We start from the raw sequence: 143,611 nt of genomic DNA on the forward strand, positions 1-143,611 counted from the left end.
CGGACCCCTCCAAGGCCAGACATGACCTCACCGTCAATGTCATCGTCTGCGTCTGTTCTCATTCTGTAAACATTACCGTGTGCTTCCTGCGGCCGGCAGTGCGTGGTGGGATTTAAACTCATTTTACCTGCCCCCCCACCGAGGCCCAAATATACAGAACACAGCGGGGGGACGCGCCGAAAAACCACCATCATCAGGCGTGTATAGCGCCAACATACTTCGTGGTGACGCACAACAGGCTGATGCAACATATAACAGGACTAATAGACGAGTTACCCACGATGTATAAATAATAAGGCAGCCCCGGAACAGGATCACGCCGTATAATATGATGTCATCGGATGTCGATATACATTTCTGCATCAAATTCATTCTAATTTGGATTTAAACTGTGAATGTAGTCGGAGGGACTGAGGCGACTCTTCCGGGACGTACGGTAATCGGCACGTGTTATTTACGGAGCGCTATTACTACGCGGAGCGGCGGAAATGAACGAAAACAATAAAACTCACCATAAAGAAAATTAAGATTAAAAAAAACGTTAAGAGCGACGGGTACAGAGAGAGAGAGGCCGGCTCTGATCCCAGGAGCTTACAATCTATTAGATCCCGGCTGTTCTGCCGGCGTGTCGCTAGCGTGTGATATGTATCTGTCTGCGAATGCCGTGCGTGCGGAGCAGCGTGTTCGAGGTGGGACCCCGCGGTCACATCTCACATTTTACAAATTCCGAAGCAGACACAACAGTCTCTGAATGCGTTGGGAGGGATCTGGGCTCTGTCTGGAAGTGGGGGGACGGAGGAGGGGGTCCCGCTCCATTCTGCCCGCTGGTTAATACATTTTGAATGTGAAAGGCGCTCGGTGCCGGGGGCGAGAGGCTTCCATTGTGCCGATCCGTCACCGCCTCGGTCTTGCGAGATTTATTCTGCGCTTAGAAAGGCGAGGGGGCTATTCTGTGTCCCTCTCATTAACATAGCAGCTGCTCCGCGCGGCCCCCACAACAAGAGAAGGACTTGGGTGTCCGAGCCATGAATAGGCTGAGGGCTCTGACAGCGATGGGGCAGAAGAATGGGCTCTTGAATCAGGGTGTTGCTGGCGGGGAGGACCAGGGGTGCATATTTTGGCTGGCTTTAGTTTGATTAACTTGTGGAAGGATTCGTATGGAGGGTGTGGGGGGGGGCAGCAGGTGCGAGAGACTCCCCGTCATGGCACCCAGTCTGGTTTAAGCACAAAACCCAGTGTGAATCCGACCCTTTCTGCAGTATGTACTATGCTACGGCGTATGTCGGGATTTATCCTGCCTGCAGGTTAACGGGACGATCGACGAGCGATCAGCGGAGCCGCTGCGTTACATTGTAACAAATATCTCATGTATTTTCTGCGCATGGATAGAGCGCCGCGCCGGTCCCGTCACAGAAACGGGGAAGGAACGGATGGAATCATCCAAGACGAGAGACGCAAACATTCTACAGCAGGAATTAGTGGCCTCGCTAGTCCCGCCACACGTACGCCACGACGACTTGTATGGAGGGTATTACGGGAAACGTTGGCCCACGGACACTCTAATGCAAGTAAGCCGCGGGGGCGAGGGGGGTCCGCTTCAGTTGGGATGATGATGTCCCAAAACCGCCCCCCCTGTGGGGTAAAAGTTGGTGAGAGAGGTCCTTGGCTGACCAAAGCGTTTACTCGGACTCTGAAACATTCTTACATCATCGCATGACGTGTAATAAAAATACAATAAATCGGGATCCGCTTTTCATCTTCCCGTCCGGCCAAATACTCGCGAGTCAAGCGGAGTTCAGAGGAGCTTTCGCCTTTTTTGCTGGGAATTTCTGGAGTTTAGCGTTTGCCATTTGTACAAAAACTCCATTCATTTTCCCCAAAACATCATCTCTGCGTAGCATGTGTATATTGGCATGGCTGTATTCTCATGACCCCTGCCAAACAGAAGGGGGGGGGCAGACATGCCTTTATGTCCAGGACCCCCGGCTCCTGCACCAGAGGGAAGGGGGGAGGACGGAGGATAATATCCATCTGCTCCGCAGCCCCATCTCAGACAAAGCAGCCAAGACAATGCAAGGAAATACTTTAAAATCGGAATTCGAGTGCGAAGTGTGTGTGTTGCGCGAGTGTGTGGTGCGCGCGAGTGTGTGTGTGTGTGCGCGAGTGTGTGTGCGCGCGAGTGTGTGTGTGTGTGTGTGCGCGAGTGTGTGCGCGCGAGTGTGTGTGTGCGCGAGTGTGTGTGTGCGCGAGTGCGCGCGAGTGTGTGTGTGCGCGAGTGTGAGTGTGCGCGAGTGTGAGTGTGCGCGAGTGTGTGTGCGCCAGTGTGCTCTCGCAGAGAAGAGGGTAAAGAAGGAAGGGATTGCATTTGGCGTGGGGGGGGGGGGCGACGCTGGGACGGATAGAACTATTAGTAAGAAGGTATTTAGGGCAAACTCTTTCTGGATCTCCGCGATCCGGAGGATGAGGTCACGAGTTTTGTCAGCGAAAGCTAAAATATTTTATTCAAAATTACGGTTTTTGCGGATTAGAATAAGATTTTTTTTTCCTTTTGAGAAATGATTTACGTCGCCACACCAAAAAGAGAAGAAAATAAACAAAAAAGATTCTGCTAGAAACGTTCAGAACTTTTAGTTTGTATTTTTTTATTAGTATTTTTTGCTTAAATCCAGAAACCCCCCACGTCCACACCTGCGGCAAAGCCACGGACTGGCTGGTGATCGAGGTGACCGGCCCTGCGCTCGCTTCCTCTTCCCACGGTGTATCTCCCTGCGATTCCATCGTATCCGACATCAGAGAAAACGCACAAAAATACACCAAAAAATAACCCCGGGCGGTAGAACACCCACCTGAGCAAAAGTGTTCAAATTAAAGTGAAATCAGTAAACCCCCCCACCTCCCCGACTACAGAATATCTCTTATGATGAGTGTTTTGTTCTTCTAAAAGTTCTGAAGGCCAGTAGATCCACACAATGGATCCAGATCCGCTGAGTGGGGGGTGGGAGTAGGGAGGGTAGCAAATTCAACCCCCCCAAAACACCCTGTGTCCAGGAAGTGATCCCCCTGAAATCCGTTCAGCTGAACCAATAGCACGGATGATCGATTTATAGAACGGATAGAACACTGGGAATAGATCCCAACACGGATTGGATAAGCCCAGAAATATGCTCAGCCAATGGTGTGCGTTGACCGCCGGCGCGCCGACAGGTAGATCACGGCGAACCCGCGCTCTCTCCTGGGTTTCTACAGAGGCTCGGCGGAGTCGCACCGCTGGCTACTGGGAACCGCTGGCTACTGTTTATTTAACTGGGCGACAAGTGGATTCCTGCACTTTACAGCCGGCGGGAGGGGGTGGCGGATAATCACAGGGTAATTCAACCACAACGCGGCGCCAGGCGCTTTCCTTACAATACAGCTAGATTTGGGTTCATTGAATCCGAGACCAAAATTATTCACCGAATATCTTAATACAGATCATGGGAAAACACCCAGAATAAACGTGATTGACAGGCTCGTCAGAACACAGACTTTCTATGCGGGATCCAGTAGATCTACAATACAAACAGATCCCTAAGCTTGTCCGTCCCCAATAAACCGCATCGAAAATTCTGTTACTTTTAATACTTTTATAACAGACGTACGCAGTAACGACGGCCGGTCTGTCTTTGGGTCGGGTCTACGTTTATCGAGGAAGGGATAAGATCAGGTAGCGTGAATAGAGAGGCATCGTCACAAGAGAAAAACGAACGCGTGGGTCTATAAAAACTATATAAATAATAACAATTATTATAAAAATAATAAAAACAAATGACACACATTAAATGAAAAAACATCTGGACTGTGCAATCTTGATTATTTCTAAATATGTGTGTATGAACGTAGTCTATAAAAAGAATCATTTAATTATTCCAATTTTGGTGCTTTTTTCTTTTTTTTCCCTCCCCATACGATCTGAATTCAAGATAATAAGTCAAGATACCAAACGCCCAAAAAGCAAACAAAAAGAAACAGATTATTTTTTTTTTACATTTTTTTTTATAAAAACAATTCATTTCTGGGGCTACAAAGGTGATATAATACAGTCCAAAATATGCCGTATTTTACAGATTTTATCCAGTTACAACATGGCGATCTCAAACACAGCTTCAATATAAGCCTATAACTTTAATTAACATAATTAAAAAACATTTTCCGCATCTAGGATATAAACTGATCACAGACAACTCCTTTCTGGAGCAGATTACAGCCACATGTCCCGGTCATCCCAAGGATAAAAAGAAAAAAAAATAATGCGATTATATAACAGGAAAATATAACGCATGGTGAGTGATAATACTAATGGAGGAGTCCTGTGCTTGCGCATGCACGTGCTTTTCTAAAGCTTGCCCAGTGGTGGCATGCAGGGTCGTTGGGGCTGGAGTGGGAGGCACAGAAGCTCTGTTGGAGAGCATATGGTAGCCACTAATATCTTAATCCCACACAGCTACGGAAAGAAAAAAACCTGCATTAAGGGACTAGGAACCAAGAAAAATTTAATATTTTATTTTAATTTTTTTTTTAAATTTATCACTTATATAAAAAAAAAAAAAAAAAATTAAATAAAACATAAAAAAAAGACCTTGGGATGAGAATCAGGATAATTACATCATAAATATTATGACATTATTTTGTGGCAGTTTTACTTGAAAAAAAAATAAAAAATAAAATGTGCAACAAGCCGGAACTGTTTTTTTTCTCTCTTTTACACACATAATTCACTCTCCCCCCCCCCCCGAAAATATATATTTTTTTTTATTTTCAATGCAGACCACCACTCGAAACAATCTCACAGAAAACCAGGCTGGGTGCTAGGTAATAGATCAGTCTATTCATATAGACCAGATTAAATAAGGAGGGAGAAAATACTGGAAATTCAGCACTTTTCACCCCATTCCCACGTTATCCCCTCTACAATGTACACACTGATCAAAAGGGATCTCAAAAATATACAAAAATAATAATAATCTTCCAATTCGTTTGCTGTAAGATATACTCAGTATAACGATGCAATTTAGGATTGGAAAGTCAATTTTTAAATCAAACTGCCACGTATTCTAGAGCAAATTTAACAACTTTCGTCAGTTCAATTAGAAAATTCAGAATTGCTATTTTTGTAGGTATGAAAAAATATAGTCAAAAATGTATATTCTAATTAACTGTCTGTATGTCAGAGACTCTCTCCAGGAAGAGAATAAAAGAAATTCTTAAAAAGAAGGTGGTTTGAAGAACCTAAATATACACTAACCACCAAATTTTGGAAATTGTGGCCACTTTCGGCCATTGGGCAACGACTATACGCTCGTAACCAAAAGCTTCCGCCGTCAAAGCGAATATCACTCGTCTTTAACAATGTTATGGAAGCATTAGATTTTTTTTTTTCAAAGAGTCAAGGTCCCTTTAAATTGGGTGTTAAAGGGACAGACTGGAAATTGTAAACCTTCCATGTGCTCTCAGAGGGGCACGCGACCCATCTGATACTTTCCGTCTCCGGAACCCGAAAAAAAAAAACCCCTTTAGAATTTCCGGCTTCTCCAATGAAGCAAATTTCATGTAGGAACCAAGATCCACCATGTTTGCGGAGACCGAATTTGCAGGACTATGGTCTTCCTTGACTTGTGAATTCATTAACACCACAAAGACCATGCAACCTCACAGAGCCAGGGGCATCCCCTTAGTGCAGACATCCAAAACCCCCCCCCCAAAAAACACATACAAGTCTTCCTCTGTCTTCCGGGGGGGTCCGTGTGCCCTGGGAATGTGGAAACAGCAGCATCTTAAGTGTTTTCTAAGCAGTCAACGGTCGAATCAGCGAGAAAGTTCCTGAAACTGAGAGTCTGATGCATCCAACATGCAGCTCTGAACATCAACTTAATGCAGTAGTCAACAGGTCAAAACACAATCCCTGCAACTCCCTTTACAAACAGTAGGTGGCGCCATTGTTTTTTTTTCTGTGCAAAACAGAAGCCCCAAGCAAAAAAAATTAAAAAACAAAAAAATACATAAAATCAGATTATAAGCCATTTGAATGCACTTAATTTGTTATTTTTGGATTCAAGGTCAAATTTTGCAGGTAATTTGTAGTTTTTGCAGATAATTCGGGCCCTGGTTTATAAATTAAAATTGTGTATGGGAAAGGAAAAAAAAAGAAAAATGAATTTTAGGACCAAAGATCTTCAAAGTCTAAAACTGGAAATGGAGACACCTTTGGGCCCCTGGACTGAGTTCAAACATTGGTTTATTCCTGTAATTGGCCCCAATCTTTGAAATGTTTTAATGTCTTCAAGTGAGAAGTAGTCGCCCCCCCCCCCCCCCGGAGGAGTGGGGAGAAGAAGTTTTCTATTTAGAAATAAACCAAATATTGAACAAATTACACGTTTTTAAAGTTACAGCATCTGGTCTCCTGGGTGGAAATACTGAACTTAGTCGAGGTAGATGGCAAAAAAACATTAAAAGGAGAAAAAAAAAAATAAAAAAAAAAACAAATCTTAAAAAAAAAAAAAAAAAAAAAAGACATGGATATATACACACCGGATATATATATACACATCTTTACAGATCCCCACAATTCCTATAACCTGGAGACCTCAAGCAGCTTCATCATATCAGAAAAAAATATATAAAAATATACATCAGGCAGGAGTTTTCATATAAAAAAAAAAAAAGACAAATCTCTCTTATGTACCTTATACAAGAAACATGAATTCCGTATTCAAGTGATAAAAAATTCTAAGCTCTGCTCTGTGTAACAAAGTAACAAGTTACTCTAAAGAAAGGAGACATGGATTAGTAACCAGCAATGACAGGGGATCCCATGAAAAGAATCTAAAGTTGGGTGGGAGGTGATCCCAAGCCCCTAAATCAGGGGCTTTGCTTTGGGGTGGGGGGGATGTTAAGACAAAAATTTAAACCCCCACCACTTCAAAACCACAAAAGGAAGCCTTGGGAAGTCCATGTCCTGAAGAAGGTTACCGGCTGCTGGAAGAATATTTGGCCTTAGTGATGAGATAGAGGACAATGTCTTGGTGGCCACCATAAGCTGCTATGTGCAGGGCACTCCAACCATCCCTGTTGGCCAATCTGATGTCTGCCCCAAACTTGACCAGTAGCTTCACCAGCTCCAGGTTGCCATCTATCACAGACTGGTGGAGGGCTGTCTGACCCTCTGGTCCAAAGGAGTTGACATTAAACTCACAGTTGGTCATGTTCTGCAGAAGGGACTGGAGCTCCTTGGTGTTGCCCTTCCTCACTGCCTCTTGGAAAACCCTCTGAGTGTGAGGGATGGAGCAGGTGGACATCTCTGTCTGGCTCATGGCTGGAGAAGTGGTCCAGATGGGTAAGGGACCTGCAGGGTTGGGAAGGTCCCGGTGAGCAGGGACCTGCAGGGTTCGGAAGGTCCTGGTGAGAAGGGACCTGCAGGGTTCGGAAGGTCCTGGTGAGAAGGGAACTGCAGGGTTCGGAAGGTCCTGGTGAGAAGGGACCTGCAGGGTTCGGAAGGTCCTGGTGAGAAGGGAACTGCAGGGTTCGGAAGGTTCTGGTGAGAAGAGATCCTTTGGGTTTCGTGGGTCCTGATGAGTCCTTTAGGAAAGTATCTGCCCCGATCAGGATCGGTCTCTGCGGGAATCACTTGATCCAGGAGTGATCCGTTGTCCCGGGTCGGAGGGGGGTCTCCGGTGATAGGTCCAGCTCAGTGTTCGAATTATTGTTGGTCTCTGCAGGAAGGTCTGGTCCGGGCCCGTAGTGCTCTGTTCCCGGTGCTGCTGCTGCTGCCGCCGCTGTCCGCCCGGGGCTGCTGTGACTCGGACTCTGCTCCCCGGACACTGCGGCTCCTTTTAGATCGGCTGCTGATTTGCATTACAATGCTGCGCAATCCGAGCCGCTGATTGGATGCTAGCCCACGTGGGGGGCCGGCCCTGCCGCCCTCCCACCAAGTGGAACGTTGAGAATCTGGGCGTGGTCTGGGAGTTTCAGTTAGGGAGAGTGGGGAAATTTCTCACGGAAAGTCTAGGGGACCCAGGGGTGGCCCACTTCCCCTGCACCCCCAACACCCCACTCACCTGTACAGCTCCCCACTCCCCCCCAACACCCAACTTACCTGTACAGCACCCTGCTCCCCCAACACCCCACTCACCTGTACCCTGCACAGTACCCCCAAAACCCCACACCAGGCACTGTACCCAACAAAGTATCCTGCATGCCTAACACTGTGCCCCACTCACCCTACACAGCGCCCGGCACCCGGCACAGCCCACGGTTACCCCACTGATCAGGGACTCTCTGTAAGTGAAGTATGTGATCACAGGGGATAAATCATTATAAATGGGTCAGTAAAGGTTTCGCAGCCTGCGGCAAATCCGGGCACTCTGCAGGTTAAGGGGGAGACGGCGGGCAGAAGACGTCAGAAACACCTTCAATTTACCCCAACTTCCTGGGTGATAAATGCGGGGATCCGTGAACGTCCCCCAGGGCTCCCAGTCTCACCCCCAGAGAACAGATCCATCAACCCAACAAATCCCTCCGCCATAAATACCCGGCAAAACCCCAGTCTACCCGCTAGTGCCTCTATTTTGGGTGAAAAAGTAATGAAATTGTCCCATTGACTCTGCGCAATAAATATATATCTGCAGGATCACTGCGGAGGGGTCTGTCATTCCACGGGACGCAGAAAGGGGGCAGCGACAGACAGAACGCAAGCCCACCCAGCCCACAGGACCCCCTGGGCAACAACAAACTGCTCATCAAAGGGGCTATTGAACAGCAAAAGGTGCTAAAGACACCCTGTGATACCCCCCAACACACCAAACTGGTGCCATAAGGGCATTATAAAGTGGTTAACCCTTTAGACGCCGATGGAAATCCACGCTTTGAAGGCGCTGATGCAAAAAAACAGATTCAAAGAATACTTTGTCAATGTATCTCCCCCAAAATCAGATTCTATTTATATAGCGCCAGCAGAGTCCGGAGCGAAGCTGACTTATCAATATGATTAGCACACATTGAGACATACTGGCACAGGAGGAGGAGGCTTTGCTCCTAGGAGCTTGCACTCTATTAGAAACCCATTGTACTGCACTTTGGAATAAGGCGGCGCTACACAAATTACTAAATAACAGTAATAATAAACGCAACTTATTTTTGTACAGAGCAAACATTTTTGGCCAATGAGCTGCCGTCGCCAATAAACGATCGCTATTATTATGGATAAACGGTAATATTGTTGGAATTGCAGAAATAAGTTTTTTTTTCCCCTTAAAGCCAGCGTTTCTGCGGCATGGACTCCCAGCAGAGATGGTGAAGCCTGCAACGGAATGTGTGCACACAAAGTAAAACCCTGAACACAAAGGTCAAAGATTCCGGCAGCACTTTAAGTCCGATAAGGAGAGCCGGAGATGACGGGGAGCGGCCGTCGGAGATTCCGCTTTATGGTTTCTGGGTGCCGAGCTTTATTAACCATTCCGCTGCCAGAAGGACTGCAGCACGTCGCTTTTATATTGTAATAAAACGTTAGAACCGGGGAACTTCTTCTTCAAAGTTCTACATGTGGAGCAATCACCATGGCAACTAGCAGAATGTTCTGTATTCATTCTGCTGGTTGCTATAGCAATAAGACCACTTTTGAAACTTTGTGCCAGAATCGCTGGCCTCTGGCAGATAACGGGTTAACAGGACAGCGTGATGTTGGGAAATATCTCCCCGATATAACGGGGGTCCGACGTCTGCGCTGTTTTTTTTTTCCGGCTCGCGGCGAGAGCTCGTAGTAAAAGGGCAGAGGAATTTATTACACAAATCGGACGGAACCCTCCACGGCCGGCGCGTTAACAATACAAAAACCAACATGTTTATACAGTATAAATCACTATCTACGCTCGGTACTCTCTAGGATCATAAACTAGAAATAGAAGGAACTTTTACTTTACTGAGAGAGGGGTAGATAATTAGAACAGACTCCCAGCAGAGGTGGTAGAGGGTAATACAGTGAGGGGATTAAACATGCATGGGATAGACATAAGACGAGACCAACGACTGATTAAGGTTTGAGTCGTTACAGCAGGAGAAACGGGTGACTAGACGGGGGCCGGATGGGGGCCGATCAGAGTCTTTATGATGGAAACCTGCCAGTGAATCCAGTTTCAGATCGGAAACTCCATGGCCAAGGGGACCTGTCACAATCTCCCTGCGAGGAGTCGGGATGCCCAGAGCACATGTTCGCGGCGCCCCCCCGCATCGTTCCCGGCCCCCACGCATCCACCCCCCGTCTCTCTAAAGCCATTGATCCGGCTGGCTAAGCCCTGGAGGCTGGGAGCAGACGGCACAACAGGACAGGCCGAGGCTTGCAACAAACGGAGGCTGCGCCGGATTCCAGCCCTGGAATGACGGGACTGTCTGCGCGTTCCTTCAGACACTGCGCACGTACGGGGACAGCGGACCTTGCGTGCTTAAATTCCTTCACTGTATTGCACTCTACCACTTGTGCTGGGAGGCCGCTCCACTCATGCACCACCCTCTCAGTAAAGAAATATTCAAATAAAACCAAACCAAACTAAATAATAAAAAGAAGGGCCCGGCTATAAATAACCCTCCTGTGACCTACGGACAGCGAGACTGCGCATGCTCTGGGATCACTCGCTGATAGGAAGGTTGGCCAGCCCTGTGGAGTTAATTGCTTGCAGAGGGATTAAGGTGACCTCAGTAACCAGATATCCGCGAGGAGAGCGAGAATACAAGGAAATTATTATTACTATTATTAATAATGCTTTTATTTTTATTATTCGTATTATTATTAATATTGTTATCATTTGATATCATTTTTCATATTGATTTCATTTTAATAATAATAATAAATAATAACTAAATAGTATAATTATTATTCATTAAATTAATAACAATAACAACAATATTAATGTTTATTTTTTAGTATTGACACTAAAAATAAAAACAATAATACTAATAATAATAATTACAATAAATATATAAATATCCCGTTGCTGATTACGCCGCGGCTCGGACCGCCAGGAATCGTACATTTTATAGATTATACATTTTCTACATTAGAATTTTTTTTTTTTATCAGAAATAAATGAATATTTGAAATAACGCGCTGATCGGATCAGAACCTTTCCAGCCGCGAACGCCGGATTCCGCCATTAATCGCGAGTAGACCCGATTTTCAGCCAGAAAGCGTAAATGTGTTTTGTTTTTTTTACATTTTTCTCCATTCTCAGAGGAATGGGGTTTTTTTTCGGGTTATTTTTTCCCGGGAAACGCCCCGTTTCGGGGCACCTTTTGCCGGTTGTTGCTCCAAATGTTCTTTTCTGGTTTTTGAGGCCAAACGGTTGGAGACGGCAGGCGAGGCCAAAATCAGGAGTCGGCTGGGAAGCGATTTCTCAATAAATTACATAAAATAAATGAATAAAAAATGTAGAGTTTTGGGTTTTGGTGAATTCATCGGATAGAGGGACGGCGCTGCGGAACGGGGTCACCTCGTTATGGATTCTTATTATTCTCTATTTAGCGCCAACATATTCCGCGGCGCTGTACATAGCAAAGACACATCTACACAGAGAGACACAGCAGAGCTGAGGACCAGGCCCAGGAGTTCCTGGCAGGAATGGGGGGCTCCGGGGGGCCCTGCGCATGAGCTTACAATCTATCTGGACGATTAATCACAGGGAATAAATAATATTACTTGCGTACACGAAGATGAAGGAGGGGAAGTTAATTCTCCGGCCCCTGCTGTTAGGTCGGGGGTCTCCGGTTTATCTCAATGCACCTCCCAGGTATGACTGATCTCTACTTGACCGCAGGTGAGTGATATTACGGCAATTAGTCCCTGATTTGAATACATCTGTAATCAAGCAGGTTCCATAGGTCTATAGTTGGCTTATGCAAGCTGCGGCACAGGGGCAGTTACGGAGACGCCCCTGGGTTGGTTTTTCATCAGGGGAGGAATAAATTTACATCACCAGTGAATCATAACCTATGAAGCCAATTGAGACACTTAATATCAGGTGCGGAGGCAAAAGTTTGGGGTCTTTTCACGATGGGTATTATCTAACACCGGGGCGCAGATACACGGAACAGGGTTCATTATGGTGCCAAATTTGGGGCAATCGGCAGGAACATTCCATTGGTTTCCATGGTGACTGCTCCACATGTATCTTTATATTTGGCCCATTGTAACGTTACAGAGATGCTAATGGAGCCCCCCCCCCCGCTTCCTTTGAAGGATAATGAGAAAGCCATTGACTCCCCGGCGGGCGTCCGACGGGTCGCAGGGGGCTCGTTAGACACCAGGAGAAACGGAGACTGAAAAGGAGGGCTAGTGTACCCTAACTACATTATCCCTCTAGGGGGGCAGATTGGCCCTTGGTACCACTGGCAGAATCCCATTTGGTATAAAGGGCACCAGGCCATTGGGGGACGGGCATGTACTGGGGGTACGTCCCAGGAGGGCCCGGCTACTTGTTGGGGAAGAGAGGCTTTCCATGGTATTTTCACCGGGAAATCACTGGGGATGACAGGCGGCGGACAGGGATTGCAGCTTTAGAACCGGGCACCTGTGACTACTACCCATCCCCCCCCGGAGGAGCGGGCTGCGGGATCACTACTGCCCTTCATAGAGCGCGTCGAGCATCCTGGATATAATTAAATAATTATTACGTTGTATCGACGGAGCGCCAGCAGGTTCCGTAGCGCTGTTACAAAGTTACATAAAGATAATAATATACAACGTTCAGCAGCTCCACCAATCAGATTCAGTGCATTGGATCGGCGGAGGTGCCATCGATCCGGTCTGGGGTAATCCTGCGCGCGGGGGGGGGGGGATTCTTCGGTTCCCACGGCCGTGCCATTTCACACGTGGCCCTCAAAGGGTTAAGCCCTTTAACTCTCTTCCTGCGGCTACGGCTGCCAAGACACCTGACTCACAGACCGCAGCAGAGAGAGCGTCAGCTCCTGGAGCCACACCAAAGGCTGGCAGGGGAGGGGCGGGGCTGGCCGCTGCCAATCAGCTGGTGGTGCTGGACCAAGATGAAACAGGAGAAGGCGTGGCCTCCACTTAATTCATTAAGATGGGTAGAGGAGCGTGGGAACAGAGAGAGCGTTACTTCCCAGCACTGACTAATATAAAAGAGACAGAGAGGAGAGACACGGGGTGGAGACTCAGGAGGGGAGCAGAAAAAATACTAAAAAACACAAAACAGGCTGCTTGGGGCAGGGCAGACCACCAGGTAACATGTAAAAAGCAGAGAATCTGCTAACAAGTGCAAGCTTTTGGGACCAGGGAGCCCATCATAAACATGAAATCACCCGGCTGCCTTTTTCCTGCCTCTTCTGTAAAATTCACTGAATTGATTAATTCTATCAAATCTCTGGGAGATAATAAAGGGGTTAATAATAAAACATTTCCTCTGGGTAATATAAGCGATAGCCCGTTACATGTGGACGCCTGTGGGCTGTATGACATCACGCCCGGTCCCTGGCACAGGTCATGCGCTTTCACTACTTGTACAGCGCCACGGAATATGACAGCGCTATATAAATAACAATCACGATGAAATCCATTCTCGCTATAAACGTCACCCCGGGGGAAAGCAGAACCCCAACTAATCTTAGGGAGCAACCTAAAATCGTGTGCTTGTGGCCGGCTGAGCGTCATGGGAGTTGTAGTTCTGTAGACGCTGAAGAGCTGCTTGTGTCACCTGTCCTGTTTTAATGGCGGTCCTGGTGGCCCAACGAGCCCACGAACCAAGGCGTGGACTGATCTACCGGTCCTCACGCATCGCTAGTACACCTGTACAGGGTACCGCAGAGGGGTGCTTGGCAATGCCACCCAGCAGCCAACGGGTTAATGTCTCCCACACTGGAGGGGGCTGTATGGGTTCTGTGAATAGAAGTTCAAAATCCATGCGCGACTGCAGCGGCTCGCTGAGCGCCTCCCTGGTAGGAGAAGTGCGGCTCGCTGCGGTTACCGGAGGGGGGGGGGGCGCGATTCGCTGGGGCGAGCTTCCTCTATAACCCCCTTCCCAGGAAACGTTAACCCCCGCACTGCGGCGACGGATGCTTCCGCAACGCAGAGGGCAGCCTGACACCCACGCAGGGACTGGAGGCAAAATGTGCACGAAAACACCCCCTACGCACCCCCAAATAACCACAAGAGCAGGGAACCCAAGCTGGCCCTTTAAATCTGGACGCCTATACATTATACATAGCACGGGGCGCAAGGGGTTAAAATAACATGCTTCCATGACATACGTTCCACGTTCTTACCATCTCCTGATTTTTGTGTTTGTGAATGAGTGACCGACAGTCCATTCAGCCCAGATTTAATAATCATTTAGAAAAGTAAAAAAAAAAAAAATACAGGTAAAAAAACTGAATAAGCAGTAGATTAAAAGCTTAAAATACAGTATTGGGGGGGGTCAAAATACACGGCAAATGAAGTCATTGGGGGGGGGGCAGCGTTCCAAAGATTTTGTCCAACATTCCTCCCGGCGTAAGGGATTCAGATCATGTTGGAAATTTAACTTTTTTTCACCGTATAGTTAAACATTTGTGATTTCCCAAAGAAAAAAGAAATTCTGGTATAAATATATTTAGCACGAATCCCACAAGCAAACGATTGGACCTAATAAAATAAATCGGGTTACGGAGACGTCCCGCAGCAAACATCTCAGCAGAAATAGATCCTTGACACGATTATCTTTTATAGAAATGGTTTCATCGGCCTCGTCGAGAAACCCCTAGAGAGCTCCTCCCCCGAGGACCGGTAGAAATACTCGCCGGTGTCCTGCAGGACCTCTCTGAACTGCGAGACCACTCGCCCGAAGTGGGACCCTTCCCAGAAAACCTTCCCGCACCGGCTGCAGCAGAAGAAAAGTTCCACCTTGTCCAGAAGTCCGGCGGGCAGAGACTCCAGCTGGAGGGAAGCCCCGCTGGGCAGCGCCAGGGAGTCCGCCGAAAGGCCCAGCTCCTTCATCCACTCCGCGTTCCGGTTATCGGGCGACCCCTGGGGGAGGCAGAAACGGTCTGAATCCGCGGGACCTGTAGGCGCAGGAGGAAACGTGAATGGTATCGTCATACAAACCCTCTCCGCTTACACGGGGGACGGTTCTCGAGGAACCGTGAAGTGGTCAAACTCAACTAACGAGCTGTACTTACAGGGGTTATCAGAGGGGAAGATGTTTGGTGAAAACCTGAATCCTTATTCCCAATATTAAGTGCCACCAAATGGTTCCACGGCGGAAAACGAGCCAATGGCTCCAGAATGAGCCCCCCTGACCCGCTTCCGCCCGTGAGCCGAGAGGCTGGCGGTGCTGCGAGAGGTGTTAGACGCGCGTTTCTTGGGCAACACTCAACGTTCTTCTGAAACGCAGCCGAGTCTTTAATCGCCGACGGCACCTTTTATTGGGTCAACATGGAAGAAGATGACCTCTTCGGCACCCTGACGGCGTCTAAAGGCTGTTTCATGGGCTGCTACTTTGTGGCAAGAGAGGACTCAAGAAGTGAAACATTGGCCCTAATGCCCTAAATCCCCACTGTATCCATTTCTTTTTTTTGTTCATGGAATTTCAGACAGACGGCTACAATCTTCCCTTAATATTTTCTAGCAGCAAACGAGCCAATATTTGGAACCCGTGTAAAGTAACGGCCCTAATGTTTTATTGCAGGCCAGCCGCAGAGCCGTCTGGAACAATCCCCAGCGAGACTGCAAAACTCTTCAAAGACGCGCATGGAGCCAGTAAAAGGTTGCCGCTCCGAGCAGCACATGTGTTGGGGTCACTTCAGGCCCCTCCTGGAGGTTACTGCAGATGGCATACGTGCCAAGAGTCTCAGGCCATTAAAGATCTTTTTAAAAAGTCCTGGCTTTCTCAGGCAGAAGACGCCAACAATGTGCCAGCAAAAATGGGCAAAATGACCGGGCTGTCATCACATACAACAGAGACAGAGGTTGGGCCAACAATGACCCTCTTCTTCTTGCCTCCTGCTACCCCATGGAGCTGTAAGCTGAAGCTTGGCCCTGGTGGTCCTGCAAGCTTAGCGAGACCCAATGGACCAACGCGGGACGAACGTCCTAGAAGATGCTCGGCCAAACTCCAGATCCACGTCTTCTGCAGGACCACTCGTACGTTTTAGGCTTTCCAATGCACCGCACAGTGCTCTGGTGATATAAGGGTTAATCCTTATATCGAGTACCAGACAAACCCCCTGGAATCCACGGCCCCTGGTGCACCCCACCAGAGCTCCCACCAGGCCACGGATCTGCCGCCCCTGACCTCACGCGGGGAGCCGCGATACGCCGGCTCCTCTCTCTCTCCTCTAAAAGCATTTGCAAGAAAAACTTTGGGAAGCGGCCAAGTGGATAAAGCGAGAAGTATTGTTCCACGGCGGCCTATTGTTTTTTGACCTTTTGCACACTTAAAGGAATGTTTGGTATTTGACCCCCCCCCCCCATCCCGGACGGTCCCTGAATGGGTCAGACTGCAACATCACAGGGTGACAGAGCCCAGCGGCCGGCTCCGGGGTTTATCCGGGACCCTGTATGATAATAACGCTCCGCGAGCCCCGCTCCGGATCCCCTGCGCGGCCGCGAGAACGGAGATCTCAGCTGTTTGCCTGCAAACCCCTAGCCAGATAACGCAGCGGCCAAGGATCTAGGGCCCCTGGTTGAGGGTAGGGACTAAGTCAGGGGCCACGGTGTGCGTTCCAGGGTTGTGCACGTCAGCAGATGATCGCGGTGAAGTATTGGACTGTGATTTGGTAACAAAGTGACATCATAACTCGTAAAGCTGTAACTACCAGCTCCTTTTATACAACGTTCTTTGACACAAAATAATCCAGAGAATAAACTGACGGCGAGAAGAGAAAAAGATTTGTTGGGGGGGGGGGCTCGGGATGTTTTGGGATCTGCTGATCTCTCATACAACCTTTTATCATTCAACTTCAAAGAGGGTCCGGAGGAAGAGACGTGGAAGTGTTCAATGGGGGCTTCTCAGGGTTCCCCGCCCCGGACCCTCCACCAGCATTCTTTTTAAGGTCTTCGAGATGCTTTTTTTGCCCAAAAATAGAATAGAAAAAAAGAAAGAAAGAAAGAAAGAAAAAAAAAAAAAAAAAAAAGAGCCGGACCCCAATCGTTTAAATGTCACCCAGGCACCTTTTAAAAATACTGGCCTACATAGCACAGAAATAAAAAGGGGAGGAAAAAATAAAAGAATGGACAGAAATAACAAAAACTCCCCTTCTGAGCTCTTAGGATTTCCCACCAAGATATTATGTATGAAGCTGAAAACCAGCTGTGCCGATGCCCAACGAGGAGACGAGGCGGACATCCCTGGGGCAGATCCGCAGCCCGAGATACCCCCATCAGCCATAGACAATAATGACGCAATTTATGGAAGCTGGTTTCACGCTGCGCATGGGCTGTATGGGTGGTAGATACAGAGTAACGACCTGCATTAAATCATCCGTTTTGGTGGCTCTTATAACAGGACTTCATTAAGCAACTTGGACTGAACCGAGACCCTCCTGAGACCTCCGCCGGTAGCCACTCCGGGGAGAGCGGGACGGAGAACGCAAACTCTTCTCATCAGGCACTCGCCAGCGCGGTTTGCTTTCCCGGTCGGGTCCCCCATTGATAATTAGAGCTGGTTAATTGGTTATTTTGTTGTTAATTAAGAAGCTCGTCTGTAATTCCAGAGGTCGGGGCTGTTTAAAAATCCCTCATCACAGCCCCCCCATCTCTATCCAATGAAACGTTTAATGGGAATAGTTCTAAGTTAAGCTGTCAGGGGGTTCACATTAGGACCCTCATGTTTCTTCACAACCGGGAGTCTCGCCCCCCAAACCGGAATATCACCGGCAAAGTCAGAACACCCATCACCCGCGTAAACTAACCAATAAAACCACCACCATCACACTGTGACCCCGACGCATTTCACAGTCAATACGCAACAGTCCCTCCACTATACACAGGGGCTTATTTACTAATAAAAAAAATGTTGTATTTACAGCAAAAGAAAAGATATCAGCCAGTAATTATTTGTGCCGATTCCCCCAATAAAAGAACCAACAACCTCAAAGTAAAAATCTGAGTCCTGACGCTGCCAAAAAAAAAAAAAATCTCTATTCTGCGTCATTGTAAAAATAAAAAAAGAATGTTTATTTTAACAAACGCGGTCTGTGTGAGAACCTGTATCACGGAATGCAGACCCAAAATAACACATTCTGAGAAATGTCTCTTCTGCCCCTCAGGCGAGACGGCAAGTGGCACTTGGGAGATGAAGGATCGCTGGTTAAAAAAAGATACGATGGGAAATACCTGAAGAATTACTCTCTGCTGCGGGCTGGGGGTGAGAAACTCTCCGGGTTGTGTTACCCAGGGTAACCGCGATCTGCCCCAAAGGGCAAGGACAGGGGGACAGGGGGGCAGGGGACAGAAGGGGAGGCGATCACCTAAACTAGGTTTTGGTTACTGGGGCATCAGCCTCCTGTGTAGCAGGGGTATATGGATGGTCCTGGCCGGTACTTTGGGGGTATAATAAGCAGAGGGTCAACCCGCTATGTGTTGCCCCCATGCCCGACTCATTCGGCCAATCGGGAAGCACGGACGTTGAGTTCGTAAATGTTAAAGAAAACGCGGCTGACGTGGAGGACGAGCGCAGGTTAACGCGCCTCGGCGATTGGCCTTTGAAAAGGACTCGGAGGAAGTGGCGGGGAGATAAGGAAGAAAGGAGAGGGGGAGGGCGACTGGAAGAGGTGAGGGAGAAAGACATCTCGGAGAGGCACACCTTGACTCCCAGGCAAACCGCCTGCCTTTCTCACACTCAGAATAAACAGCAAAGGGGGGAGGGGGGCAGATCACATCAAAACGCACCCTTTCCTGTCCTCTAAGGGCAACTTCCTGAAGTGGAAGCATTTAGAAACGCAACCTGTAATCTTACGCACGCATACGGAACTTCACCTTGTACTGACCTTCGGTTCTCTCACCTATATAATGAACGTAATTACAGGAGAGAGAGAAGCCCGTCCACCCTTTGGCTGCCGGGAGAGCGTGGCTTTCTGGCGTGCTACGGGCTTCCACGTCAGAGGAAAGGGTTAAGCTGCCGGAACACAGATTCCTTTATAGTCTGTCCGTGCTCCTAGCGTGCTCTGCGTGTGATTACTGGGTGAAGAAGCTGCCGTACTGGAAAGTGCCATGATGTATAGAGCAAAGCAGTCGGGCCGACGGGAGACTAACACCCCTTACCCCTTTCTCCATACTTGCTTCCTCTCTGGCTTGAGTTATCTTCTTTGACAACTCTAGAACTCTCAGTTCTAGATTGAGGACAGTGATTAATGTCAATGAGGTCTCATTAAAGAAGATACATTGTACACATAGAACCCAGTCATTAACATGGTTGGGGGAAGCCACAAATCATTTCATGGTTATTTCAGAACGCTACGACACCCCCACTGCTTGGCAGAGAAGCTGACACTTTGTTTACCCCTCTGCCCTCACCTTTGGCCTCGTTGGCGTCCTCCAAGTAACCGTGAAGTTTCATCAGTTCTTTCATGCGTTCTTGGGAGATGTGCAGGTATTTTGTTACAGTTACACACCTGAAAAAAAGGACAGGAACAGGGTAAGAACGGGAGGGTAATATAAAGGCGCCCCTCTTTCCTGCCCCCCATATAAAGAGAGCCACATCAGCTCAGAGAGACCCTAGCAGACTCCACCTGGGACCTAAACGCTGCTAATCGACGCAGACTATATATTTTTATAATGAACCAAATCTTTCCACATCAAAAAAAAGTTTCTTCCAAAAGTTTTTTAAAAATGTTTAATACACAGTCCAGTATTTGATGAAATCCTAAAAACCAGGTGTATTTCCCTCCCCGTTACTAGCAGCGGTTGGGTGTTGTAATGTGTGTTGGGTTTGCAAATCGGGAAGTACAAAGAACTCTTAACTGGACCCTGCCGTGGACGAGAGTGAAATGACCCCTTAATCTACCGTCATCTTTGGGTGATCAGTAAAGGCAACGCCAGCCCCGTCACGGATCGCTCAGTGTTTGGACTTTATACATCCAGCCTGACACATAAACACGGAATAAAATCCAGCTCAGGTTCCAACCGGCACTGGGAGCCTGGAACCGGGGCCCGGGACTCTGGGAGCAGAGAGGACTGTTTATATTCAACAAGGAAAAGAGCCCAGGTCAAGCCTTCTATGGCTCTCTGTCTCTACTCCCGATCCCCGCGCCGCTCTCTGTCTACTCCCGATCCCCGCGCCGCTCTCTGTCTCTACTCCCGATCCCCGCGCCGCTCTCTGTCTCTACTCCCGATCCCCGCGCCGCTCTCTGTCTCTACTCCCGATCCCCGCGCCGCTCTCTGTCTACTCCCGATCCCCGCGCCGCTCTCTGTCTACTCCCGATCCCCGCGCCGCTCTCTGTCTCTACTCCCGATCCCCGCGCCGCTCTCTGTCTCTACTCCCGATCCCCGCGCCGCTCTCTGTCTCTACTCCCGATCCCCGCGCCGCTCTCTGTCTACTCCCGATCCCCGCGCCGCTCTCTGTCTCTACTCCCGATCCCCGCGCCGCTCTCTGTCTACTCCCGATCCCCGCGCCGCTCTCTGTCTACTCCCGATCCCCGCGCCGCTCTCTGTCTACTCCCGATCCCCGCGCCGCGCTCTCTGTCTACTCCCGATCCCCGCGCCGCTCTCTGTCTCTACTCCCGATCCCCGCGCCGCTCTCTGTCTCTACTCCCGATCCCCGCGCCGCTCTCTGTCTACTCCCGATCCCCGCGCCACTCTCTGTCTCTACTCCCGATCCCCGCGCCGCTCTCTGTCTACTCCCGATCCCCGCGCCGCTCTCTGTCTCTACTCCCGATCCCCGCGCCCGCTCTCTGTCTCTACTCCCGATCCCCGCGCCGCTCTCTGTCTACTCCCGATCCCCGCGCCGCTCTCTGTCTACTCCCGATCCCCGCGCCGCTCTCTGTCTCTACTCCCGATCCCCGCGCCGCTCTCTGTCTCTACTCCCGATCCCCGCGCCGCTCTCTGTCTCTACTACCGATCCCCGTGCTGCTATCTGTGGCAAAGGTGGGGAAGTGGCAACGCTACCGCGCATGGGGCAGCTGTTGGATAATACAGCACTGGTTAGTCACTCCGTGGTGGTATTTATGGTGTGGCTCTGCGTGTATCACTCCGTGGTGGTTTTTATGGTGTGGCTCTGCATGGCGGGGGGTATACTATGTTAGCATTAATGGCGCTGAGACGGGGTGCGTGCGTCACATGGCGGCGTCTTCATTCTGTGTGCACTTGTTCTGTACGGATATGAAGAGCGTGAGACGATGTGAGCGCGCCCCACAGCGATATATCCAGCTCCCTGGGAACAAAAGAGGGGGAAGAAAAACCGGTTCTTCTATGGAAGGTGTGGGGAAGCCCGGGGGGGGGGGGCACGTCGTGGGCTGCGGGGAAGGAGCGGGGAGTTTTTGAGGGGTGCGCCTTCCAAAGGTACACGCGGAACGGCTAAAATATAACCCTTTGGGGTGCGAAATTCCAGGTAGCCATCTCCTTACGACCGACTGATAACACACCGGGCGCCCACCTACCCCTGAGACTCCCAGTAACTACTACCCTGCTTTTCTACCAGACATCAAACGAGGCGGCTCGCATTACAGTTATTTATCTCTTGGGCAAACAGCCATGTGCGACGTCTTTATGCGCTGCAGACGGGCTTCTGACGGGCTTCTGATTTATGAGCCAAAAGTCTGGCTGGGATTATGAGATTTGTAGCCCACCATAACCATTACCCCTAACTTTCCATGCTGCCCCACAGGGGGGTAGTTAAGGTTGTCCGGGGCGGGGAGGGGGGTATGTTTTATACCCCTGGGTCTTTATTTCCAGCAGACCTTTCCCTTCCATTCTCTAATACCCAGCAGGGGGATGTGGGGGCAGATAGGGGCAGGGGTGGGGGGTGAATGGGGACATCACACACAGGATGTGGGAATTCCTATCCTTTTGTCATTTCAAAACCTCAGAAGCCCCCTGTGAAAGGGCAGGGGACGCGTAAAAGCGTGTGGGGGTGGGGAGGTCGATGTGGATACCCCAGCCCCGGAGTCTTCAATCAGCGTGATTAGAAACCCTATTAACCTTTTAAGCGCCGGCTAAAAACCAGGCACCTCCCGCACGTTCAGATGGTTAAACATTCGTCTAACCTGTCGATCTCTGCTCTCAAAACCAGAAAGTTTATCCCAAAATTTTTTTTTCACTTCTGGAATTCACCTGGTGACTGACGGCGAAAAGCCGCGCGTCAAAAAGAAATCCTGTAATGTGATAGAAACACTCGGCGGCCGGCGTTAACGTTACGGAATGTGCTCGGAAATGTCAAACCTTTATCGCCATTCGAGCGGAAAAAGAAGAATGAAATCTTCCTTCTCGTGAATTCGAGCCTCTGTTTGCACAGGGATTATATTATTATTATTATATGTATATTATTATTATTATATGTATTATTATTTATTATTATATATATCAGGGTTCTTATTTATTACATCGCACACCCAATGGCAGTTAAGCAGACCCAAGATTCCATCTCCCATTGGCTGCTCTCCGACCCAACAAGTTATTATTTTGATCCTGAAAAATGTATCAGGAAAGTTTTCAAACAAATGTTTTCTTTTTGATACTTTGTTTCTGTGGCCGAACGAGGCTTTCCGGCTGAACATTAATGTGCCGCTTACCCCCCCCGGGGTGAGAAGTCCAGGTCTGGGACCCCCGTGGGAACCCGCTTGGCCTCCTGCTGCCTGGGGCACCTTCTCCAGGCAGCCTGTTCCAGACACACAGAGGTCTCTCCGCTCGCTGGATGAGACAGTGACGAAGTGTTCTCGTCCCCGGCTGCCAAGGAGTTAATGGACTCCATGAAACGCGCTACTGTATTTCTGGCAGGGACGGAACTAACAAAGGAGACTTGGCAGGGAAGAGGAGTCCCCGGGGAAAAGGTGTTAAATGCCTCCTTCCCGGGGTGTGAGGAACCAAACTGCCCCCCTTCATTGGGAAGGGACACGGCTCTGGCGTTTCTCACATCCAGCCCGGGGACAGGAGTCCTTTTCACGAGAGTCCCCGCTGTTTGTTCCCAGGAGCGAGGAGCGATAACGGGAGGCCACCTGGGGATCCAGAAGCCTCCGACATTAACTCCATCGCAGCCAAGGGCCCCTCACACAGGAACAAACCAGACCCTGGCCCACGGGAACAAACCAGACCCTGGCCCACGGGAACAAACCGGACCCTGGCCCACGGGACCAAACCGGACCCTGGCCCACGCGACCAAACCGGACCCTGGCCCACGGGAACAAACCGGACCCTGGCCCACGGGACCAAACCGGACCCTGGCCCACGGGAACAAACCGGACCCTGGCCCACGGGACACACGTCAGATATTCTGAAAGTGCCCTAAAGCAATGGCCGGGTTTATACACAAACTAACCCAACGCCAGTCAATTACACTAACTGCCCCTCCACACTCTCCCAAGCGGAGTCATTCCAATGGGGGATCATCTTAAACTCAGACTGGCATGAGGTCGATCAGCCGGTCCAGCGGGTTGCAGCAGTAACTCCTCATCACGCATGGCATTTAAACCCTCAGTGACATCATATATATAACTAGTTACATCACTTAGCAAGAAGGGAACAGAAACGCATGCAGAGAGACAGCTCGGTTGTGGGGGCCGAACCCCTCTGGTTAGCGAGCAGATCCCACCAAACGCAGTCCTGTAATCTGGTTTTGAATAGCAATGTGAAATTAGATTGTAAGCCCACGTGTTAATGTCATTGTCAGTTTTAACGTTATTCTTCACTCTTCCTTATTGCAACAGCACTACGGACTCTGCCGGCACCATAGAAATAAAAAAGGTCATGTACCAATTTAAGAGCATAAAATAAAACGTTGTCTTTTGTGGGCGAGTCGGATTATCGGCAGCGAGCGGACTATTCGGAGTTCGCCTTTTGTGACATTTTGAGATTCCTCAGGAAAGAAAAGTTTGCTGAGTCTCCATTTGTCTCCGAGGGGCAGCGGGATCACGGAGCCCCCCGGGGGGTTTTTTCAGGCTGCTCAGACCATATGTACCTTGTGTAACATCGTATCCTAAGGCCAAGGGAAGGAGGGCTCAAATTGCTTTATTGCGCGTCTTTCTAAAGGAACCATTTGGGATTCTCAAGAGAATGAAAATTCTCGCATTTGCCCCTGAAATGGCTTTAATTCTCTGTCCCGTCATTAAAATCTCTTCATCGAAACGTTCACAGCTCGGTGACAAAGTATCACGCGGCCCAAAAACAGGTGATTCGGGACAAATTGCTCCCGACGGCGACAGGTGGAGGAGGAGAAGGGGGGCTCGTCCCGGATCCGGCCTCGTCTTCACACCTTCTCTTTATTATGCGACGGCCTTGGAGGAAGAGGGAATGAAAAGAAGGCGGTGGGAAAGCGAGGACGTCTGAGTCTCCGGAAGAGGCAACATTTGGCATCTTAATTATCACACAAACGCGTACCCTCCGGCACCGGCACCGGCACCGCTCTGAAGCCCACATTTCACACAAAGAATGAGCTTAAGGGGCAGCTGTAACTCTCCTGCGCTCCCCTCTTTTTCTCTCTGATCTTTATCTTTTCTCCTGTCTTTCTATCTTTTTTATCTTTTCTCCTGTCTTTTCTTCTTTCTCCCTCCAGCTTTTTTTCCCAGCTCCTGCCCCACCATGATTTTTATAATCCTTCCTGCCCCTCCACCAGCCTTTCTTTCCTTTTGTGACCGTTTTTGATTGCCCCCCCCCCCTCCCTTTAGCGTTAGCCAAGACACCGGTCACACCAGCCAAAGGATAGAGGATACGGAACTGTGGGGGGGTCACACCGAGGTACCCCTCTATAGTTTAAGCCCCTGCACTGGGTAAACAGAATAAAAAGCCAGAGTAAGAGGGGGAATTACCGAGCCGGGGGCTGACAGATTGCTCCACACACGGAAGCACTGGCCACGCTTGCCTGCGAGGCTAACAAACTACAGAATTATTTACTTAAACTAAAGGAAGCGGAGATCCTAATTCCTTCATAAATACCCCCAGCAGCACTTAACCACAGGAGTGAAGCCAAGCTCCCGGCACGCGCTCCGACTGTCTGCAGGATTTGGGTAAATGAGTTACATATGAAGCCGTGTTAACCAGGACAGGAGCTCAGACGGGGCCGGCGTCCTCCGACGCGGAGACTCCCAGGAGGCGGCTGGGAATTACACTCCATCGGCTGGGATACAGCGGAGTCTCAACTCACACTAGATTCATAAAACACGCCACAGTCACGTGTGATACAATGTCGCAGGAGGGGAACGTCTTGATAATTCTAGATAGGAATCTAATGAAGAATATGGGGGGGGTGTAAAAACAAAAGTCAGGGGGTCAGTGCTGGATTTGAGGAAATACATGTGGACTTGTGGGCACATGGAGTGTACTCCCAGCAGAGGTGGTAGAGGCCAATACATTAGGATACCTGGAGCAGGGAAAAAGTCCAGACTAAAGGAATCAGAAGGAACAATGAAGCCTGCCGGGGCGTCTTATCCGGGCCGCCATACTGCGTTCTTTTGGATTAATTAAAAATGTTGTTGCTTTTGTAATAAAGTGTTTGCATCATTCCACATTCAGCCATCATACGGCGCTAATGCCGGGGGATCTGCCGGGGGATCTGCGATGGTATTAAAAGAATTCTATTATAAACCGATCACTAGTGGAGAAAACAGACCTGGAGTAGTTGTTTTGGGGGGTCACTTGTATCCCCCGGGAATGGAGTCTGGTGTTGGGAGGTGGGTTATGGCCCCTGATTTCCTGCTGAGCAGATGACTCCAATACTGTCACCTTTTACGGTTTCATCTAAAGCTCCTGACTGTTTAACGGCAGCTTGGGTCCCGCGATAGATAACTCCGTGTCACACAGATCAGGGGCCGGGAATCTGATCATAATCTCCATGGGAAATCCCAGGACGGGAGAGCAGCATTCCTGGAGGGGCCGGGTTCACACAGAACCAGGGCAATGAAAAGGTTAACGGGAGTAACTGTAAATGAGGGAAAAAAAAGGAGAAAAAGGGGTTAATGGAGGGGGGGGGAGCTCCCGGGGGACTCACAATACCCCACAAGGTCTGCTCAGGATTCTGGGTGGTCAGCTTTTCACGGCTTTGTCCTGACCAAGCGAACAGAACTACAAGGAGTGAGTGACGGGAGGGTAACGGGGTAATCGGAGAGGCAAATGCATGCGCAGAAACATGCCGGAGACAAATAAAAACCCTAACCCTAAAAAATAACACGGATGACATCGTCGGCAGGTTACGGCTTCTTTCAGAGCCATTTTGACGACCCCAAGGGCAGCTTTGGGGGCCGTTAATATACCTATCAGGGGGAGACTGGCTACCAACGACAAGGGGCTTCGATTTACGGCCCCCCTATTGCGCTACGGTTACGGGACATGTTTTTATATTTCGGACTGTAAGCTCTGCAGGGCAGAGACCTCGTCTCCTGCTGTATTCATACCTATCATACCCCAATCATAATGTCGGTCCGTTATAAAACTGCCTCTAATGCATACACAGCTAACTCCGCCATAAAAGATTCGATTAACCCTTTCTCTTAGTAGCCTGCCGGCCACTGAAAGCTCTTCACGGCGGCCGCGGTTTAAACGTGATTCAGACGGGTGACATTCAACACCTTGTTGGGATTAAACAGCCAAATTTGTCATTTTTTCCTGACACCGATGAAAGGGATGAGATGATGACTGCTTTTAAGTTTAAAGTCACTTCCATTATAACCCCCCCCCCCCCCCCCCGAGTCTGTGGCCCCCAGCTGTGGGATGGAAGACGGAGCAAACAGCGTTTTCATCACCTGAGCATCTCCGGAGCGACAGCTCGCCCTTTCATCTTTCACACCAAAGAAACGTTTTGTTTTTAGAGTTTGGCGTGTACCCCGGGACTGGCTCCGTCTTGTAGATGGATGTTTAAAGAGCCGAGAAGCGCCGGTTCACTTGCAGCTGAAATGCTCGGAACTGACGCAGAACGCAAACACCGAGCCGTCAATCACAGGTCGTACTTTATCTGCCCCAGAAGAGCTCATTATACCCCCCCCCCCCCCCCCCGGAGAATCACTGAGCGCTAAACAAACAGGACCGGGTAATTCTACCACCAACAGAAAACCGTGATAAATCCCGCAGTTTTTGTTCCATTATCTACAAAGTGATATTTGCGCATTCCGCATTCGGAATGTTGATGAATAATCGCCAAAACCTGAGCGGGCTGCGGTAACAAAGTCAACGAGGGCAAAATATTTACGCATAAATGCATTTTCTGGCTAAAATTTTTTTTCTGTATTTAACTATTTCTTGACCAGGAAGCTCCTGAGTGTCCCGAGACACCCAAGCGTGACGAGAGTGAAGCTCTGTGACGGCTCCCATTATCTCCGGAGCGGAGCCGGAAGCCAGGGTGCGACCGGCGACTCGGAGAGCGGATCTTCCGGTCCCCCACCTGGGGAGAAAGTCCTGCGTGTCACGCGGACCCCGGTCCGCTGGCCATCATCACCACAAAGCCACACACCACAAAGGACAGGACTGGCCCCAGGGGCCCTTAATGGCAGAGTTCCATTTAGACAAAGAATTCATCAAACCAAAATCCCTCTTTTTATTTTTTTTTGCCGAAAGGATCTGGTAACGTGCAGCAGGTTGGAGGGGCGGATAGACAGGCGTACCCGACGGACAGGGAATCGCTTTACGGCGTCGGGGAGAGGCAGTTTTTAGGTAGTCGGAGAGGCGAGACCCCTGTACCGGGAGCGGTGGGCGCACGGCTCCTAAGCACCACGCACCGCATGTCCCGATCATTATGCGTTAAGTCAGGAAGTTCCCAGGACCAGGCGAATGGTAAAGATTTCCCAGCAGCCTATACACGTTACATGCATGTAATTATAATGCGTAGAAAAATGCAGCCCCCCGGTGCAGCTGGTGATCCTGGGTCCGATATTCTAGCGCTGGGGATTGTGGGTATCGTATTGATTTACTATGTACACACTGTGGGAGAATGAAGTACCCTCTTACATCCAAAAGAAGTGGGGAGGTGACTCTCGAGGACAATGGCTCATCTGCATCACAAAGGGGCTACAGACCAGCCCCGTGAAAAGAGCCCTCATTGTCTGTCCTGACCCCGGGGCGACGGAGGCCTCCTAACCCTCACACGTCTCTACCGGCACCTCCAACTCCATAAACCGTGGGAGATTCTCACAATCGGTGCCGAGTGGCGTCCATGGAAGGAGGCATCTTCTGGGTTCCAGCCTTTTCTGGATCTTCTCTATTAAGTGATAGAAAGTTTGATCTCGAGCGGCTATTAACGTATTAGGCAGGCGAGCCGGCCCTTTCTGTGGCTTGGAGTCGTTTATCGGTGTAGGTGAAGTATAAGCCACGGGTGGTGACTTTATGGTCTCCGGCATGGCACTAGGTCGCCGGGCCGCGGATGCCACTCTTGGGCAGCACAGTCAGTGTTAAGAAGTAAATAATTCCTACCGATGACGAAAAACACTTCCTGCCGCACAAGGGCAGCCCACCTCCCTCCAGCCCTCCTTCCATGGATGGTCCACGGCTACTTCTGCCACTGTTTCTCCAGATGTGGTCTTCACCTTTCTTCTAGAGCCACGGCTTTTATCTGCTCACATTCCTCTCTTCTAACTCCGGAAACATCCACATTCCGCTGGAGACGCAGCCCCCCAGTGCCCAACTTCTGATGTGTATCTGAAGAAGAGGTCACTGAGGTCCATCTTTCTCCCGAGGTGGGGTTTTTGCGCATGGAGTGGGGATTCCACCACGAAGTCAGTGGGTTAATGGGACCGTGGCATCTCATTCCTGATGGAACTTTACGTTTCTGGAAAGCAATGATATTAAATAACATAAAACATAACACCCCCCCCCCCCATGTCGGTCTACGCTCTAGAGAGCAAACAAGTGCCTGCACTCTAAAAATCCACCTGTTATCAAGCAGGGGCATCACAATGCATGCCTTGTAAGAGTTAAAAGCTACTCCATGCTAGCAGAACAATGAGTTTTGATCCATTAGCAGTAAGGCACCTTACCCTGTGTGTGTGGAAGGTGTTAAATGCCAGCATGGATGGTGGGGAGCGGAGGCTCGAGAGGGCTGTTGTGTAAGCGGATAGGGCACTGGAGTGATACGGCCCCATGGGAGTGCACTGTGAGAACCTGCTGCCGGAGACTCACTGTGGGAAAGTCGGAGGATGGGCAGACGACGCGGTCGCAGGCACAGACCGGGCCGCAAACGGTTAAACTGGGAGGGGTGAGAAAAAAAGCCGCAGGTGCCGTGAGAGCGGGCGAGATCCCCGCAGATAAGGATCCTTCTCATGACATCAGCGACGTAACAGGTGCTGCTATACGGAGGAACGCTAAAAACAAAGAGGCTCCTTCCGGCTCCCGCAGACACCGCTCTTCTCAAAAAACAACAAAAACCCCAAAACCTGCAGAATACAAAAAAAATTTAAATAAAAGAAGAAGCCGGAGATTTTGAGCCGAGGGAAGTCACTGAAATCAACGGGGTTACCGGTAAAGTTTAAAGGGTCTGGTAACCTACCCACCAGACTACCTACATTATTATTATTTATCGGTTTATGTCGCCCACAGTACACCACAGCGCTGTACAACGGGTTTAAACAATTACTGCATCAAGGATTTCAACTTACAGCAGCAAAAAATGACCCTGCTCCCAGGAGCTTACAATCTAGAAGGTATTCTATGTTTTGGGCGCTGAATATTTTCCCGCGATACAGTATCGCTGTAAGAACCTGCAGGATCTCCCGGGACGTGCAGTAAATGCCCCGATCCACCGATCTGCCGCCATGTCACCCGCCCCTGGGCAAAGTCGAGGTAATCAGACAAACACGCATCTGCTTAGGGCCCTTGCGGTCCTGGGGGCCCCATCAGAGCCCCCGAATTCTGCCAATCAAATGGTGGGACTGGGTTTAGTCTGGCTCTCCAAGCTACGGCTGATACCCGAAGCCTTAAATGCACGGCTGGGCCTCCCCTCCTGGTTGTCCCCCCACAGCTGCAGCACATCTGGCTTTCACCGCGGGGTCTAGACTTCTAATTTGAGAAGCAGGAGCCCCCTGAGCCCCGAGGAGCTCCAACGCCAAACACTAGGAAGAGATCCACTGCGCCGGCATCTGCATCACAGCCTAAAGCGGCGCAATATATACCGCTGGCCCGCAGAGCTTGCGATCAGGGACGGGAAGGGACTCCTGCTGCGTGTCATGGCCGCCGCCGGATCCCTGACTCTCACAGCCTTCCCGGAGCAGAGAGGATTCCCAAGGGGAGGGGGCCCTGTATCCAGTTACCACAAAGCCATTCAGGGCCCCTGGGAATCTCTGCTCCAGACGGGGCAGGATGGCGATGCCGCTACCTGCTGCATCCAAACAGGGAGCCGCTCGCGCTCGTTAGATTGCAAGCTCCTAAGCACCCGGGTTGCCTGTTATTCCGAAGTGCAGTATAACTGCAACAGGTGCAATAGTGCCGGTCCCTGGAAACTGGCATCTGCCCTCGTGCCCAAAACACATTATCCCAATCCAGCTTGGATCGTACTTTGCATTAGTGGCCAGGGTTTTTTTGGGGTTTTTTTTTTGAAAGGCCCATACCTGCCCGCACTCCGCACAATCCATAATTGCTGGGCCGTTAGATTGCTAGCCTTTAGGGTTCCCACAGCCTTCAAGGAGCAGGTGGAAACCCCACCGTGCCCCGCCTACAAACTGCATGGTCCGTACTTGCCGCACAGTTAGATTGCTAGCCTTTAGGGTTCCCGTGGCAGGTTTTCACCCCCATACTCCATCCAAGCTCCCTCTCGGGCACCTTTGTGTGGCTGCTCTCCTCTCTCCTGTTTATTTCTGTGCCATGCACTCCTGCCCTCTCCCCCCCCGTCCGTCCCCCCCCATCCCTGGCTTCCACCCCCCTCTGTGTGAATTAAGCTTCTCAGTGCATTATGACGGCAAACAGGATGGTCTACAAATAGCCGAGGGAGAGCGGAGCGCAGGGAACCCTGCCGGCTGCCAGTTCACACCGGCCCCCTGATGGCTCCATCAGCCTCCCATAGGAGCCCGTGGACTCTGACCCAGGCCAGCCAGAGGTCCCTAATTAACCTCTTCAGCCTCTAACTGCCCCGCTCCATGGCAAATCAGAGCTTATGGAAAGCGGAGATAGTCTGCGGGAATAAAAAAAAAAAAAGTCAAATGCCCATTAAACGGAATCCAGCCGTGTGATGATGGCGTGTGAATCCGCACACATGGGTTAACCCTCCGACTCCCAGACAGCCCACCGATGCGCTTCGGGTTTCTGTGTGTGGCACCCGTTATATGTTATGTTATATTTTTTGGGGGCTGCATTAATATATTTGGATCAATTGGAACATTTTTTGGGCTGTAATCGCCTGCCGCAGGTTTTTAAGTATATGGGAAATCTGTAACAAGGTATTTAGTAGTTCTGCCCCAGCACGGCGGCTCGCGCAGGTTGTCCCCGTGGCTAGCGATGGTTACTTGGGGGATGTCCGAGGCACTGAAAGGGTGAATTGAACGAAATATGCCAGGGGAATACGAAACCAGGGGTCAACGCGCCTTAACCCCTTACTGCCAGGGAGGGGGGGGGCTGTGAAAGCAGAGGTACCGTGTCCGATTTCACGAAACCCAACACCTGCTGAACTCAGACAAAAGCTGGATCCCCCCCCCCCCAAGAACCGCCGTGGCATCTCCCCCCTTATGGAATTTAAAGCCATCATTAAATGTTTTATGTTAAATAAAGTAAAGCCCCCCCCCACCCGGCGTTTAAAACCCCAGAGGGTAACGGCAGAGCAGACAAGTGCCTGCACAAATCCACCTGTGCTCAAGCAGGGATTTCATCCCCCCCCCCAACAAAACCGCCTGCCATGCACGCTGGGATGATGGACTCCGTGACCCCGCGTATATTTACTAAACCCGGCAGCCGAAGCCTGAAAACGTTACAGAATAATATCGAGCGCCGGCTACAGGCTGGGATCCTTTGACAGCTGCGCATGAATATAGGGCTCTATATATATTTATCGCTGTATATACCGCAGACAGACCACAAGCCAATAATCTCACTTGTTACCGAGCGCCGATAACCCAACTCCTTTGGTTTGGGAAGAAACGGGATTATTCCTGCTGGGAGCCCCCCCCGCCTCCCCTACTGTATATTCCGCGCATGTAAATTCAGTCCAGAAGGAACATCTTCCCACGGGCTCCGGGGCAGCACGAATCTACCCACCCCGGCCAGCGACGAAGAGGGAAGCCCCCTCCCTGGAAAAAACCCCGTTCCACTTCTCATTGGGGGACGGGGGTAATAACCTCCCGGGAATCTCTCGAAGCGCCGGGGGGGGGGGGGGGCGGTGATGAATAGCCCGGCAGACACGCCGGCACATCGCCTGTGGTTTTAGGCACGGCTGCCAGTTCGGAAATTATTTTTCTATATTCATCATAAATTAATAAAAGCGCATAATTCAATATTATTATAGAAATACAGATTACCGGCACAGCCCCGGGAATAATGATTAAAGAAATATAATATTTATATACATATTATATATTTCTATCCAGCTCTAGGGTGGAAAAGCAAGGGCATCAATTTAATTTTGGCAAGAATTTTATCACAAGCTGCTCGAGGATCATGGGAATTATAGTTTAAAACCAGGGGCCAAAGCTAAGGACTGTGCCCAGAAATCCGCTACTCATGACAGGTATGGCTGGAGGTGTTTGCAACACGAATCATTTCATACCCAAGGGTAGTGAATGCACGGACTGGTTCCAGCGCAGATGGTAATAGGCGGATTCTAGTAACAGCCATGTAAAACGGTCTGAAGTTTAAATAAAAATAACGCATATAAATAAAATAGTCGTTTGATTCCCAGATAATTGGGGTGTCTCCTGGCTTCCCCACCTTGCTGGGACCACCGAGGCTCAGTGGAGGGATAACGGCCGAATACTCCCTGGTGATGCATTAACCCCTTGGGTGGCTCGGTGTAGTGGAGGTATGAGTCGTCTCCCCGGCCGAGGAAGTCGGTATTGTGCTCGTGTTACGCTCTCGCTTCGTGGTGAGGATTTCTGTGTGCTGCGGGCAATCTATTATTTCACACGAGGTGTGGGACCCCGATCCCAGCCGCCGGTAACACAAATCGCTGTGCGCCGCCAACTGACGCATCATGGGAAAACGTCGGTCACGTCAGGCTCCTTACTGAGGCACCCAAAGGGTTAATGACGAGCATAAAACCCGATAGAGACATTCCTAGAAGACGTTTTACCGGCACGAGACGATACATCTCCCAATTCATCCGCGGATCACTTTCACGATCACATCGTTATTATTCCCCGTCACGGAAACATCCAAAAGTACAGAACTTTAGACAAAAACCCGTTTCTGCTTAAAATGAATACATTGTAACCATAAAGCGATACCCTCGCCGCCGACGTCACCCCAAAGACGCTTACCTGGATGTGAAGCGGCTTAAACGGTGTGTCGCGTTCCTCGTTAAACGCTTTACAAGACTTTTACGAGAAATCCGCACGCAATGTAACTTCTCGCATCTCGCGCCCGGCTTTCTTCTGATTGGCTGCCTCACTTTTTAAATAATACAGTTTTCTACGGGCCGATAGAAAAGGGGCTTTTAAGTGGCAATACAGAAATAATTGCGGTAATATTTTAAGCGCAATTCTTTAGTTATTCAGATTTTGCCGTTTTTATGGAGATCCGACTGGCTAACAGTTTTTGCTTTTATTTTTTTTATTTTTTATGTTGAACACGATATAATTTTATTGGGAATGGCGTCTAAATGCATGTCCATAAAGTGAAACCTTTTATGAAATCATGCCAGTTCTTTGGACTTCTGTAAACAATAGATGTCTAAGGATATATATCTATATATTATATAATATAATATATATATATATATATATTATATATAATACACTATATTTATATATATATATATAATACACAATATATATTATATATATATATATATATATATATATATATATAATACACAATATATATAATACACAATATATATTATATATATATATATATATATATATATATATATATAATACACAATATATATAATACACAATATATATTATATATATATATATATATATATAATACACAATATATATTATATATATATTATATATATAATACACAATATATATTATATATATATATATATAATACACAATATATATTATATATATATATATATATATAATACACAATATATATTATATATATATATATATAATACACAATATATATTATATATATATATATAATACACAATATATATTATATATATATATATATAATACACAATATATATTATATATATATATATATAATACACAATATATATTATATATATATATATATAATACACAATATATATTATATATATATATATATAATACACAATATATATTATATATATATATATATAATACACAATATATATTATATATATATATATATAATACACAATATATATTATATATATATATATATATATAATACACAATATATATTATATATATATATAATACACAATATATATTATATATATATATAATACACAATATATATTATATATATATATATACACAATATATATTATATATATATATAATACACAATATATATTATATATATATATAATACACAATATATATTATATATATATATATAATACACAATATATTATATATATATATATATATATATAATACACAATATATATTATATATATATATATATATAATACACAATATATATTATATATATATATATATATATAATACACAATATATATTATATATATATATATATAATACACAATATATATTATATATAATACACAATATATATTATATATAATACACAATATATATTATATATATATATATATATAAATTGTTATTATTATTATATTATTTATATAGTCTGACAAGACTAAGACAAACTAATGCATATATGTATATACATACACCCATTATATACACACATATATGATATAGATGCTTGGTTTAATCGGGATGGAACGGCACCATTAGAAAGGGTGGCTCTTTTTTTCCCAAGGCTCCGTGGGAACCGTCGGCTTTTTGGATTTTCCAGCAGAGGCTGGGAAGATAAGGATTGGTCTTGAAGGCAAGAGCGGCTCTTTCTCCCACTGCATGGAGACGATGTCAGCAACTCAAAGCCTCATTAGCTGATAGGACCCGAGCGACTGAGCAGCATCTAATAGGAGGGTAATTGAGGTCCAGGGCTGGGAACGCAGACGAGAAAGGGGGACAATTATGACTCTCAGCGCTTTCTCGCCCGTGACGTCCAGCCACCTCCGAAGAAGGGTTTTTTTGGCATCTGTGATTCGGACCTCAATGGGCAAATTAGAGGTGGCGGCATGAATGGGGTGGAAATAAAGGGGACATTGATTAAGTCATACTTCCCACAGCTACGTCATGTCCTTAGCTGCTACACGTCACCCCGCCGGGCGTACCGAGGTCAAACGATGGGGAGCGGGATCAAATCATTTTACCGCATGCGCGATTATTCCGTATTGGACTTTTGGAAACGTTGCCTCAATCACCCGACGTTTTCACGACTAAACTCTTAAATCTGTGTTTGTCCAAATATGCAAAAAGTAACAAGAAGCATTAGACTTAGGAGCGGTATATCGGTAATAATTGTGTAACGTTAACACAATGTCATTTTTAGCGTATTTTTGAAAGTAATGAAAACGCAGTGAAGGGCGGTTTCAGGACTGAGCGCTCTGGGTATCGGGGCAGGGATGGCGCAGGGCAGTTTTTCCAGCCCCCGGTCCTGTAAGGAGTCCCCGGCTCCCACGGGCTTCTTTTGTGCCTCTTGTGACCCAGCAAATTCTGAGTGTGGGAACCAAGTCCTTTGGGAGAGCCCGGGCTTGCTCTCGGGGTCCTCGCTGACGGACAAAAGTGAAGCAGAGAAAGAGACAGCGAGGAGGAGGCCGGGTCTGGGAACCGGCGCGGAGAGATGATGCCTCCATGGCAGAGGAGAAAAGGTGCCCGCTGCAGACGGGCCCAATTAACCCTGAGATGGGAATGGAACCGCTGTCTGAGGGGGCGCACGTTTAGATTTAATAAAATCTGATCAGAAAAACTCGAGCCGTAATTCGTACAGGAGGAGAGGTGTCCCTGTACCCGCTGTAGGGAGAGGCAGGTGTTCCTGTACCCGCTGTAGGGAGAGGCAGGTGTTCCTGTACCCGCTGTAGGGCGAGGCGGGTGTTCCTGTACCCGCTGTAGGGAGAGGCGGGTGTTCCTGTACCCGCTGTAGGGAGAGGCGGGGTGTTCCTGTACCCGCTGTAGGGAGAGGCGGGTGTTCCTGTACCCGCTGTAGGGAGAGGCGGGTGTTCCTGTACCCGCTGTAGGGAGAGGCGAGTGTTCCTGTACCCGCTGTAGGGAGAGGCGGGTGTTCCTGTACCCGCTGTAGGGAGAGGCGGGTGTTCCTGTACCCGCTGGAGGGAGAGGCGGGTGTTCCTGTACCCGCTGTAGGGAGAGGCGGGGTGTTCCTGTACCCCGCTGTAGGGCGAGGCGGGTGTTCCTGTACCTGCTGTAGGGAGAGGCGGGTGTTCCTGTACCCGCTGTAGGGAGAGGCGGGTGTTCCTGTACCCGCTGTAGGGAGAGGCGGGTGTTCCTGTACCCCGCTGTAGGGAGAGGCGGGTGTTCCTGTACCCGCTGTAGGAGAGGCGAGTGTTCCTGTACCCGCTGTAGGGAGAGGCAGGTGTTCCTGTACCCGCTGGAGGGAGAGGCGGGTGTTCCTGTACCCGCTGTAGGGAGAGGCGGGTGTTCCTGTACCCGCTGTAGGGAGAGGCGAGTGTTCCTGTACCCGCTGGAGGGAGAGGCGGGTGTTCCTGTACCCGCTGGAGGGAGAGGCGGGTGTTCCTGTACCCGTTGTAGGGGAGAGGCGGGTGTTCCTGTACCCGCTGTAGGGAGACGCGGGTGTTCCTGTACCCGCTGTAGGGAGAGGCGGGTGTCCCTGTACCCGCTGTAGGGAGAGGCGGGTGTCCCCTGTACCTGTTGTAGGGAGAGGCGGGTGTTCCTGTACCCGTTGTAGGGAGAGGCGGGTGTCCCTGTACCCGTTGTAGGGAGAGGCGGGTGTTCCTGTACCCGCTGTAGGGAGAGGCGGGTGTTCCTGTACCCGCTGTAGGGAGAGGCGGGTGTTCCTGTACCCGCTGGAGGGAGAGGCGGGTGTTCCTGTACCCGCTGGAGGGAGAGGCGGGTGTTCCTGTACCCGTTGTAGGGAGAGGCGGGTGTTCCTGTACCCGCTGTAGGGAGAGGCGGGTGTTCCTGTACCTGCTGTAGGGAGAGGCGGGTGTCCCTGTACCCGCTGTAGGGAGAGGCGGGTGTCCCTGTACCTGTTGTAGGGAGAGGCGGGTGTTCCTGTACCCGTTGTAGGGAGAGGCGGGTGTCCCTGTACCCGTTGTAGGGAGAGGCGGGTGTTCCTGTACCCGCTGTAGGGAGAGGCGGGTGTTCCTGTACCTGCTGTAGGGAGAGGCGGGTGTCCCTGTACCCGCTGTAGGGAGAGGCGGGTGTTCCTAGGCCTAGGTAATATCATCATTAATGGAAAGTTCCTAGAAGATCTGCACCGGGGTGGCACGTCAGTGATATGGGTAGTTTTGGCAGCAGCCATGTACATCTCTAACGCTCGATTAGGGCTTTGCCTTTTCCCCCATCGCGCACTAGAAGGAAGGTGAAGACGGGAAATCGGGCAGACGGGGTCAGTGCGGAGCGAACCCCCCGTATCGGCCATCGCTGGGGTCACCCAGTGCAGAGTTACAGGAGGCTTCATGCTGAATTTTCCCGGCACATTCACGATTAGTCATGGGAACCCCCGCAGCCCATCACGGATAGCCTGTGTGTGCCAGACGCCAACCAGCACCTCCGCTCTGAGAATGGCTCGCGGGAGCCGTGTTCCCACACACTGCCCTCCTGTTTGAGCTCTGCGCCGGCAGTATACTCGGCTCCCGCTCTGGGCAGTGCGCGCCGACAGCCGCTCTCACATTCCGCTCATTCCAACGCAATTATTGTATTAGGTTTAGACAGCGCAGCAAGTCCGTGCAGATCAGGTCTCAGACGCGCTGCGGATCCGCAACTTAAAACAATTATCTGCCATGCAGGAGACACGGAGAGTGCAAAGACGCTGCGAGCAACACGGGGGGATTCAGACCCTCGGCTGCCAGTAATAGCTCGGGAACGGTTTACCAAACCGCGCATGGCCGCCGGGCTGGAATCTGAGACACCGACAGGTAGAAGCCCCCCTTGGGGTTAAACTACCTCTCCCATCATTCGGAGTAAATGCCTAACGTGGTGCCATGAAAGCTACAGTTTACCAAAAACTTATTAGGACCCCCTTATTATATGGAGGCGGAAGAACCAACATGGAAAATATTCCCAAAGGAAACATATATAAAAAAATAAAATTATTATTAATCAAAATAATAGCAGCCATATCTCAGTTACAGCCCGATCGGTTTAAATGCAAGGTATTCTGGGGTCATCATTATTATAATTCTTATTATAATTCTTATTCATTGTTTTATATAGTTCCCTGAAATAATCAGATCCCGACGGAATCATTTCTCTCTCTGTCTCTCTCGCAGACTCGCTTGGAAAACAACCCTTTCTTCCTTTGGATTTCCGAACGTCATCGATAATACGAAGCAGTTCGCGCGGCGATGTGCCGGCCGCACACCCACAGCCTTTGTGCTATTTTTTCCTGTATGTGATAAGAGATTTTCCCAGGCTGACAAACTCCAGGAATGTGGAAGCCGCTTTCTGGAGCTCTCCGATAGATAAATACACGCTCGGCTCCCACCTAAGTACCAGCCGGAGCCCGGGCCCCGAGGTATTCACGTATACATTAAGCGGACAGCGGGTCACTGACCCCACGGGTCTGCTCTTATGGCGCCCGTACAATGGAACGAAATAAACGGGAGTGGAACGCGCGGCATTCACGCATGAAGTATTTTAACAAATTCCGAGCCCTTTTTAAAAATTCTACTAAAAAATGGGAAATAGATCCCAAAATTTTTTTTTATTAAGGACCGACCGTGTCCAAGCGCTTCATGGGGAGAACGTCACCCGCGGTCAAAGTCTTGAGACTACAACCCCACCGACAGTCTGCAAGATCCCAAGAACCCGCTTTGGAGACCTCAAGTCTTCCTCCCAAAAAATATCCATGTTTTGTATTAAAAGAGTCCAAAAAGTGACGCGGCCGCGAAACAGGACACTGGAAACCCTGCCGCCTAGCCTGAGGAGCTCAGATAATCCGAAAGTTACATTGGGGGTTATTTAGATAGGATGGGGGTAAATTGGCTTTATATAAATGGTAATGAAAAGACCTTGAGTTCTCAGTGCCTGCAGAACTCAAGGTCTAGGATTCATCCTCATGTTGCGCAACATCCTCCACTCTGTGCCGCAACGTCCACAAATCCAGTAATTATAGCAGAATTGTCCATTTCTCAAAAATCCGGCGTGCCGCTCGCCTGGAACCTGCTCTACTTTTCACACCTTGGTTGTGATTTGAACATTTTACGTCTTCCGTGTGGCTCGCGGGAATCTTTCTTCTCGCCTACTTTGCGTTGGGTTCGTGGCTAACCATTTGGCTGCTTCCATTTGTGAACTGGGTATTTTACCCGACGCGGGTGTCGGGCCGTCAGCTTTTAATGGTTCAGGCACGAGACATCGGCGTGAGAGAGAGAAAGTGAGATAAAGGCGAGGAATATAAGAGGCTGGTATTCATAACCCGCCAGCATGCAGATAATGGCTCTGTCACCACTGATGTCATCTCAGGGATCCCAAAATAGGTTTCCCAACGTTCTGGTGGGAAACTCTCGTCCGTCCGCGAGCCGCCCGCTCTCCTAAAGGTCCCATCCAAATAAGGCTCTCGAGAGGAAACAGAGTTAAAAGACTACATAATCCCCCTGGGAGAACGGAGACTCTCAGCTCCTGACTCGGGGAAAGTGGGGAGTTTGTGACAAGTCGCTTATTTTACCGAGGTCAGAGGATACGAAATGACAAGGAAGTGGACACTTCTCACGGCAGGTGACAGGCGGAAGCTACAAAAGGGGGTTAGATTTTTAAAGAATACGGTGGGATTGTTGGTCACGTTTGTTCTAAAATGGGGTTGTTTTTTTCCGCATTCCATCACCTGCCCAAAATGATCGAAAAAGTAACATCAGGTGGAAAGTTAGCGTAATTGTGTAGAAGAACCAGGACCGGCCGGGAAAAGAACAAAGAGATAGGACATCAAACAGCGGGAAGCGTAAGACGTTCGGAGACGCTGCCAACTCAACGGCACGGAAAGGCTCCCCGGAAACCCGGAAAAGGTGCCGACTGCCCAGGTTTGCCCTCCGGCAGGTAGACGGGAGCGAGCAGACGGGTCGGTGAAATATTGACTGACATGCAAGGTTGAATGGGATCCCAGCCAAACAGGAGGGACACGGCCATGCTGTATACTCAGTGCCACTTGTTTGCATTACACTCATTAAAAGGGGAGGACTGAGATTGAGCAAACACATTTGTTTGGATGTCAAAGGCGCAGGGGAGAGGCCCTTGGGCTCCGAGCCCTTCTCTCCCTCCCTGATATTAGATCACGTCTCCAGTTTTTTTATGACAGGCCACCTCTTCTGTGAACCCGTCTAACAATGGTGAGCGAGGGCTTTACACGGTGTCATTAATCTGTTCCGGGTGCAGCTCGCAGGCCACAGCGGAACGCACAGCCGCTTCTGGCACCGACGTGGGAGCAGCTCAAACAGCGGCCGTTCCGCGGGCAGCCAAAGAGACGGCACTTCACAGAAGCCATCAAAACACATCCAGATCCATCGGGTGCACGGATACCAACCAATGGCTGGGTCTGTTGGTAAACCGACCCAGTAGCCCTGGCCTCGTTCAGCCTCGCTCCATCCATTAAGCTTAGTTATTGACGCTCGTTGGAAATTAGTAGGGAGTGCGCATAACGGCACCCTGGGTGTTAGATGACCCTCTTAGAAGTTCATTCTGTAATGGACCAAAACACCAAAAAAAAGTAGAGTAAGTCTCGTTACACAGGGTCGAGGTCTCTTCTGGTACGACCACCGGTGGCCTGACCTGTACCCAAGAGACATCCTTCCTCCATGTCATTTATATTTCAGGATAACCCTGAATGAGGTGCAGCTATAATTGTGATATAATATATGTAAAGTGATGCATGAGGGGGGTACACAGGAGCTGACACTCTCCGGCGGCTACAAGTGATGGAAATAGAGCTGAGATAGTAAAGTTCTCCCGGCCGACAGTTTGGGATTATACAGGGTTCTGTGATCAATTCCTGATCTGATAGCTCGAGATCAATGAGGGGTCCCTGCGGCAGATTAACAGGAGGCCTGGGTTCAGCTAACAAACACATCTTTGCCACACCTGGACCTCCTAGCGCTTGCGTGAGACCCAGCATGGCTAATAGAGTGCTAGCTCTGCATCCTAATTTCATCTCCTCTTAGCATACATTGCGCTCCGGTCTTCGGTACGTGGGCCCAAGCAGGTGAATAATACAGTAAAGTACGAAAGCAAAGGTAGCACATGGAGTAGCAGCGAGTATCCGGCTCAGAGATCCCCTTTTCCCAGCCATTCAGGAAGTGACAAGAGTCTTGGTGACCCTGATAAAGGGTTAATCTGATGTGTGCGGCGGTTCTGTGGGAAATCTCTTTTTCGAGGGCACTGCTTGCCTCTCCAGGATATTTTCCCATTCCATTTATATCAGGGGCAGCCCTGGGGTCCCGGTTTTCCAACCGATTAAGGCTCACTTGACGAATGACCCCTCTGCAGCGCACGACTTAACCTTTTACTGGCCGCGGTGACGTGCGAAGCCGCAGTGTGCACTGCCGAGCTGGGCGGTCGGGCAAGGAAGCGGTTAATCGCGAATATGGGGACAGAGTCACGGATGCCGTTGCGTGTTCCAAACCAAATAACCCCATGTATGTCATAGTCCTTCTAGTTATAGAGATAACTAGATAACCTAATAGATTGTAAGCTCCTGGGAGCAGGGCCCTTCTGTACCAGTCTGTCTCAACATGTGTTATTCTTACTGTCAAAGCTGCATATTGTTAATATTATCATTATTGTTCGTTTTAAATTCATTTGTAACAGCGCTACATGTTATGCTGGCGGTCTACAATTTAATTGTAAGCTCCTTGAAACAGATCTCCGTTCTGATTGGTATAATGCTGCCCAAGCCCTGTTCTTATTGGTTAAATGCTGCCCTATACTCTAAATCACGTTCCTCCTCATAGTTGGTTAAGAGCGGCACTGCGCCTTTCTGTCGGGAAGGGGTTAATGCCGGCAGCGCCCCTGTCTCGCAGGGAAGGGGTAACCCAGCTTTATTTCCTTGTAGTCTATACATTCTCGGGCCCCGTCTCGCGTCACTCAGTAACACAAAGGTTAACGGCTGCCATTGTCCTCTTATCACTGATTTTATCGCGATTATTTTTAATCATTACTATTTTGTTTTTGCCCTTTCCACAGGAAAAGAGAAAAATCCCAGAAGCCCCTCGAGGCCGCCGCTGTCTGTACGCAACTCTCAGCAACCAAACACAGCCAAGCCGTCTCACGGTCTCCCCTCTTCTCGTTATACTTCACCCAAAACAGCCCTGGAGAGGGGCGGAGTCACGCAGACAAAATGGCTCCCTCCGTCAGCAGATTCCTCACTATAAAAACGTATAAAAAAAAAAATACTCGGCGCTCATAAATTATAACGGGAACCACAAGACCCTTTTACATGAAGCTAAATGGGGCAGTTACCCGAGGCTGCAAGCCCAAGAAGGCTCCACAAGTGTCTGTCTGCAAAATAAACAATGAAAACGTGAGTTTCTTCATAGAAGTTTGAGATGAGTTAAAAAATAACTTCAACCCAAAAATATTAATTTGACTGCTCAACACGTGGAGAGCTCAGTAAGAACTTAAGCTCAACAGGGAAAATGCACTTGAAGACCAAGTAGATTGCCAACGTGAGACTGGGTGACCAACTTGACACAAGTCAACAGAAAACTGGGTCACACTGGGTCAAGTTGGTCACCCAGTTCCATGCTGTCAATCGACTTGGTCTTCAAGTGCACTTCTCCTGTTGAGTTTCAGCTCTGATTGAAGTCTCCATCTGTTGACGAGTAAAATTATTGTTCTTGGAATTAATTTATTTTTCAACGTAACTCAACAGTAACTCAACTTTTTATGATAGACAAGTTTCAGGTGGCTTAGTCGAGTTGTGTTGAGTGGTTTATGTTGGCTCCTGGCCATGGAGACTATCTGAAGTTCCCTGATGGTTCCCTGATAACCTCCTTTTAGCTTCTGGGGCTCAGATGGGAAGAAGCTGCCTCTCTATCTGCGCAGACCCCACACCTCCTACAACCTCTGCTCCACTTACAGAGCCTCACGCCAGGCTTCTTCACACAAGAAGGAAGCAGGTCGAGTCGCCAAAGGTGGAAAATCTTCTACAAAACCTTTAGTTCCTGATCCTCTTTAAGATCCTCTTTGGACTTATTATCTAAACGCCCCTCAAACAAGTAACGTTCCATTTCACTTCGTTCTTTGTTCTCCAGGACATCCTCGAAAGACGCCTCAATGTATTCTTCCTTTGAAATAAATATTCTGCTCTATGGTAAGGGCGCCGCGGAGTAAGTGCGTTACGGGGCAGCCCCGTCCATGCGCTGGGCTGCTGTTCGCTCCGTATAGACCCCCAGGGCTTGTGGCTGTTTTCCTAGAACCTGAGAAGACGCTGACAGGTAGTGGGGATTAGGTAAACCCGTCGAGCCGGAAAACACATTTCTGGATGAGGGCCAGTCAGGTAACACACCCCTGCCTGCTCTCCGAGGACGGAGTCTACAAGCCCGGCGCGCCGTCACTCCCATGTGGGGAATGCGTTCAAGAATTCAGGGAATTGCACCGCCAGACGGTGCGCGACCTGCAGCTACGAAGCTCTGCCGGCTGCACGGGGCGCAGGTGGAGAGGGCCACGCGGGGGGACGCTCCCTCACGGCTATGAAGTGTACAACGCTGAACAACACTCCTGTGAACTTTCACGGGAAGAGGCCAACGTTAGACTCATAAATCTCGCAGTGAAGGGCGCGACCGATCGTACAACCTGCGCGACATCGCCACCCTGCGAAACTCTATTCCCACGCCGCGGAAGCCGCAGTATTAAATAAACCCAGAGAAACAAGTTTAAAGCACGCATTGCGATGCAAGACCATACCAGTCCACCGTACCAACTCTGCTAGAACGCCCCTCCACGCAGCCACCGCTCTTACACAATTACGCGTTTTCTCTGCCATTATACAATATACCAAGTGACCACGTCCAAACCTCCAAAAATTAAACCCAACGCACAGAGCTCTGGAATATGTTGCTGATACAGGGGAAGGATTAGCGTCGATGCAGCCAATAAATGGAACATATGAGAATCTATCCCCATTGACACAAACAGACGGGGCTACACCTGCCGGCTCTTCAAGAGGAACAGGATACTCTCTGATTAATTCGATAAGACAGAGATCCTGACGTGTGGCCACAGGATCGGGGGAGAGGATGACACCTGGAGCTTACTCACCTGTTCCCTTACCTCACCCCAGCGCTAACAACCCACGCCCCGGGGCACCGAGCCGAACAAAGTCAGGGAATATCCCCAAACTGTACCTTCTCCAACATGAAGACTGCAGCACAGACCGCTGTGACGTCTCCTGCGGGTATATGACATCATGTACATTATATATTTATTAAAAAATAGGTCAGGTTAGAAACGGACGTTGCCGGTTTTTTATAGCTTTACGATTTCCATTCAGAGCTATAAACGTTTCACCCCGCGGTGAAGGAACTGGACGGAGACGGCCTGAAGAACAGGAACGGTAAAGCCCAGGTGCGACTGGCTCCAAGAATCTGCTTCATCGATCGCATCAAATGCAGCGAAACGCGCGGGAATCCATCGCATACCGCGTCGGTCCTACAGGCAAAGCTTTAACCCTTCAGAAACCAGACCTTTAATGTAAATGGGACCTTGGCCAACGCTTCCTAGCTGCTCTTAACAGATCGTTAAACTCATTAGCATTGATGGCCAGGTGTTAAAGTGGATTGTAATCTCTCTATGGCTCCTGATATCTGTTTTAAAGAGCTTACAATTAATTTAAGCAACCTAAGTCTTGCCTCCATCCACTCCCAGGATTCCTTAGTAAAAACCACATCTTCTTTCACATTAAATAGGGGGCAGTGGACGCCGTGTTACCCATTAGTGTTGAGGACCCGATCGCGTTGACCATCTGTCGGTGTAAGCGTGTGGACGCGGTGGTGGCTGGAGCGTCCGTGTGGGATAGCGTGTGTGTCTGGGTGACAGCCTGCCTGTGGGTAGCCCAGCACGGCATGGTGTCTGTGTTTGTAAAGGAAGCCGTTTGTAGTGGTGTTGTGTGACAGCATGTCCGTCAGGACGTGGAGGAAGCTGCACCGCGGCCCCCCGGCCCATCCGTCCGCCCGAGCCTCCCCTCCAGCTGCTGAGCATCAGGCGCAGTGTTTATTTACAAACTTCCGACGAAGGCCGGGAAACGAGCAGGCGTTAACGGGCGGAAGAGCCCCACCAGGAAGCACGAGGCTTGGATGAGAGAAGAGGATATCCCCCGACAGAGCTCCGCCTGGACCAGCGTGGAACAGGTCATGTTGGGGGCTTACAGGTCGGGTGAGAGCAGGACCTCCGGCCAGATCATGCCTCTGCCGGGCGGCTCTGCATACGTGTAACGACGTGCAGTCAGGATATTATCCTTCATGGTGCGCAAACCCCCATCGAGCCACATGTTCCCGGAGCCCAGTCCGGTGTATGAAAAAGACGGGGAACTCAACAAGTCGAGAATCTACGCTGAAGGCGGCTACCTGATCCCCAAACAGATTCCCTCCTCCCTGGACCATGACGGTGCGTTTCAGTGCCCAACCTCAAGGACACGTCCGGTGACCGATACATTCCGTGTGGCCAACACCGGCTAGAAAAGGGCATATTGTGGCCAATAAAGAAAACGAACAGAAGCTGGGTTATTAAAAGCCTCTTCACTCCGTTCTAAGCAAAGTTGCCCAGATCATGACATCACTATGACATCAGAAGAGCTATTGGTGGAGCGTCGGCCTCCCCCACGCACTTCACACTGGAGGAGCTGATAGTGTTACATGATGTGATCACAAACCTAACGGTGTGCGCTCCGGATCTACGTCTGCATCTCATCCATCCCCATAAATAATTCACCCCCCCCAGCCAACAAACGAGCCGACTTCACGCCTTTGGCTCCTGGGAGAAATGATGTCATCGAAATATCTTTCATCGCGCTGAGAGGTTTAATGACATAAGTGGAAAATTATGCAGGATGAGAACGAAACCGCCATTTAAATAATAATTATTTAAACGTTTATACGGCGCTGACACGTTTATTGGGGGACACCGCGGAACCCCGAACCCCCGGCACGCTTCCAGTCTCGGTTTCTTACGCTTTCTGAGTGTCTTGAGTGGGTCAATATACAAAATATTAAAAAAATGTGCCTGACCAAGACAGGTGCATGCTGGGAAATGATTTGTTCCTGCACAACAGGGGCGATAGAAGTGAGTTATTGAAACGTCTTGAAACTTTGTAACACAGAAAGTTACGAGTTTCTCCCGCTGTAACGACTCAAACCTTAATCAGTCGTTGATCTCGTCTTAGATTCAGGAGCCGTATGTCTATCCCATGCATGTTTAATACCCTCACTGTATTACCCTCTACCACTTCTGCTGGGAGGCTGTTCCACTGATCTACTACTTCCTTACGTTACACCTTAAGGACACATTAATAAAACAGGCTGCTTGGGGAACTTTTAAATAAATAAGTCTGTAGAATAATGAATACAAGACCAGAGCTGAAATCACACGGGAGGAAGAAACGGCCTAAGAGGGGAAGCCGAAAGGAAGCGAGAAGGAATCCAAACAGAGCAGAGGGGGCCGCAGGCGGATGTCTCGGGCCTCTGGATACTCTCCTCTAACAGGGTTCACATCTCCTGGAAGCCCAGAACCCGCTTGCTTCCTGCCGGCCGGCGCTGATCATCATCTCTCGGAGAGAAACTGAGCACAAAGGGGTCTCAGAACGCGAGGGGCCCGGAGGAAGCGCCTGCACCGGCTGACGTACTTCTTATTGTGTCTGGCCCAGGCTGCTCTCACGGTTCCTGAATTTGGGCCAAAAGCTTCAGAAAGAATTAACCTTGAGCTGTGGTTTTTCCCAGCGATTGGGGGGGCAGAGTGGGCCAGAAGCAGCGAACTGGGGCGGAAATACCCCCCCACACCATACACACACGGTGACGAGGTTTAGGAGGGGCGTCCGTTCCAAGGTGTTTTAATTATTTTGCATTAAAAAAGAGTAAACAAGTAACCGTCAGAAAGTCAAAGTCTCTCCGTAGAGATAAAGCTGCCAAGAATATCCGGATTTCCCAGAAAAACAAGAGCAGCGCCAGAGAGCTCGAAATTCCCATCGCGAGACCGATGTGCGGGCAACAGACGGGTCCCGGTACCCGGGCACGGGGGGTAGGGGCAGGTCTGTCCGGGGTCAGGGTAAATAAGCAGATTCATGCGGTACTGGGGCAGATTCTAGCTGTGACGTTTCAGAGCCAATGCCGAAGGGGCAGATTGTTGGGTTTATTGGGCAGAATCCGAACAGATTCCCAGGTTTAATGGATGCCTTCTTGGGGGGGGTCTAATGGTTACGCAGGAAGAGTCGTTGGGTAACAGGGGTAAGTTAAATGGCATTTCCACAGGGTAAAGGGGCAGATTGTTGGAGTAATTGGGTGGATTCTCATGTTGATGAGGTTCTCGGGACAGAGGGGCAGGTTCTCGGGACAGAGGGGCAGGTTCTCGGGACAGAGGGGCAGGTTCTCGGGACAGAGGGGCAGGTTCTCGGGACAGAGGGGCAGGTTCTCGGGACAGAGGGGCAGGTTCTCGGGACAGAGGGGCAGGTTCTCAGGGAAAAGGGCTACGTTTTCATCCGATTCCCATATCTCATGTGATCTGCCCCAGCACCGGCACTAATACCCTTGCCCGGGGCTAAGTTGACAAGCAGCTCTCTACCCCTGGAAAGGGTATATCTCTGTGTATAATGGAGCCGCCTCGGGAGGCAGCTCTAAGTGGGTCTCACATTTCCATAGAATAAAGGGAGACGCTCTGAACGGCCCCCGGCTACACATCTGAACTTTTCTCACCGTATCAGAAGGTGGGCCGATGGACACGTCACCAATGATTTGCCCCACCTGTCAGCACTGCCCCCACGTCACGCACTCCTCGGCTGTGTAGGAAATCACTCCGTATCCTAAAAAGAACCCCCATCTCCTCCACCCCGCCATATCTCTCCCTTCCCAGCCTCGGAGTCTCGGGACCCCCCCAGCTCATTCCCACCGCCCTTGGGAACACCGGTTCCCCTCTGTGCCGTCTCTCTCAGTAGCTCCCGGGGGAACTTGGAGAAATAATGGTGTCCCAGCGGGGGTCAGAGGGCCGACCTCTCGCCGAGTCAGAGAAAAGGAGGCTGGTGGGAATGGGGAGAGAGGAGAGGCTCGCAGGCAGGAGCCCCAACCCTGGGATTTTTATACCCCCCACAACGGCATCCAAAGGGCTACGTGACCTGCTGCCTCACCTCCAGTAATAATAAATGCATAAAAAAAACATCAATGCGGACAAAAATTGCAGAAAACTGGATATTTTTGTTAACTCTCAGCAAATGAATTTAACTGCTGAATAAATAATCAAAAGAGCAGGGATTTTGGGGGCAGAAATTCTAAGGCCACGGAGGCAAGAAGCGCATGTTCCCAATTAGTGGGTTCCTGGGGAGTATTATATCCGGGGTCCGGACAGGGGGTTCCTGGGGAGTATTATATCCGGGGTCCGGATGGGGGGTTCCTGGGGAGTATTATATCCGGGGTGCGGATGGGGGGGTTCCTGGGGAGTATTATATCCGGGGTCCGGATGGGGGGTTCCTCGGGAGTATTATTTCCGGGGTCCGGATGGGGGGGGTTCCTGGGGAGTATTATATCCGGGGTCCGGACCGTGGGTTCCTGGGGAGTATTATATCCGGGGTCCGGACCGTGGGTTCCTGGGGAGTATTATATCCGGGGTCGGGACGGGGGGGTTCCTGGGGAGTATTATTTCCGGGGTCCGGATGGGGGGTTCCTGGGGAGTATTTTAAAGACGAGACCAAAGACTGATTAAAGTTTGAGTCATTAAACCAAGAGAAATGGGCGACTAGACGGGCCGACGGGGGCCGATTTGCCAGCAGGTTCTGTGTTTTTAGGTTTCTGCACCTACCAGGGCAGTTACTTCCCACTGCCGGGATCTGGAAGCCGGATCCTGACACTTTTGCCTTTGCTGCCCTCTCATGTCTGAAAGAGACTTTAAGTCCTTGGCACAGAATTCTCATTCTGTCGGCCTCATCCCATGCGCGTATAAATGCCTTCACTGTATTAGCCACTACCACCTCTGCTGGGAGGCTGTTCCACTTTCTCGCCTGAAGATAAGGCTGTATGGCCCCTTGTGTAGAGCAAATTACAGACTGCATGAGATCAGAAAGCAAGGCATTCAACGCGTGCCGACCCGGCTGCAGCCGCCGCGCGGTCAGGACAGGCAAACCCCCGGCCCTGACAACGTGTTAGTATGTAGCGAGACGCGCCGTCTGCCGCCGCGTACGTGTTCTTATTTTCTAGCAGTCTGAAACGCGCTGGGGAGTACAAGATAAAAAATAATAAGAATGTATCGCGCCTAAAAGTGCTTGGAATTTACCCAAATCCAGCTGGAACGGTACAGCGAGTGGGGCTGGTGTGTGACATCATCACTGCTCATGTTGGTGACATCCCTCTGACCTGGCACCTGGGGGCCCATGGTGTGTAGGGGGTTAATGCTTGCGGGATTGTGATGGGAAGATGGTGATGGGGAGTGATCAGGCGGGGGGGGGGGGACACCTTTTCTCGGAAGCCATCGCTGATGAGGCTACAGCTGCTGCAGGCCTGGCGAGCATCACACGTGGGAATGGAGATTATGGGAACCGCCGGAGGGGCCGCCGCCGGCCCCACAAACATCACCCTGCTACACATTAAATGGGCTACGATATTCTGCCAGCGAGCTTTATCCTTGCCGTGTCTTCCTCACCTTCTAGAGGTTAACAGACCGGCGTATCAGACGCAAAAAGTCCAATTAAATCCTTCCCGGAAGAAAAAAACCCGTCGGTTGCCAAGAGGATTGCTCTACTTTTACCCACTTCCATTAAAAAACTGCCGTTTATGCGGAACCCTCACTCTGATAATATCATTACTTTAATAGTGTTTTATTGCTCTTGGCTTATACCTAGCTGATATGTTGCAGACACATGGAACAGCCTCCCAGCAGAAGTGGTAGAGGTTAACATGAAATCATATGCGTAAATATCCTAATAATAATTTCATTAGATGGTGCATGTGGCTCTCGTACGGTTCGTATATAATGCATTTGGATGAGATCTGCATCTAGGGTAACAAGCGGGGTAGAGGGGCAGCTGGGAGGGGGCAGTTACACAGGGGTTCAAGTTCCCCTTTATCTGTCTGCACCCTGCATGTACACAGCCTGACAGGGTTTATGCCCCCACGGCCCGCAGTATACTCGGCTGTAACTGTCGGGGGGTTCAGAGACACCCCTAAACTCCAGCTGCAGACCCCGCGTTCCCAGATCTCTAATGAGCGCGTAACTCCTTCAGCGCCAGCGGGGCTGCGGGGAGAAGATCCAGCTGTTGGGTTTATGACATGCAGCTGTGGAAGCGCCTCGACACTTCTCCTTCCGATCTCGCTCCCTCGCGCTTCCATTCATTCCCCGGCCAATTAAACGGCAGCCTCTGGGAGCAGAAACTCCGTTAACCCTGCCGGGCCTGGCATTCCGGCAGACGCCCTCCACGGCCCCAAACAGAATGCGCCAGCCTATCCTCGGCAGACTGGGGTGTGAGAAGTGTCACGTCCCTCATTACAGGTTACGGTTACTTCATCCGAAGGAGGCTTGGGTTTTAGAAGCCACAAAGGTCGGTTCTGGGGGTTAAATTATGAGCAGTCGCCATGGAAACCAAAGATAAATTCCATCACTATATTTGAAGTTCTACAAACAATACATTGTAACAGTTATTGCACTGATTTAAAGGGAAAATCACAACAGGGAAAAATGACCAAAAACATTCAAAATGAACTATAATATTAACCCCCACCCTCTGAGTGCGGGTATCAGGACCGTCTCGGGCAATCTAACGCGGTTCTCTTAGTCAGCAAAGGTATCAATCAATTTTCTTTCTGCGGCTAACATGAATAACTATATGCCTGCCCTTGGCTATCATCTGAAACCCTTCGGTCAGTGAAATAGTTAATGCCTCGGGGTGAAATCAGATACCCCAATGACTTGGAATGCAAGCGCTGGGGACTGCCAGCCGATGCTGTGTGCTCTCACGCCACCTCTGGTCAATGAGCGGAACTGCGCCCCCCAAAACGGGTCCATCTCACCCAGAACCTTTAAGAACCAGCAATGTCCTACAGAGAAAGAGCCGGTGGCACCAGCGAACCCGACCCTTAATATAAATCACTATTACAGGCATTCGGACGCAAAAAGGACAGAAACAGAAAAATGACCAAAATCATATTTGTACCCCTTTCTTGTGAGCCAATGAGACACCTGCTTGTGCGTCTTTATAAAAAGACGCAGTGGGATCTGAGGACGTTAATAAGAAAACAGTAATGATAATGTGACCTTTCGCTATCATGATTGTGACTACCGAGGTCTAGGGGTCACCGGCCCTTGGCTACTCACAGAACGGCACGGGCAACTAATATCACTCTTTTTCAAGTAATGTCGCAATACGAAGGGATGATGATACTTTGGAACGTTAGAATTTGCTCTCTGGGCTTTTGTACACGGCTAGCAGCCCGTATTTTGGGTAGAAATCCCCCCTAAGCACCATTCTAAAGAGAGCAATTAGAAAAGCATACATTAAGATCAGCGTAAAGGGCAGAAGCGAGGGTCTGGCACGCCGGTCGCTACATGCGGCTTTGTCCGTCAGGAATGAGCTTTATTAATGAATAATAATACATCTTTGTTAAGCCGCGCATGGTGGTTTATTGCCGGCAATGACCAGGGCAGGTCGGGTGATATAAAGGCATCGCTAACTCTGGAGTGGAAAGCAGCGCATTCTCTGCAAATGAAAGGGCGAGAGGGGGGTTACCCCATGCGGATGTAAATGAGGGGGCAGCCATAAAGCCGAGCGGAGGGCGTTGGGTGGATCTGGTGGCCGGTGGGGTCCGGAGAGGGGAGGAGATGGATGCCGCTTTCTGAAAAGCCCAGGAATTTATAACGCGTATTCATGACCGACGCGTTCAAAGGGGCTGCCAACAAAGGAGGCCGGGAGCCGAGGCCGCGCTGTCAGGACCTCGTTATACCCTCTGGAATGTCCTCTTCTCAGGACGAACCCCCAGCAGCCCATCAATGGAATTGCCCCAAAGTTAGGATTCTATCATTAAGTGCAACTTCCATTCACCTCCGGCTACTGGGGGGGGGGGGTTAAGAGGACGATCTGCCCTAAATGCTTGGGGGTTTTGTGCAGTCGGATGCAGCCATTATTTCCTTGGGACACAATTGCTGGTCACAGAGCTCATATATAAATATATATACATACTGGGGGGGTATATATATATATATATACATACACACACACACACCGGGGGGTCCCCACTTCCGAGCGCACAGGCAGAATCAGGAGGCATTTGTAACAGGTAAAGACCCCGGTGATCAGACGGAGACAGCGGCCGGTAATTCTACGTCCTCGCGTCTCTTATTCACTGCAATAAAAAATAACGAAGTTTCCGCGGCTGTTTGGAAGCTACTGTCTCGCTTCCCCTCAGCCGACTAGATTGTAAGCTCCCGCGAGCAGGGCTGGAACGTACTGATCTCTCAGAATGACACGGCGAGGACTCCATATAACGGATCCCGCACGGAGGCTGATAAAAGGCCGTTGCCTGCCAGTTCCCCGATAAAATAGAAATGAAATCTCTATATTTTTTCTGCTATCCCGTATTCCTACCCCCTATCCGTGCCGCCATTCTCTATGCCTGCTCTAGATTGTGAGCTCTGTGGTTAAGATAACACTTAACAGTGCAAATAGAAATGCTAATTCAGAGAGCATTAACCCAAATAACAGGACACCTGGATCAGACAGGTATGTAGAATAAATCTGCCCCCAGGCCATGGGGTCTGAATAGTGCACTGAGTGGGGTATGTGGCCTGGGGGGCGGGGGAGGAGGGGGGATTCGCATGCTTCTCACAGGTCAGTACTGGGTTTGAATGGGCGGAGAGTGGGAAGGAAGGGTTTATTCATTAACTAATTGGAAGGTAATTAAGCCTTCAAAAGAAATGCACTGTAAAGAGAGGCGGCCCCCCACCCCCCGCGACAGATCGAGTGGAGAAATCCAAGATCGAGCGTGAAACGGGGCGCGGGGTGCGGGGCGCTCACCTAAAATCACTGGCAGCAAACGCACATCAACGTTAAATATCCTAATGATAAGGAAGGGGGTTCGAGTTCGTACGCGTCGGACGTCACGCCGTGACACAATGTTACAGCTTCCTAAATACGTTTAACAACTGGGGCAATTGTGTTAAAATGACACGGCAGCCACCATGACCTCATCAGAGTCCCCTCTATGTATTCACAGGAGACTCGTTGGGCCGCACAGTAACGCGCACACTCATCTCCAGGCAATTCCGACTCAAGAGGTCCAGGGGGTCTAACTAGACCCTCAAACACATGTGCAAGAAGCCCCCCATCCATTTCAATCCACGTGCTTTTCCACCAGCGACTGGCTGATTCAAGACGCCAAAACCGGCGAGAAATGCAATCAGCGGAGAAGGAGGAAATATTATTTATGCATTTACAGGTAAATAATCAAATAAATTGTGTGCATTTTTCATCGGTGGGGCTGTTTGGGGTATTAGACCCGGAAAAAAGCGCCCGGCTCCTGGAGACGACAAATTCCAGTCCACCGTTTCCATTTTGGATGTAAAGACAAAAAGCGAAGGGAAAGGAACCGGGAGACCCACAGAAGGACCCTCGGGCCGGCACAAGTGGAAGGCCAGGCAGGGAGTTAATAGCCCCCCGAAGGGGCATTAAGCAGCAGACTACATGTCTTTGGTTAAGGAGGGGGGGGCGACTTCAGTCTTGATTTTTACAGCTGACTCTTCAAAAACTGATCGGACCAAAACCAGGGCAAACAAGCTGTGCGTTAATACCCCGGAGACCGGCGGGGAACAAAACACACGCAGATCTCGTCTCTCGGCCGGCGGAGTTTAAGGACCCCGAATCTGGCTGCCTTCCCCGTCCCTAACCTTCACGGCCTGCTGCGGAGGTCTTGGCAGGGGATACGGGGGGACAGCGTGTGGGAAATACCCCGGATATTACATGTCAGGCTAGGGTATGCGCAGAAAAGCCCCGGCACGACGACACCTCGCAGCCTTTGTGAACGCACAGCGGGGAAGACCCGTGGGACGCGCATAGCATTTCCTCCCGAAGTCACTTGTGACGGCGCTATTACACGGTGACGCTCCCCCCGTTCCAGCCGGGAGATATTACGGGGTCTGTTTATAAAAATCAATCCCGGTACAAAGTTTTAAAAGCGGAACATTCCCTGTCTGGTAGCCGAACGCGAGGTAACCATTAAAGCGCATCCGCCGGGGCCATAAATGTTTGTTTCTTGAAATAACGAAGCCGCGCCAGGACTCTTCGCTTGCAGAGCCTCTCGCTTTAATCTCAGGTATCTTGCGGTTTGAATTGCAAACCAGAAAAACGTGTTCTGAAAAACCGATTCGGCGCGGAATGCGTTCCCACGTCCACGGATCGCATGAATGAGGTTATTCATTCACAGCGCGAGTGCCGGCGAGCCTGCGGAATCGCGTAAAATATCCACAGCGGCCCACAGCAGCTCTCTCCGGACGAGCTGGAATTAAACGCGACAGCCCAGAGCTGGCCACTGAGATTCCGAGGCACGTACGGCACTGCCGGATCTTACATGCCAGCCACAGGGGGAGCCAGCCACGTCACAGACGTATTTCGTTGGTCTCGTCTTAGATTCAGGAGCCGTGTGTCTATCCTGCGCATGTTTAATCCCCTCACTGTATTACCCTCTACCACCTCTGCTGGGAGGCTGTTCCACTTATCTACCCTCCTCTCAGTAAAAGGAAACGCCTTCCATTCCATCTCTAGTGTTAGATTCTGGTCTCTTGTAACTTTTCTCCTCCTTTGAAATAAATTCCCTCCTTTGTTAATAAGTTGTATGGATTTAGGATAATTATAAGCAAGTGAAATAATTACATGTCAGACGATTATAAACCCTTTCTGCCCTGATTAACCGCAACATTAACTATACCGGCTATGCATGTACAGGAGCGGAATATATCGAGACCTTGCGTATCACAGACACACTGGTTCTCCTTAATGTTCAGCCTGGGAAGGCTTCCGGCTCTCCCCATACCCCCCGCGAGAGATTCCCGTGATCCCCTCAGCATCAGACATTAGCGGATATTGGACAGCGAGTCCAGAACGCAAGCAGAACGCCCAGAACGCAAGCAGAACTGAAGATCAGAGGCGTCTCTTACCTGGCAGCGGCTGAAGACGTCTTTGAGGGTGACGCGGATGTTGAAATGTTTCAGGACGTTGATGGCCTGCTCCCGCGCCTTCTCCGAGCAGTTCACCCGGAAACATCTTCCTTCCCCGACCTGGGAACGCAGCTGCGAATGGGGAGCGGAGAGTTATTCCCCCGCCATTACTACTCCGAATTATACAGTACCGGTATCAGAGACTAAGACCCAGGAATTCTATTACATACTACATGTTCAATGCTCCCCCAATCATTAATGAACGCATAGAAAAGACTATATACGCCGAAACCTTATTCTGTACAGCAAGGGAGCTCCATGCACCCCTAGTGCAGAAGTCATTGCTCTAGGATACGCCATGAAGTGTGCACGCGCGTACGCACCCACCCGCGCAGCGTGTCATTTATGTGTATATACGTTCCCTTCTCTACATGGTGAGGTTCACGCCTCGTATCAGCCGCAGCGGCACCACACTCCGGAATACTCACCGTCTGGTAAGGGAAGCCACACGTCAGGATGACCCGGCCATCTTGTCGGGCGATCTGTAAGATAACGGACGAGTCATAAGGACTCTAACGCCACAACCCAGAGAAACGGGTTCAACCGCCAGCCCGCGCTCCAGCATTGGGACCAGACGGCCGATTCCGAGCCGCGCTACGCAGTACGGGCGCTTCCTCACCTCGGCGGCTCTTCTGTGGTCATCATCGTTGTCCAACATCAAAACATCGACCCCTAGGCAGCGCAGGTATCGGCCCAGGCCCTGAAGCATGTTATCACAAATTACACTGAACTCCCGGGGGGACAACGGCCGCTCTGGGGATGGACTGTAAGTCTCCTCGGAGGGACGCTCCAAAATCTGGGAAAAATATATAATAACAGACTGCATCTCATCCCAGCGAATCAAAGCCAATGGAAATCATGAAGAATAATTTAAAAACGTGCTTATTGTATAAAACAAGTAAAAATCACCACCTTGTCTATGACCCGTACCTGTTTTTTGGCACTGGCGCTCTCCCTGTAGTGCGGGTTTTCCGGGCTCTTTTGGGATACGGAGGGACCTTTGAAAGACTCTTTGAAGTTAGCGTTGAGTCCAAATTGCTCTGGGTGCAGAGACAGGGCTTCGTAAACCCCCAGCAGACAATACGCATCAGCAGCTGGGGCGAGAAAGCATATAACATGTCACCAGACCAGAACCCACCGGGGGGGTGATTCTAATGTCATTGCCCCGTTTAAAAGGCAGAGACACGTAAACTTTAGTGTAAAAGAAAAGAAAAATGTTCATCTACAGACGTTGCCCGCAATGGAATAAATCTAAAAACCCAAATCCCAGTTCTGGGCAGACCCTGAGATATTGACGGTATTATCTGAACACAGGTTACTGCTGGGGTCACAATTATGGTGGGAACAGTGGGATAAAATAGGTTCATTCCGGGTGTGAATGGGGTCACCTATGTCCAGGTAAGAACACAGCCAACATCTCTAGTGAACAGACAGAATATAAACATCTCCAGGATGAAGATCTCTGCCCGTTGACCACGTTGGCTATCGGGACACTTTCTGTTCTTAGGGCCGTATCGTGCCCCCCCTCTAGTACCTGCATACAGGATCTGATCTTCCCGCAGGGGGCGTTTGTCCCAGTTTGATATTTGCTCCGTCTTGTCTAATGGTTTTCCCAACACATCTTTCACTAGGAGGCTTAGTCCTTTTTCCGCTTGCTTTGAAATATTGTCTCCGCTTGAACCGTCAAAGACGTCCACGGGCCCGCTGGGTTCCCTGGATCTACGGTGGGTACGCAGGAGCTGTGAATAAAAGGAAGCGGTTCCGTTAATTCACGGCTGGGTCTGGGGCCAAAGGTGAGTAACGAGTCTCAGGCCACCATTTTCTATATGTATGATCCAGTCTACCTCTCCTCCATCATCGCAACACATCACACGTCACAAACGTACCTGTTTATGTATCGCAAACAGGTCTACAACCCGTCGCCTCTCCTTTTCTAGTCCCTGAAATGCGTTGTCAGTGGAATCCAGGCTTTGCAGGTCTCCTAACATGTCGTAACCTAGAGAATTTTTAATTGGGGGGGGGGAATAGATTTAGTAATTTTTTTTTTCCCCTCGAGTAGCGCTATTCTAAATGAGACCGAAAAGCACATGATATTAACCTAGCTTTGTGACTGTGGGAGACAAGAACAGGTCCCTGATGAAGCCGGTGAGTTGTCCCTTTTTATCTTTGATCTCCTCCGTGTCCGTCAGGTTTTCTGGCAGCAGATCCAGCAGAAAAACGGCCTCCTTTACCGCCACTTGTACTAAGGATACGTTTGGCCTTCCCAGACCTCCAAACAAGGGTCTCCACTCCATGTCCACCCCGACCACCTGTCCGTCCTACAGGGCGACATACAGAACCATCATTGATGAACCATTCAAACACGACGGTGGCACGGCATTGATATCCTATAACCTGGTTTCTATCTTATGGTCTCATCCCTGACCCCAGATCTTCCATCACACGGTCCAACTTTTACTTCACGCTTCAGCTTATGGCTCTAACGCATTAGCCCCACATGTCCTTGTTTAGTTTGCCAGTCCCTTGTTGAGACCCTGATGCCCCCCTCTCCTCCCCTGATGCCCCTCTCTCTTCCCCTGATGCCCCTCTTTTCTAGGAGGTCAGATGTTTGCTGGGTATGAGGGGATCGCAGGGTTCTACAGCCCTAAAAGCCCCGATAATGTGTATAGAAACAGCAGGAAACGGCTTTATAAACTAAACTGTGTTAAAATACATGATTCTGAATATTTACTGACATTTTACTGGGAGTTTCCTTCTGTTGGACTCACTCGCTAGCCAGTTGTGTTTCTGGGACGCTGCGGCCCAAACATTAGGCTAGATTAACGCTCCGGGAGGGCATTTGCCGGCGTCTCCCCGCAGCGTGGCTGTTACCTGCAGCACTAGGTCTCTGCAGAGGGTCAGATCCGCAGAGCTTTGCACAAAGTAGACGGCGTCCCTGGGAATGGGAAGCTGGTAATACTGCTCCTTCCTGGACTGCAGATCGTCACGGCTTTTGTCGGTGTCCGGCAGCCTGTAACATTGAGCAGAGCTGGGGAGAAACGCACTTATCATTAATAAAACCTCTGGGAAACCGGGACGGAGGAAGTCGCTGTGACAAGGTGAAATATCTGGGATTTCAGCCCCAGAAAAAAGAGAAACGGAGAAACATAAATAACGACATTATTGCCGAAGCTCGAGGGGAGTCTGACTTTGGCTTCTGCATTTAAACGGGATTAATATAATTGGAGCTCAATGCAGTTCTTTAAAAAAAACCCTCATAATTCCTTTTTTACCCCTCATTCCTTTACCGAGCCCACCCAACATTATTTATTGATTTTATTCCGCAGCGCTTTACCCGCTTTCTTGCGTTTTACGGCATTCATCATAAAACACAATAAAACTTTACTGTGCAAAACGTGGGAATTTAGTAATAGAAAAGAAAGCGTCCCTGATCGCACACCCAGCAAGACACACACGTATCATGTATGTAGCGTGTCCTAACACATACTCCGGGATCATGCCAGTACAGCATAAAGGTGAATAATGCACAGAACCGTCTTTAGGAATTTGTTACATTTCCATTCATTTCGATGCCGTCTTCTATATTTACACATTCCAGGAATTAAAATAATAAGCATTTACTAACCCGCTAATAAGCCGAAGCGTCATTTGGATTCGTTTAGTCCCGCATTTTTGGACATTTTATGTTTAATTAGCCGAATAAATAAAAAAACGGCTCTCATACGGTGTCTCCGCGAGCCGCCGTCTGGACTTTAAAGTGTTAAATCCCATCTGCAAACAGACAGCTGATCTCACGGACATTCCCCCGACAGACATGTAAGTGCCGGAGCCTGTGGCTTTCCTTGGGCCCGTCAGAGCCCGGGCTGGCTCGTCGGGGACCCGCGGTTCCCACGCCGGCCGTACACTGCGTTACTGTGTGAGCAGTCACTGGCCGGCCTTGTGCTCCGGCTGCTGGCTCGCTCGCTCGCGGGTCTGTTGTGCAAACAGCATACAAAGCGTCCCGTGTTTGTGCGTCTGTGCGGAGAAGTCAATATTTGTGCACACTATTTAGCGACGGGGCGCGTTTTCGGGATTTGGATCCGGACGGGCTCCGAGTGCCAGGCAGGGGTGATGGTGCTTGTTTGCGCTGTGGCTTTGGAGCCTGGGAAACGGCGTTCTCACACGCCCTGACCCCGCGGCCGCGCCACCTGAGCGGTGGGAATGGCTTCGGTACACAGGATCTCGGCATCCTTCTCAGACCTGAGCCCGGGAGACTCCGTTCCCACGCGGGTAACCCTTCTCTCCCCTGAGATCCATACCTGATCGCATCCTAATTCCCGTGGGATCCAAAGCCACCTTCACTGTAACACATCAGGACATCCGTCAGCAGCACAGATCCCTCGTAATCCTTACAGGATCTACCCTAATGGTAAGCGGACACCCTGCCATACAGTCCAGAAAGGCAGGTAATGCCCCAAAACTATTCTTCTAGGAGAAAATGTAGACATTCAAAAGGAATACAATCTTTTTTTGTCTGCCTGTTTTCGGATCGCTGTATATACCAGGTGTATCAGGTGTATCGAAAGAACGTACAAAAAGGTGTTTTTTTTTGTAGAAAAGTTTGGTTCGGATTATTATTAATACATTTATTTTGCCACGTCATATTCCACAGAGCTGAATGATGAGATTCCGGCTCTTTCCCCTTATCTTGCTGCTCTGCTATAAAACAATCAGCAGCATTTCTCGAGCGATGTATTTCCAGCTAAATCTCTGCTAAAAACTAGAAATAATGACAGTTTACGGCAGAGCGTCCCCGGGGCTCCTTCCAGATGTTTGGAGGAAGCTCAGACGCAGACTTTGGCTCCATATCCATCGTTTCCTATTAAACCCGGGTTTTCTGAGCAATGCGGCAACATCACGGATACGTATAGAGGGATCAATAGCAATAAATCTGGTAACATTTTAACAAAGCTGACGCTTTGTGGAGATCTACGTCTGATTTGCAAAGCTTAAGGATGTTTTTTTGTAAGAAAAAAAAATACGTTCGTCGTCGTATCCTCAAAATAAAGGCCGCGTTCTGAAGGGTCTCCTCCAAACAAACCCTGGTTACAGACCAAAAGTTCTAAAAAGAGGCCAGAATGAATTATAGATCCCCAGAAGACCAATTCCGCCTCTGATCTCCTCCGAGGTCTTGTTTACAGAAAGTACAAAAAAGAAGCCAGATGTGCAGAAAAAGGGCATTTGGGAAAAACCCAAAATCACAAAGATTTCGGTTTCTTTAAAGCAGATTTTTGCCGAAGCATTAATGCGATCTGTAAGCGGTACGGATCGGGAAGTCGTCGGTGGCTCGTCCTTCGTAAATGTCAGATTCCAGGAAACCCAAAACGAGCAGCGAATGAGCTGAAACCCGTGTTTCTTATTCCTCTCCTAACTGCTAGATACATTTGACATCGTCCCCATCGTCACTTACTTCTCCTGGATACACAGGTCGTTCAGGGCGTCTGCCACGTCTGTAGGTAGAACCTCCACAGGGATCCCTGATTTTAAGGCCCAGCGGCTGGCGGTTTCCACGCCACAATATCGGACGATCAGATCAATCGCTTGTTCCTGGAGCCATCGATTCTCCCGCACCGTGTTCTGCAAAGCAAGCAAACATGGCAGCCTTTACACAGCTCCATGGGTTGGGGAGCATTTAACCCACATTAATCGGATGCCCCCCTTAAATATCACGCGTAATGCCCCTCTCTCCTCCCCTGATGCCCCTCTTTTCTCCCCCGATGCCCCTCTTTTCTATGGGCTCAGAATGTTTGCTGGGTATGAGGGGATCGCAGGGTTCTACGGCCCTAAAAGCCCCGATAATGTGTATAGAAACAGCTTTATAAACTAAACGGGGTAAATAAACCCCATTATTCTTCTTAATACCCTGCCCAGTTACCCAAATACCCCGCAATAGGACACAGGGAATAAATCACTCACTCAAATACCCTAAGAGAGAGATCACAGGGTTTTGTCACTACGGGGGCACCAACACAATATTTTCTCGTAATACTTTTCTCGCAATTCTGCTATTTTTTATTGAAATATAACATAAATTCAGCAGGAGTAACCAAAAAATGGTTTGCAGAGTTGTTAAAGTTGTGCAGTAGCCATAGCAACCAAAAGGGTCTTCCTGGCGACTGCTCCATATCTATAACTCTGCTCCTGATTGACTCCTTAATGCTTTAGGAATAAGAACAGTATCGTAGTCTTGCGCTGATCGGATACAGAGCGGCATCTGGAAGCAGGAACAGAGCTTTCAAGCCACAAAAAGAAGCCCCCCATCCCGCTCCTGCGCGGCTGAACCATGTGGGGTCACAGACAATAGCGTGGGACCTGCTTAGGATTTCACCGCCAGCATCTAGCGAGCTAATAAGGTGTTTAAAGATGGCATTGTGTGCGGTAACCAGACACCCGGGCTAACGTCCCCAGGGTACAGACACATATAGCGAGGGGGGAGGCGTGATTTCCATTGTGTCAGCCCTGGTCAGCACAGCCTTGTAAACACTACCCATTCACCTATTCAGATTACACAGGTGTGAAATCCAGACGATCAATCACTGGCTTTACCGTAACATAAAACTTCTGGGGGGGTTTAAGACTCTGAGGGGTTTTTTTTTTTAAACAAATTAACCCGTAAAAATATCACTGCCAGAGCGCGGTCCCCCTGACCCGCAGAGCTCCCGCGCCTTCTGCGTTATAGTGAAATCTGTTCCCTTTAAACAAATAATAATCATGGGGAGAGAAAACGAGGCTTAACGCGCAACTGGGACGGTAATAAAGTTACCTGCACGTGGTCCGTCCAATTTTCATAAGTCATGGTTTTCTAGGAGTAAAAATATATATTTATTAGTCAAATCATGTTCCTAATTATAAAAAACCTAAGCTACGTTTCCGTTTTTTTTTTTTTTTTTCATCCCCAAATGATGTAACGAGTCCTCATGTTGCTGCTCCGAGTAAACAATAGAATTCCATAGTCTTAACAAACCCTCGGACTCTCAGATATTCTCAGTGGTTTATTTCATTCCCGTGTTTATTCCAGAATTTGGAAAATGAAGCGGAACCCTCGAGATCCGGATCATTTTATGATACATGTTTGTGATGATGAGAGGTTAATAAGCCCGTGTGGCCCCCCTGGGGTCAGACCTCCCTCGCAGTAATTGCCCCGGTACATACCTCCACAAATCTCTTGTACATGAGGTATTTCAGGGTCCCCAGGTGTCGCTGGTTAATTAGGTTTGTGCAGAGAGCTGAAGGAGAGGAGACACAGAATGCATCGGAATAGATCCCCCAAGGACCCACGGAGTCTTTACACAACCAATCAAAAGATACATTCTCCAGACGGCGAAACGCAGCGGGGCCGAGGCGGTGCATCGAACCTCAACACAATATAGACAGGATTTTGGGGATTTGTACGTTTAACACCAATATGTTGGCTTACATGCTAAGAGTTATCCTAAAACTAATTAAATGAAACCCTTGCTTAAGGCAAAAGACCCCCCTGGGGTGGAAAAATAGCTGCATGAGATTCTGCAAGCAGGGTACGAGAAGGGGGTAGTTAAACGTGATGTGTATGGGGTGAGGACTCGGACCTGGGTCGAGCTTATGTTTCTCCAGCAGACGGAAGGCCAGCTTGCTTAACGTTTTCAGGTTCAGCTTGTCGGGTTTGACGGACGGGAGACCTTTATACTGTCTGCAAATACACAAAGAACATGCGCGTTCAGATTTACCTACAGCCATCAAAATCCGGAGACTTTCCTTCCATAGAGTCCAAAAATAAAGAAATAAGGAGGGCAATACACGGGGCATTAAGGGGCATGGAGCAAGACATGGGGTACCCTGTTGGGTTTATAACAGCAGATGATGTTGTTACCTGCTAACTTTCCTGGGGTTGAATGTAGAGTCACTCCAACTATCTAGCATCTGTACGAGCCTGCTCTGCAGCTCTGGGTATTCTGAGACGTACAGCTCGACAAGGTTAAACCTCTCCAGGAGCAGCAGCGGGGTGCACAACTGCAGAGAAACCAACGCGCTCTATTTGGGTTGCGGCAAAAGATGCTGTGCGTATCGCCTCCTTTCCTCGCTCTAACATGGAGCTTGTGTATAGCCTCCTTTCCTTGCTCTAACACGGAGCTTGTGTATAGCCTCCTTTCCTCGCTCTAACATGGAGCTTGTGTATAGCCTCCTTTCCTTGTTCTAACACGGAGCTTGTGTATAGCCTCCTTTCCTCGCTCTAACACGGAGCTTGTGTATAGCCTCCTTTCCTCGCTCTAACACGGAGCTTGTGTATAGCCTCCTTTCCTCGCTCTAACACGGAGCTTGTGTATAGTCTCCTTTCCTCGATCTAACACGGAGCTTGTGTATAGCCTCCTTTCCTCGCTCTAACATGGGGCTTTAACCAAGTTATGACTGTGTTTGTACATTAAAAACACGCTGTGGATTTGGAAGGCTTAGAATAATGGGAGTCGTCTCCCAACAGCAGCAAATCTAAATCAATGTCACTCAACCGCCGTTCCAAAGAACTTATTTCGAACTTTCATAACATGACATACACATTGTGATTCCACAGAATATACAACATTACACTATCATTTTTTAATCTCTAACTGGCCTTAAGTGCTCCTGATGGCAACTTCCAGAGCAGCGATTTTTTATTTCAGCGATAACAGGAAGTCAAGCATGCGAGCGCTAATCGCTTCCCCCATCTTGTATCAGAAAAGTTCACATAGAAGATTAGGTTCTGCTGTAAATGTTTCACTCACTTCTTCCATATCCAGATCTGGCTGGAGGTTCAGTCTGATGCTCAGAATAGCTGCCTATAAGGGAAAAAACTATTATCGTTCATTTCTATAGCGCCAACCATCTCCGCAGCACTTCCTACAGTCCCTACATTCAAAGGATCTGACAAAATTAGAACGGACAGGGTAAAGCGACCCGATACATTAGGGGAAGAGGGCTTGGCTCGTGAGCTTACAGAAGTCTATAGAAGATTTGGGGACCAATAAATCCAGCACATAAATCTTCCAAAACACCAGAGATCCTCCCAACGCTCATGACTTTCCCGCACCTCTAAGTAGGAGGACCATTCGTGTCTGTGGTCATTTTTCCCAAACCACTAGAAATACACCTGTAGGGTCACCTACCTACCTAGATGGCCCTGGGTGTGTCTGGGACCAATGCTCAACTTTTTTATTTTATTTTACAATTTTCCATATAATTTTATAAGATTTATTGCTAGAATTGATTCAGTTTAAATTTTTGGATTTTTTTTTCTCCGCCACCAGATATTTTTTTTTGGAGGCAAAGGGGCCAGTTTGAGGTTATTCAGGGGGACCCCTTGCTAATCAGGGCTGACAAGGGCCGGTATGGGCTTTCAGTATCAGAGGCAGCGAAGCACGGACAGACTGCCAGACTAGCCCTCTGTACGGGGACAATGGCTCTTCACTGCTGGAGGGGTTTGCCTGTGACAAGAGGCACCATTGTCCTCTCCCCTTCTGCCTTTTGGAGTGCAGGAGAGTCTCACTCAGCCGGCTGCAGACACTCTTTCAAAAGGCTGAAGTGTAACATAAGACTGCCGTGAAACACTAGCTGGCCTTCTGCTTTCTCCCTCATTCTTCTCAGACAGAGCCTGCCCCATTCAGGGGGTCTTCGGAGATTCGAAGCACTCCGTACGAGCCTCTGCCCCCACTGAATTCCACCATTGTCCATGTTTTAGTTCGGAGGCCGGGGGAGGGGACAGCGTGCACGGCAGCCATGTTGGATTCATGGGCACCCGTTTAACTCTATAAAACTCGTGTTTTTCTACACATTCCATGCTGGGGTAAAGGGAGTGGTGTGAACGTAGCCGAGGGGGGCAGTTTATTACGTTGAGTAAAGCGTGGAGTCCTAGTATTTACTAAGTGATTTCAGAAGCTTTTTAAACGTTGATTTCCGAAGCTCAAGATTTACGAATGGGTTTTCTGATCACACTTTCTCACTCCAATATCCGCTTACCTCTTTGTATTTGCCCATGCGCTGCAGGTGGGTCACGTGTCCAAGTAAAAAGGCCCTATCTGCCTCCTGGATCTGGTAGATGGAGCAAAGTTGGTCCAAAAGCTGACCCTCTGAGACCAGGTTAAACATGCGCGCTTGCAGTTTCTTCAACCTAGTGCCAGACTAACATCAAGAAACAAGAGGCCGATGTTATTCGGGGATAAAAGGAGAGGAGGCACAGAGCTGTGATATCACCACGCAGCCTCATATGCAAATGAAGGGGTAATTTACAGGTATGGATGGAGTCATGACTTACAGGTTAGTGAAATGTACAGATCATTACCGCACCGCACACCTAGACAAAGGCACAGGTCCACGCACTACATTCACACGTGGATAACCCGCACACGTATGTTACCTGCAGAGGCGTGGGGTGGTCATTCAGCCACTGGTGGAACTCAGTCGTTATAATGCTAGCCAAGGAATTCCCCTTCCCTCTCCAGGTGCTGGAAACCTCCAGCAAATCCAGAAGCACGGTGCGGGGGTCCTCCAGGGCCGGGAGCAGGTCTCTGACGTGTTCGCGTACCTGCCGAGGCAGACAAGTCGGGGAGAAAACACAAAACGATGGGAACAACTTAACTTAACTAAAGCGCGAATCGTCGGAGGAGGCAGCTGCTCACCTTCTTCACGTCCCCCCTGGCCCACAGGTCCTGCAGGATGATTAGATCGTGGGACAGATCATGCTCTGGGAGAGAGAACACGGGGAGAGATCTGGGTTACCGCTGCCCCGTATCTACCAAACCGGCATCTGCCAAACCGGGCACGCAGGACCCCGACAGACTTTATAACGCGGAAATTAATGGAATAAAAAATACTTTCTATTGTAATTCTAGAATACATTGTATCGCTGCATTAAAACTATTGTAAAGCCAACGTCCGGCATTTGGAGAGAGACCCTTTATGGACCAGAACAGGGCGAACGTGCAGGAATGGCTCCATCCACATCATTCTTGCATCCTTAAATCAGTTTCGCGCATGCGATCTTACCAAAACGCCCGCTAACAAGACGGAGGGTGAAGGAATTTTAATTCGGCAGTGGGGTGTATTCGCTAAACAGTGTGTTGTAGTAGACCTGTGCGTAGACGTAATTAGCCGTGTTTAAAGGCCTTCTTCTGTGTCACGTTACAATAATAGGATCACGTTTCAAAAATATGGATTCACTTATTCTGGTCGGAAAGACTCGCAGCAGACGGTCCTAATGAGTAGGATTTAATGGCAGACAACCCACCACAAGCATTATGTTCCAGAGATAACACTGCTTGAGATTAGACTTGGGGTAAACAAGGAGGGGTGTTAGGGGCAGAAGCCTGGGGTCACGGTGGTCCCCTCTCCGCTAGCTCTACAGTCACTCATGGAATGTGACCTCTGTCCCCACCGGCCCCGAGTTAGAACATTAGAAGGAATGATCTTTACCCTCTGAAGGTTCACACAGAGGAAAGCCAGGAGACTGGAGGAGAGAAAGCCTGAGACCAAGAGAGAGGAGAGAGAGAGAGAGAGAGAGAGACAGCCTGAGACCAAGAGAGAGGAGAGAGAGAGAGAGAGCGACAGCCTAAAGAGAGACAGCTTTAAACCACAAGAGAGACACAGCTTGAAACCACGAGAGAGAGCGAGAGAGACAGACAGAGAGAGATTCACCACTAGGCAGAGGGATAGCGAGACCTTCAGAAAATGAACCCCCTGGGGGCAGGGAGGAAGCAGTCGTCAGCTATGCCATTATATATTATTATTAATTATATATTATTATTATACTTATTGTAGAATTCTGTGGTCGCCCCCAAAACACGCCTGTTTCACGGACCAAAAAAATCTAAAGATGACGCTTAGCAGAACCACATGAATCAGAGAAGGGGCAACATAAGAGCGTGAATGATGGGGCAGAAGAGAGTCTCTTCAACCGGTTGGCGGAAGACAAATGGAGAGGATGGAAAAGTTGGTATGGAGAAAAGAAATGAAGATCTGGCTAGAACTAGATTGTAAGCTCCTGTGCGCAGGGCTCTCCTCACCTGTTGTTCTGTAAATTAAATTGTTGTTTTGTTATGTTATATACTACTTGTTATGTCCTGTCTACCCATTGTACAGCGCTACGGAATATGCTGCTGCTATATAGAACAATAAATAATAACTGTTTGGTAAGAATCCGGAGACTCTCGGAATTGCAGCGGGGAAGGAGAAATGGGAAGTGGGCTTTGCGGAGATCTGATGTGAATATAAAAAAGACACAGGGGAAGAGAAGGACCTGAGTGAGGAAGCCAAAAATGTTGATGAATCAGAGAAGGTACATTGTTCATTTGTAGAGTAAACAGCGTGGCTTGTACAGGCCACGGGGTCAGGAAACAGACCAGATCTGGGATTATTTACACAGAAATCCCTGCAATACCCGGCTTACTGCAGAGCTAAAACCGGGGAGACGGCCTCAGAGGGGAGAGACGCCCGCTCCCGGGCAAGAGGGAGATTAGGGGGACAGCCTCATTCCTAGAGCCACAGAGGGGAGAGACTCCCCGCTCCCGGGCAAGAGGGAGATTAGGGGGACAGCCTCATTCCTAGAGCCACAGAGGGGAGAGACTCCCCGCTCCCGGGCAAGAGGGAGATTAGGGGGACAGCCTCATTCCTAGAGCCACAGAGGGGAGAGACTCCCCGCTCCCGGGCAAGAGGGAGATTAGGGGGGACAGCCTCATTCCTAGAGCCACAGAGGGGAAAGAGTGCCTGGGGTTAACAAGTAGGGAGACCTCCTTATTCCTGGGGTCAAAGGTTAATGAGACGGCCCCATTCCTAGGGATAAAATTAGGGAGATGTCCCCATATGTGGAGTTAAAGATCTCCCTTGGTTGTCACCCGCAGTCCAGGTCAGGGACACCCCATTTAGGCCACCGTCAGTTATCTTGTTTGAGGAACTCCAGGGATGCAGCTCATATACAGGGGTATGGATCCCAAAAAGCTACCCGGAGTCACGTGCCTAAGGTGCTCGGCCCAATACGTACCCCCACGGGACTCGGACGGCTGCTCCATTGACTTACAGAACGTCACTTGTGGTCCGCGAGAAGGTCTCCTGCGTGGAAGACAAAGAGAAGCGTGAGGGTCTCGTCGGAATGTTAGCAGTAAGAAAAGAACATTTAGACACGCAGCGTGCGAGCCTCTCGGGCCACGGGTTGGAAAGCTGAGGGTCTCGTGTTTATTGTATGAGGTATTTTCATTAAAGCCGCACTTTATGGTTCAAACGGAGACGTAAGAACACGTTGGTCAAACCCGTGAGCAAAACCGACGAAAGCAACGCATTCTTCAGCTGCTAAGGAGCGGTATTTAGTACCCTAGGATCTGGCGCCCTCCTATGGATAAGGACATCCTCTACATCGGGAATCGCTCCGGCCGTGCGCTGGAGATACCGGCGCGGGAACAGCGAAGATATGGGATGGAAAGAGGTTTAAAAGGCACAACGACAACGAGCTTAAAATCACCTTTACTGTAATATGGTTACCAAACCATCGGGGGTTATTTCATACTGGGATGGGGAGTATTTCATACTGGGATGGGGAGTATTTCATACTGGGATGGGGGTTATTTCATACTGGGATGGGGAGTATTTGGCTAATCATTTTTTTTATAATATGCGGCCTTAACAAAAAATTCACAGCAAAAATAACGATTTGAATCCCAGTTTGAAATGTTTTTTGTTTTTTTTAATAGCCCCTGGGTCTGTTGAGGCGCGGGTGCGAGGTATGTGCTCTGCGGTGAACGAGGGGTAAGAGTTGCACTTCTGAACAAGCCGGAGGGTGGAAGCCACATGCCGGAGGGACTCCGCGTACAAAAGGAACTTGCAAATTGCTAGCCGGACGGTCCCAGAAATCGGGGAGGGGGAAGTAATGGAAGCAGATGCATTCACGGCCTGCTATGTAAAGTAATCCTAAAGCCCCTGCCTAATTAAACAGTGCCCCTCGTCAATGAGACAGCCAGGGCTGGGGTGGGTGACTCTTTGTAAATATTGGGAGATGGCCTTCGCTCCGTAGCAGCTGTATGATGCTCTCCTGACCCCTCCAAGCTTTCATCTGTCACGTACCCAAGCCCACCACTCACACTTACAGCGGCCACTCGCTAACAAAAGACACTCAGCCCCCCATCCCAAAGCTTCAGGCTTCCCCAAACAGGGACTCGAGAGGCCAAACTAAATACGACACGTGCCGACACTTTACACCTCGACGAGTCGGGTAACCCTGGATAAAAGGGTACATTCCCTTTCCTTTGCAGACTGACGGTCGGCACCCTTTAAGGACCCAGCATCTACTGGGGAAGGAGCCAAGTGGAAAAATGATGCAGTCACCATAGCAACCAGTAGGATGTTCCTAGTTTTGCCTCTTTGGACCACAGTCATAAACTTTGTATCAATGTAATGCATCGCTCCTTTATAGAAGCGCCATATATGCCATATATTATTACACAGCAGTACACACTGTCATATATGCCATATATTATTACACAGCAGTACACACTGTCATATATGCCATATATTATTACACAGCAGTACACACTGTCATATATTATTACACAGCAGTACACACTGTCATATATGCCATATATTATTACACAGCAGTACACACTGTCATATATGCCATATATTATTACACAGCAGTACACACTGTCATATATGCCATATATTATTACACAGCAGTACACACTGTCATATATGTCATATATTATTACACAGCAGTACACACTGTCATTTATGTCATATATTAGATCATAGCAGTACACACTGTCATATATGTCATATTATTACACAGCAGTACACACTGTCATTTATGTCATATATTAGATCATAGCAGTACACACTGTCATATATGTCATATTATTACACAGCAGTACACACTGTCATTTATGTCATATATTAGATCATAGCAGTACACACTGTCATATATGTCATATTATTACACAGCAGTACACACTGTCATATATGCCATATATTATTACACAGCAGTACACACTGTCATATATGTCATATATTACACAGCAGTACACACTGTCATTTATGTCATATATTAGATCATAGCAGTACACACTGTCATATATGTCATATTATTACACAGCAGTACACACTGTCATATATGCCATATATTATTACACAGCAGTACACACTGTCATATATGCCATATATTATTACACAGCAGTACACACTGTCATTTATGTCATATATTAGATCATAGCAGTACACACTGTCATATATGTCATATTATTACACAGCAGTACACACTGTCATATATGCTATATATTATTACACAGCAGTACACACTGTCGTATTAATACATGTTGTACACACGCGTTTATTTTACACGTGTCACTAATGTACATGTTGTTACAATGTTATAACCGTTTCGGCAGAATATCCTGCGGTCCTGGAGCAAATAATAAAGATTTAACCTCGTAAAAGCTCTGCTCACGGGTCTGGGCCGTGAGCAGAGAGGTGTCGGTGCGTGTGTCACGTTACTGAAGCTGAAATTGTAATCATGCGCGTGTCCCCCGGGCGGATGTTCTGCTCTTGCGAGGTATGCAGACTATTCCCCGCGGTCTCTCTGGACGGAATCAAAAGGGAAATCTCTGCACAGAGCAAATTTCAAGATATTTGAAGGCGATCTCGTTGGCGTATCCCTAGCGGCTCGCATTCTCGCACTCTCCCCTCCCCCGGCTTTCCACTCCAATGTGTATCATCTGTGGCCGATTGTTAAAACAATAGCAGGTTCCAATCTGTTCCTGGAATGGGCCAAGTAACGAGGCCAAATGGGACTCGGGGGCCCCGGGGAGGGCCTGGTCGGCTAAACTGCTCGTTACTCTTGGCTCGGTGGATACTCTTTATTTACAAACTCAGACCACATTTCTGACCGGCCTCACGAGGGTCCACACGCTCTGCGACCCCCCCCCCCCCCCCCCCCCGGTCACCCAGAGGGTACCACAAACCTCTCCAAATTCATTATAATCCCCAAAAATATTTTCGTTATTCAGCTGAAAAAAATTCCAGATCCTGTAATAACATTTTACAAACCCCTTTCTGCGGTTTTAGGATTTTATTATCTGCACCTGCCTCCTGATTGGCTCCTAAATTTTGAAATCTCTGGAATTATTATTTTTATTTAAAGGCCTAAATGCGTTTCTTAGAATCAGATCAGTGGCGGATAGAATTATAACAATTACATTTTTAAAAGGTTTCATAAGTACCATACGTTTCTTTTTTAACTAAAATATCTTAAAAAATAAAGCACAATTTTTTTAAAAAATTTTTAGGGTAATTCTAATTTTCCAAGGAAATTTCGTTTGCATATTCACGTGCATATCATCACCCAGCATGCCTTTCACCAACCTATAAAGCTGTCGGATCACTCGGCTAATGAGATCTGTAAATGGAATGAGGTTTCTTGTTTTTCGTTTTTAAATCGTATCCCCCGGGGGCCATAATAATCTCCATTAGCCAAGGCTTGGGCTACCTCGCTCTCCATTAACACAATTAAAATGCTCATGCACATTAAATACGGATTTCATGTGAACTCGGAGGGTAGACGCGCTCTGCGAGGGGGTAACATGACGCTCTTGCCCCGGAGCAGTCCTCGGATATATATCGCTCGCTCTATAAATTGTGAGAATTTCCCAGACGATTGGTCATGGATAGAGTGTCAGACCTCACCGCTACAGTCACCATCTCTCGGCCCTCGATGGGAAGTCTCTCGCAGGCCACAAAGCCTGATTAAACTACATCGGAATTCAACCCCTTAACCCTTTCCCCTCCAACCCGGACCACCACGAAGAAATTGCTACGAGAGTTTGATGAAAGGTTCGCTGATTAAAGCCTCTGCGGCCGACCGTTTCCTGTAAAACCCATTTTAATGTAATTAAGTCGAACGTCTAAATGCTTCTTTGCTAAATAATAAACATTTTAAGTAAAGCTTCTTGTTGCCGTGCGGTATCCACGTGCCGCAGGACAGACCCCAAAAGCAAACGTCGCTTTTGAGCACCCTGTAATCGGAGCCTTAGCCTTTAGTACGGGGGACGGTACCCTCGCTTTATGGTTAGGGAACCGCTTGGGACCCTCAAACCATCTACAAGGACCAATCTCAGCTCTCTCTTTTACTGGTCCTCGGATATCACTGAAGGCCCCTGGCGATGTATAAAGAAGCATCTCATCGTCACGCCGCGTCTCTTTTGAATTGAGACAAAGTGTTGCGTGTTTGAAGAGTTCCTTCTAGGAAGGGATCTGGAGTCCAGCAGTACTCGGAATTGTGTTTTTGTGTTGAATTCAGCAAAGTAGGTGGAACTGCACCTTTAATATTGAGAAAAGAAGGTTTTATTGTAAAAAGCGCAGCTTTTAATCGAGCGTAATGGTTCCCTAGCCAACTTTTGGCATTTTCTACGCGCTTAATCCAAAAGCTGCAAGAATTATGAAGAAAGACCAATTCATGGGAGCAATAGGTTGCGCAGGTCCGTGTGCCGCGTGTACAATGGCTAAACACGCCTCAACCTCGGAAAACCTAAATCCACACGCGAGATGACGTAACGTCACGGACCGGGATCAACGCAACATTTTCCTCAATTTTGGAAAATCCCATTGTTTTAAATGTCTATAATTATCTTTTATTATACGAATACATATTTGGGATAAGTTTACGAAGAGAGATCGGAAGGAGAGTCCGGCCCCCTTGGGATTTACAATCTAATGGGATGACGGCGATTAGATGGGGCAATTGGGGCAATAATCCACAGAATATTTCATACACACGGGTCTGGCGGCTGGATCGGGAGACGTTCCCCCAGCCCGCGTGTTCGTCATCAGACAGACAGACAGACCGCTTGTATATATTTACATATTTTTTGCTTTTTGTTGGGTAATGGGGGGGATGGAGAGACATGGATCTGGAACGGGGTAAAACTAAAACCATCTGTGCAACAAACTGAAGCCAAACAGCTTCCTGCAGCTTGCTGGCTCCCGACAGACTGAAAAACCTCATCTTAACCCTGTGAGCGCCCGCGGCCAGCATCGCACTAACGTTACGCGGACGGCATGCAAATAAAAAGCAACTGTTATGCGCCAAAACGACAAAATTAAAGTCCCGGGGGGAACTTTGCTGACTTTGTCTCAAAGAAGAGAAAGGAGGGTCGAGGGAATTCCTTTTCTATTCTAAATCTGGTAAAAGGGTTACGTTTCGACCAACTGCTTCGCCAGGCTGAAGCGGCGTAACCGTAGATCTCGTCTTTGCCAAATATTCCGAGCTCTCGAAAAATGGAACTGGATCCGTTTAACGAAACCAAAGCCAACTGGGAAAAAGATTCGGAATCATTCAACAATCTGCCCCAAAATCTCAGTAATTTACATCAGCAGTGATGTCATAGGTTGATGGAAAAAGGGACCAACTACTAATTTAAAAAAAATGGCAAGCAATTCAGTGGACGGTTGTACGAGGGAACCTCACATCATGCGCTCAACTCATAGCAAGGCTGACGCAGCGCATGTTTTGGGGTGGGGGGGTGAAAAGATCTGGAATGAATTACATACACTCCAGGATTTTGCCCTAATTATTCCTTACTGTAAAACACACCGTCTGGCCGGGAAAACAGAGGCTGATCGCATTCCAGCCAAATAAATTCCATCCCCTCTCCCCCTTCACACAGTCTCCGGAGCAAAGAGATTCTGCGATTTAATTTGAAACAACGACCCGCGTCATCTAAAAGAGAATCAAGAACGCAGGAAAGAATAAAAGTTACTTATTACTATCAAGCAAGTGCTTTGGAATAGTTTCATGCACGTCGCCATTTTGGTTCTAAAAGCTCCGCCCACCTGCCTTCCCTTCCTTGGAGGATCATACAACCCGCGTCCCGAACGCATCCATTGAATACAGACAGTAAACTCCTGCAGAACAACGCATTCTCCGCAATATCCGTCGACGGTCGCGCTATTGGGTCCAGACAACAGATTCAGAACTGAGAATTTATTTCGATTCCTCTTTAAATCAGACAATGCCCTAAAAGCAACTCTTACTGTACATCTCCAGTATATGTGGATACATTCAAAATACTTAAAAGAATGGGGGATTCCATTAACGGGGGGGGGGTCATGCAGATGAGCGTTTAGCGACGCAGTTTGTTTTTTGGTCCCATGTGGCCGGAAGTTCACAAACAAACAGTTTATTTAGGTGACCTTCCTGCCCGCAGCGCTGCCGGGGTCTCTACGCACATGTGCTCTGGGTAAACATGTGGCTTGTGTGTGTGTTTCTTTGCGGTGGACACACTTCCGCACGCAGCTGTCCAACTCAACCTTTCTCCTTCATCCTGTAGGGCTAACAGCGCCATGTGACATTCCACGTGCGACAGGCAGCAAACAAAGGGGCAACTCTGGCTAGGGCACTTCACGTGCCCCCCACCCACCCCAGACACACACTAACACCCCCCCCCCATTTTAAAACTCATCAAACACTTACGTGTGTGTGAAACGGCAATCTAAACAGTCCCTCGTAGGAAGAGGCCGGGGCAGTAAATATTTACGAGATGTTGGTGGGGATGGAGATTTCAAAAGGGTTCATAATCACTCAAAGCCACGTCTTGCCATGTTTTCTTTATATCTGGATTTATAAACATTACATTTAAAAACATTTTAATAAAATATTGTTTTTAGGGGGGGGGGGGTTTGGTAAAGAGCTTTCGCTCGCCAACCATGAGCTCCGTGAAACTAAGGAAAATAGACGTAGCTCCCCAGGTCCAAGAGCAGAGTCTTTAGTCGAAGTTGATATCTTTTTTTATTTGGCCAACATAGAAGAAGAATGTAGAGTTATATAAGCTTTCAGGACCTCAGAGGGCTCTTCTTCAGATCAAGCAGATGGAATGAAGAACGGATCAGTACCGGTCACTTTGTGATTAACAGTTAATTAAGAAATATGAATTTTCCCAAATAGCTCATTTCTTTAAAACGCAGGATTCATATTTTTTTTTTTACTACACATTTTCTGCATGTAAAATGTAATGGCGGCCAAACCGCTTGCACTTTACGGGCCAAGCGCTGCACGTTTTTAAGGTAACGCAGACCCGCGGTACGGAAGTCAGACGATGTTACGTCATTTCGCAGGAATCCCACCGGGGGTAAGAGAAATATGGGGAGTTGAAGATCTTTGTCCAAATTAAAACTGGCAAATTGTTCAATTCTTTAAACAAAAATACAGATCAGCTTGAGATCCTGGCACGGACGTTATCCCCCCCCCCGCTTCTATCCCGGCCGTGCCAAATTCCCAGCGTCGGTCCAAGCCGCATCTCCTCGAGTTTATGGCGATGAGCAGAAAACTCCGAGGAGAATCGACAGGCTCCAGAATTCTATGTAAGGAAGAATTCCGAGCCCAGAATGAACGTCTCTATTTTAAGAAGCTGATAATCCCGAAACGGTAGATTTTAGATATAAAAAGTCATCAAAGGGAAATGTTGGGGAAGCTGGGTTATTAATGCTGGAGCGTGGAGCTGTATGCCCTGTAAATAAAAAAATTAAAAAAGAGGGGGTGCTGGATACGGGGTTAATTTAAACCATTGGAGCCGCTTTTAACTTGGACTTTCCAGACGAAGGAGTCGATAATTCTGACCGCGGTCTCTTCTTTCCACGCAACGTTGCAGGTTTTCTGGATCTCCTCGCTGCACAGGTGGCTCTTTAGTTAGCCGAAGCCTGACGAGCGATTTGCGGTTATCCCAGGAGATCCGGAAACCATTGGCTTTTGGGGGCCCCGGGTATTCCGGCCTAATCTGAACCATGGGAAGGAAGCCATTCAGCTTCTGGTCATTGTGAGATGATGCTCGGATACATAGTTTCTGCCCCATTCCATGGTCCTTCTGGGGAGGCTTATTACAACCAAAGGGGTGGTTAATGTCTCCGGCTTCATCATTAGAGAGGAGACTCCATCGAGCTGCAAAATCATTAACAAGCACTAGCAGCCCCAGGGGATGAGGAGCAGGGAGACGACTCTCGATTTTAGGCTGGTGGGTAGCGTGATGCCATTCCTTTGTTATTCAAATGCGACCCTTTAAATGACAATGGAAGCATTTGTAGGGGGGAAGCCCAGCGGAGGCATGCACTCCAAAGCTCACATGGCTTGGATACTCGACAGCTGTCTGGATGGACCGACTTCAATCAGAGGAGATTATTCTATTAGATTCTTTTACACGCCAAGCGAGGAACGCTCTCCTACAGGAAGGTGAATTTGTTTACCAGACAAAGAAGCCTGAAAATAAAACGATCTGCTGGATCCGTGACATGGATCGGCCCACGTCGAGGTCAATCTAGCTGCTCAGCTGTTCCTGAACTCCAACTCCCATGATCCGGGAGGAGGGGAAAAAAAAAGACTATTATGCCGCAAACAGCTGTGTTGGTCCCGGGATGCACAACCGATTCTGAGCCGCAGGACATCTATTGTATGGGGTCAACATACAATAAAGCGCACGCGTGTTTTTATTTGATATCACCTAGCACCTCACTAGCGATATGTTAGGGTAGGATAACCCAGGTACACGACTCACACCAGCGAAGGAAGGGAAATAATGATTTACCCAATAACACAGCCGATTCGCAGTAACAGAGTAGTTAAAGATATACGTTAAGTGGGATAATGTATCTGTAGCGAGCGGTGGCGCCTTCGCTTCCTCCGCCTGGGGGGGGGGGGGGAGTGGAAACGCTTCTCAGGATTACTTTTGCAGGAACCCAACATTTGTTGACCTGCTTCAGGAGTTCACTGCCGTCCGGCGGAGGAAGCGCGGAAACAGGAGGCGTCTGTGCCAACTGGAAAACACATTACATTTGCTGAAAAAGAATGTGTTCAAAAAGTTAACCTGCCGGGTGGATGAAAAAAACATAGAATTCCCACAGTGACGGGACATTGGAGCATTCGAAACAGCCCCAGACAATGTATGAGCAAAACAATTAGACTATAATCCTATTTAAAGCTTCACCGACAGCACCATTAAAGTGAAAAGAGGGTATTTAGTTTCTTCAATCCTCTTTTGTGTTTCATTTTTTTGCCCAGTCTCTAGATGAGTTCAAATACCCCGATAGCACTTTTTGAGAATTATAAAGGGCATTTATTCGTCCAAGTACTTTTATCGGTTATTCGTGTTGTTTGGGGGGCACTGAAGCAGTCAGTCCTGCAATAGGCTCAGGTAAAGGCTATTAAAGGGTTAACAGCCCCAGTCCAGAATGGACGAAGGCAAAGCCAGGTCATGGACACCATGTAGACCACATTACCGGCCCCCGGCTGCAGCGTATAAACACAACAGCCCATGCAGGACGCCAGCTGGGGCTCATACTCTCCCATCGAGCTCTTGGCACAGATCCCCGGACTTTCACAGACAATGATTAGTTAGCGCTCTCTTTCGTCAGACTTCTTCTTCCCTGGCTCTCCATAGTGCTGCATTGGTGCTAGCAAATGCCACCGAAAAGAGCTTTACAAATGCCCCCGACCACTGAGCACCCCCCCTAAAATCCTTCCCCGTTTGTACTGTACAGCTCTCTGGAAATATATATATTTTACGAGGCGTAACAAATGTTCCTAAACATTAAGATTTTGACGAACATTCTTAGAATTTTCTCCTCCGGTAACATCAATGGGATCCCTTTCTCTGCATGGAGTTAGTGTCGGAGCGTGCTGGCGGTGACGATACATACATGCACGTTCCTAAGCATGTCTTCGGCGGAAACCCTCCATGCACTTACATGGGGGGGGGGGACACAACATTCGTAGAAAGGAGACATTCAGCTCTCATGATCCATTAAAGCGTCTTCCATGGATGTGTGTCCGTTATGGAGACCGCTGTGGCCGGACATTATTTAGGACACAATGACAAACTTGTGGGTTAGTCGCGGGTAAGAAAATGTCCTACTCAGTACGTTCTGGTACAACTTGCAGTTAGATGAGAGCCATTCGGCGTATATTCCTCCAGCCGCTGCTACTACAGCTCAAGCCTACTAAGTTGTTGGTCTCGTCTTCGATTCAGGAGCCATACGCCTATCCCATGCATGTTAATAGTCTATCAATGTATTAACATCTTCCACTCCCGCTGGAAGGCCAATCCACTTATCTACCACCTTCTTTTGCCCAACAAAATAAAGTTTTGGGGGGTAAATCTACAGGAGGTGAACAAACAGCCAAAAACCGGACATAATGATGTTTGCATCAGCTTGAAGCGGGTCGTCTGTGCTTTTAATGAATCTGCGAGACAGTCTGGCCGAGAAAGGATAGGAAGTTTATGAGCAGACGGATGTGTCAGTGAGATAAATCAGCTGATGGCAGACAGGGGCCGTTTGGCAATGGAGGCTGTCAGTATCCCCATAACACCACATCAACAAACATCGTATGACCCAGAACTCCAAGGGGGGGTCAGACGGGACCAACGATAAGCCCAGCGTGTCCCAGTGACTCCAGAGCCGGAATATGGCCGCTCCAGGCATGGACAGCGGGAACCGGCGTGGATTTCCACCGCGACGATTGACGCGCTTGCCGGTGACCCAACAGCGCTATCCCCGACCGGAAGACGGCAAAAGGTTTGCTTCTCTGATACATCAAAAAACCTGCGTCAATGTACTAAACGCTGTCTCAACCAGAATGCGTCTCCATGGCCGAGCCTACAGAGGCGTTAAATGCGGGCAAGGAAATAATTTGCATATTGGGTCGTGGAATTAGCATGTGCAGACGTGCGAAACAAAGACAACCAAAACCTCATATCACAAGCTTTACCCCATAAACAAAAGCTTCTCTCTCTCAACTTATAGGCAGTCCCCTATGCCCATGCCCATATTTCTCTAGAAAAGTCCTGGCGTTTTTACGAGCGGCTTTCTCCGGATCAAAGATATTAAGTGTGTTATGATTTGAGTGACACCCCCCCCGGCATGAATAAAGAGCGTCTCCTCTTTTACTAATAATTAGACTGTCAGAGAGCGTCTGCGCTTTCCTTTTAAGCCCTGGGTCTACAGCTTTTCTCCCCTCTGTTAGTTTACCCGAGCCGAGGGGACAGCGCAGACAAACATATCCCGTCCGCTAGATCCAAACTTAAAAGGATCACAGATGGCTTCGGGAATTGATCCCCCGGGGTCCCCGTTACAGACTAAACAAGAGGGAAAGAAGTAAACAGAGCGCACTCCCCAGAACTCACAAGGAGAAGCCGTCACGGGGGCTCCCGACGTACAGGCGAGCGGTGACACGGCCATGCTGTGCTCATCGGGTTCAACGCAGCCCCCCAGCTGCATTATTTAACTGTAATAAGTATCTGTCCTCCCTGTTCCATCTCCCAGGGATCACTAATTTAGGATTATGTCATTCTATAAAAAAAATAAAAGGTCACATCAAGGTTAGAAAATGGAAAGAGAAGCGGCGGTCAGAACGGGCCAGCGGTTATCTCCCATAAGAGTCATGAACTATTTAAGTACTTAAGGGATAATAATTATTCCCACGTCATTGGTAAATAAAATTATTAAAAATTGGGTCCTGGGTAAAATATAGACCCAGCGAGGATTCCAAAGCAGTTTCGGGAGTGTATATGGCAATAACCAATCAACCCCATTCGGCATCTGTTAACATGCGGCCCTCGGAGGAGTCCGCATCTGGATTCCAATTAAGAATCTTCAATTAACAAAGACTAAACACCATTAGAGGTATAGAAACATAGAGGCAGATGAGAACCGTTACATTCACACGGTAAACGTGGATAGAGCAGAATCCCCGACATCACAACCCAACTGAGACATCATGTTTCAAGGAGGTTTGGCCACCACACTCTCTCACAGCATAAAAAAAAGACCTGCGATGTAATGCATTCGGTTGCCCGACGTGTCCCCTCTGTAACATTTCCATTAAACTGATGGGAAGAAAAATTATTATAACGGAAGGAGCCCCCCCCCCCAGTCTTACTGTTCCAGCCACATGTGGATTGTATCTCACAGCAAGACAGAGAGCAGCTCTGGTGAACTCACAGCTTCCCGCAAGGGGAATATGTCTAGATCAGTCCCATAAATCAAAGCCAAAAAAGATCTTTGGTTGGCTCAAAAAAAGCATTTGCGGAAGAGAACAAATCCACAGGCACACAAAGCATGGAATTCATATTAACCCCAAACCCCTCCATCTTCAGGAAGAGCCACCATGGCAGACCCCACGCTTCGCCATCATCATCTCCACAAATAGTGCTTCGAGTATCACGAAGTGGGAATTACGGGAACCATTTATAATACCTTGCAGCGATTGACGTGATCCATAATTAGCTAGGAATTAGCCCATCATGAGCAAAATATAAAGTTACAAAAAATCTCAGGAATTAGTCTCCGTTTTCACTTTTTTCTCAACGACAGAAAAGATAAATATAAATAAAAAAAAAAAAAGCTCTGTAAAAGCTCCTCCTAAATTAACAAAATCAGCTGAGAAAACCGGTTTGTTTGTTTTTTGTGAACAAATTCCATATTCCGAAAGTTTGGGAATGTCTCAGAACACTTGGGTTTTAGTTTGTGGGGTAGGGTTTCTTGCTCTGTTAAGCGCCAAAAAGGGTAATAAAGTTAATTTTTAGTGTCGTTATTTGTTTGGAATATGTTCCAATTACACATTTTTTACATGTATGTCGTTCAAAGAGCGATTCAAGCTTAGTTTCTAAAAGAGCGTCTTCGGTCATTCATCTCTTGCTCTGCTGGTGCACAGGAAAAGGTGTTTTAGGAATTAATGTATTCCAGTCCAGGAAAGTTAAGAGGGTTTGCTCGACCTCAGCTGGGAAAATATAAAAAAAAATTGTCAAAGTAAATGTCGCTTAAACTTCTTGTATCGAGTCGGAATTCATGGAACCCCCAACGCTTTTAACATGAGGGTCCTTACCGTCCATTTAATGCAGTATGCTGTGCTGCACCGCCATCTAGTGGCAGGACACAAGTAGCGCCAAGGGTGGGCAGACTAGATGGTTCGTATGTTAAGCCGATCATTTTATTGGCTGAGGGGCAGCCGACGCCACCAACTTTACACGTCATATGAATCGCCACAGCCCAAATAAAATTACCATTAATTATTGTTTTATGTAGCGCCATCACATTCCGCGGCGCTGTACATTGGGATCATAGCAGAACAGTAAGGAGCTCATCCATATATTTCATTTTTTAGAGCCTTTCGTAACATTGAGAAAGATCTTCTTGTGTGATCTGGAGTAACACGTCCGGAGTGCGGTCTCACTCGGTTGCTTTGAGGTCCTTTTAAAACTTTTTAGAACCCGTTACTGTCCCTTCTCTTCTTCTAGACTGTATCAGGAGGGGACTTCCTTCCGTAGAGGATGCAAAGTGCTTTATAAATTGACGAAACTGCTACGGACACTGGAAATACTTCTCCAATACCCCCGATGTGCCCCCCCATGTCATGAGGTAACACAGAACCTGCCCCGCACACTAAGGAGGTGCCCAGAGATTTGTCCTGGCCGAGAACCAAAAGTAAGTAATTCACCCCATGTATTCACACGGAGATCCATCGACAGCTTCTTCCGGCGACTCTTCTGGCAGAACGCATGGAGTCAGACAGGGAACCTGGTGGGAAATCCAATTACTTTTACGTAGCCTCTGCTGTCTGAAATATTTCTGAATTAAAAAATGTAATTTATGTGTGTAGTTGCCAAGACTCCTGGTTTGTCAGGACTGACAGATGCACTCACTAGATTCTTGCTTTGTCGGCCGAGGTAAAGCGACTTGGCCAGTTTGACATATCTCCTTTCACGCTGACCTGCCATCAAGTGCTGTCACGATCATCTCTACAGGAGCAGGGTTTGTTCTTGAGTCTGCCTGTGTGATTTATTGGGGTCTATTCACTAAGGAGTGGGTTGTCAGGAGAGTAGTGTGTCTTCTCCTTCATTTTCCTATACATTATGAAGGGACAGCTCCAGTGAGCTTCTGCTGTAGCAAGCGCCTGGTTGGCCCTGTATGCTGTATAGTTAAATCAGTTTCAACTATGCATTCCGCAGGGCCAGCTCGGCCCTTCTTATCTGCCAGAGTTGACCCTGAAACCACAACTCTCCTGTTTAGTGAATAAACCCCTCTGCTTGACACCTCCTGAGTGGTTCTGATTATTATTATTATATGATTATTGATAATTTTATGATTATTTCAGCCTCATGCAGTTTTCCGGGAGGTTACTCGTTAAGTCGACCTGAAATCTCCTCAAGCTGATAGTCGAGTCGTCAAGTTGCTCCATCTCAGCCAAACGAGCGGGACTAAAAAATCTGACCCAACACTAACACGACCTTTTTGAGACCCCGACATGTGGCAATGACATCGTGTGACATCATACCCTCATGGAGACATCGTACCTACAGTTTCGGGGACGGTCCTGACAGAGTGTGCAACCAAGACAGTTTTTTAACGCCCAACCATTATAATGTTATAGTAATAGCGCTATTCACCTAGTCGTTACGGCAACACGGCGGCGAGAGCCAAATTCCTAACAACGATCCGCAAAACACAAAGGTTTGGCCAACACGGCGCATGGCGGGAACACCAAGATAACACTTTCACTATAATCTCTTATCAACAATCGGCAGAACATATTTCTTCTACAAAATGCCATTTTGGTCAAGATATTGGCCCAATCCGACCCCGTGGTGGGCACTAATTACCACACGGCACAGAGCGGACCCTGTGGTCGGCACTAATTACCACACGGCACAGAGCGGACCCTGTGGTCGGCACTAATTACCACACGGTGCAGAGTGGATCCTGTGGTCGGCACTAATTACCACACGGCACAGAGCGGACCCTGTGGTCGGCACTAATTACCACACGGTGCAGAGTGGATCCTGTGGTCAGCACTAATTACCACACAGCAGAGTGGATCCCGTGGGCACAGGATCTCTAGGATCCCTAAAACCAGAGAACATGTTGGGATTTCATTCACCGCTGCAGTGCATCTTTGGGTGGCACAAGGGTTAAGCCCAGTTGCCCTGTTACTGAGGTGGTTGAGGCTTTTAGGTGTCATGGCAGTTGCTCTGTGTAATTTACCTCACTCATGCCAAGAATGCCCTCTCTAAGGTAAACTCCTCTATCTACCCGGCCAATCTTCACCGCCCCAGCTCCCTGTCCCCCCCACTTACTCCCAGGCGTACCCCTTTAAGCTGTGGCCCCTAACTTACCGTATTGGAGCCCTGCCACCTCTCTCAAGTATGTTCCTCTCACCCGGAACTATTCGTACTCAGCTCTCTGTGCTACCCGGATCCTTATTCGAGAGGAACTGAAACCTAAAACTGGCAGTGGCAGAGAGCTGGGGGTTTCTGTGGAAACAGCCAGTCATGCGCAGGGATGGGCAAAGTTTTCTTTACCACAACCGCTCTAAACTACGACTCCCGTGATGCTTCGAAAGTTCAAAATACAGGGAGGGCATTATGGGAGATGTAGTCCACAGCGTTTAATGTTAATGCGTAAATCTGGTTGAATGGCAGGCCTGTGAGTTGTCAATTAAACCTCCTGGAAGTGGAATTTCCTTATGAAGTCATTCTTGAGGCATTAGGTGACAACTGTGTGGTCAACAAGGGGCATTTAGCACCCTGGGGCAGGCCAGTGGCATTACATGTTTTTTGGACAAACATATGCGCTTTTCAGAATGCCCACGAGGTCCAAACTTCATGAATTTTTCTTCTTTCGGCTGTATTCTTAGAATGTACAAGTGAAAGCGAAAGAAAGAAAAACCTACGGTTACCGTATTTTAAAAACGAAACAAAAAATCTTCATTATTGACAGTGTGAATTGGAGAAAAAACATTGCGTGGGCACCTTTCGCGTTATTTGCGCCGTAATTAGACATTTTTGTAACGCCGTGGCATGCGGATAGACTGCCTGACCTTGGCGTTCGGGATTTTCCCGCGTCTCGTTAATAATATCATTGATATCTGGAGGCTGTTAATGAAATCTTTCCAGTAACCTTAACTTTTTTATTATTATTATATTCAAAAAATCATAAAACAGGTTTGCATAATAAAAAAAAATGCACCATTTTTCTTTAAATAACATTAAAACACAGAAAGAAAATCTCTATTTGAACAAAACATTAAAAGCTAGTAATAAAGAACGGTCGCCGTCAGAGTGTACGGCAGCTACGAGTATTCATGTTTTATGTTTAATAATCCGCATTCAAGGACAGGAGGGACGTTTATTAAAACGGAGGAGAAATATTAGAACAAGAGACCGGAATCTAACGCTAGAGAGTCAGAGGCTGAGATGGAACGGAAGGAAGTTTTACTTTACTGTGAGAGTGGTAGATAAGTGGAGCAGCCTCCCAGCAGAGGTGGTAGAGGGTAATACAGTGAGGGTATTAAACATGAATGGGATAGGCATATGGCTCCTGAGACCAACCACTGATTAAGGTTACAGCAGGAGAAACGGGCCCACAGGGGCCGATCTGCCGGCGGGTTCAGGGTTTCTGTTAAACGCTGTTGCATGTTTTGTTACGTTGTTGTGATACACGATAGATACAAACACAAAGTGTATCTGTGTTGGAATGTGTCGGTTCCGCCTCGATGAACACACAGGTGTGCGTACGTGATGCAATGCAGGAATTTAAAGCACAGAGCAGGTACGCGGGGGGAGGTGGAGACTCCCGAGACGACGAGTGCTTCCTGTGTAGGACTGCGAGAGACGAAAGAAACCATCAAAGGATCCATAGCAGCTTCCCCCGCATCAGATGCCTGACCGGGGGCCACAGGTACGCATCGCAGACAAGATGGCTTACAGAGACCTCATCCAGCACTGGCACGAAGGCGTCCTGGCGGCGGATCAAAAGGACTACGACTTGGCTCTGGAGAAATTCCGAAGTATTGGGGATCCACCGGCCAAGATATGGTTCAACATTGGGAGTTTACACCTCCTCAAAGGAGAACTCCAGCAATCATTAGAGGTACGGGGGCTTTAACCCTTTAACGAGACGCGGCACAGCCTGCGTATTCAGGGGGGACTCAATAGACCCCATAATAAAACCCAAAGGGTTTTATTAACTCCCGGAGATAACACGAAATTACACTTATTATTCTAATCGATAGATTTAATATATATATATATATATACACACCAAAAAAATATATATATTAAAATAAATTATTTTTTATATATATATATCATATTTTTTCATTATACAAGGATGGGCAGCGTATGAGATAAACCCAAAACACACCAAACAGTTTTCGAATTTCTCAAATATTTTTCTGCAATTTCATCCAATTCACAATAATTATATATAATTTTATAAAGCACCAGTATTAAAAAAATAAATATATATATTAATAGTTATAATAAAGAGCGAGGTTTTTCGATGTGTTTTTCCTGCTTATCCTGCACATGTACAAAAATTTAGGGGAAACAATCATTAGTTTTTTCATATTTTGAGATCCAAAACACGCTCCGAGCTGACCTTAGTCAATAATATCTTGCAAATAAATGGGGGTTTTTTTTTGTATATTGCAAAAAAGTTTTAAATGCAAAACAAAAATGATACCAAACTTTGATTTGGTTGAGTTGTTTTGGGTTATGAGACCACAAGGAGTGAAAATCTTGGTCAGAACTCTCAAAAAGAGAGAGTCGCAGGCTTTCCTTAACCATCGGTGGGACTTTGGGCTTATTCACTAAGGGGTGAGCTGCGCTCAATGTATTTCTTTTGGGGCGAGCCTGGGGTAATCCCAGGAGGTTCCCATCAGCAGAATTCGGCACGTGGGACCCCCGCAGAGATCCATAAATCGAGTAAATGAGACAGCCGAGCTCTTTGTGTTAACGACTTGGAACCTTGAAGGCTTAGAACCTTTGGGGCATGTAACGCACGCCTCTACAGCCTCCAGGGTGTAAAGGGTGCGTTACCCTCATCCTTATACCCCCCTCAGGCTCTTTAAGGAACAGAACTGGGAATTTCAGGTACTGGGGATATCGATGGGGTTTTTTCTGCCCCACAAAGTGGCGTTTAGTGTTTATGTGGGGCTGTCACCAAGCTCCGTCCCCCCAATCCTTGCTCGATGTCGCGTCGGCACCCCACGGGGTATGTCTGATGTCTCGTTATAGTAATTAACACAGGTATAATCTCTCATGGTGACGTGTGCTCTCGCCTGCGGTCTGCCCCTGCGCTGAAAGGGTTAAAGCGCTGACTTGCGTGTGAATTGTGAGATTTGTGAACCTTTTTTATGGTTTGTTTTTTTCTCAGGCGTTTGACACATCGCTCGGGAAGGATCGCTGTCTGGCTGTCGGGTTTTCCCAGAGGAGTTTTGTGCATTTCCGGTTACAAAAGTAAGCGTGCGCCGGCCCTGTAAGGGTTAATATGCCATGTTTCGGGACCCCCTACGGCCCATCGGCTCCCAGCGGATAATCGTGTCTTTGCCGTAGACAGAGCTCTCTAAATGTCTTTTTTCCCCAGGTACGAGAAGGCGCTGAGCGATTGTCACCAGGCCTCGGCTCATCTCAGGAACAACAGTTTCATTGACTACAAGCAGCTGGGACTGAAATACGTGCTGCACACTTGGGAGGTAGGACCTCGGACGGGACATCTGCCCAAACAGGACAACTATATGGTCTGACAAAAGTGGCCAATGCAGCTGGGTTCCAAAACACCTGCCGGCCGACGCAGCGGATACTGGGTGTTAGAGTCAGCGTTTAGTCGATAGTCTCCTACACTCTTTAAGGTCCCATCTCCGGAGTCATTGTGTGTCCTTCGCAGGTTCTGTATAACACGGCGGCCGCTCTGTGTCACCTCGGAAGGTGGGAGAGCGCAGAAGAGAAGCTGAGGGAGGCTGTGAAGTGGGTACCGGGAGAGGCCAAGACTCCCAAACTAGAGGCCGCCTTGGAATCAGTCCAGGTACCGACGTCCATCTCCGTCCATCCAATCCCACCGCTATCCCAATAAATAATATATATATATATATATATATATATTATACTGGTTTCCAGTGCCTAATGGGCCTGTGTACTGGAAACGTATCCATAAATTATGAAATTTGAGAATTTTTTAGTATATTTTAATATAATGTAAAGGATATGAGGGAAACGGGTTTAACCCTGGGCATGTAGTCACTAAAATAATGGCAATAATGCTCATCACTCTAAGGCAACAAAGTCATTAAGATCTCGTGGAGACAAGTAAACTGTCAGCCCAAGGATCCAAGTATGATCCAATTCCAAAAACTTTACCAAATTCCTTAAATCTCAAAAAATTTATGCTGGAGGCAAATCCCAGCTTCTGATTTCAGGATGCCTGTGAGGGTACAAAATTATCATATTGTCTAGAGCTTTTTTAAAGTAAAGTGCTTTTTTTTTTAAAATTCCGTTCAAAACGAAATTCTCTAATTTTGATAAAGGATTGTAGAACGCTCTGTTACTTTAAATTAACCCTTTCTTATAAAGCAGACATTATCAGATGTGACGTCAGAACGCATGTCCCTTCCTTCCCGCAGAGCCGAACCTTTCTGATCCCGACGCACGTCCCCGAAGGGGAACTTTTCAGACCCAAAAAGCAGGAAGTTGAGCAGCTAAATTCCAGAGACTTCCTGGGTAAACCGAAGGTGAATCAGCGCTTTTTATTAACGGATGAATCATATAATAGCCTCGCCGGGGATTTAAATTCCACCTCTGTTTGTAAAAGGTTTATTTACCTCTTCTTATTCTCCCGATATAAATGTAACCGCAGCGTTTTGTTAAGTTTAAAGTAGAATCACGTGGCTCTAATTTAATGCGTTACCTGGGGCCCGGTGAAATCTTGACGTGGCTGTGATTTGTAGGGGTTTACTTAGTCCGCTTTTCTGCATTCAGGTGATCGTGTCCGTCGTCCCTAATGACCAGTACAGTGGATTTGAGCCTCTGCGCCCACAGGTAGGACATCTGCTCCCATTGACAAGTCCCATCGACCTCAGCGGTCTCTTCTTCAGGTGGAAAAAGTCATTTATTTTGTACATTGGCCCATTAAAAGGTGTCGGCTTCAACTAAACACTTACTGTTTTAGCAAAAAAATTACACAATTTGACTAGTCAGATTGATTGGCAAGCTGCTGTGATTGACACGCCTCTTTGATTGACACGCCTCTTTGATTGACACGCCTCTTTGATTGACAATGTCAGTATTTATATTACTGAGCAAAAATAATTTTCCTTTTTTCTGTTATTATTTGATTTCACAGAACCGGTCAAGTCTTTAGTTGAAGCTGATACCTTTTTTATGAGAGTAGAAAAAAATATTTATAACGTTACTTAAATAATATATTTAACCCCTTACGTTACTTAAATAATATATTTAACCCCTTAATGACAAAGCCCGTACATGTACGGGCTCAAAATGCATTGTTTTCAATGGGTTTAGGGGCCGCTCATTGTCCTTAAGGGGTTAATAATATATTTATCATTAAAAAATTACTCAACTTCATCTACCAAATAAACAAAATTTCAGTTAATTCTGGAAGTGCAGCCCAAATCAGCGCTCGAGGTAATAAAGTAATACCGAGAAATTATTCACATTCCTTTTTCTGTTTTTATTTTCAGAATCGCGGTTTTTACGAGCCAGGTCCTGACGCTGTTCTGTAAGGATTTTTGCTTTGAATCAGTCTTTAGTTCTTTTATATAAATGCGGAGATAACTTTAATCCCCTTCGCTTCTCTTCTCCCAGCGGGCAGGAAGCCGGATACCACCGGGTCTTAATTCATTATTACCCAGAGGATTCTAACGACGATGTAGCCGTGAAGGCAAATAGCTATGTGTACGTCCTGAACAAAGACGGGGAATGGGCCGCCGCCGTCCACAACGGCCAGGTAAGGACCCCCGAATACGCGGGGCCGGGTCTGCACCAACCCTCTCTGATGAAGGTTGATCGCCAGCCGTGCTGCGTTTTTTTCCAGCTTGTTGAACTTTCTTTTATTATCTTTGCATTTTATAGAAAATCCTGATTCCAACCAGTATTCTGAAACCAGTGAACGCGCCCAAGTCAGACATTAAGGTAAAAACCGCAGACGACTCCAGATCTTATATGATAGATGATATTATTTCTAAGGAACGGATCTTTTTGGCTTCTTTCTAATATCTGTTTATGTGATAAATTATATCCTAACCGGCTGTAGCATTTTATATACATTCTTAAGGAGTAGTCCACACTATGAACAGTTCTGTCATTATATTTCTTTTTGCTCTTTTACTCCGTATGTCATCATTCTACGTCTGTTCAAATTATTTCTCCCAATTTTATTTCTTCACAATTTTTTTTGTTAAATATTTTTTGGCAGCAAGATGATAACGGGATTCCTATGCCACCCATGAAAATCCCTCCTTCCAGACCAGCGATGCCGTCCCCGCAGCAGATGCTCTGGTTAAACAACGGTACGGAGAAAGAATAGGACTTGCCTCTCAGATACCCCCTGATCCCCCGTTAGAATTTTAGAGGGTCAGTGAAGGGTCTTCGGTTAGCGGGTCAGCGATTATACATTTCATTGAATGTAATAAGAATTTTCATTAATTAAAAGCAAAAAATAAATCTTTGTAGCGATGTTAGAAAGGAGTGGGATATTTTGCAGTAGCCAGGGGTGGGATACTTTGTAGCGGTTGTTAGCCAGGGGTGGGATACTTTGTAGTGGTTGTTAGTCAGGGGTGGGATACTTTGTAGCGGTTGTTAGTCAGGGGTGGGATACTTTGTAGCGGTTGTTAGTCAGGGGTGGGATACTTTGTATGATGTGGGACAGGTGTCCAAAGAATGGCAAATGTGAGGGTCTGTTGAGGGTTCCTGGGGTGAAGATAGACCATCGATAGACCATTAGATTAGAAATGTTTTTTGAAATTCAGATTTTAACCCTTAAGTCTATGTAGGTAACTGTAAAACTGAACTCCTGGTGTCTTTGTTTTGAAAGCGACTCATAATGTTTTATAGATGACCAGGATCGGTTGCTGAAGCAGATACCCCCTCGACCTGAAGGAAAACCCCCGGCACCTTCTAAGGTTTGGCTGCATTTTAATCTGAAGGGACAGTCTCTTCCCTTATTCCAAATAACATATTTTCCGTTTACTAAACAAATGGCTCTGAAACAACTTTTATATAAAAATTGCCTCCCATCTTATAGTAGAGAAAATTATTTTTATCTTCTGTCTGTCTTTAAATAAAAAACCCTCAATGAGGCCACACCTCCAGCCACACCTCTAACCACACCCCCTACAACAAAAGTGCCCCTCTTTGTATATCTGACATTGAGCGGTGTTGAGATTGTTATAGATAAGACTCCATCCTGATTTGCTCTCTCCCTACAGATGAAGAATTCATCGCTAGGAGAAAGTGTCGAAGAGCTGCGGACTCCGGTCATCCCAGAGCCGTCTCGTAGGGAAAATGTTGTCCCTTTAACAAATCCCGTGCTCAAGAGAGATGTCCCTTTAACAAGAGCTCCGATGCTGGAGAAAGTGCTCCCTTTAGGAAGAACGCCATTGATGGAGACAAATCCAGCGACCGAAAGACCTTCCCCACCAACAGATAAAGTAGCAGAGAGATCTCCTCCAACAACAACAGATCTTTCTATCCTGGAAGCCAGGAAGGTTAGTGAAGCAAACGGTGTGCTGCTGGGGCAATGAATACAATGTATCAAATATAAAATGTTTCATTCTGAAAGAATTCCAGCGGCATCCTGTGTGCCTTCTGACCTGCCTGTATTTGTGGCCTGGTCTGAAGACGATGCCAACAGGTAGCACCATCTCATGGCAGATTTTAAGGGTCTCTTCTCCAAATATTCCTCGTATGGTAGTTTTTCTCGATCTTCGTTCCCCGACCTGAATATTTAATCTCTGCATCCTGCGTTTTGTTTGGACAGGCTGAGCCGGATCCCCCCCAAGGTGAGGCAGCACCACCGCTTGCCGAGGACAACGAGATCACGTTACGGGTTCACACGGAATTCACTGTGTCGATGAAAGTCCAGAAGGACATCACTTACCCTGAACTACAGGACCTGCTCAGACGCAAACTGAGACAACATGGAGAGCAGATGAATATCCAGCTGAGGTAGTTGGGCAAATCCTGCCCTCCTTTGCTTGCTTTACTGCCCCTCCCGGTTTCTCTCATGTCCCCTCTCTCACCTTTTATACCTTCTTTCAGCGCCACCAACTGCTAGGGAGCTTCCTTATTGGTTAATCGGAGAATCTTTTCATCTTTTATGAGAAACGCCTCTGTTTGATTAGTTACAGGGATTCCGAGGGGAAAGCGCTGACCCTGGTGAAGGGGGACGAAGACCTGCAGGGGATGTTGAAACAAACGACCTCCAAGCACCTCATGTTCTGCTGTAAGGTAACAGATCGATTAAAACTATTCTTTTACATAAATACATAGTCCATATATCAGCCTTTCTCCGATACCTAATCCATATTGATGACCATACATTCTACAAAGTAAAAGCTGCATTGTGGTTATTGATACCCAGGATGCCTATCACTGCGTGGGGCGACCGGTCCTGTATCGCATGCGAGCTCTCTACCAGTTTCCAGCAGAAAGACCAGGAGATCTGTCTTTTAACCCTGGAGATATCATCGATATATTGTCTGAAGGTAAAACCTTTAATCGTCTCTAAACCAGAACTATCATTCTGCAGCTCTGTCCCTTACATGTCCTATACACGTTTAATTTACATTTTCATTGGCGGGTAAATTATATCCAAAGGATCAAATAATAAAACTTCACGATAACTGTTGCTGTAATTTGTCCATTTCATCCCTGAACGGGTTCAGATGTTAGTACGTCAAATAATCTTCGGAGTTTCCCTTGTGCTTTTCTCTAAATGGTGATTTAGAATTTAGAATTGTTTTATTAACCTTTTTTTTTTTTTTTTTTTTTTTTTATTGTTCCGTCTGCCAGTGAACGACGAGTGGTTGGAAGGTCATTGCGCCGGCAGCATTGGAATATTCCCAAACTGCTTCGTATCGCGATTCGAGGAAAGTTAAACTGCGCCAATCATTCAATGGGGCGCCGTCCTCCGAACCACACGGATTGAGCAAGAAACACAAGAATTGCCTAATCCGTCAAACACAACCGTATTTTTTGTTTACATTGTAAATTATTTTTATTATTAGCCCGGATTATTAAGATCCAGAGTGGACGCGCATTCCTAATGTACAATTTATGGAGTTATAAAAATGTTGCTTTTTGTTAACTGATCATTTATAGCAGAAATCCTGGTTTTATTTCAAATAGAATTTATTTTTTTTTGGGTAGAATCACAAATGTTATTAATAATTAATTTTGTTGTATTTTATTCATTATATACTTTCTGCATCTTTTGGATAAGATATAATCTCGTATTCGGGAAGATTATCAGCTAAACGGTTCTAGAACTCGATGATTTATTTCCCTAAAAAATCTCATTTATGTTAAATGGGTTTATGAAATCTGATCATTGCTGAGATTTTCCATTTCCTTCTATATTTGATGTTCGGGATAATTTCCTCTGATGGCTGTGGACATGCGCCACGCGATAACCGCTCGCTTGAAGTCATAGAGCTTTTGTGTATATATAAAGATGAACCTCAAATGAGGATATTTATTTAAATCTATTACACTTCGTTGAGTCCCTCTTTGCCTGGAAACTTCCAGACTCAATCTTAAAATTTATTAAAAAATCAAATTTAACCACTTCATGGCTGTAGTTAAGTCCCAGATGTTTGCTTCACGTTGTGCTGACGTACAAGATATTTCATCACGATTTAGTTATAGGTTTTATCGGTTCTATAAATCGGAGATCCAGGGAATCACAGCTTAAGGCTGTTTACCCGGGTTTGGTTGTTACATTGTAAGTTTTCATGTGCTGAGAGATTCTATTTCCATGTCTTGATCTTTATAGGTAAGTTTAACAGGTGCGGGTGAGCTGCACAGAGACATAACCCGATGTAATACCACTGAATGTCCACTTGGGGGCAGACTGTTCCTCTTATAAAACAGCCCCTGGGATCCAGTAATACAGACCAGGGAGTGGTGGTAATTTAAAGGGGTAGGAATGAATAATCTGCCCGGCGTGTAGTTGTATTGTGTCACCGAACCTCTCACATGATTGAGCGTTTCATGGTTACTGGTCTATAAACTACCCCTTTTGGTGACCTTTATACCCCCACAACGTATCTATTGCCCATTCAGGGAGTCCATTAATAATGGACACAGTCAGGGACTATATATAGGGTTTCCTGCCACACGCAGCCATTAAACAGCAAACCTGCCCTTAATACCCCGGAGAGGTATTAAGAATGTCTAGGTGATGATATATTAACTCCCGGGTCCACACGTGGGTTTCCAGCCTCTAAATACATTCACAGATTATTGCCCCACCTTTACCCTCAGAATTACTCTTTTTATCACAGTTTTTCATAGACTTAGTATATTTATTTCCTTTTTTTTATATATAAATTATTACATTTTGGTTATTTACACAGTGTGACGGATTAAATGCTGCCCGTTGCACGTGGTGTTAACATCGAGCCGAAATAATCCTGAATAACGGTGAACGAGATGCTAACGGCGGCCGCGCGGACCCCCAACCAAAAAATCTAAAAAAAAAAAAAAGTCGTTTGCCTTTCTGTGTCCGTGGAAAAATCTCTGGAGACCGTGGAATGTTATAAATTATTTGTTGCACGTCTCTGATACAAAATCGTTCCTTTAGACAATAAATGGTCATTCTTGGCAAAGAAGATGATGGTTCCGTGGCCCTCAGCTCCATCCTCCCTGTCCTGCGCATGTGTTCCTGCGGAAACAGTGTAAGGGAGCGGCCACGAGCCCCGCAGCCACGCTCAGGGCAATGAAGAACAGTGAAGCCACCCAGAAGCTGTATCTCTGTCCCTTCAGCTGGCCGGGAGCTTCCGACGGGATCATGTTGGTCAAGTTTAACATGTATCCCAGCGTCCATCCCACCTCGGCGTCGCCGATCTGCAAAAACGAGACGGACGTTAGAGCTTCTCCATCTGATCCCCCTAAGTAGAAAAATCTGAAAAATAGCTTAATTTGGGTTTTTTGCATTCTTTTGGATCAAAAGCAGGACGGATCGGTAGACGGGAGAACGTGACGGACTTCTTTCAACCTAAATTACTTACATTTTTGGGCAAAAAATATTATATAGAGGACGTTACTTTGTATCCTGCGTTCTGTTACTATTTGTTGTTTATTATATCGCCATCATATTCCGCTGCGCTGTCACGCAATACATTACAGAGCTGAACCAATCATTATTGTTAATATCCCGACTCCGTATCTTGAGCAAACAGTGGCCTGAGATAGAAATATTAGACGCAGATAAAGGGCGAGCGTAACGCCCCAAACTCGCAGGCCACGCACCTGCTTCGCGAAGTGAATGTTGTTCCACGTGGGGTCGGTGAAACGGTATCCGTCTGTCAGCAGGGTGAGGATGTACGTGGCGGAGCTGCAGTACTGAGAAAGACGCGCCTGGCTCTCCGACGGGAACGCACCGATTAGCTGCCGACAACGGGGGGGGGGGCAGTAAATAAATAAAAGAATCAGCACATCGAGACATTTCTAAATATGTCTGGAGGGAAGAGAGAGAGGATGGGAGAGAGAGATGGGGGGAAAAGAGAAAGAGGATGGGAGAGAGAGGAGATGGGAGAAAAGAGAGAAAGGATGGGAGAGAGAGAGAGACGGGGTGAGAAGAGAAAGAGGGGATGGGAGAGAAAGAGGGGATGGGAGAGAGAGAGAGGGGGTCAGAAGAGAAAGAGGGGATGGGAGAGAGAGAGAGAGAGAGAGAGAGAGAGAGAGGGGATGGGAGAGAGAGACGGAGGGAAAAAGAGAAAGAGGATGGGAGAGAGAGGAGATGGGAGAAAAGAGAGAAAGGATGGGAGAAAAGAGAAAAAGGATGGGAGAGAGAGAGAGACGGGGCGAGAAGAGAAAGAGGGGATGGGAGAGAAAGAGGGGATGGGAGAGAGAGAGAGGGAGTCAGAAGAGAAAGAGGGGATGGGAGAGAGAGAGAGAGAGAGAGAGAGAGGGGATGGGAGAGAGAGACGGAGGGAAAAAGAGAAAGAGGATGGGAGAGAGAGGGGATGGGAGAAAAGAGAGAAAGAATGGGAGAGAGAGAGACGGGGTGAGAAGAGAGAGAGAGGGGATGGGAGAGAGAGAGAGAGGGGATGGGAGAGTGAGGGGTGGGAGAAAATAGAAAGAGGATGGGGAGAAAAGAGAAAGAGGATGAGAGGGAGAGAGAGAGGGACGGAAGAAAAGAGAGAACGGATGGGAGAGACGGGGAAAGAAGAGAGAGAGAATGGGAGAGAGAGATTGGGAGAAAAGAGAGTGAAGAGAGTGAGAGAGGTGAAAGGAAAGAGACAAGGAGAAAGGGGAGGGGAGAGAGAGACGCAGAGAGAAAAGAAAGAGGGGATGAAATTCTTATTCTGAGTAAAGTGTTACTCTGCGGTTGTTCGCCGATTTCTTGCATTCTTCCAAGAAACCATAAATATGATGTCATTACCTTACTCCACTCCTCAGAGCAGAAAGCCCGCACCGAGCGATTGGTGGCTTCCAGGGACTGTCCGCTCGTGAGATTCAGGAAACTTAACGTGTAATAAAACGCCGAAAAGGCCTAGAAATTCGGGAAAAAAAACCACAAGAATCTCGGGTTTAATGTTTTCTTAATCAGCTGAGATCCTGACCATGAAAAGACTTCTCTCCTGACACAGAAGGACAAAGGTCGCGTTCTTAGAATAGCCAACTATTTATCGAGCTGCACCATTATCTCTACCCTGGAACAGCTCCTTGTCCGCGCAGGTTCAACCATTTCCCGAGCATTGAGCCCAACGCAAGGAAAGTGTTTAAAGGGACAGTACGGTGACCCGACCTCCAGAATAACCCAAAACCCGGAGTACCTGCTCTGCTGGGGAAGATGGATGGATGAAACTACTCTCAAAGAGAAAGTACCAACAGACAGCTCAGGATGCCTGTGAGGTCCACATCTTCGGGTTTCCTTTTATCCGTCGTAATCAGAAGTTCATGTATGAAACCCGAGAAAGGAGCAAAGCGGCCATAATCTAAAACTAGTGGGTTGGAGGCTTGGATGAAATGTAAGGAAGTTTTACTGAGAAGGTGGTAGATAAGTGGAACAGCCTCCCAGCAGGAGTTACTTACATAGAACTCCCCCTGCACTGGTGGCTGGTAGACCCCATCAAACGAACAAGACGATTTATTACAAGCCGTGAAATTCATTATGTCCCGGACAGCCGTGAGACACGAGTCGGGATCACCTGTGCCCCTCACGGTGACGTTCCTGACCGGATCTCCGGGGATCTGGGATACGCAGGGACTGTCCACCACGGACGACAAGGAGACGCTGCCGGTGTAACCCTTTGGGTAACAGGGATGAGTAACGTTCTCCAGGTCATTTCCTTTGTTCTAAAGAGGAAGAGAAGAAGAATCATCCAACCGTAAGATTTTCTTTTGGGATTCCTTGCCGGACCCCCCGGCGTCCAGAATTATATTTTGGGATCTTCTAAATCCCCCCGAGAGACGCCGGTTTTCTAACGTTCAATAGATTTGATACTTTGTAGCCATGCAACCCAACCACCTCTTCCTATGGAAGCCTCTACTGGTCTTCTGCAGATCTTAAGCAAGTCATCTGTCTTAAAGCCGAGATTAGAGATACAATGTCACATGGATGTCTCTCATAATCTACCCAAATACCCCCCAAAATACTACCCCTTCCGTGTATTATTGTTTCTATGGCGTCAGTGGCTCTTTCCGCATTTGAAGAGCGAAGCCTCACCTGGATGAGTTTTGCGAGAATCCTCTTGAATACCTGGTCCTGTCCATAGCAGAGGTAACTGTGGGTGTAGATTGTATAGTTGTAGCCGTACAGGCGGAAACTCATCTCGGTGTTCTTGTCTTCAATAGCCCCGGAGGGGAGGAAGGTCATCTGGGTGGAAGCCCCGCCGAGGTCCATAGCCCCAAGGATCTGGCTTCCAGGGTGAATCCAAATGTTCATCAAGGAATGCTGCCGGAACCAAGCAAAGAGACGGTTCAACTCAGTCGGTCGGGGCAGCGGGGAGAAGAGTCACGCCGTCAACCGTCACCTACTGACCGTCACAAAGGTGCCAAGGAGATAGTTGACGGTGATCCAGCCCAAGGAACCTTCCTCGTTGCCGGTGAGGATTCGAGCGCCCTGGAACCTCACCGGGAACGTCCTAAGGGTTTTCGACACTTCGGCGAAGATGGTTTGAGTGAGCGTCTCGTTCTGCAGGCTGCCAACAGCGAGGGACACAGAATGATTTGTAGAAATTATTAATTCTGCAAAAATATCACCCGAAACTAAAAGCTCTCACGTTACAGACAAATTAGAATTCCTCTACCTTCTGAATTCCCAAACCCGACCCAGAGACAATCATGTAAATGTGTGCCTGGTCCTCAGGGATTGCAAAACTCGTGATTGGCTGTCGGGCTCAGTTGCCATAGCCGCAGAAAAAAAAGTTTTATGGAAGTTGCTGGTGCGTAGGCAGCCATTCTGAAAATCTATATGAATGGAGGGCCGATGAGGGGCCTGGGGAACGGACGTGATTCACACATCTCACAAACTGAATAGAACGTCAGAACCCTTCGCCGTGTATTAGACACTTGCTGTGTTTAAAGCTATTAAAGAAGTGATTGGTTAATAAAGTCAAACAAAACCGCTGGCTTCTATTACACCCAAGGTCGTCCGCGGCTTTCCAGGCCGGCGCGTGCCTGGAGCTGGGTGTCGGGGACGAAGGTGACCTCGTTAATGACAGAGCTCGTCGGCTCGTTACAGTCGGAGCTCTTGGTCTCGTTACAGTCGGAGCGCGTCGGCTCCTTACAGTCGGAGCTCGTCGGCTCGTTACAGTCGGAGCTCGTCGGCTCGTTACAGTCGGAGCTCGTCGGCTCGTTACAGTCGGAGCGCGTCGGCTCGTTACAGTCGGAGCGCGTCGGCTCCTTACAGTCGGAGCGCGTCGGCTCCTTACAGTCGGAGCGCGTCGGCTCGTTACAGTCGGAGCGCGTCGGCTCGTTACAGTCGGAGAGCGTCGGCTCGTTACAGTAGGAGCGCGTCGGCTCGTTACAGTCAGAGCGCGTCGGCTCGTTACAATCGGAGCTCGTCGGCTCGTTACAGTCGGAGCTCGTCGGCTCGTTACAGTCGGAGCTCGTCGGCTCGTTACAGTAGGAGCGCGTTGGCTCGTTACAGTCGGAGCGCGTCGGCTCGTTACAATCGGAGCTCGTCGGCTCGTTACAGTCGGAGCTCGTCGGCTCGTTACAGTCGGAGCTCGTCGGCTCGTTACAGTCGGAGCTCGTCGGCTCGTTACAGTCGGAGCTCGCCGGCTCGTTACAGTGGGAGCTCTCCGGAGCTTTTATTCCCCTGGATACTTTATTTGACTCACTTGAGAAGCCGCATGCCAGCCGTGGCCCCCAGGAGCGTAGTGGTCTCCGCGTGCTGTGATTTGGGGATGATGGCCAATGCCTCGTCCATGCAGGGCTTTAAACTTGCCCCGGCCTGGTCTGGGCGATCGGCGTACCCAGAAAGCCCCGGACCTGAGGGAAAGAACACGCCAGGTGTCAGGTTTAACACGCGAGGAGATTCAATGTATCAATGAAACGGAATGTCGGGCCCCAACCTGACCGCTGCCCAGGGGCCACCTTTTAATATATTTGTAACCCGGGGATAGCGGCGCCAAATGGCTCTAATAACAGTCGTTATGGAAACCGTGACTGGTCAGGAGGTGAAGATATTCTGAACGGAGTCACCTGAGTTCAAGCAGGGATTCCAGCTGTGATATAGCAGGGAGTAAAGGACCAATCAGGACGCTCAGATATCATTAAATCAGAGGAGAATATATAGGAGTCGCTGCAGACTGGGGTAAAAACCCTGTGAATCGGCAAAAACACTGCAACTCAAGGGCAAACTGTGACAGCCTCCAGGTTTGCTTAGCAACAGAACATTAACAATCCAGAGGCCGGGGCTGTCTGTCTGTAACCAGCTCAAGCCACAGGATCCCCTTTGATCAAATACCGGAAAGCAAAAGCCGATTTACCCATTTACCCCCCGGCAGGTGTCTCCCTGCCTCGCTGCTCCCATAACACAGAAAGTAGTCATCGAAAGTGAAGGAGCCGCCGCTGGGCAGAAGCCAAACTCCGGCTGTCCTGTAAATATTGATCTTTCTCAGACCTTTAAACCCTATTGATTGATGGTTATAAAAAGCCGCAGAGAGGCAGAAGCCCCGGGCGGCTCCAAGGTCTGCAGGGCAGCGAAGGACGGGCTTTTATGAGAGGTGAACAATTCACCCCGCGTGTTATTTACCCCACGTGACACGCGCTTTACAGGCCATATAATTCCACGTTCCACTTCAGCCTCCCAGCAGGGGTGGTAGAGGGTAATACAGTGAGGGGATTAAACATGCATGGGATAGACATACAGCTCCTGAAAGACGAGACCCTTTTTATTAAAAGCCCCTAAACGTCTTAATCAGAGCCCCGGCCTCTTATATAAAATATTTGCTGAGTAATAAGAGTTTTTATTACCCCCGTTACACAACGTTTCACTTTCAACCTCATCCCAACCCTGCAACGCAGTGAGGTCATCGTCTGCATTAGCCAATCACATTATTACCATCATGACATCACCCATTCAACAGGAAGTGTCAAAAGTAATGGGGAGTCAGAACCGGCCGGACAGAAACCCAGAGACAGCGAAGAGCTTCTATTTCTCTCGCAATAAAAGGCGGACGTTGGTCAAGAAGATGAGACGGGAGGCAATTATCTCGGGACCCAGATATTAACCCCTGCAGCGAGAGACCAGGAGTACTTATTACCCCCTGGAGTTAAAGGAGGTAATCCTGATGGCCCCTTTACCTACTGCACGCCGGGGACCCCTCAATTGGGACCCGGCAAAATGAATCTGAGCTACTTTGTAAAAAGGAGTAGTGGATCCATAGAGCTGACGCCCTATTGAAAAGAAATTAAGGTACTGCACGGCCTTGTCTGAAAACACCCGGACTGCATCCTTTCAGTGACACCCTGTTTGCTTTATATATTTACCTGGTTTTTATTATCCAGGATATTACCAGGTGTTTCCATTCGCTGTGACTCCTCGCCAGGCATTGCCCACCAACCGGCGCCACCCACCACCTCCCAGCGTCACCCACCTCCCACTACCGCCCGGCGTCACCCACCAACCAGCGGCACTCACTGCCCGGCGTCACCCACCAACTGGTGTCACCCACCTCCCACCACCTCCCAGCGTCACCCACCAACCGGCGTCACTCACCAACCGGCATCACCCACCTCCCACCACCTCCCGGCGTCACCCACCAACCGGCGTCACTCACCAACCGGCATCACCCACCTCCCACCACCTCCCGGCGTCACCCACCAACCGGCGTCACTCACCAACCGGCATCACCCACCTCCCACCACCTCCCAGCGTCACCCACCAACCGGCATCACTCACCTTCCACTACCGCCGGCGTCACCCACCAACCGGCGTCATCCACCGCCCAGGGTCACCCTTGTTTTTCTGGGGGGGTGCTATATGATAATATTTGGATTTCTCAGCCCTCTGACACGTAAAGGGTTAAAAAGCGGTATTTTTCGCGGCGAGGGTTACCGGGGGTTACGTGGGGGTTACTCTGGGTTACGTGGGGGTAACTTGGGGGTAACTCACCGTTTACGTGGCACACATGGACCTGGCTGACGATGCCGGTGTCATTCTCTTTATCTGCCGGCCACCGGTAGACGTAGAGCGAGGTGTGCGACGATCCGGCGTCAAAAACGATTCCGTACTGCAACGGCAAGACAGAGAGGATCATGGGAAAAATAACCGGAACGTTCAAAGAACAAGAAGCGATTGGCGGCATTCGGGGTAATTTGCTTTGAATCTCTGCTTGTCTGATCCGGCTACGTGAAGGTATCCAGCTAACTCTTGCCTGATCGCGCTGCGACTGCATGTAAGCATTATGCGACCTACAGGGAATATGCGCAATTGTTACCCCTCAGCTTACACGCCATACGGTATCTGGGGGGCACTTCCCATAATATAGCCCATTTTGCCCCTGTGGTGGTCGGATCGGTGATTTTGCCCCCAGTCTGGGAGGTCCGGAGCGTTTACCTTATCAGGTGACGGCTGGTAGACATTTCTGACGTCTACGATGCTGAGGACGAGAGCGATGAAAGCGGAGACCAGGGAGACGATGATCAGACATCCGACAGCCAGACCCTTCCGGTTCCTGCACATTACCGCCTCCACCTGGAAGGCAGAGGAGACCCCAGACGAGTCCGACGCGTTCTACTTCCCCGCGGGGCCGGCGGTCTAAACAAAGGGGGCACCAGCCGGTACAAGAGACCAAGTCTCCGGGACTCAACCAGCCGCACCGAGAGCATCCATTAATTGCCCATCTCAGGGGACGGCCCCGGCAACAAACACCCCCAACCCAAGGAGCCGGGTCAAGGAACGTGGGCGACTCCGGGGGCTTCGGTGACATCGCCCATTACTATATAGATACATTGTAACTGTGCTGGAACTAAAGCAATCGCCATAGTAACAAGTGAAATGATTCCTGTCATTGGCTCACCATAAATAAGCCAAATCCATTAAATTGCACCAGAACCTAGAACCTGCCGGCAAATAGAACATAGAAACCCAGAACCCGGCCCCCGGCGGCCCCCGTCTAGTTCAATGTTTCTCCTGCTGTAAAGACTCAAACCTTAATCAGTCGTTGGTCTCGTCTTAGATTCAGGAGCCGTATGTCTATCCCATGCATGTTTAATCCCCTCACTGTGTTACCCTCTACCACCTCTGCTGGGAGGCTGTTCCACTTATCTACCACCCTCTCAGTAAAGTAAAACTTCCTTCCATCTCAGTCTCTGATCCTCTAGTGTTGGATTCCGGTCTCTTGTTGTAACTTTTCTCCTCCTTTGAAATAAATTCCCTCCCGTCCTTTATCCCCTCTCCATCTCTCTCCCCGTCTCGCTCTCTCCGTTTTGGCCGTACGTATTTGAGGAGAGCTCTGTTCTCCGGTGACGAGTGGAGCGGATCCCTGCAGCTCTCCATGGATATAACTCAGCCCCGTTGGAGCGGTTGGTTTATCGGCGCGGTCTACGTCTAACTGGCCCCGCAGAGAGACAGCTCGGCAGTTAGTTTTAAAATCTACGATCAACGGCAACAAAAGTTATCAGAAAAACTTGTGAGTGAGTCCACTCCACGCCTGCTGAGTGTGCGCTCCACTCGCTGCTCGCTCAGCATACCGAGCCCTGTCCGTCAGCGAGGAACATACCTGTCCTTGGGGTCTCCAGCAGCAGCGATGACACTAAAGTAAATTTCCAGCTGGCAGCCCTCCTCGTGGGTCAAGGTGCAGTGAGTGCTGTGTGAGTGCTGTGTGAGTGCTGTGTGAGTGCAGTGTGAGCCCGGTGTGTGAGCACGGTGTGTGTGTGCGCGGCGTACAGTAATACCAGGTATGTGAAGGCGGAGAATCAGCCCTCCTGCTGCACAGGTAACCAATCATCTGCAGGCGAGACCTGCCAACCCTTCCTACCGGGACAACACCTCGAACCTCACAGAGACGAGACAGACAGGCGGACAGGGAGAGACAGAGATGGAGAGCGACAGACAGACGGACAGGGAGAGACAGAGAGAGACAGAGATGGAGAGCGACAGACAGGCAGAGACAGACGGATAGGGAAAGAGAGAGAAAGGTGGAAATGGAAAAGGAGAGAAGGACAGAGACAGAGAGTGCCAGAAGGATAAGGAGAACCAGACAGAGAAGGAGAGGCAAAGAGAGAGAGAGAGACATACAGAAAAGGACAGAGATGGACAGGAGGAATGAGACAGGGAGAGACAAGAGAGGAAAGACAAGTAGAGACAGACAGAGAGAGACACAGCGGGTCTCTTCGTGTTTTCCCCTAATTACAAAAAACCCCATAAAACTCATCATCTCATTATCTGCGTTTATTGTAATTGGGGGGGCAGCTGCCTCATGGGGGGGTAACAAAAAAAAAAGGGGTAACACACGGGATCGAGGGGGTGCCTGCCCGGGGCACAGACGTGGATCACAGCAGGGTGGGTCTGGATGGACCGGACGGTTCTGTTCTGCGATTAGCTGACATTACAGGGCTCTGCGTCTTGTGGGCCCCGGACACGGACGGTCAGTCTCATCATCCGGCGCCCAAAGCCACGATTAACTTCATAAAGAAGGAGAACGGCAGGAAGGGGCGGCGGGTCCGTCTCGGGTCAAAGCATCAAAGAACTTCTGCTTTCATTCCGGGAGAAAGTTCTCGTTCTCGATTTACTAGAGCAATAAACATTAAACCCGTTCTAGAGCGCATTCCCAGCGCGGCTGCAGAGACCGAGATCACACAGCTGCCCGTAAAAGAGACATGAAAGACGTGCAGTCATTCCCACGTGAAACGAAGCATAGCCTCAGCCGGGGATTCTGGGAATTAACCCTCCCGTCACGCGGGGTTAACCTTTACCCCTCTTAACCATGAGTACTCCTTCTGCTAACCGACCCCAAACTATAACGACACGCAGTCCATCGCCCACCGGGGGCAGGTTTTGGGGTCTCCTACCTACTGGGGGTGCTTTCTCTATAATAACAGGGCATGGCGGGTAAAAGTTTCCATGGGAACGAGTTCCTCGGTGACACGAAGCTGGTGACCTCCTGATTTCCATGCCTCGCGCTGCCCCCCAGAAGAGGAAGTGATTGTTCCTCCCAGCGGCCCTTCCGACGGGCGAGATACATCGACGATGCTTTCCTGTCATATTATTTTACCCGTGTGTTTGTATGTCACATGTTTATGTCGATACATGTTTGGTTCCAAGACACAGGGGACACGGGATTCACATTATATGGCCAGGGATGCCTTCTTCTGGACCAACAGTCAGACGGAACTTCATAGACGTCCGTCCGCCGTAAGTCACTATGTTAGGAAGGAGAGAACTCGGATACCACGATCACGAGGGGCTGCGTCCCCCGATGTCTGCAATAAGGTGGCCTCAGGTAGACATTCCGGCTACCCAAAGCCCACCTTTACGGGACACGGCCAGGACTATCCCCTGACGTCAGGGGCTGGTCCTCGGTGGGTTTTCCCACTGGTGTCGGTGGGTGTTCTCGCTGATGTCAGTGGGCAGTCCCGTCAAGGTCCCATTTAAGAGGGAAATGGGCAGGCGCGGGCACGAGGTATGGCCATGACCAGAGAGTCATCCCAATGGCCCCCACCGACTGTCCTCCCCACCTTCGAGACCTGCTATCTCCAGATGACCCTCGCTACAATCAAACCATCGTCACCCAAGCAGCCCCTCTGTTCTGTCTGTTCTGTCTCATTCCCCCTCAACCCCCTAATAGATTGTAAGCTCCCGGGACCAGGGCCCTCTCCTCCTCCTGTCCCAGTCTGCCGTATTTATTATTTGTTCAGTTTAATGTTACTGGAACAGCTTCGGAATGACCTCGAACTCCGTCATTTAATGTAACGGCTCCAAATCCGTGGCAGGGGGGTCGCCGGTTAACGGGAAGATTATTAATCCCGTTTCCACACCGACGAACGAAATCCATAGGGAAAAAACACGTAAATCAGTCAAATATATTCCGCGTTTCTACACACGGCAGGAACGGGATGAGGTTCTGTGTGATTTCCCCCAACGCGGGCAAAAAGAGGGAACTTCATACCGTGAAGAAAGCACAATGCGTTCGCTCGTATTATCACTAAACACCAAACGCGAACAGTCAACAAACACAAACACAATGATGCCATTTATAAAAAGGGCCGAATGTAAATCCCGGGGGGGGCGGGTGAAACGCGTCGCCGCCGCTTAAAGGCATGCAGCTTACCGGGTCTGTTAAAGGAGCCACGCGCCTTCACAGCATGAAAGTGCTAATTCCTTCCAACCGGGCACCGCCAGGGGACCAACTGCCCCCTGCTGCCAGCTGGTGACCTCAGCTGCCCTACCAAGAGCTGCTGGGGGGCATATAAGAGGTTTACTTATATATTTATTGCCTACTCTGGGGTAGAGAAATGGGTCTGGGGGTGGGTCTAGGTTTTTAGATGCCCCAAGTAAAAACATTTTGGGGGGCAGGGGCATCTGTGACGTGAAGAATGAATTATACAGAACCTACGATTTTTATAATATAGAAATCATATGCCCAGCAGGGGCCCTTTTTAACCCATGGGGACCCTAAGCAGCTGCTTTAATGGTATCTCGACCCCTGCAGATACCCCCTATTGATTAACCTTTCCACCTGTGGCTGGCAGAGGCTTGTGGGAATTGTAGTCCGGGCGCGGCCACGTTACCCCATGGACTGTTTGCTGTGCGGGGTTTTTTTTGAGTATTTTATTGTTTTGCTCATTTAATATAAATTAAAGAGCGAGAGGTTCTAAGTCTTTTTGGGACCACCTTAGAAATGCCTCGGCCCTCAAAGAGCCCCCCTTTGGATTTCAAGATCTGTACAAGAAAGTAAAAAAATATAAAACTTAAAAAAACCCAAAATATTGTTTTTATAGCCCAATGCGTCCTCCGATCCTCTAAAGGTCACACTGTGGGGTCCTGGGGGTCTCCAGCTCAGGCTGATGCTCCCTGCAATACTGAGTGTGGCCGCTGGGTGGCAGACTCTCCCCATTAATCCCAGGCGTTTGTCCTGGAGAGCTGGGGGAAAATGTTTGAGAGCAGACGGCGGGAAGGAAAGTGCCAGAAAGGAGAGGGGCAGAAACACAGGTAACAAACACGTTGTGCCCGGGGGGGCATTGGGTTAAATGGGGCAGGTGTCAGCCCCCAACCCCCCCAACTCAGCTTAATGTCAGTCAACCTCTCACCGAGTGACCCCTGACAGTTACCCCCTGACCCCAGAGCCTCTTGGTGGGTACAGAAATGCCCTCCTTACCCTGAAATATTTACGTTTTCCCCATTTCACCAATATATGTTAAAATCCACCGAATCCAAAGAAATCTCCGCGTTAATTTTAGTGAAATTTATTCAGCTGGTAAATAAATCGCGTCGTTGGCTGAATTCAGTATAAATTACAAAGTTTCTGAGAAAAGACACCCAACATTTGCAACTCAGCAGGAGAAACGCGAAGGAGTAGATGGGGGCCGGCGGGGGCCGATCTGCCGGTGGGTTCCGGGTCCCTGTGGTGCTCCTGGCCGTGATGTTTTATGTAACTTTGTGTAACCCGGCCCGGCGCTGGCTCTGCGGACGGTTCTGTTGAATCCCAGCTCTGTCTCTCGTTCGTTATAATGAATGAATCTTTGAATAACACAATATCGTCACATTTATTGTCACTGCGTGGGTTAAACACGTTTATTTAAAAATAACAATTATTACAAATCTCAGGGAAATGGAGAAATAAATGGGGGGATGGGGGGGGGAGATTTAAATGTGAAGAAAATGAATATTTCGTATCTGTTTATTAACCGGTGAAGGACTCGGATGCTTCCCTTAAAGCCGATGAAGGCATCTCGGAGTTTGCACATCAGATTTGCCAGCAGTGTCTGGTCGGCTGAGCAACATAGGGTTTGTAGCTCACACTGTCAGCAAGAGGGTTGCCTCTTTGGTTTAGCTTCCTGAGGGTTTATTCACTAAACAGTGAGTTGGACCAAAAAGAGCACATTTCACCGAGGACGGTCAGCATTTATTGCTGCGTATTCAGTATTCACACAGAAAACGTAGCTGCCCCATGTCTTATAGGAGGGGTGACCGTTCTGCCACTTTAAGGGGAGCCGCTGCCAGTATGTATGAGTAACTGCTCCGCGGGGGCGGGGCTTATCAGGGTTAAAGGGACGGTACACTCATAACACAGGCTAAAAACTCTACTGTGATCAGAGAGGAGGGTTGGGAAGGGGGGCATGGAGGGCAATTGCCCCGTGGGCTGCTTTCATTTAAAACTTTGGGGTCACTGCGGGGAGTATCTGTATTTTTACTTGCAATTCCGTGTACAACTACCAGCGTAACAAGGTCCGGCCCCATTGTATGATGTTCTCGGGAACCGTGTGTTACACAGGTCCTTGCAGCCCACTGAGTGTTTTGTCTTGCATTGGGGCACTTAGTGGGAATTGCCCCCTCCTTGGGCTGAAGGTTGCTTGTCCACCCCTGGGGTGAAGTCTGTAGGTAAATGACAGCGCAGATTGCCTTAAATATGGCGGCTGATGCGGAACAGCTTTTTACTTTAACATAAGATTCAACCCTTGTCTCACCAGCTGCTGAGTTACAGGGTCTGGGTTGGAGGGGAGAGAGGGAATTAGGCCGGGCGTAGAAAAGGGTAGTTAGAAAGGGTGTCTGGTTATATCTATCTATCTATCTATCTATCTATCTATCTATCTATCATCTATCCAACTATCTATCTATCATCTATCCAACTATCTATCTATCTATTATATAGCGGGCCGTTATACGCCCTCTGCTGTAAAATGCAGGATCCCTTATAAATGAACCTGGGATGATTCCTTTGCTGATAGGAAGGGGTTAAGTCCAAGACAAATGGAAGACCGCCCCCCCCATCGCCACGTACTGGGTCGGCATCACCGTCGCATAGCCGGTTAACGGTTAGACCTGATCTGCCGGCAGATGATAGAATTTAATACGGAAACGGGAGCCGATTCTGGTTTTGTGATAATAAATCACTATTTTCGGTTTTGTGGAACTGACCCCAAATGCCACCATTTCCAGGCGAAAAAAAAACATTTCTTCCTCCAAATATCCGGCTTCTGCGGCTTTGAAATTCTTTGTTTTTCCGACTTTTTGTCCTGTGTGTATTTTCTGTAAATTCCAAAAACCCCCTTTAATTCACCCGTAAGTTATATGTAAGGTAAATGGAACCCCTTTAAAGGGTTCCGGAACCCTCTGTGTGGTCGCTGGCGGGTTGGTTATATCTATCCAGGTTCCGGTCACTGGCGGAAGTAAACACACAGCAGGAATATAGCCAAAGCCAGACTGAAAACAATAAAAACGATGGATGCCAGCCAGAGGTCGTAGTTCTGCGCTTTCATGGTGAGGACGTTGTCGGACGGGATCATGTTGGTCAGGTTCAGCATGTAGCCCAGCGTCCACCCGATGTCCGTGTTCGCTACCTGTAACAAAGTAACACGCGGCGTGATGAAAGCCCATCGCCAGAGGAAGTTACATTATTTGGGAACTTTGCATGCGCCGGACGTGTTGGTGGCCCCTAATACTCTTTATCAATGACTTTGCCCCATAGACTGGAAGCTTCCCTGGCCACAGCATAACATAAACCAGCAGAACCAAGAGACAGACGACCCCGTGGCTGCACGATGAACACACGTGTGTCCATCTCTTGGTTCCGTGACCGGTGTGTGGGGACGTTGCAGGGTCTGCAGTCCCAGGGGGTCTAGAGAGAGAAGAACAAACAGGACTTTTTCAATAAGAGAGCGTGGGAGCCCTCGGCTACAAGTGGGGCAGGAGCCACAGAGCTCCTTTGAGACCCTGGCAGCTGCTATAGCGCGTGTCACGGCCGGTTTCGGGGGGTTAGAAGGGGTCATCACCTGCTTCACGAAGTGAATGGAATTCCAGCTATCGTCGGTGAATTTATAAGCGTCCAGGAGCAGGGTGAGGATGTAGTTACTGTTGGCGCAGTAATCCCGCAGCCGGTCTCGCCTCTCTTTGGGGTAGGATGATTGCAGCTGGAAATACACAACAAGTGGCAAAAGTAATGGCCGATATCAGAAAACTATCCGCTCGGGGTCTTAATCTGTATCTCTGGGGCCACTCCTGTGTTCCAAATGGCCCTTTATCACTCCCATCACTCCTGTGTTCCAACGACCCTTTATCACTCCTGTGTTCCAACGGCACTTTATCACTCCCATCACTCCTGTGTTCCAACGGCCCTTTATCACTCCCATCACTCCTGTGTTCCAACGGCCCTTTATCACTCCCATCACTCCTGTGTCCCAATGGCCCTTTATCACTCCCATCACTCCTGTGTTCCAACGGCCCTTTATCACTCCCATCACTCCTGTGTTCCAATGGCACGTTGTGTTTGCTGATCCAAGTTTGAAGTTAAAAGGCTAATTGATTTATGTTAGACAGAAACTTTTGGACCGTAGTTTTATATACATTACGATATTTATATATAATATTTTCTGTATAGGAAGAATGGCGCCTACCTCACTCCAGTCCCTGGCACAGAAATTCTCAATGGCGGTTTTGACGGTCGTCAGGGTCTGTCCCGACGTCAGATTCAGAAAACCGAAATTATAAAAGAAAGCAGAAAAGGCCTGGAGAGGAAGAAAATTACCCAAACGGGTCTAATTAGCGAAAGCGTTTACCGTAACGTTCTGTTTCATAAATAATAAAAATAAAAATTAATCATTTATAATATTAATTAAAAATTAAATAAGTATAAAAGCGCAGGTCCTGCTCCCACTACCCCCTTAACTAATTCTCCGTCAGGCTGCTGGCATCAGAAAGCCAGGAGAAACTCCTCGTTCTTACAGAGATAATTATCGCCGAGGATATTTATCTCCTTATCTTCTGACTTACAAAGAAGTTACCATCGACGGGCGGTTGGTAAACCCCATCGAACGAGCAGGAAGCCTGACCGCTGCAGGCGCTGAAGTTAAAGATGCTTTGGATCAGCGTCCGGCACGCGTTGGCATCGCCCGTCCCGATCACGTTGACCTGCGCTGATCCCGGTGACGTGGGGGCCGCGGCGGCGGTGCACGGACTGTCGTACAAGGACCGCAGAGGGACGCTGTCGCCGTATCCTTTGGGATAGCAGGGGACGCTGATGCTCTTTGTTAAATCCTGGCCCTGAGAGAGAGAAGAGGTTATGCTAGGTTCCCGATGTGACGATGTCACCTGCATGCGCGATAACGGCTGCGCATCCGAGATCGTTCCCCAAGGTGGTCATCCAAAAATCTGCACATCTGCTTCTTGTCTTAAAGACCCAAGTTCTAAACCTCTTGAACCGTTGGACTCTATAAGGTCTGAGACAGATTGCAAGCTCTTTAGAACAGACAGGGAGGGCCTATAACGGCTTTGGTAACAAGGACTTCTAAGGGTCTACAAGAGAAGCATGGCGTCCCACCCTATGGCTTGGAGATAAGACGGCCAACTGGAGACCTAAGTGATGGAGGTGGACGTGCCTCTGGTTAACCCCTTCATTTCCTGGGGGGCTTTCTCACCTCCGTGGCTTTGACGAGCATCTGTTTGAGAGCCTGGTTTTGCCCGTAACACAGGAAGCTGTGGGTATAAATGTCGTAGGGGTATCCGTAGAGTTTGAAATCGGCCTTCTCTTTGGGGTCCTGGATAGTCACTTTTGGGATGAAGCTGATCTGAGTCGAAGCCCCTCCGAGGTCCAGCGCACCATATATTTTGGAAGAAACGGGTCGGACCCACTGACCGCTGAAAGAGTACTGAAAAACATTTGATGTATATGAAAAATAATTCCCACCTTAATAAAAGTTATTGATCGCAGACCGGGGGAGACAACTTCTGAAGTCTTAGGGAACGGGAAAACATACTTTCATGAACGACTCCAGAAGGTAGTTGATGGTTATCCACCCGTAGGCTCCTTCTTCTTTGCCGGTGATGATACGAGCGCCTCGAAAATCAACAGGGTAGCTGCGGATGGTTTTAGAGACCTCGTCCAGCACCTTGTCAGCGACGGTACCGTCTTCCAGCCTACAAGATACGACCCAGAGATGTGATTCGGTATCTACAGAAGGAACCTCCACCGACCCACCATGAACGTCCCAAGATGTATGGATAACCCTGCTTAGGGGCTTTAAATCAGCTGTGTCGGTAAAGCCTATGTAACGTACTGGGGGTATGAAGACCTTCTTAAGCAATGGCTACAACTGGCCTTGGTTAGGGGTGAGAAGTGAAGCCCCGTGAGACGCCCAAATGAACCGTGAAGAGAGTCCGTCCATGTGCTACAACACCAATAACCAAATGCCCCCGCTATGATTACAGGAGCTTGTGCTCTATTAGAGAAGGATGCTCTTTACAGGGAGGGCCGTAAACCTCGGGAATCCGCTAGCTGTGGAGGTGGAGACCCCCAATTGGGGACCTCTAAGAATGGATTCAGTTTATGGGCACATTTTAATGTAAATAGCGTTTGGCCCGAGGTTTGTTTTCCAGCCTCGTTAGTCTGTGTCTATGTGTCTGCTTCTTGTAACTGTATCACCTGCTAGCGACCAGGGAAGCGTGTTTGGGATTCCGTTCATTCCCGGGAAGCTCCTGGGTCTGTGGTGCGATTTATAACCCAGGATAAGTTTTTGGCTTTGTACCTGAGTAGCCTCATCCCGGCGGTGGCTCCCAGATACGCGGGGGTCTCTCTCTGTCTCTCTGGTGGGATAATGGACATGGCTTCATTCAGACAATGGACCAGAGACCGTCCGGCTCCAGGAGGGTCCAAAGCGTAACTGGAGATACCACCTCCTGCAAGGTTAGAGATGACGGTTAAATGGGGAGACCCCGGGGCCGGCGAAATCCACTTGTCTGTTCTCCAGAACCATCTTCATGTCTTCTGTCTCCATGTCCATGAAGTTTATGGTGACGCAGAGATCCATGAGACTGCTGCCCGTTACATGGAACCGTTTCCCAACTTCCGACCTCCATGTAAACGCTCTACAGAAGCTCTGCCGTACGATAAGAACCAGCCATCGTACATACATTTTATGTAAAAAGCCCAAAAGTATCTTCCCGACATTAGACGTCGCTGAGCCGCAGAAACTTCTTTCTTTACTCTCCCCTCCCTTGTCTCGTCTCGCGTTACCTACCCTCCACGTCGCAGACATGGGCCTGACTCACGATGCCCGTGTCATTCTCTTTGTCTGTCGGCCATTTGTAAATAAACAGCGAGGTGTGCGATGATCCGGCGTCAAATACCATCCCGTACTGTGGGGAGAAAGGAGAGGGATCGGTCTATAGGGGCCACATCGCGATCGGTCTATAGGGGCCACACCGTGAGGAGGCAGCAACTATTCTATATCTATATGTCCCAAGAAATGACCTTACAGCCGACTCCATGGTCGGTCTACAAACAGTCCAGTGTCTGCCAGACGTGAGGGTCCGGGGGTTACCTTAAGACCATCTAATCTGCCCCGACGGTTGCCCTTCCATGCAGTGAGGGTCCTAGGGGTTACCTTAAGGCCGGGCGGCAGGGTCACGTCGACGTTCCTCACCACGCTCAGGATCAGAGCGATCGTCACCGAGACCACGGAAATCGCCAGCAGAGCCAGCAGGCAGCCCTGTTTGGACTCGAAGACCATCTTGGACCCGGATCTGGATTTTAGGGGAAAAGCGAGAGGAACCGGGAGGGAAATGGTTACAGAGCGAAGAAAAGAGTCACAATTCAGGAGCGAGGATCGGTCGGGGTCTGCGGGCACCTTTATGATTATTAGACGTTATTAATCATTATTTCTCTGGCTTCAGAGGGGGTAATTTGTGTGACCCCCGTTATAAGGGGCATAGAGGTTAGAGAATACAGCTCAGGGCTAAATGACCCCCCCTATCTGGCTACCTACCCCCTAAAACCCTGGTCCCCCCCCCAAGACTTGAATGTATACCCCAGACCCCGAGACACAGAGGTGGGAGATCCTTCGGGACGCTCTGAATCTCACTGGGGTCTCGAGCCGCATCTGTTCCTGATCGGCTGTTCCTTTTATGAGACTTTGTGCCCCGATGACGGCTGTTTGTGGGGCATTTACAGGAAGAATGTATTTGCTGCACCGAGCAGACAGACCCCGCTGCCCCCTGCCGGGCAGAATCTGGTGGGAGCCCCCAGAGTATTTCCAGGTAGCAGGAAAGTTTATACAAACTGACGCGTTTCGCGATCTCACTGATAAGAGAGGCGGACGAGTTACAGGCGCGTTTATACGGTTTCCTAATATCCACCCCCCTCTGTTCTGCATTTTAACCCCATTATTGCCAAGCACCCTTTCAGTACTCGGATAGAAGGTCCCCCCCCCCCAAACTACTGAGCAATGTTTATATACACATGCCAAGTGTACCTGTTCTGTGTGGTCAGTCCCTCTGCCCTTTCTTCACCTTCTTTTCTAAATGTTACAAAGCATAAAAAAATCGTTTTCTTACATTAAAAAAATAACTCTTTGTGCATTTTTATCCCGATTCTTATTTCTCGGATCACTAAATAAAAAACACCTATATTTGAATTATGTCTAAATATACCCCCCCCCCGACTCCTCATCTTAATATCCCTGCCCCAATTGAGAGAATCGTTTCTCGCTCGCTAGCGGCCGCCTTATCTTTTTTGCAACAGCGCAGAACCCAACGAGATAAAGACTTACATTCTGTGACAAGGAGAGGGTTAATTCCAAGAATTCAATAAAAAAAAACATACCGTTATACTTATTTTAACAAAAAAACAACAACATATATTATCGTGTTAGTCCAGAAGTCTCTTCTTTACATGCAGTCGATAAATTTGAAGAAAGGACCGCTGAGGTCTTGAAAGCTTCTAGGGCTCTGCAGTTTCTATCGTCCGAGCTGATCACAAAAAGTAAAGGTAGCGCGGATTTCTTCAGACATTTCGACATTTCCGTCTAGTGCGTCGACGCGTTTCACCATGGTTATTAATCTCACTGCATCTTAAAGGGGCGGAATCCTAATTAAAATCCGGCTGGCATATAATCTCTCCCCAGTGTACAGCGCTCTGGAATATGATGGCGCTATATAAAACCATTAATAATATTCTGTTTAATTAAACCACCAATGGAATAATAAGATTATTTATAGATATTTTATTTTAAAAAAAGCCCCCCCCCCCCCCGATTATTGCCCCCTTTTATTGCACCTGCCGTCCACAGAAAAGCAGAACATTGCGAAGAGAAATGATGATGGCAGCAAAACTGAATTCTTTTTTTAAACTTTGCTTTTTGCCGATGCGGCGACTTCTTCTTTTAATTCAGTCCGCGGTCACCGCCAGATACATTGTTACCCGTTTACCCCCCAAATCCTAAAGAAAACCGCCCGTGGGCAGTCGCTCCACAATATCCAAATGTACGTTATTATTACCAATAGACAGATCTCCATGACAACGCGATCAATCAAATAGAACGCTTTCCTTTCAATTCAATAATAATAAAATAAATATAATATATATATAAATAAAATAAATTATAATAATATAAATATCCCAGAATGACGTTAAAAGAGGTTCATCTCAATCAAAGACGTAAAAAAATATACAAATTTGATTAAAAAAAATTTAACTTTTTTTTAATTAGCGATGAGCCGCTTAGTTACCCCGGCACAAAATGGGTTAATGTATCACCGATCCCCTTAAAAAAACAATATCTATACCTGGCTACACAAGTCCCATCGAGGGGTTAAAATCCATTGTGTTACAAACATGGCATTGGCACGTACCGGTCACCGGCGATAAGAGGCTGGCAGGGACCCCTCTGTACCCGGCGGGGGGCTGGCAGAGACCCCTCTGTACTCGGCGGGAGGCTGGCAGGGACCCCTCTGTACTCGGCGGGAGGCTGGCAGGGACCCCTCTGTACCCGGCGGGAGGCTGGCAGGGACCCCTCTGTACCCGGCGGGAGGCTGGCAGTGACCCCTCTGTACTCGGCGGGAGGCTGGCAGTGACCCCTCTGTACCCGGCGGGAGGCTGGCAGTGACCCCTCTGTACCCGGCGGGAGGCTGGCAGTGACCCCTCTGTACTCGGCGGGGGGCTGGCAGAGACCCCTCTGTACCCGGCGGGAGGCTGGCAGAGACCCCTCTGTACCCGGCGGGAGGCTGGCAGAGACCCCTCTGTACCCGGCGGGAGGCTGGCAGAGACCCCTCTGTACCCGGCGGGAGGCTGGCAGAGGTGAGCGGTGAATGAGGCTGTTTAGTTCCTTTGAGTGAGTTTAAATTCTCTTCTCCCCTCCCCCCCCCACGTGACTCCCAACCCTTTAAAAAACAGCAGCTGCACCTTCATGCTTTTCTGGGGGCATCTGGAGTCCTACTTACCCCCCCCTCACCCCCCCCCCCAATGCATCGCAGATGTGAGGAGTCCGTCTTCAGACCCCGGGCGTGAGGGGCAAGGTAGTTGAGTAGATCCAGTCAGTCAGTCAGTTAGTGAGTTGGTTGAGTAGATCCAGTCAGTTAGCGGGTTGGTTGAGTAGATCCAGTCAGTCAGTTAGCGGGTTGGTTGAGTAGATCCAGTCAGTCAGTTAGCGGGTTGGTTGAGTAGATCCAGTCAGTCAGTTAGCGGGTTGATTGAGTAGATCCAGTCAGTTAGTGAGTTGGTTGAGTAGATCCAGTCAGTTAGTGAGTTGGTTGAGTAGATCCAGTCAGTTAGCGGGTTGGTTGAGTAGATCCAGTCTGTTAGTGAGTTGGTTGAGTAGATCCGGTCAGTAAGGGATTTAGCAGTTAGGACCGGTAAGATGTGGAATTCACCGGCAGCTGCTGTTAATATCTGGATGGATTTCTAAGTAAATTGGATTTATTTCGGTCACTTTATTGAGGGTGAGATCCCGGGGGCTGGGGGCAGATTTGGGGACGGAGCTGGAAGGGGCAGAAAATGTGAAACCTGGCGATTCTCCCCCCGTGTCGGCAGCAGAGGGTCTGGTAATCCTAACCTGCCGGGAAGGCCATTTTCTGCCTAAAGATCCCAGCGGGCCGGGGATAGGATCCGACTCCATCCAGGTGCGGTAACCTGGGAGTCAAAGGGGCGGGGTTTAAAAACGCAAAATGGCCGCACGCGTAGATCGATTCCAAACTCCTAAAAAGTGAAGATTCTTAAATTTACTGCTTTGACTGATTTCACCTGAAACCTGCGAGCTTTTACTCGCACGGAGAGGCCGTTTGGTGACAATCGTTTCCCTTTCATCCGAGAACATAAAGCGCAGAAACAGCTGCGGAAATGCCCCCCGCGCTGCCCCCCCCGCGCTGGCCCCCCGCGTGACATCATAATGTTTGTTTACGAGCAGTCCTTTCTTATGGGGCAGTTTACCAGTAATTGGGTAACGCAGCAGAGCAAACATGTGTTTCCAGTAAAATTTGATGAAAATTGCTCTTTTTCAAAGAAAAAATCCAAACCGCATGTTTCATATAAACCTCCGAATCCTTCGCTCACTTTACTGCTGCTGCGAAGTCGGTCACCGGGTGTCAAAGGTCTGTTTGTTTCGTGACCTTCTTACCTCTCATATGGAAAAGGAATCGGTTCCAGAAATTAGGAGTTTTACCCCCTGATCCCGACCGTCATAAATCCCCTAAAACATGATTCACACGCGACTGACCCCCCGGACCACCCGGGAAACGCGGGCAAAACCGGAGCAAACCGGGCAAAGAACAAGAGACCGGAATCTAAACCTAGAGGGTCGGAGGAATGCAATGTAAAGAAGTTTTACTTTACTGAGAGGGGTGTAAGATAAGTGGAACAGCCTCCCAGCAGAGATGGTAGAGGGTAATACAGTGAGGGGTATTAAACATGCATGGGACAGGCATACGGCTCCATTAAACGGGGTAAATAACCCCCCCATTATTATTCTTCTAAATGCCCCCCTCGGTTACACAGATACCCCGCGTTTTGGATCTTCCCTCTCCGAGGATCTGTTGGATTCCAGGAGGTATCGGGGGGGGGGGGATCTATTAGTCGGGGTCCGCGGCCCCCACGGCCCCCGTTGCTGGGCTTCAGAAGCTCTTTGCGTTTGAAGTCTGGGTCTGGGGGGCACATCTGCTAAACACGCGCTTCTGTATTCTCCGCGACTTCGTTGTTTTGCAGGGAGAGTCGATGTTTGTTTTACTCGACCCTTAGTCTCTGAAACTGAGGTTTAAATCTCCTCACTGTAATATCCTCTACCACCTCTGCTGGGAGGGTGTTCTACTTATCTACCACCCCGACATTCCAGTTTATTTGAGAGGTTCTGCTGTGGTCAAGCGCTTGATGACATCATCGGGTGGAAATCTAGCGGTTAATGAGGTCGTTGGTTGGGTGAAGGGGGTTTATCTGCTCAGCGCTGCTTGCTCTGGGTCTGATAGCGCTCCTATCTGCAGCGACCAGCGGGGATCTGGGACGCTCTCTATGAATGCCCCGGGGAGGGCAGATTCCTGGATGCGTATTATCTCCAAAATAGATGGCAGTGGCAATGAAGTGGAACGGCCTCCCAGCAGAGGTGGCAGAGGGGATTTTCTCCTGTGCGGGGGTTACGGCGCCGCAGGAGTCTGACCTACGGGGATACTTTGTAACCGCGTTATAGAAATCGCCACATCTGCCCTGACTTTACTGACCAAACCTGTGATTAAAGCGCAGCGAGACTGTCTGTCAGCCCCGGGGTCTCACATGCGTCTCATCGGCCGGCGTCCTCTGATGTTTAACATATTTAAGACGACGAGCCCCCCTTCTGCCAGATTGAGAGTGGAGCGGATGGGGGGCAATTTCCGCAACCAGCCCAATGGCACAAATAGTCGGAAATTCTTCATGCTCTGTTGCCATAGCAGCAGAAAAAGTCTGTGGAATGGAATCAGTGTAATGAATATAAAGACCTTAAACCTCTCACTGACGCCGGAGTGGCCATGAAGGGTTGGCTAAATTTACCCCAGCCTTCTGATGCCCGTGATATCTGCACCTCCCTTGTTCTGCTGCCACCCCAGGGGCAGGACCCCCCCCATTTACTTGCTTGGTGTTGTTGTTGCCCTGTGTCCATCGCCCTTTATGTGTATGACGGGACTTATTGATTGCTGTCATGTAAATACCCCGATCCCTCCGTATTACCCCAAGGCATTACCTGTGATTGCCCCTGACTGTAGTCATGGTAACCACGACCTTTGTGGTCTGGCAAGTACCTTTTACTCTCCTGGGGGGCAGCGATGACCGATCCTGACCTATTTATACCAAATACATGATGGCCAATGTTGGGGTTCTTTGGGAAATCCGCGGGGTGATATCTGATACCCCCCAACCAGCTCGCACCTGAACACCTGACAGCGGGTTCCCGGGGGGGGGTCTGTGAGCGATCAGTGACCCCTGTCCTTGGGGCAAAATCACACCTAATCCCCCAAACCTGGCCATAATCTGCCCTCGCTTGGTGGGATTTCATACGAAGAAGGGACCTATGAGCTCTGTTACCGTACTGTCTTAGTTACGAGTGCTACCTGTTTTTTTGGTGTGTGTGCGGGGGGTAATTATCTGTATTTAGTTGACGATGCCCCTTGTGTCCCCTTGCAGCGCGACAAAAGCCCCCCAAGCAGACGGACGCCGCGAGAGAACAATTCAAAGATGTTTATTGGAGAGTGACGTCACATGGCTCTTTGCACTTTGGAGAGTTTTAAAAAAGTTTAAAAGGCATAAAACCCGGAGTCGTGATTAACCCTTCGCGGGCCGAGGCCTCCGGTCCGTACGACGCGAGAAATGGACGAATAACGCGGAATCTTCAGTGAAACGAAGTGCGGATCGAGTTCTATGCAAGAGAGACGTTTACAAGGTGATGGCGGCCAGACGACACGGGGGGGAGGTCCGGACACGGAGCCCCCCCAACACACACGCCGTCTCCTTCCAACATTCACACCGTTAAATGCCAGAAGTTACAGCGATGGTGAGTCGGGTAGAACCCGTAACGATTCGATTCACACCGACAATCCTACACGTCCTAGAGGTGCAAATATTATCACCCTCGCCCGTAAGAAATGTACCCAAAAACTGCAAATTACTCCCCGGTACAAAGTCACGAGTCACCTATCTGCCCCTGACCTTCCTCAGGGGGGGTCTCTCAACTCTTTAACCCCTTAAGTCCCTAAACCCATTAATGACAATGCATTGTGAGCCGGGACATGCATGGGCTTGGTCGTGAAGGGGTTAACAGTCTTTCCACCTTAATTCCTGGAAATACGCGGCAAATAACTGTACAATATAGCCTAAAACTCCTATACGTTAACCCCTTCCCGCTTACACCGACCAATAGAAATGGCCGTTATCTCCGTGGCTGACCTATTCTGATACGCGTTAACCCTTCGGGTAACACGCAAGGTCTTTGCCTTATTATTAACCCCCCGTCGGCAATACTATGTACATTATCTATACGTTAACCTCTAAATAGTTTAATATGCTTCTGATACATTCATATATTTCATCCTCATTTATGATACTAGGATTCGCGGATACATAGAAACAGCCGTGCGATTATTATGTGTTACCGTGGATACGGGCGACGGAATGAGTTTATGGGTTTTATGGAAATATAGAATAATTGTCCTGAGTACGGCGAACGAGTCTATCCGTGTCATTGGAAACTTTAAGAAAATGATTACATGTCGTATCTGTGGCCACGTCCGGCCCTTTCCAAACGGCGGGGGATGGGGTCGCGAGATGATGAGGATTGATGATTTATCGATATATTGGTAATCAATTAATGGATTTATTATTGCCCCTCCCTGCGTGTTTCTCTAGTCAAATTATTGCGCTGTAATAACCTGATATATGGGGGGGGTCCCCCCCCCATAGTGCCAGCTCAGGTAATTACCCCCTGAACGTGTGAAATTACCCCCGAACACGCCTGTTACTGTATCAGTTCAATGAATGGCTTTAGATATGTATCCGTGTTCTAAGAATATGATTATTAGTATAGTAATAATAGTAATAATAATAATAATATTTAAAGTATTTTGGAACCAATAGGATGCAGGCAGAGCTCGGTCGGATCGGCGCCCCCTGCTGGAGATGTTTATAAAGGCACTGGGGGGTAAAGCAGCCGAAAAACCTAAAACAGAAGGTATTATAACCACTGAGTGATCTCCTGCCAAAAAGTAAACCCGCCACCATGAATGCATTTATCAAATTTTCTTTAAAATGGGCGAATTTGTTAAGTGTGTGCAAATATTAGTCATTTTTTTAAAAAATTCTCTAAATTTTGGGGGGATAAATTATGGCTGTTTATTGTGTTTGGAAAGTGTTCTCCAACAATTTGGACAAATATCCCCAAAATATTAACTGTACATTATGCAAGTTAGGCGAAAAGGCCCTAGAGTTCTATGCAAAGAGAAGCAGTCTTTCCGAGCGCTAACTACCCGGGCAGATTTCTGCGCATGTACATGGTCCGGGATGGGGGGATGATGATGATGGGTTTTTTTCTGGTTACACAAAAATTGACTATTTAAGCTTAATACGAAGTTGGGCGCTACGAGTAAATTCCGGCCCGTGTTCTCGACCCAAAAATCAATCAAAAAAAGATGAGGTCCGTATCGCCCTCGGTAACGGGTCGAAAAACACGAGGCCCGGTTCTAGAGCCCGTCTAACCGTTCTAGGTCTTTGCGTTTAATACAACGCTTAAAAAAAAAAAAAGTCCGATACCCGCCGAAAGTAACGGGGGGGGGGACCGGCGCCAAAAGATGAACGACCTCTGACCTCCGGCGTGGTGAAGACCCCAGCACCCCGTTAACGTGTGTGTGTGTGTGTATATATATATATATATATATATGTGTGTGTAAATGTATATATAAATATCTCATTCTACCAAAGCCTATTAAATACGCGACCCGGAGAAATATCTCTATATTGCAACAACGGATCTGCGGACAGCGAAAGGTTTGGCGGCAGCTGCCGGCCGGGATTAACCGCGCGTTTGCTGGTGATATTTCGTACGCCGCCGCGCTCGCCCTAAGCGGAGCAGAGGGGTCGAAACAAACACCCCCTCCCCTCCCCCGTAGGATTCTTTTTTTAACAATTGGATATACTAAGTTACGAGTTAAATTGCACTTATTTGCTACGCGGACCCCACAAGTAACTAAAGCCATAAGGATATATATAATATATAGTACTATCTAGGTACGGCGCTTCTGATTGGCCGCTCTGCCCGCCGCACGGTCGCGGGAATGGACTATAAAGGTCACCTGGATTTTGCTACAAAAAAAGTCCAAAGTGGTTTAAAGGCTGGTCCTTGCTCTTCAGTGCAAGAATTATTCAAATTATTGTCTTAAGAAAACCTGAGCTCGAGTCTCGAAAGGACCTTGAATTTCCGGGTCCGTTTATTTCGTATAAATTTGTTGGTTTTTTGCCCTGAAGTGGTGAATCTCGGCATCACGGAGACTTCCCATCCACGACCAAATTCTCTTCGACTTCCAGCTCAGACGCGCCGTTTACCAACACGGCCCTTTCTCGGCAAAAAATCCCGAATGGGGCGTCTGTCGGTCTCCGCTTCTCTCTCGTTATCCGGCGCTGCCTTCTTCAGACCGGACGATCCCGGCGGACGGTTTCATCCCACCGGCAAGAAAATGGCTCCCAAAGCGATTGAAATTCCCCGCTCCTTTTCGGGGGTCTTCAGAGGCTCATAAGATGTCGTCGTAGTCCAGCAGTTTGGAGTGCTGCCGAGCCTTCCACAGGCGGTAGAGGCGGAAATCAAAGTACGTCTCTATCAGCTGCTTCCCTGCGAAGACAAAGCGTTCAATAATATAACTCTGGATCAGACTTTTTAACCAAATCCCTCGTATCGGGTTAAAAATACGTTTTTATAAATATCGCTAAGTTTTCTTTTTTACCCCAGTTGTAGTTTTTGCCCCGTAATGTTTTCAGGCAGCTGCATATCAGCCGTTTGTATGATTCTCGCTCTGTTATCTGATCCCCGATCTACTAAACACCGTGACTCCTTATCATACTGCCTGTGGGGAACAATAGAATGGCTCAGTCTTAATCACCCAGCCGGACTCTCTGACTATGGAGGAACGGACTTCATTAGCATCGCCATAAAGCATCAGCTCAGTGCAGTGTTTGAGCCGGAAAAGTCACCCAAAATATCACATGATTTTAGTTTTTTTCCCTAAGCTGACGTTACTGTTGGGAATCCCCCCGGTAACACATTGTACTGATACCCCCCAAAGTCTGGAGAACACGTTGGCCGAGCCAGCCCCCCAGCTGGGGTAATAATGATCCCCATAACCCTGTTAGATGCCAGATTCTTTGCAGAGACGTCTTCCGTGTGACCTTGAGGGAGATTGTAACGGACATCTTGGCGCTGGACGGGGGGGAGATGCTGATCACTCCCGGTAGACGCAGCAAGGTTTTTAATTATGGGTGGGAAGTGAATTCCCTGTCACCAGCTGCGCTCTCTGCCCTCCATAAAATGCCATTTGCTCCGGGGGGGGGCTCATTAGTCCGTCACATCTGGGGCAAGTCATCGCTGTTAGATGAGTAACTATTGATACAACCCCAGGGCTTTTTTTTTTTAACAGGATATGAATTTTACTTAAATGGTGAAAAAGGCCCTCTTCCCACCCCTGCGGGGGGTATTTCTGGCCAATCTTACCTTGTGCGGAAAGTTCCAGAGGGGATTTGAACTCGATCCGGTGAGGACTCATAAGGTTCTTCAGGTTCTGAAAAAGCTACAACAGACGGTCGTGAATGGGTTAATAAGGGCAGCACGTGGCCCGTCCCTGCTTATTCCGCACTATTATAAAATAAGTGGCCCGTTACGTCTATAAATCGATCTCACAATCAGGCCATTGCGGTAACGATTTAGCGGTTAATTCCCTAGCCGTGCCGACGACGCCGTTACCGACCACCGAATAACAAATAATTCATCCTGCAAACCCTGCAGCTTCACGTTTAGATAACTCAGAAAATTCGTATTATTATATAATTAATATCTACCCCCCCAGCTCACCTTCTCCCCGTTGGGGTTTCCGAGTACGTAACACCCCATGATGTGAATCACGTTGGGATCCGGGTTCATTTTGCTTATTAAACGGCTCAGCTTTCTCCAGAACCTGGAAAAGTAGCATTTATTATTAACCAGCCTGTAAATAGTTAACGACGCGCTCTTTATTACGCTAAGAAAATACAGCAGATCCGTCGCCGTCTCTTCCCTCTGCAGCTTTAATCGCGCAAAAGACGACAGAAACATTTAAGAAAGGGGTTTTTTTTCTGTTTTTATGGCAACAGACTGTCGGTGCCTTTTTGTGCGTCACATTATATTTAAGCCTTCCCAGCAAAATGCTGAATAAAGCTACATTTTACATGATTACATATGATGATTTAGTTCTAAAAGTGATGCATTCCGCGGGACGGCGGAACCCCCCGCAAGGCAGACCTAATCTGCAAAGTTACTTTACTGTCAGGGTGGTAGATAAGTGGAACAGCTTCCCAGCTGATGTGGTAGAGGCTAATACAGTAATAAATTATACTAATTTAAATTTGATAAGGGGGGGTAATTAAATATTTCTTACATAAACCTTTTTTTAAAAAAATACATATATATATTTCAAGCGTGTAAAATGGTGTGCGGCACGTACTCCGGGAAATTCACTTTATTCTCTATTTTATTTAAAATGAACCCAAATAAAAGAGCTTCGCATTCTATGACATCATTTTAACCTGCAAACCAACAAACGCAACTTTCCAGAAAATCCTTTCATCCGTTTTATAATCATATGGAATCAATATATGGGGCGCGATTAAAAAATATATAGTTCAAAAATCTAGAAAAACAGTAATTGAGAAATTTTTGGTTAACAATAAAGTTTTGTGAATATATGTATAAAATATGTAATATATATATATAATTATTATATATTTATCATTATTATTGTTATATTATTTATTGTTATTATTATTGTTATATATTTATTATTATATATTATTATTGTTATATATTTATTATTATTATTTATTATTAGTAGTATATATGGCGCCATCACAGGTCCCGCGAGCACATTGTTAATGTTTTTTGTCATTAATATTTGAGTTATAAAACACTTTTTATGGTGAGAAATGACATCACACTGACTTACATTATAAGATCCTCTTCTTTCTCCACTTTGGCGAACGTAGCGACTTTGTTTTTCAGCAGGTATAAATACCCCGGCCCCCCCTGCAGGAAGACAACAAGCCTCAGAAAACTGGTGCAGAAGTGGGATGTTTTATTAAAAAAAAATTATAGAAAATGTTATCTGCCAGCGGGAAATGTCTGCGGTTTGGGGGGCAGAAAGATTTGGGGGGTTTAATTACATGGTATTAGAAAATGTATCTGCCCCCCTTCCTGATTGGCTGATGCTGTAACGTCATTATTAACAAGTGCAGGACTCGGGAGAGGGGCTACCGGCTTGCCTTTACATAGCGCCTCATGGCAAATAGCCCAAATTTACTTATAGAACATGCTTATATTTATCAAGAAAAAAATATAATATTTTTTTTACTATACTTTTTTTCTCCCGGTTACCGGCCCCTATTACCCCAAAGCCCCCCTCCCCCAGTGTTTGGGGTATTTACCCACCTGGCAAAAAATGAGCATCTCCCAGATCTTGCAGCCTTTCCGATATATGTTGAGTTTCTTTTCGATCTCCTCTGTGAATAGAGAACGCGTCAGGATACGTTTTAAAGCTGCTGTCCCACCAATTTTTTACTTCTATAACTAAATGATCCCTTAAGAGCCGCATTCCCGCTCCTGCTGAACCCCCGACCCTTCCCGGAAACAATTCTTTAATCGCGTAAACGTTTTTATCATTCCTAATTTTGCTGGGAATGCTTAAATATCACATGACACAAAATCAGGCTGTGATAGGCTGTTGCCATAGAAACGGGAAAGGATTCTTAAAAGCCTCTGTAATAGTGATTTAATTAAACGAAATGACGGAGCCGCAGGTTTATTGGCTTAACATGCAAGAGAATATTCGTCTGCGTAGAATGGCGGATTTTAAAGATCTGGAATAAAAAAACGTCGCTTCTCCGCTGACAAATATATAACTTTCTTTAACTAGGATTCTCAGAGTGGATTTCGAGGGACCTACCTAGAATATCATCAAATGTTGCGTGTTCGTGATCCTAAAACAGAAAAGAGTAAATGTTGGTGAACAGCAATCGAAATAAGATGTAGGTTAATTGGTCTCCATGGAAACGATTGTATCCGCGTACGGTTAATGTATTTGTTTTAGTAAAGAAAATGATAAATTACGATTTCTATTAATATGAAGATGTCTGCAGCCAATATTAATGAGGTTTTTATTTGTGGATCCGTGGCTCTCTCTAGGAGAGAGAGTAATATATTTATAGGGGTGGGGGGTGATGTCACGTGATGTCATAAGGTAGGGGAAGTGAGTGAATGCAGTTCTCTTCTGTTTATATATAATAATACGTTATTAGACATACAAGTTCCGTTATAAAGACACAGACAATGTCCGGACGCGCATGCGCCAGAGCCACTTACGTATAGGATGGGAATGATGGACGGGTCGTCCCTGCGTATGATGGTTGGAATATATTCAGCTTTGGGGACTTTGGATGAAATTAGCTGCGGAGGAAAAGAGAAAATTGTGAATAAACACCAGTTATTGGGACATCTCAGTCTGTGACGTCAGCACCGATAATATGATCTGACGCTGATTACAGACAGCGATCTTTAACTGTCGGAATGGGGGAGCCCTGTAATTCTACCCCACGGGCAGGGGGGCAATTGCTTGACCAGCCCTATGTAAACATGATTATCTTAGAGTGTATTTATAAGTGTGTGTGTATTAGCATAAATATGAATGTGTGTGTGTGTGTGTGAGCATTAATGTGTGTGTGTGTGTGTGAGCATGAGTGTGTGTGTGTGAGAGCATGAATGTGTGTGTGTGTGTGTGAGCATGAATCTGTGTGTGTGTGTGAGCATGAATGTGTGTTTGTGAGCATGAATGTGTGTGTGTGAGAGCATGAATGTGTAAGTGTGTGTTAGTGTGTTTGTGTAAACGTCTGTGTGCTGGTGAGTATGTGAGTTATGAGGGGGGCAAGGGGGTCGATAGAGCCACTTGGCTTTACCTGCCCTTCAGGTAATCATTTCTCACCATAATTTTGGGTGGGATGAAGTCCTCCCCGTCGCAGGACAGAACCTCCATCTCTCGCTCTGCCTCCCAGTTCAGATCCTTGCATTCCTCGTCGAGAGCGGAGCAGGAGTCCTGCAGATCATGGCCTAATCCGGACGGACCAACAGTTAGGAGCTTGCAGGGTCAGACAGATGGACAGACAGATACCCCCCTTCCCTACCAACGAGTGGCATTCAGGGTGATTCTCCCCCGAGGGAACCGGTACCGAAATTGACCCCAGAGAGGTGTTTTTGTCTGCAGGAAGGACCATTTTGCCCCTCATACTGCAGGGGGCAACATTCTTAATAAATCCAGGGCTTTGTGTGATAGGTAGGGTATGACTGTGTAATCCCGTGAGAAAAGGGAGTCTTTGGATGAAGTTTTGGGACCTCGGAGGTCTCTTCTTCAGTTGGCATGTGATAAAAGTTAAATCTAGTGCTTTGGAAAGCATTTTTTTTATACCCGCCATGCGCTCATACTCACTTTCTCTGGAGTCGTGGATGGAGTCTGCCTTCACGGGAGTGGGGTCGCTCCAGGACCGGCTGAAGCTCCTCTCTCTGCGGTCGGCAAACGCTGGAGCGGCGAAAACAAGGAGAAGACGATGAAATCACAGGCCTCTAGCCTGAAGAGCTGACACTCTTTCCTATAGATTTAATACATCTTTTCCCCTAAAGATGAGCTTCTGAAAGCAAACCCTCCCGGCATCCGTTACCCAGAGAGTGAGCAGTCCTGAGGTCAAATCATCCAACTGAGCCCCAGAGGGGGCTCATAAACCCCCCCAAATATATGGTGATCTCCGAGGGACCCCAAAAATTCAGCCATTTATATTTTATTATTGTCTTACTTTGCGCCTTCATCCTGCGGCTCCCGACCATCCGTAAATGTTTGCGAAAATTCCTGACAGGAAGAAGAAGGGAAAATAAAAACAAAGAAAGGGTTAAATAGAGCGCTTATATCGGAACAGAGTGTCTGCTGTGGGTGTGGTTTCATGCTAGCCCCACCCCCTTCATGCTTCATGGCAGCCCCACGCGTTTTACTCATGCTCGGACCGCCTAAAGTCTCTGCCCGGGCCGGATTGGCTGGTTTGTGCCACATGATCGCCGGACACACTCTGTGGTCGTTACTATCGGTTACGTTCTACTCATGAGGGGATTAAACATGCATGGGATAGACATACGGCTCCTGAATCTAAGACGAGACCAACGACTGATTAAGGTTTGAGAGACGGGCCGACGGGGGCCGATCTGCCGGCAGGTTCTGGGTTCCTGAAATCTCGGCACCTTGGGGTTTTGCACCCTTTTGGGTGACGCTCCATTAACCGGCAGCACGTCGGGCGAAGCTCCCCGAGCGAGTTCTCCCCAAACGGCATTGGTTGGGAAGGTGCCATCGGGTTCCCGGGGCAGGAGCCACGTCCGTGTTGGGGGGGGGGCGAGACGTGCTCCTGGCGGGTGACGTGTGGCAGACGTGTCGTCGAGCTCCGTGGGAGTCGCTTCTCTCTCCTGGAACACGAGAATCGTTTCCGCGCAGGCGAACCCAGACAATAACCGGGGGAAAATCCGCTTAATCTGGAGCTGTCGTCACGGACGGGAAATCGAGTATTTCTGGTGTGGGCGGCATTAATAACGGCGAGGGAGGGAGAGAGCGCAGCGGGGGCCGCAAACCCATTCAGCGCTTGGATGTGCGGAGAAACAATGTTTCCAGTTACTGCCTTTTGGGTTTTTTTAAGGTGAAATTTGGGTTTTTCAGCCCCAATTTGCTGCGCTTTAATCTAAATTGTGTCTTCACGCGATAGAGATGACGCTCCAAGCGCCTGTCCTGGGGGCCGTGTTGGTGTTTGCTATGGTTGGGGATGTCGACACGATGCCATGAACAAACCTTTGCTGGGTGACGGATTGCAAGCTCTTGAGCCCAAAGCATGGGATCTTAGACTAAGCTCTCTGATGCGGCTCCTCGGCTCTTGCAATGCGTTTGAGTCGCGTCAACGGCCAAAGGTCTTCTCCATCAAGCCCTACCTGAGCTACCTGCCTGCATGAACCTGCGCGGAGGACGTGGCAGAGGACCTGCGCGGAGGGGGCCCAGGGGCCCACGGGACGCCCTCATGTCACATGCTCGTCACATCGTTAGACAGGTTAAGGAACGACAGCCATGGTTTCAGAAGACGTCCCTACCTCTGGATGACGGCGGCCGAGTCGTTCTCCCTCTTCCGCCTCTTCCTCTCGGCGTAGCCACGGAAAGCCCTGAGAAACCGTGTTTATGTCATTAATACCCCTGCGCGGGCAAAAAGCACTTCACAGTGGGTGGGGGGGGGCATGAGAGACACCATGGGGACGCACAGGAGACGGGTGCCCGGCCCTCCGACCGCACAGAGAGATGAGACACGGAACCGAGACCACAGCCGGAGGGGGCAACGCTCACCCCTCCTACAGACCCCGGAGTGCGGGAAACGTGCAATGGGGCAACTTTACAGAGGGGTAATACAGTGAAGCACCCAATCCCCCCCCCGCCATGTGCCGCAGAGCGTTCACTCGCTTTATAGGGTGAAAAAAGCATAAAATGGCTAAATTTGGTGCCCAGTGGCCGAGACATGTGACAACCCACCGGCGGCTAAGAGCCACAATAGTCTCCTTGTTGGGCTGTCCTACCGAGAGCTCCTCAATGTTTAGGGGTCTCTGTGCATGAGCACAGGTGTAACCATCACTGCAGATCCTGGGCTAGGGGGGGCCTGGACGGCGGTGAACGACCTCCCGGTACAGACTGCGGCACAGACGGCGGGCGCATGCACTCTAATGCCACGGCACGGGGTGAAAAAACTTGGCAGAAAGACTGATGCAAGAAATGAAGATACTTACGAGATCCTGCGAGGCGCGAGGCGGAGGAGAGAAAGAAAGCGGGGTCATCAGCCAAGTTTAAACGCTTTATTTACTTTACTTTATGTATCTGGGGGTCCCGGCAGCCGCTACCGGCGGGTCACAGATCCTACGCTCTGCCGGTTACGTGACGGCTCTTTTTGGGGGGGACACGGTGCAGACATTCTGAAGTCAAGCAGCTGAAAGCTGCTTTCCCTCAGGAGCTTCATGTAATGGCTTCTATCGTTGGCTCTGAACCCCCCCCCCCCCATTCTTGGTTGAAGCGAATGCCCCAATTCTGTCAAAGTTGCTGCCTCCCTGGATGAGATCCCCGCGCCGGCTCGGCGGGATTAGCGCAGGTGCGTCTCAGAAAGCCCACTCTGACGGATGATGGCCTCGGGCGAGACAATCAACGGCTCAGAAAACAGCGAGCGCTCAGAGGGGACTGCGTCATGTAATGTAAGGGGGTTTTACTTTACTGAGAGGAGGTAGATAAGTGGAACAGTCTCCCAGCAGAGGTGGTAGAGGCTAATACAGTGAGGGCATTAGACATGCATGGGATAGACATACGGCTCCTGAATCTAAGACGAGACCAACGACTGATTAAGGGCCGAATGGGGCCGATCTGCTGGCAGGTTGGGGCGGGAATAATCGTGGGTTAAAATAACCCCATTGCTCCTCCATGTACTGGGCTGGATGTTCTGGTTGCCGCCAGGTATCCGCTTTGCTGCCGGGGTTTGTGGGTAGTTAGGGAAACGCGCCGGGGGGGGGTATTTGTGACTCACGCTTGCATAGTAGTCGTGGCCGTCTGGAAGGTGAAAAGATTTTCCTTCGGGAACCAAGTCCGGATCGGGACGTCGTCTGCGCAGGAGAGCGAGATTAAGAGGGATTAACAGAAACAGCCCCGGAATCAGCATTAACAAGAAATAAAACTGCCTATTTTGGGGAATTTTCCTCTTTTTGTATATTTTTCGGTCGTCGTCGCTTTAAATTTGTTAAATATTAAACATGGCCGCGGGGTTTAATTCCGCGCCAGCGCCATCTCAAGCTGGGGGGCTTGTTAGAAAGAGATGGCCACTCGCTAATGTAGCCACTACATGGCTGATAGGGATTGTAGTCGCCTCGGCCCGAACGCACTCTGGGTAACCCCAGGAGGGCCGGCGCGGACACTCACCGGACACCCTGTCGATGCTGTACATGCGCTCCAGCTTTTTCCTGCGCCACCCGGACTCGCTGGCCTGGTGTTGCTCGAGATCGAAGGAGTGCTGGGTGGGCACGGCGAGCCGGGGGCCGTTTGGCCGCTCCCTGGAGTTCTGCCGGCTGCCCGACCAGCTCTTGGAGGGCCGGGTGATGTTGTGGGCGCTGCCGGAGCTCTGCAGGGGCGGGTGGTGGGGCCGGTGGTGGTAACGATGCTTGTCTTCATGCCCGGACTTCATTACCACCAGCTCCAGGCTGTCGCTGTGCCGGTCGGAGAGCAGGGGTCCGTCCCCGGAGATGGTGTAGACGCGGGGCTTCGAGCCCTCGCTGGGCAGCTTCTCCCGCCGCTCCTCCGAGAAACTCCGCTCCAGCTTGCTGTCCGACGCGGTGGAGAGACGCCGCTTATTCTGGGAGCTTTGGGGCATTTCGGGGGAGTCCTCTTGGACCAGGAGGTGATCTGAGGATGAGCGTTAATTTACCCAAAATGATAGAAAATGAAGGAAAAGATATTCATCTACGGAACAATATATGTGTCTCTTTACCCCAAACTCCCGCCCGCCGCCATCAGAAGTGCCGGCTCTAGCGGGTTGTCTCCGCGTTTTGTAACAATTTAATGGAAGATCTCCACAATGCTAGTGGATGATAGGACTTGTAGTCACATAAGGCTCGGAATATATGGAAGAAGAGATTTTTCGCTGATAGTCGGTGCTGCGCCACGGAGTCTTTTCTGCTCTCCTTCCATATATCCCGGGTCTTCTGAAGACTACAAGTCCTATCATCCGTCGTGGATATCTTCTGGTTTCTGCTGCGCGCTGCCTCGGGATGGGAGGATTTCTGGCGGAGATATAATTTCATTATTTGATATAAATGTATTATTTCTCTCTGTTTCTTGGAATTTAAGGTTTTCTATATATTTTTTGTTCTCCTGGATTTCCGGGTCGGGTCGGAGTAAATCCGATTGAATTGATTGAGACGCGGCCTCCGCGGCGGTATTTAAAGCCAATGTCGCGGCTGATTAAAGCCCACCTGTCAATCATTCAGCCGCCGCCAATCACCCGGGCTATTAGCTCAGCGATCCGCCGGCCATGAGTGGGAGGAAATGACTGCTTTAGTTATCGTTCGTTTTATTTAAGCCCGGAGACCCCACGCGGGTGTAATACGGGGTTTAAAGGAACAGTAAATGAACCGCATTCAGTTTCCGAGCCCATCACTCCCAGCCGTCAGATCTTTACAGGATTTCTAAGGAACCCACAATTAGAAATCCAGATATTTAATTCTCCTGCTGTAACGACTCAAACCTTAATCAGTCGTTGGTCTCGTCTTAGATTCAGGAGCCGTATGTCTATCCCATGCATGTTTAATACCCTCACTGTATTACCCCCTACCACCTCTGCTGGGAGGTTGTTCCATTTATCTACCTCCCTCTCATTAAAGTAGAACTCCCTTTTATTCCATCCCAGCCTCTCGCTATCAAACTCCTGGATTCTTCTGAAAACCTGAATTCCGCCCAAGTTGAGCCAAACCTTACATTTCTAGGGTTTGCCATGTGCCAAAGCACCTTCCCTCGCTACACGCGTGACCTGTGGCTCGTTATGCGGCTTTCCGCAGACGTCACGGCTCCTGCAGAGCGAAGGCCGAGCGTCGAGACTCTAAATGTGCGTTAAAGACGTGAAACCCGTTTTATTGGGTGATAGGGAGCCTGCGGTTGTTTTTGGGGGAAGTTTTTTTTTCTGGGCAACTAATTAGTTTTGGGCGACGCGGTGCCGCTGGGCTCCCGGATAATGAGGCAGCAGATTGATATAATTAGTCTCGCCCAGACGTTACCTCGCGGTATAAAAACCAGCATCTGCTCCCTTATTTTCTGGCTGCGAAGCTCATTTTGGGGTAAAGATCTGCCCTTTTAACCTTCGCTGCTAATTTTTTATTTTTTTTTTAAAGTCTGTCTCTCAATGCACAGCCTATCAAACGGAGCGTTTAACTGGTGGGACTACAACTCCTATGATCCTCTGCCCAGAAACTGCCTTTTATACGATCACTCGGTTTTTGGGAATCGTTTTCTTTATCAAATGTTCCAGATTTGCTTTTCTTTGAAAAAGTATCTTTTTCTGGAGGCGTCGAGATAATTTAATCGGGCAGCGGATTCTACGGCTTTACTGCCCTTACTGCAAGGATCCTCTGCTATATGAAGCATGCATGGGATAGACATATGGATAGATAAATGAAACAGCCTCCCAGCAGAGGTGGTAGAGGGTAACGACTGATTAAGGTTCAAGTCTTTACAGCAGGAGAGACAGGCGAGCAGACGGGGGCCGATCTGCCGGTGGGTTCCGGTTTCTGTGTGTTTTTCTAGGTTGCCGGTATTTTCCGCTGCCGCGGGGGGAACTCACCGGAGCCGTTCTGGCTGTCGGGATGGGTCTGGGACAGGTAATCTCCGAAGGCTTTGGCGGCTCTGAACATCCGCGAAAAAGGGAAAAAAAAGACATGTTGGGGGGGGGGATTAGTCACACGGAACAAACACCAGCCCCCGACAACCTGCCCAATTACCCCACGTGCTGCCCCCCCCCCGACAGAAAACGGCACCGCAGGCAGAAGAGGCGGACGAAGCTCGTTAAGGCGATGAGCGCCGGGCTCTATTCCCAAAGTGCGAGGAGGAGAACCGGTGCGGCCCCCTGTGCCAAACCGATAATTACCGAGCAGGGGCCATGGGTTGGACGGCGTCCCTCAATCCGTATTTCACTGCATTTACCAGATTCTTATCACCAAACCCGCGAGCGCTCTAGGTTTTTACCCCAGTCTCGGGGTGGAGGGGCAGATTCTGAGGGCCACAGAGTCAGGGGCCGATCAGGCACGGGGGGGGGGATTGGGAGGCCGGAGACAGAGAGTGAAAAGTCTTATTTTAATGTCATAGAAACGGCTGAATTCGGTGGAAATGCGTTTCTGGGTCTGCGGGGTGCGGTTTATTAACTCCCATTATCCTGAACCAAATCCCCTCTAAACCCCTCTTTGACCCCCCTGACTTGTCTCTCTTGTCCCTCCCCCCCAATTATCACATTCAAAGCCCACGGAAAGATCTATAAAAATCCTTCCAGAACGGCGTCCGCCCACGGCCCCTGCCTCCCTCAAGATGCCCCCGCGGTCTGTCACGCGGCCCCCCGGGGGGATTAGGTTCCGATCAAGAAACAGTTTTTTTTTTACTAAGCACAGAACCACCGGGGGCCCCAGTCAGATCCAAACCCGGGGGCCCCATCCGATCCGAACCCTGGGTCCCCATCCAATCCGAACCCGGGGGCCCCAGTCAGATCCGAACCCGGGGGCCCCAGTCAGATCCGAACCCGGGGGCCCCATCCGATCCGAACCCGGGGGCCCCAGTCAGATCCGAACCCGGGGTCCCCATCCGATCCGAACCCGGGGGCCCCAGTCAGATCCGAACCCGGGGTCCCCGCGCCACCGCCACGTTTCTATACTTCCCGCTGTACATCGCTACAGAATCTGTTGGCGCTCTATAAATCCACGGGGCAGATTACAGGACAGAACACGCCGACTTTTTTGGAGCTAAAATCTATGGAAAATACCCCAAAAATGATATGGGAAAAGTAACGCGATGGGAGGGAATGTTTTGTTTTTTTCCGGCAGGGGACAAGTGGGCTTCGCAAAGTCCTAAACCCGGCCCCCGGGGGGATACAATAGGGTTAATTATTGGGATCCATCTCCCGGGAAATACAGATCGGGGGCTCTAGATGGCGCTCTCACCCCCCACATACTACTTTAACCCTTTGCAGAGACACACAGCCAACCATAAAATGTAAAAATATATTATTTAAAAAAGATTTTTTCTTAATTTTGTCGACATTTTGGGGCATTTTGCGGGACACCCCGTGTTACCTGGAGCCGGCGTCTTCCAGAAGGGAAAGCTTTGGGGGGGCTTAGACTTTAATTGTCAAGATAAAATGTTTAGTGAGACCTCAACTCTGGGCTTAGTGAGCGATGCCCCGGTCGGAAGGGTCAGTATTGCCCCAGAAGGAGGGCAGATATCTTCCCCCCTTGTTGGTCTACAATTCCCACTATCCAGCACTAGCTGCTGAGAGTACTGAAAGTCTTGGGGTCACTTTAACCCTTTAAATGTTATGCTTTGTACCCAACACTTGAAAGGGTTAACTCTGGGCATTTATTGATCTTCTGTGCTGCTTTATAGCAATAATCAAACGGTAATTAATTATTTATTTAATGGCGACTTTCATGGAATTTCCGGCAAAGTGAGTTTAATTAAACCGTGGGGGGGCTCTTTAAAAAAAAATATGTGAAAAACGTGATTTTCCGTCAACTAATAATAACTAAAGCCAACACATCAATTTCTAGAAGATACCGAGATGGGGGGGGTTAAGGCGTTTGGGGTCTTCACTGCGTCTCTTTTTCCCCCCAGACTGCGCTACTCCTTCTGGAGGGCAAAGGGTTAACCATGTGTTGTCAGCCTAACCCGGCCCGGGTGGCACTCGGTACTCCTATAACCCCCCGCACGGGGCGGAGAGGGGCAAAGCCTCAGCCTCCCAAAATCTCTCTTACTATTCTGGGGAGAAAAGAGGTAAATTACAGGCTGTGGGGCGGAATTTTTTTTTATTGATATAGCGCCAGCAGATGCCGTAGCACGGTATTAACTACTATTATCCTCGGTAAAGAAATGTCCGGAAGCCGGCGCGGCTCTCGCTCGCCCGTTTTGCTCGCCGTGTCACGAGGCTGGGTGTCTCTTCACACCTGGAGATGGTGTCACGGAGCGGCGGCACTCGGCGAGACACCCCGGCCCTCGCGGCAAAGCGTGAAAAGCACGAGACGCGCGTATACAGAACGTGTTCTTTAGAGCGTCCCGGGAGGCCTTCGATAATATTATAACCTTGCGTTCCAGCAACTGGGCAATGGGTTAATTCGGTGGATGCGTAGAATACTGCGGGTTGCGATACGAATATAATGCCCAGCAGCCTCAGCCAGGAGTGTAAGGAGTGTAAAGAGTTAATGACTTCCGCGCGTATTGGAGGAGCTTGTGGTGAGCGCGCAGGACACGGCGCAGCGAGGGTTAATCTGTGTTTAAAGGGTCCCCCTTACGGATGGCGCGAAGAATAACGTATGGGTATATTGTTTAACCCGTCTTATGCCAAGGGTAAGAGGGCTTGGCTCGCAAGAGCTGACAATCTAGAGTGAGATATATAAATATATATAAATATACGATGCCCTTCTTATTGTCTCTCGAAACACGTTGACCTTTTTTGATGAAGGTCACAGAACAAACCTTACGTCACAAATACGCCCAAATACCCCAAATAATACCCCTTATACCCCAAATAATGCCTCAAATACCCCAAATAATACCCCTTATACCCCAAATAATACCCCAAATACCAATGAATACCCCAAATTATTTTCCATCTGCTCACTAACGAAATGATATCTCTCTGTCCGTCTCTCTGTCCGTCCGTCTCTCTGTCCGTCTGTCTCAGGACATGAAACGATTCCAGCGGGTGATCCGTCAAACTTTTAAAAGCAAAAATTTAGGGGAAAAAAGCGATTTTCTGTCTTTTGGCTGCGTTGGGAATAAAATGCATTATAATTCCGTCTGTCCCTCTTTCTGTCCGTCTGTCTCTGTCGGTGACCTTGGCGGCGTTTTTTGTGCGTGTTGCGTTTGGCCCTTTTAACTCTTTTAGTGCCTCGCTCTCTGTATAGTTCTGGGAACGGGGTAACCAGAAACGCACAAACTATTATTTAATTCCCGCTATAAATCGGAGCGGCGCTTCCCCTTGCATAACCCGGCGTGCCGTTTAGTTAACCTGCCGGCGGGATCCATAACCAATCTGTGAAATTCATATTCAGACGGTGGGAGGTTAATTAATCGCGCATTAAAATGTCAGCAGCGGGGGGAGCGGGCGAGGGGAGAGCGGGTGAGGGAGCGGGAGGAGCGAGCGAGGGGAGCGGGCTGCGGGGATCTCACCTGGTGGCGCATGGGCTGGGACAGAAAGTCAGCCTGAGGCTTGCAGGACGCAGCAAAACTGCGCCAACCATCAGATGCCACGCGTGGCTCCCGGCCACCGACTAACGATTCGCTCATTTATCTCACAAACGCACCCGGTGAACGCTTTCCTCCTAAATCTGTGATTAACAACAAAAAAAGGAACCCTCCGCCTCCTCCATACCTTCTATACGTGACCTTGGGGAAGCTGATTACAGAGAACCCGGATTCTATATGTGTCTCCCTCCCCCTCACACTCGCCCTATCGCACTCTCCCCATCCTGCTCCCCCTCACACTCTCCCTATCGCTCCCCGTCTCGCTCCCTATCGCACTTTCCCCATCCCGCTCCCCGTCGCACTCTCCCTCACACTGTCCCCATCCCGCTCCCCCTCGCACTCTCCCCATCCCGCTCCCCGTCGCACTCTCCCTCACACTCTCCCCATCCCGCTCCCCCTCACACTCTCCCCATCCCGCTCCCCGTCGCACTCTCCCTCACACTGTCCCCATCCCGCTCCCCCTCGCACTCTCCCCATCCAGCTCCCCGTCGCACTCTCCCTCACACTCTCCCCATCCCGCTCCCCCTCACACTCTCCCCATCCCGCTCCCCCTCGCACTCTCCCCATCCCCCTCCCTGTCGCACTCTCCCTCACACTCTCCCCATCCCGCTCCCCGTCGCACTCTCCCCATCCCGCTCCCGCATCCCGCGTCTGTTTCCTGGCTGTGTTTATTGGCTTCGGCTTTCGTTCCCCTGCGTGATGTTTCATGTTTGCCTCTTTGTAATTAAGACATAATTATTACAAATATCTCTGCCTGCTCCAGCGCTTCGGGGGCCGCACAGATACAATGCAGCCACCAGAACATTCACTACTACTGAGAGAGTGGTGGATGAGTGGAACAGCCTCCCAGCAAAAGTGGTAGAGGGTAATACAGTGAGGGTATTAAACATGCATGGGCAAAATAGTCCTAGGGGGGCAGCTGGGGGCATCTTCCCTGCTCGTAACCCAAGTGCAAAGACAAGGCTTGGTTTCGAGATCCACAAAAGCCTCGGAAACTTCTCCCTGATCTCGCCCCCCCCCCCGACCGATCCCGGCACATTCCGGCCAATTCACCAAACGCCTGCGTAATAATTGGGATAATACAGAATCTCTGAACGCTCACAATAACGCAGCCTCCCCCACATTTCAGTTACAAATCTCACTCGTTCGAAGAGCTGGCAATCTATCGCTGCCTGTACAGGGAGTGGAACCTCCAAAAGCCACGCACAGCGAGGGCATCATGCAGGGGCAGCTCGGTGCCAACTCCCCCTCCCAGCAGACAGCTGTTACCTCTACGGCGGCACGGCGAGGCTCCTGTGTGACTCCCAACCCCGGGGCCCTGGGGGCCACTCACCTCACTTTGGCTGCTACGTTGGAGATGGTGTCATTCCTCAGTGCCTTCCTCTTGGAGACAGCCGTGCCCATGATCCTTGGAGAAGACGAGGATTTGGGGACACATCCGATCAGCCTCGCCGGTAGCAGACACTATGACAATGCAGGCAGTGGGCTTGCAGAGGCTGGGTCCCTGGGGTGCAATTTGCCCCTGGGGTGGGTTATGGCACATGAAATGCCCCGGTGCTGGGTCCTGCCCGGTCCGGCTGCCCGGCTCCTGTGTGCAGCTCCTCTCATTCAATGCAGAAGAATGGAGGAGGATGCGGTGGATCCGTCCACACACCGATACGCACACTGATACATACTAACACCGCTACACCGACACCGCACACTCCTACACGACACCGGACACTGATACACACTAACACCGCTTCACCGACACTGGACACTGATACACACTAACACCGCACACCGCTACACTGACACCCACATCGATACACTGCTACTCCGACACCGCACACTGACACCGCACACTGATACATACTAACACACCGCTACACTGACACCGCGCACAGATACAGCCTCTGGAAGCTGCGCCCATGTATGGGCAAAGGATGTGCCTGGAACCCTCCTACCCAGGCGCTGACATCAAAGGAGGCATGGAGAGGGGGGAGAGCGTTCTCTGGATGGAGGAGGGACAGAAACCTGCAGAGGAGGAGAGTGACCTGAAAAGATGGGGGAGTGCGCAACCTGGAGAGAGGAGAGAAAGCAACTTGCTGGGGAGGAGAGTGACCTGGAAAGATCGAGAGGGAGAGGTAATCCGGGAAGAGGAGGGAAAGGAACCAGGATTGGGGTAACCTGGAGAGAAGGGGGGAGAGTTACCCCTTTAAGTAACGAAATGTTTCTCTTCAGAAGCGGAAAAGAAAATATTTATAGTTTTTATTGTTTTTTCAGAAATGTTTTTATTTTGTTTTTATTTTAATTAAACCAATCCGATTCAATAATAAAAGACCCCCCGGGGGCTGCGTGCAAACCACACCGGCACACAAAGGGTTATTAAGCACCCGTTTTGGGAATTTCTCCCTAATTTTTGTGAATTCATTTATTTTTGTAAAACTGTAAGAGAATTCTGTGCTGTTGCCACCATAGTCCGTAAAAAAATCTGATCCCCCCCTCCCCCGCAGGGTAAATCTCCCTGGATTCAGGATTCACCTGTTGGCTGAGAGTGATAGGCACTTTATATCATTTATACCCAGATAGATGAGAATAATAATCAGTTCCGGAATTCTAATCTTTCCAAAAATGTTTCGGCCCCCAGTAGTTTTGCCCCAACTAAAGTTGCCCCCCCAAATAAAATCTACCCCTGGACTCAGCATGTTATTTTGTGGGTAATGTCCCTTTAAATCTGCATTTAGCGTCTCAATCCCATTGGCTTTCGGCTCCCGGATATCTTTTAGATTGCAAGTTTAGTGAGCAAGGCCCGCCACAGCCCATCTTTAGTGCTGGCAGAGCTCGGGAGGCTCTTCACGCTCGTTTCAAAAGAGATTTAAGTGAAATCAGTGAGTTTTTCACTCAATTTTATGGGGGGAAAAAACATTTATTTCGTCCAACTTTATTTCGGTTTCCGGTTCTGTTTTTGGTTAAAATGAATATTTTTTGGTGTGAATTTTTTCTGATAATCAACAAACACTTCTTTCCCAAATCGTAGTTGATGATGATGATGATCTTGCTGTGACATCACATGTAATTCTTGTAGTCTGAGTAACACGTGTGTGGTATGTAATGGATGGGTTATAAATGGGGGGGCAGTTATGACATCACAACCACACATTTGGGGTTCACCCACCCTAAAACTCCTATACTGGGATTATATTTTAGGTGGGCACATAATGGACCCCCTTAGACCTTTAACCCCTCACATCCTGACAGAGTGTCACTAAAATGCTACAGAGAGAGTCCCCAGGAGGTGGAGGAGAATCCACATGGGGGGGTACGTGACTCTATAAAGAGACCAACGAGGAGGGTTTGGTGACCCGGCTTAACTGAGACAACTCTGTGATAGATAAGTGGAACAGCTTCCCAGCAGAGGTGGTAGGCCTGGATCAATCTAAATATTAGAAGCATTCTTTGGATATTTGCTCATTATTGCTGAAATTAATATATATATTTATTATTAGAAATTATATCTGCATTTTATTCTTTTATTATGTAGTAAAAGCGATTTGAGGAGCGGTTTGCTGTGGGTGGAGCCAGTTGCCGCAGTGACGTGGTGGTTTTGCCGTAATATTAATGAAATTGTTGCGGAATTCGCATCTCGGGGCGCGTGAAAGTTTACATTTTTTTACCTGAAAATCTTAATACTTATTTTACTAAAAACCTATAAAAATAACCCTTGTTTTTTTGTTTTTTTGCCGGATCGCTCTGTATTCTGCCGTCTGGAGCAAAGACGTGAAATAATTCTCTGTCTGACACGTACTCCGTGCCAAAAACTAACACCTGGGCCGTGCATGCGCGGGATAAATAATTAACAGAGCCGTCGGGGGGGTTATTGTATAGCGAGGCGGGCGGTTATAGTTGCTATAGAGACCTAATCCCGCTGGCGGCCCGAAGTATGGATCCTTCTGTTCGCACCGCGTGCCGGCAGCTCTTTACCGGGCCCGGTCGGGTCTGCGCCGGTTCCGGTGGCAGGTGGTCCGTGTCACAATTTGCCGGCCTCCCGCGCAGCTGAGGGGGGAGCTCCCCGTGACTCCGCTCCACACCATGTGACCAAAAAATATTTGATGCATTCTGCGGATCGGCCGCCTGCTCGCGTGTGATGTCATCGGCCGCCTGCTCGCGTGTGATGTCATCGGCCCGCTGGAGCTCCCACCGGTATTTCCACTTCGTGCCCTGAAAGCCCCAAATGACCACCTTGGGCTCCTAGTGGGACCCCGGGGGGTTCTGTCCCCAGATTGTTGCCCTCTTAGCCCCTGGCTTTCCCGCGTGGCAGCCAATCGCGCAGCTCGTGTCAGATGTCTCTTCGCGATATATCAGATCGTTAATGGTTTAGCGACGTCGGGGAAGCCTCATGACTCCACAAAGGGTTAAAGCCTCGGCGGTATCAGTTGGGTCCAGCGGTAAAGGAGTTAATGCCGTATGGAAAATATGCCAGCGCTGGATCTCTGCCCGTCCAGTTCGGGGGCCGCTCAGGGGCCGCTCGGGGGATCGGGTTTCCTCCGGGTTTAATTTTATCCGTCCGCGGATCTGAACATTTGGCGTCAGATTATCCCGCGAGGGGCTTAAAGGCTGACAGTTCTGGGGCGACGTCATGGAAATAGAATATGGGGTGAGGGGCAGTTACTTACTCCCCAGCATCGAAGGGTTAAGCTGCTCAGAGGGGGGCACTGGAGTCCAGTCCGTGATGACACTTTGGGAGCCCCGTGTCCAATCCGGCTCCCGGGGGCCCCGAGCAGCCTGGAGCTGGATATTTAATAATTAATGACGATGCCGGCGAGGGGCCGCGGTACGAAGGAGCCCCCCTGATAATTACTGAGCTGTGATTAATTATTGGGGGTTGTAGTTACAGTCAGGACACTTGATCTGCCACCCAGCCACGTCGTCATATATTTTCTACCATTGATTTTATTGATCTTGTTGGTTGATTCCGCATTAGATTCCTCCTCTGTAAATCCAAACTAAAGGGGCGGAAAAAACACTTTGGGGCCAAAGAAATATCTGTCATCCCTCCGTGAAACGCTGATTTATCGGCAACGGTCTGATTTATGAGCTGGAAAGTGCATTTAATGTAAAACTAAACGGTGACAGATCGGAGCGTGCCGCCCGGTGAGGCAGACCTCTGGTCCACAATGGGTTAATGATAAACACCGTTACTGATCGTGATGGACGGTGAGCAAATCTGAGAAGCGCCAATTTCTTTTGGTTTATAGGATGAGGGAGAGATGGATTATGGGAGAAATCAAACCTTAACGTCGGCCCCTCAGTCAGGTACCACGGAAAAGGTCAGCCTGGGGAGCTGCATGTTATTAAATCGCAGCCGCGCCGAATCACCTGACCCTTGAGCATAAACACAATGAAGGCTATGAACTTAAAATGCATGGGTGGGGCATTTCATGGGCAGGGCTAATATTTAGCCCCGCCCGTGAGGTTCACATGAAGCCTTTCTGTAAAGTCCAGCCTTCTTGTTAACTTAAAACTAAGCCAGCACGGCGTGGGGGCAGCTACTGGGTGATGACACCCCAGACCCTCAGTGCAAACCTGGAAGACGGGTCATAGGCACCCATAACGCCCCCCAACAGCAAACCAACGGGGCCCCCGTGCTGTGTGTATGGAGGAAATCTGTTCCTCTGGAATTGAATGTCATCGGCTGCTTGGTGTTAGATTGTGAATCTACCCAGCACTCTGTGACGCTCGCTGGCAGGGGAAGGGTTAACAGACGCATGGGCCCCAATAGGAAGAATTGTATCGTTCGGTACAGAATCAGCGTTTATTACAGAGAATATCAATTTACTTCATCCTGAGCGCGGGGGCCGGTGGGGGCCGGCTGGGTCTAGCTTTCTATATCTCAGACACAAGTCTCTAGAATCCGCTCACTTAGTTCCGATTTAGATTTGAGGCGGCGGCGGCGGGGCGATGAGCTGCGTTTAATTTCCCTTTTTATGTGGAATTTGGAAAACGGTTGAAATGTTCCAAGAAATGAATCCAAATGGAAATCACTTCCCAGAACGCATCGGGGGCCGGGACCGGCTCGACCCGCTCATTCTAATGGCCGCCTCGTTCTAACGGCCGCCTGATTGGGGTTTTTTTTTTTTAGAATTGGCCAATTTCCTGCAATCTAATTGAAAAAAGGTTCAGAATTCATCAGCACTGAAAAAAAGCAATCAAAAAACTTGAACTTTTAAACCGGTTTCTAAACTTTAAACGTCTTAAAGAATGAAAAAAAGATTAACCCAGGAGCTGCCAGCAACAGAGGCGACCCGATCCCATCCCCCATTAATACACCCACCACTGCTGAGCGGCGGATCCGGGATCTCCCCAATTTTTTTTAGCCTTAATAGAAATGGTAACATTTTATTGTATTTAATTTCTGTGGATTTATTATAAAGAGCCCCGAGCTTCTTATACACGGGCTGCAGAGTTAACCCTTTAGATATATATATCTATAGATAGGTATTTTCTGTTTGCCAATTGGCTTATTTTTAAGGGCTTTGTAAATGTTTATTTTGTGTTAATTGATAGTTTATCACTTTTATATTATAGTGGGGGGGGTAGAGGTACGAGGGGTCCCCCCCAATTAGTCTTAATGTAATTCTCTTGCTGACATCGATGTGCAGCTCTGTGTCAGAAATCCAGTGGTCAGCGACAGATTTAACTCAGAATATGGCGAACGCGCATGAAGCGACTCTTTAAAGGATTTGCGTTTCTGTAAACGTCACGAATTTCCCTGTTTGGGGCAGAAATATCAGAAACGGGGAGAAAATGAAGACTCTGGGAGGCTGAGGCCGTTTTAAAGAGTTTATTTTTAAATATATAAGTACATTTGTGAAATGTTATCGAATCCGCCCCATCACAGGGCAACCTTTTCTGTATGACATCACAGCGCGTAGACAATGGCCAGGGGGGCAAGTGGATCCCGCGGTGGTTGAAACGGCCGGTTTGATTGCGTTTT

General features: G+C 48.6%; 5 protein-coding genes and 1 pseudogene across 9 annotated transcripts; 1 reads left to right on the top strand and 5 right to left on the bottom strand.

The window, feature by feature from the left end:
- Window positions 1–7,001: 7,001 nt before the first annotated feature.
- Window positions 7,002–7,346, bottom strand: LOC149277475 (notch-regulated ankyrin repeat-containing protein). Its single transcript, XM_089502853.1, has one exon. It carries the CDS (start codon window positions 7,344–7,346, stop codon window positions 7,002–7,004), a length of 345 nt encoding a protein of 114 aa, XP_089358979.1.
- A 7,391-nt stretch (window positions 7,347–14,737) lies between these two features.
- Window positions 14,738–78,196, bottom strand: LOC149277476 (exonuclease mut-7 homolog; annotated as a pseudogene).
- A 7,403-nt stretch (window positions 78,197–85,599) lies between these two features.
- On the top strand, window positions 85,600–92,427 carry LOC149277477 (neutrophil cytosol factor 2-like). The gene is made up of 14 exons (XM_089502916.1): window positions 85,600–85,773; window positions 87,061–87,143; window positions 87,271–87,379; window positions 87,571–87,708; window positions 88,304–88,411; window positions 88,659–88,718; window positions 89,381–89,418; window positions 89,505–89,646; window positions 89,772–89,831; window positions 90,115–90,208; window positions 90,753–90,820; window positions 91,678–91,865; window positions 92,042–92,147; window positions 92,281–92,427. The coding sequence occupies exons 1-14, from the start codon at window positions 85,600–85,602 to the stop codon at window positions 92,425–92,427; spliced, it is 1,515 nt and encodes a 504-aa protein (XP_089359042.1).
- Window positions 92,428–94,550: 2,123 nt separating this feature from the next.
- LOC149277478 (ectonucleoside triphosphate diphosphohydrolase 8-like) lies at window positions 94,551–102,060 on the bottom strand. Its single transcript, XM_089502917.1, has 9 exons — window positions 101,935–102,060; window positions 101,491–101,608; window positions 99,212–99,362; window positions 97,909–98,068; window positions 97,594–97,821; window positions 96,960–97,223; window positions 96,307–96,417; window positions 95,172–95,309; window positions 94,551–94,766 (listed from the first exon to the last, which is right to left on the bottom strand). Exons 1-9 carry the CDS (start codon window positions 102,058–102,060, stop codon window positions 94,551–94,553), a joined length of 1,512 nt encoding a protein of 503 aa, XP_089359043.1.
- Window positions 102,061–108,695: 6,635 nt separating this feature from the next.
- Window positions 108,696–116,621, bottom strand: LOC149277479 (ectonucleoside triphosphate diphosphohydrolase 8-like). The gene is made up of 11 exons (XM_089502920.1): window positions 116,549–116,621; window positions 115,162–115,597; window positions 112,917–113,055; window positions 112,551–112,668; window positions 112,059–112,209; window positions 111,291–111,450; window positions 110,952–111,182; window positions 110,308–110,577; window positions 109,932–110,042; window positions 109,311–109,448; window positions 108,696–108,878 (listed from the first exon to the last, which is right to left on the bottom strand). The coding sequence occupies exons 1-11, from the start codon at window positions 116,619–116,621 to the stop codon at window positions 108,696–108,698; spliced, it is 2,010 nt and encodes a 669-aa protein (XP_089359046.1).
- Window positions 116,622–122,040: 5,419 nt separating this feature from the next.
- Window positions 122,041–138,039, bottom strand: LOC149277480 (NMDA receptor synaptonuclear signaling and neuronal migration factor-like). 5 transcript variants are annotated; one of them, XM_089502927.1, is made up of 16 exons: window positions 137,969–138,039; window positions 132,974–133,035; window positions 130,564–131,043; window positions 130,175–130,250; window positions 129,393–129,398; window positions 128,712–128,780; window positions 127,388–127,440; window positions 127,027–127,116; window positions 126,526–126,650; window positions 125,910–125,993; window positions 125,494–125,527; window positions 124,980–125,050; window positions 124,498–124,577; window positions 123,372–123,474; window positions 123,015–123,090; window positions 122,041–122,138 (listed from the first exon to the last, which is right to left on the bottom strand). In XM_089502927.1, the coding sequence occupies exons 1-16, from the start codon at window positions 138,037–138,039 to the stop codon at window positions 122,041–122,043; spliced, it is 1,578 nt and encodes a 525-aa protein (XP_089359053.1). The 5 variants fall into 5 exon arrangements, with proteins under 5 accessions (XP_089359053.1, XP_089359054.1, XP_089359055.1 ...); XM_089502928.1 differs by lacking the exon at window positions 129,393–129,398; XM_089502929.1 differs by lacking the exon at window positions 128,712–128,780.
- Between the last annotated feature and the right edge of the window lie 5,572 nt (window positions 138,040–143,611).

This window comes from Sceloporus occidentalis, unplaced genomic scaffold, assembly GCF_023333645.1.
Source record: "Sceloporus occidentalis isolate IW3139 unplaced genomic scaffold, rSceOcc1.0.p SCAF_214, whole genome shotgun sequence".
Lineage (NCBI taxonomy): Eukaryota > Metazoa > Chordata > Lepidosauria > Squamata > Phrynosomatidae > Sceloporus > Sceloporus occidentalis.

Coding starts and splice junctions, on each gene's coding strand:
- LOC149277475 (XM_089502853.1), bottom strand. CDS start 7,346: ATGAGCCAGACAGAGATGTCCACCTGCTCCATCCCTCACACTCAGAGG.
- LOC149277477 (XM_089502916.1), top strand. CDS start 85,600: ATGGCTTACAGAGACCTCATCCAGCACTGGCACGAAGGCGTCCTGGCG. Junction 89,832..90,114: donor CGCCCAAGTCAGACATTAAG/GTAAAAACCGCA, acceptor ATTTTTTGGCAG/CAAGATGATAACGGGATTCC. Junction 92,148..92,280: donor ACCTCATGTTCTGCTGTAAG/GTAACAGATCGA, acceptor ATTGATACCCAG/GATGCCTATCACTGCGTGGG.
- LOC149277478 (XM_089502917.1), bottom strand. CDS start 102,060: ATGTGCAGGAACCGGAAGGGTCTGGCTGTCGGATGTCTGATCATCGTC. Junction 96,418..96,959: donor CAGTGCAGGGGGAGTTCTAT/GTAAGTAACTCC, acceptor CCGAATTTCTAG/GCCTTTTCGGCGTTTTATTA. Junction 95,310..96,306: donor GCTCTGAGGAGTGGAGTAAG/GTAATGACATCA, acceptor CGTTGTCGGCAG/CTAATCGGTGCGTTCCCGTC.
- LOC149277479 (XM_089502920.1), bottom strand. CDS start 116,621: ATGTTCTCGGATGAAAGGGAAACGATTGTCACCAAACGGCCTCTCCGT. Junction 111,183..111,290: donor TTCTGGAGTCGTTCATGAAA/GTATGTTTTCCC, acceptor AATGTTTTTCAG/TACTCTTTCAGCGGTCAGTG. Junction 108,879..109,310: donor CCATTCACTTCGTGAAGCAG/GTGATGACCCCT, acceptor ACTTTGTTACAG/GTAGCGAACACGGACATCGG.
- LOC149277480 (XM_089502927.1), bottom strand. CDS start 138,039: ATGGGCACGGCTGTCTCCAAGAGGAAGGCACTGAGGAATGACACCATC. Junction 127,117..127,387: donor CCGCAGGATGAAGGCGCAAA/GTAAGACAATAA, acceptor TCGCCGCTCCAG/CGTTTGCCGACCGCAGAGAG. Junction 122,139..123,014: donor TCTGGAACTTTCCGCACAAG/GTAAGATTGGCC, acceptor TTGTCTTCGCAG/GGAAGCAGCTGATAGAGACG.